We start from the raw sequence: 144,179 nt of genomic DNA on the forward strand, positions 1-144,179 counted from the left end.
TATAGACAAATCATTGTCATGCCTGTAAAATCTCACAATGAATGTGTCATTCTAGCATGCACCCCAGACCCTCTGTGGATATTTGTCATGGTTGTAGGGAGATGGAGAATTTGAAAGTGTTTAAAATTTGTTTTGCCTAACTTGGCCATCTTTCACATAATTTCCCATTTTACCAAAAATTTTCAAAATCTCATAATTTGCTGCATTTTCAAAATACCTGTTTTTCTAATGTATATGTAAAAAATCACAAAGTAGGACATAAAGAATTATGATATGCATTTTTAAACAAATTATGGAAGCTAGGGTTCGAGACAAAATTAGATGTTTCTGTAGTTCAGACTTTAAGTTCCATACCCATTGCATCTTTAACATTTTGTCATACTGGTTAACTAATCTTTAAAATCCTGTTTTTTGTTTGGCTCTTTAACGAATGCCTTCATAATGAGCAACAATGGCTTCCACTTGTTTAACATTCTCAACACGGTAAAACATCTAAAGCAGGGTTTCCCAATCTCAGGTCCATGGGCCCCGTGCTTAATGGTACTAGACCATGGCATAATAAAGGTTGGGGACCCCTGATCTAAAGGCTCCTCACAAGAATGATGTCTTAAGATTAGTTTTAAGTGGGGGAGAGGAGAGTAGGATAGGATAGAAGTTCAGAATGGATTTATGCATTACTTGTAATTGAACAAGTAATGATGGGTCTTTTATCCCATCATGTCTACGTCTTCCTAAAGAGTATCAAATTAATCCTATTTGCCTTTTCTTGTGGCAATCGAAGTGCCTTTCTAAGAATACATGAATTGTGCTTTTGAAAGTTAGTTTTCAGGCATTCCATTTGATTAAAAACTCATTATACCATTAATTTATTTGTATCCTAAATCTATACCCTTTAAAAGATACATTCTCTCAAACTACCCTTCCAAAATTACAACTTTGAATATGCATGAAATTTTTCTTTCAATACATTTAAGAGAACAATATGAGTTATTCTAGTTTCCTAACATAACTGAGATCTTTTTATTCTGTTATCACTTTTGGAAGGACTTAGGAACAGACTTACCAGAACTTTGACACCATTACTACATCAGTTGCAGTGGGTTCAATGTCTTGCCTTCACTGTTAGCTTATGTAAATAATTGTGTGACAGCATAAGGGATCTGAACCATCACTGAAGGGTAGGTACATATGCAACTGAGGGTATTAAACAATATTATTTCCTTAATTTTGTACATAAAAGTATACTTTTATTCTGGTTTGACTTTCAGAGCTGAAATTTATTTAGGACAGAATTATAATTAAAAGCCATAATCATAACAGAGTTGTTTGAATAAAATTTTGATTTTATTTTCAATGGATTTCTCTTACACAAGAGAAAATATCTAAGATGAAGTTACCCTCATTATACATTTTCTATAAAAAAGACAAAATAAAAAGCTACAATGTTGTAGTGTACTTTGTTAACACATTATAAGAATTCAGTTTCTGTGAACTCTTTTGAAAGATTTACGAAATAATCCACAGAAATTCAAGTACCCCTCTGATTTGACATGAGATCCATTTAGGCTTAAGAAATTTGGGTGAAGAGATAGCAACCAGCACTAAAATATTCTGTACAAAATCTTCCTTCGAGATGTCATTCTTCAACAGGAATAGCAATAGGAAAATAGATTTTAAACAGGAAACAATATTCATCAGCCTTATCACTTCACCCAGCACTTGAGGGATGTCAAAGCATTTAAGACTAAACAAGTGATTATCATTTATGTAGCTTGCAAGGAAAACAAGCACAACTTAGTTTTAGTTTTCCAAACTTCAAGAAAGGATCTTTGGATTGAAAATTATTTCTGCATTCTTTTGAGTTCTGCCATCGAAATTTGTCCTTGCCTTTCCAAGTTACCTTGTAACAATACAAAGGGAACAATCCCATTATTCCCAGTCCATTCTTTATTTCTCAATACTCCTGCAACACAGCCTCTCTCACAATTGCTCATCAACTCCCCTTTGATTCTTTTAACCTACATGAAGGAGTAGTTTACAGTAGCTAGTTGACCTACCAGCATGCCTTTGGGATGTGGGAGGAAATCAAATCACTTAGAGAAAAACCATATGGTCCTGCGGAGAATATGCACATTTCACACGGATAACATTGGAGGTCAAGTAGAAACCCAGGTTCCAGGACTATAAGGCAGCTTCACTAAGTTCTGTGCCATTACTGCCCAAAGTACATATTCAGTCTACTGTTATTTACCTTTTCTTGTCTTTCACCACTCACTGATTTTTTGCTTTTGCTGTCACCACACCCACCCAACTATCTGAAGTCAGAACGCCAGGTTGAAAGTGGATGGACCTTTGAATTAATTTATTTATAATCCTGACCTGCGGTCTTCCAGTTTATCAACAATTTGGTGAGGTACTATGCACTTTTGTTTTTCCAAAATCGATTTAATTGAGCAATGTTACATACTGAGACACCATCCTGTCATCAGATTATTTTAACCATTATGTGAATGGCCTGCTAACTGGGAATAACATTTCAAAGGTTTCTGGTGGGTCCAGTGTTTGTCACTCATGTTTACTATTTTCTGGAGTTCAGTGACACAGAAATTTGACCTAGATCATTTGCTATTATTAATGACACAAAGCCAATGGGGCTATCTTCTGGATTTGGATTTGGAATATAATGAGCAGCTGTTCCATTATTGCACATTTAGTCAAGTTATAAAGACTGAATTTCTACCCCAAACAGATTAAACTGGATTGTAATTTATTTCCACTCCAGTTGTAATGTTATTTAATTCCAAAGGCTCTGGGTTGATGTCTCATTATAGCATTTCAGCACGTGATCTAGATAAACACTTTAGTCTGTGTCTGATGGGATGCTATTTTTCAGATGAAACGTTAAACTTAGGTTTGCGTAGCCCAGTTGGAGGGAGTATAAGTGTTAGGCTTGGTTTGCCAGCTTTGACATATGTCTAACATCTCTTGGCAGCTTTGAAGGAAAACAGAATTCTTTTTGGTGTCCAAGTTCATATTTATTTCTGTACCGAAAATATTTAGCTCAGTCCTGTTTGCATGAATTATATGCCATGCAAAACTAAGTGTAGTTTTAAATTAATTCTTGATCTATATATCACTCTGAGGATGTGAAGGAAGCTGTTAAACTCTTTTTGCTTATAGCAAAACTCTTAAAAATATGAATGCAGTTAACCTAATCCATAATCAAGGGCAATATTATCTGAGATCCTATGAGCAAGATAAAAACCATGAGTAAAAATATAGCAAAATAAATAAAATATTAGTTTGACCAATGTATAGTGCAGTGAGGGTTTGGCTTCAAACTATTGAAGAATTATTAAAAATTAAATTAAGCCACTCAGGAAATAATATCACATTTAATTTAAAATTCAATTATCAATTTTTGCATGTTTATTAATGCCTTCTAGTAACAGCACAGTACCCCACTAATTAACACTTTCCACTGGTGAAATTTGCAAATGCATATATGCTGCTTAATATAAATAGTGAATAACTGAGCCAGCAAGGTTCCAGATGGACAGGGATTTCTATTTACCACTCTGAACATTTTTTATAACTTCTCTAGCAGTAAGCTAATTATTCACTATGATTCTACTCCCACATATCTGCATCTTCTAACATTGTTCATTAATTTATTATATGGCACCCTAGATTTCCGAAAGGTCTTCAGTGAATAAATTATATCTACCAATGCCTACCTTCTCTTTTACACTTCAAAACTTTATATAGAATATTCAACCCAGATTTCAAAAATAAATTTTTTGGTTTCTGTTTGTATTTTTAAATGCTGTTTCCATTATTTTTCTTCTTTCTTTTCTATACTTTCCTAAAGTGAACTATAGTTTTCTAAAAAAGTTGTCTTTCTTAAATAATTGTATTAGCTCATCAGTCCAAAAGCACAACAGATTTTTCTTTGAAGTGAAATTATGCTTCTGCATTTTGTTCCCGAGAAATCTCTGAACTATTTCATGAGGACTAAGGATTTTATCCTCCAAATTTATTTCATTTGATACTTCACATGTTTAAAGATTAGAGATAAATAATTTTGTGATGTACTAAACAAAATCAAAAAAATACTTAATACTTCTGTAATTTCACTATCTTGCCCATCACGGTTACCTTTTGTATAAAGAAAGTTCTTGTAGAATTTTTTTTTACGTTTGCACACTTATTTTTCCCCTTGATAATTCAACTTCATGTTTCATCTCTGCCTCCTATTTTTTTAAATTTCTCTTCCTCTGTTTTCTCATTTTTCACTCTGTTTGCCCACCAAGTACTTGACATATAACATGTTCTATAATCTCAGCGTTTATCTTTTGTTTTCTTAATGTATTGATAGCGTTTGTTTTTCCAGGACTTCGTTGAATATTGTTTGAAATATCATGAATTGCAGTCTACAGCATTGTTTGTTGGAACTGTTCACCATTTTATTTTCTTGAGTTTTATTTTATGTCTCATCTTATTTTTAACAATTTACTGTGTCAATAACTTCATTCCAATGTCTTTCTCATTATCTTAAGTGTTTATATCATAGTCCTGGCTGTCTGAATGTTCCCCTGCTTTTACCTCACTCATACTTTATTTACTTTTCCACGCTGCATATGCATCTATAGACCTTTTAATTTGGTTTATGGTGACAGAAAGACCATCAGTCAAAAAGACTCAAAGGGATGTCCTAAATAAAAGCAGAAAATGCTTGAATTACTTAGCAGGTAAGCAATATCTGTGCAGAAAGAAAATTTCAGGACCATGATAACAAAACTAGCCTCTTTTGGAATTCTAACATCACCCCACACAGAATAAGGCCATGTACTATCAGGTCTGATAGGCTCCCTGTTAATTTTTGGTACATACTAAACCAACATGTAATCGTTCTAATCTTGTATCAGGACTTGATGCATAAAAATTATATGCCTAAAACTGGATTATTTGCACGCTGTGTAACATGAGCACAAATATAATTTTGTGGCTGTTTGTTTGACGATTTTTGCAAACATTTCCCAACTTTCATTAGGGAACTAGAAAATCCACTCTGGGACATGATTCACTCAATTATAATTTGCATAGTTGTTAACATCAATTGACACATGGGACACTCACTTGAAAGACGGATGCAAATTTGTAAACATGAGGGAACCATGGGCGAATCAAGGGTACTTCTGGGATGTTATGTTTTATAAAACAACTTCCCAGCATACATTTCTATTTTCTTATGCAGACACCACAGTAGAGCCATCTCAATGACTCTGCACTGTGCAGATGAGGCCATTGCTTGGGGCCATTTGGAGCATGGGCAAGATTACCATCATCCATCAACAGTAGGAGGGATGTTTGTGAAATTACATTTTCATTAGCCCATGGCCCCAATTCTCTCGTCATCCGGGCAGCTGTAACCTCAGCTTCTAGTTCCTCTATTTCTACATTTGCACTGGTCACAGGTTGCACTTCAAAATATGAGAGAATCACATTAAATGTTTCTTGATACTCTGATTTTTTTTTTGATGTTTTGTTTGAATAGCTCCCATTTTGATGCAAGCACCAGGTAAAGTAAAAACATCTTGGAATTTTAACCATTTTTGTACTAATTTTTAGGCAATGATTTAGGAGATACCGTGATTACCTTTGAACAAGCTGTGGTTTAAAAATGAAAGGTATATACACTTAGTGGCCACCCAGTGTACCTAATAAAGTGGCCACTGAGTGTATGTGGTCTTCTGCTGCTATATCCCAACCACTTCAAAGTTTGATGTGTTGTGCATTCAGAGATGTTCATCTGCACACCACCACTATCATGCATGGTTATCTGAGATACTGTTGCCTCTCTGTCAGCTTCAACCACTCTGGCCATTCTCCTCTCAATTTTCATTAACAAGGAACTTTTGAGCATAGAATTGTTGCTCGCTGGATGTTGTTTGTTTTTGCACCATTCTCTGTAAGCTCTAGGGATTGTTCCACATGAAAATCCCAAGTGATGGGCAGTTTCTGAGATACCATCCTGTCTGGCAAAAACAATCATTTCACGGTTAAAGTCACAGATCACATTTCTTCCCTATTCTGATATTTGATCTAAACAACAACTGAACCTCTTGACCGTGTCTGCATGCTTTTATGCATTGAATTGCTGCCACATGATTGACTGATTAGATATCTGCATTAATGAGGGGGTACCTAATAAAGTGGCCACTGAGTGTACATTTCGTTTTGTTCATCTGGATGCCCTGGAAACTGATTCATATTCAGTAATGGTGTTTCTTTATTTATGGTTACAGAAGTGAGGTGGCGTGGTAGTGGAGTGGATAGTGCATGGCTTTACCACGTGAGTTTCCTCCAGGTGCTCCTGTTTCTCCACACATTCCAAAGACATATGGGTTAGCGTTAGTAAGTTGTGAGCTTGCTATATTGGCGCTGGAAGTATGGAGACACTTGTGGGCTGCCCAGCACAATGCTCGCTGATTTGATTTGATGCAGATGTCATATTTCACTGCATGTTTTGATATATGTGACAAATAAAACAAATCTTATCTTGAATCCTTAAACTTCACTTTACTTTAATGTGTTGCTGGAACTTGACGACCTGAGTTATTGGGAAAGGTTGAATAGGTTAAACTTTATTCTCTGGAGCATAGGAGAATAAAGGCAGATAGAGGTGTATAAAATTACGAGGGGTATAGATAGGGCAAATGCAAGCAGGTTTTTCTGAGTGAGACTAGAAGTAGGGGTTATGGGTTAAGGGGAAAAGTGAAATGTTTAGGCGAAACATAAGGAGAAATTCTTCATTCAGAAGGTGGAACAAGCTGCTAGTGGAAATGGGGACATAGATTAAGGGTGAACGATGAAATGTTTAAGAAGAACATGAAGGTGGTGAGAGCATGGAACGAGCTGCCATAGGAAGTGGTGGATACAGTTTTGATTTCAACATTTAAGAAAAATTTGGATAGGTACATGGATGGGAGGGGCATGGAGGGCTATGGACCAGGTGCAGGTTGCTGGGTCCAGGCAGAATAATAGTTCAGCACAGACTAGATGGCCAAGAGGCCCATTTCTATGCTGTAGTGCTCTATGGCTCTATGACTCTGATTCCTAAAATCTTAAACATCAAAAAGAAACTACAGAAACCAGTGCACTAAGAGACATACAGACTATATTTGGAATTAGACGTTCAGGGATAGGATCCAATCTTTGAAGGAAGCTTGAGGGCCAAATTTCACGTTCCCAGTCTTTCCACTGAATCATCCTAAATGGACAAATAAACATGGAACATTCCAGAAAAGTTTGTCAGAAGTCAAAAATTTAAAAAAAAGAAATTGACTAGGAGTTAGACATAACCATTTAGGAATTGTTTATGTGAATCAAACATTCTATTCTTAAATTGCTTACAACACAACTAATTTTATGCTCAGAGATGCCAACACTAATATCGCCAGGATTTTTACTTTGCTATTTGCTGCCATCTTCTGTCACTTTCTCATAACCGTTTGCGCTAAGAATAGAACAGGATAACAGGATAGTAACACACTGTCCTCTACTCTGCATTGAGAACCTAAGGAGAACTTCAAAAATAGTGATTATTTTGCCTTTTTTATGACAAAGCGTGAAAACAGATTTAGGATGGCCTTGATATATCTGATGCTAATTCTTAATCAATTTGAATTACGCCTGGGTAGAAATTCATCTCATTCACAATAAAGTGGTACATAAGGCTTTGATTTAAATTGGATTTCAAAAGCAAGGCCTTATTAGTGTTTGCAACAACGGCTGAGTTTTCATGCCTTAATATTTTTACAAACATCAACCTGCATTTTTAATTTGCAGTGCTCTGCATTTCCACTTTCATTTAGAGACCTCAGAATAGGCAAGATCTACTTCTGCTCTGCCTTTAGAATTCATCATATCCTACATAGTAACAGAACTTACACTCTTGCAACACGTCCTCTCAGTCTTTTAACAGACCTTAGAAACCTTCTTCAAATCCCTACCATTGAGGCTCTCTCTTCTGTAGATTCCTTTCCTATTAAGTCTTTAAGCCAAACTAGACCATAAGAGCATAAGAGACAGGAGCAGAATTAGTCCATTTGGCCCATCAACATTGCTTTTCATCTTGGCTGATCCATTTGCCCCTCAGCCCCAAGCCGTTGCCTTTTTCTGATATTCTTTCATGCTCTGACTAATCAAGAATCTATCAACTTCTGAGTTAAGTATATATAATGACTTGCCTTCCACAGCCATCAGTGGAAATGAACTCCCCAGATTCACCACTCTCTGGATAAAGAAATTCCTACTCATCTCTGTTCTAAATGGTTGTCCGTCTATTCTGAGAATATGTCCTCTGGTCTTGGACCCCCCCACCATAGGAAACATCCTCTCTACATCCGCTCTACTGAGATCTTTCAACATTTGATAGGTTTTTAATGCGATCCCCACCATTCTTCTGAACTCCAGTGAGTACAGGCCCAGAGACATTAAATGTTCCTCATATGATAAGCCTTTTCATCCCAGAATCATTTTTGTGAAGCTCCTTCAAACCCTCTCCAGTGTCAGCACATCCTTTCTTAGATAAAGGGCCCAAAACTGCTCACAGTACTCCAAGTGAGGACTCACCAGTGCCTTAAAATGCTCAACATTATAGCCTTGCTTTTAAATTCTAGACCTTTCAATATGAATGCTAACATTGCAGTTGCTTTCCTCACAACAGAATCAAACCTGCAAACTAACCTTTGGGGAATCCTGCACAAAGACTCCCAAGTCCCTTTGCACCTCAGATGTTTGAATTTACTCTCCATTTAGGAAATAATCTGTGCTTTTATTTCTTCTACCAAAGTGCATTACCATACACTTCCTGACACTGTATTCCATCTGCCACTTCTTTTCCACTTCTCTTAATTTCTCCTAGACTCTCTGCTTCCTCAACACTACCTGCCCCGCCACCTATCCTCGTATTGTTTGCAAACGTAGCCAAAAAGCCATCAATTCCATTATCCAAATTATTGAAATATAACATAAAAAAGCAGTCTCAACACAGACTCCTGTGGAACACCACTAGTCACAGGCAGCCAATCAGCAAAGGCTTCCTTTATTACCACTCTTTGTCTTGTGACGGGGTCCTGAATTACCCCTATGAACTGTGTTTTTAAAAGAGAGAGAGAGGCGAAGACTGCTCACAGCATGTTTACACTTTTGCAAGGACAATAGCAGCTTCCAAGTTCTAACAGAGAGAGAAGGGAGGAGCTGCTTGATGGACAGCTGGTGTTCAGCATGGTGAGATAAATAGAAAGTCAGCTGTTAGACCTGCAGACACATGGTTTTGGACACTGAATGAGCTTTGTTGTGTCCAGAGGAAAGGTGGGTTTTGGGGGATCAATCAGGCGGATCGATCAGTGGCTCTCGCAGTGTGAAAAGGGTGTGACCGGTGGGGAGTTATTTGTGTGCCCAACCCTCGCCTGGGTTGATGATTCCATCACAGAAGAACGGTCCCCTTTGTTGTGGTCACAGTCGGTGACTTCTAAAGGATTTCAGAGGACAACGGGAAGATTGACGGCATCAGCTCACCTGAAGACTTAAATCTCTCCCTCTCTCTCTCCATCACTACTCAACTCAATACCATGAACTGAACTGAACTTTATTCATCATCATAAGACTATTTATTTACCCCTAGACTTGGAGAAGCTTGGTTTTCATATATTTCCACATTTACTTATATATAATCATTGCTAACCTGTTTCATATATCTGATTTTATATTACTGTATTGCGTAGTTACGAATAAATACATTAGTTAATAGCAATACTGGACTCCAAAGTGTTTTCCATTTCTACTGGATCATTAACCCGTCCCAGGTCCCTAAGAAAATTGGGGCCTGCATCCAAGATATGAACAAAATTGTGTGGTGGGCTTGTTTGAATTGATTGGGGAAAATCCCTTTTGATATGGTTGTGTGGAAAAACAGCAGAAATGGACGTTAGTGTTGAGAGGTTTCTGTTGGACCTCACCCGAGGCGTTGGATGATGCTAAGAGGAATGTGCTGTTGGCAATTGCTCAAAAGTTAAGACAAAAGGTGACCACTAAAATGAGGAAAGCTCAGATGCAGATGGTAATAGCCCAGCATTATATAGTGAAGGGAATGTTTGATGAGGAGGCATTAGAGTTATTTGCTGACGGTGAAGTACTTACTGAGGCTGAGGTTCAGCGTCAATTGGCAACATTAAAGACGAAGTATGAATTGAAATTAAAACAGCTTGATGCTGATAAAGCAGAAGAGCAGAAGGTTCATGAGGCTAGAGAGACAGACAAACAAAGAGAAGAGGCAGAAAGACAAAGACATTTCGAGAAGGAGATGTGGCTGCTGAGAGGTTCAGTGTCGGACCCTGAAGATTTTTACAGCTCAAAAGGGCTTGTGTTGATTGAAGAATTTAAAAGTTGTGTTCGTGATGATGTAAGGGAATACCTAGATGAAGAGGTTGCCGCCACCCTGTGGGGGTCTGCTAAGAAAGCAGACAAAGTTGTTTTAGCCCACAAGGTTGAGTTTACTCCAGGTAAGAGTTTCCCAGCGAGTAGCTGGGAAGATCAGGGTAACCTTGAATTTGAAGCTGGGACAAGTAATGAAAGCCCAGAAGAGGCAGCTGTCCCAATTGCCTGTGTTCAGGTTGTTGAAGTACCTGTAGATTCACAGGTACTGAACGTTGTGTTGAAGCTCAGTTAAAGTCTGAGCTGTCTGACTTGGTTGGAAAAGAATGCATTCCTTTTGTGTCAGATGGTCTTGGTTCAGTGAATAAGGGGTTAACCGTGGCACCAGTGGAAATTGAGGATTCTCAGTCACCTGTATTAGACAGTGTGCTAAAAGTTAGTGATGAGATGAAAATTGGTGAGGTAAACGTTACTGAAGATATTGAGAAAAGTGTTGTTTCTGGACTTTTGAATAAAGTATTTGTGAAGGTTGGATTGGTTTCATGACCTTTGACCCTGCTTGCAGGACAAAGGCCTGCTGAGGAAGTATGTGCCACTCTGTTGAATTTTGTTTTGACATTTGGAAGTAAACGCCTTCAAGGTTATGATTTTGTTCACGATGATGTTGTGGAGAAGGAGGATTGTTATATTTTTGAGGAGCTCTTTAAAGAAGTTACTATGGAGATAGGTCAGAATAAAGGTTGTAGGAATGAGATAAATTGATTGTTTGGCATCTTCTGCAATATACACATAGTAGTTCTAAGTCTGGTGATAGTGCTAAGTTTAGTAAACAATGGGGGGAGGTTGACACCTCTCCAAGGTGATGATGTGTATTCAGCAATTCAGCTAATGAACAAAGCTAAGAATTCACACAGAGAGACTGATGTTCACCCTGCCTGTGTAGTGACCCGATGCATGTTTAGAAAGTCTGCTGAGGCCCATGATTGCAAAACCAGGGGTTTAAAGTATGATGATATGTCACAGACTTCTCTACCTTCCATGTTACAATAGGATTTGGAGAGTAAGGTGTATGAGAAAGGTTTGTCCTTATTGAGGAAGGAATTTATAGAGGAACAGAATAAAGATTCTGAAATGGTGGCATTAAAGGATACAGCTCTCACAGAAGAGGAGGTTCAGGGAGAGTCAGTGGGATATTACCTTAAAGATGGAGTGTTAATGAGGAAGTGGAGACTAGGCACTGTGCCTGCAAGTGAGGATTGGGCCATTGAACATCAGGTAGAGGTTCCGAAAGTTTACAGGGCTGAAATTTTAAACCTGGCCCACGAGATGCCTTCAGGTGGACATTTTGGAGTGAGAAAGACAGTGAACAGGATTATGAAGGAAATCTACTGGCCTAATTTAAGAAAGGATGTCGTGAATTTTTGCAGGACTTGCCATACCTGCCAGTTTGAGGGGAAACTTAATCAGGATATTCAAGTGGCACCACTTAGACCGATACCTGCTTCTGGTGAACCATTTTCCAGAGTCATACTGGATTGTGTTGGCCCATTGCCAAAGACTGCAAATGGTCATCAGTATGTGTTAACTGTTATGTGTACCGTGTCTAGATTCCCTGAAGCCACGTCTCTCGGAAACATCCAGGCCAAGACTGTGGTAAAAGCACTCAGTAAGTTTTTCACACTGGTAGGTCTGCCCAAAGAAATTCAATTTGACCAGGGTAGTAAATTTACTTCGAGAACATTCCTGGGGATAGTTGGAGAACTGGAAGCTAAGCACATTGTGTCATCTGCATATCACACAGAGTCTGAGGGAGTCTGGGAATGGTTCAACTCCACTCTTAAGACCATGATTAAAACATATTGTGTGGACAATGGGAAAAAAACTGGGATGGGGGGGGGGGGAGGTTCCCCTACTCTTATTTACTGTTAGAGACTTAATTCAAGAATCCCTGGGTTTTAGTCCATTTGAATTCATTTTCAGCCATAGGCCCAAAGGACCTTTGACCTTGCTCACAGAGTAATGGCCTAACACAAAAGTGTGTGTCAGCGTGTTAGATTATGTTTTGAAATTCCAGAAAAGATTTAATAAGGTTTGTGACCTTGCAAAGGAAAGTTTGCAGAATGTTCAAATTAAAATAAAACACTTGTTTGATAGGATGGCACCTGGAAAGACTGTTGAGAACAAATGGAGTCGTGAAGGCTGGGAATGAGGTGCAAAATCATTTTAACCCGCTGAAACTAGTATCAACCAGATTTAAGAATTCTATTGTTTTGAAAAATATTACTGACAAGGTCCATCAGTTGAATCCTACACCACAAAAACAATTGAAAGAATTAATTGGCAAGCATAAAGATTTATTTTCTGACATTCCAAGATGGTGTACAGCTGCAGTGCATAACGTCATTGTAAAGTCAGCCCAGCCGATCAAAGAGCATCCTTACAGAATGAATTTAGAGGAAAGTAAAATGGTTGAACAAGAAATTGGAAACAAGAAGGAACGAGGAAAGAGAGTGGATGACTGCATTGATAGAGTGGAGGAGGCTAAATACCTTACAAAGATTGACCTGTTAAAAGGATATTGATGTGTTCCTTTGACAGACAGGGCTAATGAAATGTCCACATTTGTGATACCATCTGGACTTTATGAATATAATGTTTTACCCTTTGGGATGAAAAAAGCTCTGGGGACATTTCAAAGAATGATCAATTCTGTGATTAAAGGGTTAGAAAACACAGGAGCTTATATTGATGATCTGGTTGTAGGGAATGACACATGGGAAGAGCATATTGCGGCTGTAGTAAAACTGTTTGAAAGGCTGTCCAAGGCCAATCTTACTGTAAACCTCGCTAGAAGTGAGTTTGGTCATGCCACAGTTACATATCTTGGCTGTGTAGTAGGCCAGGGCCAACTGGCTCCTGTACAGGAAAAAGTTCAAGCTGTTGCTGAGGTTCCTGTTCCAACGGGCAAGAAAGCTTTGAGAAGGTTTTTGGGAATGGTGGGGTATTACCGAAAGTGTTGTAAGAAATGTGCTGATATCACTCTCCCCCTAATGAAACTCCTAGGGAAGAGTGAAAGATTTGTATGGACGGACCTTTGTCAGGAGGCATTTGAACGTCTGAAAACCATCCTGTGTTATCATCCTGTGCTAAAAGCACCTGATTTTTCAAAACCATTCTGTATAACAACAGACACTAGTGATGAAGCCGCTGGAGCAGTACTGTTGCAGAAGGGTGTGGATGATATTGAACACCCAGTAGTTTATTTCTCAAAGAAATTTAATGTGCATCAGAAAAAAATTATTCCACTGTTGAAAAGGAATTGCTAGCACTTATTCTGGCTTTACAACATTTTGAAGTCTATGTTTGTCCTGCCCAGAGACCACTTGTGGTTTACATTGTGTCACAAGGGGTGCTGGAAACGGACCCAAATGCAAGACACAGACACTGAAGTACAAGGAACAGGACTTGACTAGAGTAGGGACATGACAGGATTCAGACCAAGAGCAGGGACAAGAATGCAGACTTGGGCAAGGGAAAGCGGGACAAAAACTAGGAACCATGGACTAGGAGACAAGGCTTGGACTCCGAGCCGGGACTTATCCTTCGACAAGCCAGGACTCATCTTTGACACAACACTAACATGAGACAGGACAGAACATAGACATAGAGCTGGGACTTATCCTAAGACAAGCTGGGACTCAACTTCTCCACACAGAGGTGGGACAGGTCCATCTGTTGGGTAACTGCAGGACGGCTGGACTCACCCAACAGAGGCAAAGACAAGACATGTTCCCCCACAGGGCAACGGCAAGATGGCCTGACTTACCCCACAGAGGCGAGGACAAGACAAGACACGACATGACCCCCTGCGGGGCAACGGCAAGACGGCCTGACTTACCCCACGGAGGCAAGGACAAGACAAGACAAATCCCCCTACAGGGCAATGGCAAAACAGCCTGACTTACCCCACGGAGGCAAGGACAAGAAGAGACAAACACCAAAGAACGACAGACAGATCCATCTCTGCTTCAGGGTTGCCCCGGGTCACAGTTACAGCCAGCAACCTCAGCTGGCTAAGAAAACAGCCAGATCCCTACCTAGCTTGGAGTGGCTGGCAGCCACTCAGCTGGCCCAGGAAACAGCCAAATCCATACCGCAAAGACCACTCCAACGAGTGGCAACAAGGCTCCATGAAGCAGTTGTCCTCCAACCAGGCCTAGAGATCACAAATGGTTTCATCAGCAGGTTGCTCCAAGGGGGACTGACGAAACAAACCAGCAACCCACACTCAATCCCAAGGTTACTTATATTGCAAAGCCAAAGATGGGAATCAGGTGCCTATGATTAACTCAAACAAGGGACAGCTGGAAGATCTGGAGTTCTGAGTCCACGGATCGGACCGTGAACCAGAATGCGGACTTCATGGACCAGACCAGGACACACGGATCACAACCCGTTGGTGTTTCTAGATGAAGGGTAAGAATAGTCAGTTATTAATTTGGAGTCTGATATTGCTAGAATATGATCTGAAAATCAAACATGTGAAAGGTACTGACAATATTATAGCTGATTGTTTATATAGATGTTAATTTAGAAATTGTACACATTTTGCTCTGTTATCTGATGATTGTACGTGTATTGTTTCAAACTTTGTAATTTACATTCAAACTAAAATTTTGCCTGCATCAAAATTTTTTCCTAAAAGGTAGGAGGTGTGTCAGGGTCCTGAATTACCCCTATGAACTGCGTTTTTAAAAAAGAGAGAGAGAGAGTGTTGTGGAACACAGACACCTTGTTAAAAAGAGAGAGAAAGAAAGAGAGAGAGAGAGGCGAATACTGCTCACAGCATGTTTACACTTTTGCAAGGACACTAGCAGCTTCCAAGTTCTTACAGAGAGAGAAGGGAGGAGCTGCTTGATGGACAGCTGGTATTCAGCATGGTGAGATAAATAGGTCGGCTGTTAGACCTACAGACACATGGTTTTAGTCACTGAATGAGCTTTGTTGTGCCCACAGGAAAGGTGGGTTTTGGAGGATCGATCAGTGGCTCTCACAGCATGAAACGGGTGTGACTGGTGGGGAGTTACTCGTGTGTCCCACCCTCACCTGGGTTGATAATTCCACCACAGAAGAACGATCCCCTTTGTTGTGGTCACAGTCGGTGACTTCTAAAGGATTTCGGACGACAATGGGAAGATCGATGGTGTCAGCTCACCTGAAGACTTAAATCTCTCCCTCTCTCTCTCTCCATCACTACTCAACTCAATACCATGAAGTGAACTGAACTTTATTCATCATCGTAAGACTATCTATTTACCCCTAAATTTGAAGAAGCTTGTTTTTCATATATTTCCACACTTACTTATATATAATCATTACTAACCTGTTTCATATATCTGATTTTATATTACTGTATTGTATAGTTACTAATAAATACTGTTATTTAATAGTAATACTGGACTCCAAAGTGTTTTCCATTTCAGTTGGTTCTTTAACCCATCACAGGGTACGTGACAGCCTCCTACCAATCAGCCAATGCTCTATCCATGCTATTACCTTTCCTGTAACACCATAGGCTCTTAACTTGTTAAGCAACCTCATGTGTAGCACCTTGTTAAAGGCCTTCTGAAAATCCAAGTACACAACATTAACAAATTCTGCTTTTTTTACCCTGCTTGTTATTTCTTCAAAAAATTCCAGCAGATTTGTCAGGAAAGGTTTTCCCTTAAGGATGGCATGCTGACTTTGGTCTATTTTATCATGTGCCTCCAAGTACCCTGACACCACATAATTAACAATCAACTCCAACATCTTCTCAACCACTGAAGTCAGACTAACTGGCCTATAATTTCCTTTCTTCTGCTTCTCTCTCTGCTTGGAGTGACATTTGCAATTTTCCAGTGTTCCAGAACCATTCCAGAATCTAGTGATTCTTGAAAGATCATTACTAATGCCTCTACAATATCTTCAGTCACCTCTTTCAGAACCCTGGGGTGTAGATCATCTGGCCCTGATACTCTCGTACCAGTATACTGTTAGTGTCTTTCACAGTGAAGAATGATGCAAAATGCTCACTTCAGTACATCTGCTATGTCCTTGTCTCCCATTACTACCCCTTCAACATCATTTTTCATTGGTCTGACATCTACTGTCACCTCTCTTTTACACTTATATATCTGAAGAAACTTTTGGCATCTTCTTTAATATTATTTGCTAGCTTACTTTCATGCTCCATCTTTTCTTTCTTTATGACTTTTTGTTGCCTTCGGTTGATTTTTAAAAGCTTTACAATCCTCTAACTCCCAGTCATTTTTGCTTAATTATAAGCTCTCTCTTTGGCTTTTATGTTGGCTTTGACTTCTCTTGTCAGCCACGGTTGCATCATCCTGCCTTTAGAATACTACTTCTTCTTTGGGATGTTTCTATACTGTGCCTTCCGAATTGCTCCCACCAACTCTAGCTATTGCTGCTCTGCTGTCATCCCTGCCAGGCTTCTTTTCCGATCAATTTTGGCCAGCTCCTCTCTCAGTCCTCTGTAATGCCCTTTACTCCACTTTAATACTGATACATCTGACCTTAGCTTCTTCTTCTTAAATTGCAGAGTGAATTCTATCATGTTATGATCACTCTCCCCTAAGGTTTCCTTTACCTTAAGCTCACTAATCAGTTCTGGTTCATTGCACAACACTCAATCCAGGATAGCTGATTATCCCTAGTGGGTTCAACCACGAGCTGCTCTAAAAAAAAAAGCTGTCTCGTAGGCATTGAACAATTATATCCTCCACATTTAAATACAAGTTTCTTCAACTCAGAATTTCACAGTCATCATTCCAACAGCACTCCTCCACCCCCAGTTACTTTCAGACACACAAGTTCAAGACAAAAAAGGCCCAACACTCTTCTTACCTCAAAGCACAATATCTTTCTTTTTTTTACAGCTTGCAGCTACATAAGCATTCTGTAATATCAAATCACAGTACTTTTTCTTCCCCATTCTGCAACCATTACTCCAGCCTCTTTTTTTTTGCTTCTTCTGCATGCATTTCCATCATGCGAAGGGAACTGGCTGCAGTAGAATTGGTCTGTATTATTTTTGGAGGCACGCCAAGTAGTTAACAAAATCCATGTAGTTATCCAAATTTCTCTTAAGTGTTGAAATTGAACCTGTATCCATCACTTCTGCTGGCAGCTTGTTCCATGCTCTCACCACCCTCATGTTCTCCTTAAATATTTCATCTTTCATCCTCAACCCAGGACCACTTCTCATTTAAACAACTTACTTTACTGACACTGGTGGAATTCAGTTATTACTGCCAATCTAGCAGTGGCGGAGATGAGAGCAAGGCAGAACATTGTATCACTAATATGACTATTGCAATTGGTAAAAATGGGTTAAATTGGAAATGTTAATGATGCGACTCTGCTTGTACGAAATTTGATGCTTTAATCCATGGTGAAACGATATCTTAAAAGGAAAAAAATGCAATTTGTTCCTGTCAGATCACCTTTGGCCACCTCCCATTAACTCCCGTTCCAGATTTTCCAAAGACTAGCTGGGTGCCGGAGATCAGATTAACAAAGAAGACTTGCCGCTAAAAGTGCCAGTTGAATTTTCTGATTGGCATTAGACTCAAATTGTTGCAGGAGTGATTTCCTTAGTTTTAAATGGATTTTCAACACATAACATTGAAGAAAAACAACACTGGGATTTCTAGGCAGCTCCCTCAAAGTGACAACACTAGGTGTAGCACCCCCCTCCCCCCCCCCGGCCACCCTCAGGGTCGTTCGGCTCGCTGTCGTCTAGGGAAACAGCCTCGGCCCCGCCAAACTGGATAATTAGATTGTGTGGATGCTGTGTGAGGTACCTCACCCCGCCCAAATAACAGACAATACACCAGATGCAATTAAATGATTTACAGTTTATAGATATTACTGGAACTATATAATTAAGAGAGAATAAAATATAAAAGGAAAATAAAAGGCGCCACACTTACCAAGTTCAATCTCTTCGTGCACAAAACAGTTGGAACTCAAGGACCTTCTACTTCACCCTGCGACCCCTTGGACCACCTCGACCAGCTGCCTGGGACCACCAACGGTGGTTGACCAGACGCTCCACACGAGTCCGTCTCCTCGCCGAACGCCCTCCTCGGGGTCCGACCCCGTTAGCGGATATCACAGCACATCGTCCATCCTCTGTCTCGCTCTCCCGCCTTCTCCCTCCAAAACCCTGCGCATACAGTATCTTCAAACACACCAAAACCATAACAACTATCCCAATTGGTTAAAAGCACTCTCTTATCACCCCCTAAACCAAAACAAGCTGCTAGCGCAAACTTTCTCAGCGTTTAACACAACAAAGCCGCATTCCCCACATTAACATAACAAAGACACCATTTTAATTAGCCTCCGCAGTAACATAAAAGTCGAAACCCCCTTACACTCTCCCCCCCACCAAATAAAGTCATGTCCTCATGACTTCTAAATAACTCGCCAACCAGTCCTGCAGACACACAACACACACATACACAGATACACACAGTGACAGTGCTCCCCAAACAGTGGACCTCACTCCCTTCCCACGGGCGCTACATAGGCCAACCTATCTGGGAGCTTCTTAACCCTCTGAGACCTCCGTACCCCCTCACCTAAACCCAAAAGGCTCAGACACTACTAGGGATACCTCGGGCCTGCTTGCCAACTCCTCTCTCACTCAGGCCACCACTACAGTTCGGAGCCCCTTGTCCTGTGTCCGGGGCCCCGCCTCTTCTCCTTCCTGATCCTGCCGTAACTCAGTCTGCCCACAGCTAGCCATCCCCGCTACACCTGACTCAGTGGGAGAAGGGCCAAAGGTCTCTTCCTCAATCATGGGGAAGTTAGCGAAAGGCAGCATGTACCACATGTCCAGCATATCATCCTTCGAATCCGTACCCTTCCTCATTCCTTCAATCGGTAGCTGCTGTTTGAGTTTCTCCAAACTGAAACATTTAGCCGAGGCTACCCCTTCAGCCTCCTGCAGTCGAGACGTCAGCTTCTTCGGGGACTCCTTCAACTCTCGCCACAGCCTCAGCAGTTCTGACTCAGATTCCAGGCCATCTCAATCTGGGATGCAGTTACCCCACCAGCTTCTTCCACCCTGACCTGAAAAGCAGCAGTTAAAGGATGTTCAGCCTCTGGTGGTTTCTTCCTGAGGACGTCTTCCAGGTCAACTTTCAGTTTTTCCACTTCATTTAAACTCGCCACAGTCATCTTCAGGTTCCTTTCAAGCATCCACCTCCCTTTTCCGAGATCTGTCCTCCATTTCTTCCCCTCCTCAGGAGTGTAGTCAAACTCCCCTCCCTGGGCTCTTGGTTTTCTGTTGACCTTAGTCAGAACACTTCCTTGATCTTCCCCAACGTGTAAGTCTTCCAATCTGTTCTGAATGGATGTCTTGAGTTTCTGCTGATCCCTTCGAAGGTGGGTCATTGTTTCTTCTCGCTGGATTAATTCATCAGTACATGACTGCAGTGTGGTGCAAATCCCCTTGCTTTCCTGTGTCTCATTCAGATTGACGAACTGGGTTTCCATCCCCCGGTCCACCACCGTCTGTCCCAACACCAGGAAGTTCAACTGGTATGTCGGGTCATTTTTCTCACATTGCACCAAATTCCTCTGGCCAAAAACTCCTCCACATTTGACACTTCGCTTTGGTCGCCCGGGCTCAGCCACTTACCTCGCCTCATAGTCCCCCCAGGTGAATCCAAGCTCTAGGCGGTCATCCACATATGTCAAAACTCCACACACCTTCACTTCCCCCATGGTCTTCCTCATGCCCCGCGGGAAGGATGCGGGGGCTCCGGATATGCCCTTGGGCATCTTTTCGGATCGGAAGAATCCTAGGGAACTAGTAACGGCCATCTTCAGCTCAACAGCCGCACTCCTCAGGATCTGGCAACATAACCACATCGCATAATCCACACACACGCTGCCTTCATCTTCCACGCCGCTAGGGTCCAGTTGCTGCGATCTCTCTCTCACTGAGGTGTCTTCAGCAGTCAACTCCCATCCCTCGTGGTAGTTCGGAGCATCTACTAAGAGGGTCTCACCCTCAGCTACTTTCCCCAAGCCGTACCACCGCTGGGTCTCGTTTAAATTCGGTACCGGCTCAAGGCTGCTACACACGTCCTCAGAAGCAACTCGACATGCTGGGTGCCCAGAAAATGCCTCCATGACTTCCAGGGTCATTAACCAATCATCGTCTTCCCTCTATCCATAGCGACACCCTGGGGCATGGTCCCTCTAAGCCTTCAGGAATAGGGTCTTCTCCTTTCGGAAGTACATTGGTACATATGTATACTGAGAAACAAGAAATTCTGCAAGTGCTGGAAACAAAGAGTCTGAACACGAACTGGTGTTTGGTGACCAGGTCAAGCACTCCACGTTCCACAACTGAAGATCAGTGATCCCAGAGGACGAGTCTGCAGGTACTGAGGAGACTCACAATCCCTGGGTCAGAAGTCTGTATGAGCAGGAATCAGAAGGGCCGATGACTCTCCAGCTCATACGTGTTCTGGGATCAAGGCCCAACGGTCAAACCTGTGATCGACAATCCCTGGGGGTTGATACCTTGATGGCAGCATAGAGGGCAAAGCCAAAGGTTAAAGATCAGAGCCTGGTGAGTCTGGAGGTAGAGGACTGAAGGAGTCACAAAGGCTGGTGTTCCCTCCTCCCCTGATCACCAGGGTCAGAGGTCCATGCAAGCCATAAAGCCAAGACCTGAAGGTAAATCCCATGACCAGTGAGTCCTGGGATCGATATCCAGAGGTTGGTGAAGTCCGATGTCTAAGTGTCCAGGGTTAGGGACTGAAGGCCCAGAGGCAGCCTGTCCTAGGGTTGGAGGCTTGTCTTTGTGTGTGAGTGGATGCGTGGGAGGGACATTTGAAAGGGGCTTGTTTTGCTGTGGTCGTATTATGTTTTATTGCTGTTGTGTTGCTTGTATTGGCCTGTTGAACATTGTGAACATGCTACATTGGCGCTGGAATGTGTGGCATCACTTGCAGGTTGTCCCCAGCACATCCTTTGGGTACGTTGGATGTCAACACAAATGACACATCATTGTATGTTTCGATATACAGTACATGTGATAAATCTGAATATGAAATCTTGAGCATCACACAAATGCAAGAGGAACTCAGCAGATCAGGCCGTATCTTTGGAGGGAAATAAACACTTGACATTTCGGGCTGAGACCCTTCAACAAGACAAAGAAGTTGGTATTCTTGCCTTCATCAGATGGGGTACCATGTTAAAAAAAGATTTATGAATGTTTGCTTAGGCCATGTTTGGAGTACTGTATGCAATTCTGGTCACTGTATTGCAGGAAGGATATGGTGGCTTTGGAGAGGGTGCAGACAGGGTTCACCAGGACGTTTACTGAATTAGAAAATATTAGCTACGTGTATAAGGGGAGATTACGCAAACTTGATTGTTTTCTCCAGTGTGTTGAAGGCTGAAGGGAGATCTGATAGAAGTTTATAAAATTATGAGAGGCAGACGAGGCTGGAAGGCCAGTATTGGAGACACACTGAATTCTTTGAAATATTGGAAGGCTGGAGAAGGATACAAAATCAGGGAAGCTTGAGCTGATAGGACGATATGCAAATTAGAATATTAAAATCGCAACATTTATTCTATAACAGAAAATTGTAAAGGTTTGAGGCTGACTAGCATTAACAAGAGTGGAAAAATCATATGTATGGGCATTGTTGTTGTCGTTGAGCCCTCTGAGCAACATGTACTGGATTATAGCCTATTTTGGAGTCATATACCATGGGAACTATCCAACCTTTCCTCACAGTACATGCCCTCAAATCCAGGAAGCAACCTGATAAATCTCTTCTGATCCCTCTCCAAAGCCACCACGCCCTTCATACGATGAGGTGACCAGAATCTCACTCAAATTCTTTAAAAACAGGTTAAGCCATAACTGCAACTGTCAAAAACAGTGAATATTTAACAACTGTTTCATAAATTTAATTCCAATTACATTTAAATTAACAGATAAAATTAAGAAACTTGTAACTTCTTCAATTCTTCTGAAATTGAGTATTAAAGCAGTTTTCAGGCTGTTTATAGCTGACATGCTTAGTCATGGAGATAAAAGTCGGCTCCTGGACTGTGTTTATTCACAACCAACCCCCCCCCCCCACCCCCACGGCTGTGGACATACTTCTGGGGACTATACAGTTTGATGTTTAATGTTTTGTGGGTCATTTGTTCACTTTTTGCTGTTTGTGCCATTTGTTCTTTTTTCACGTTTGGTCATGTGTGGGGGTTTTCCTTAAATGGGTTCCATGGTGATTCTTTGTTTTGTAGCTGTCTGCAAGAAGATGGATCTCAAGATTGTACACTCTATACATACTTTGATAATAAATGTGTTGTGAACTTGAACTTTGAGGCAGGAAAAATCCATGTAACTCTCTCTAAGCTGTAGTCTGAAATGTACTGCTTTTCAAAAAGCTTCACAATATCATGACCCTTGGCATTCCTTGGCCTTGGCTTAATTCATTGGTATTAATAAATCAGAGGATCTGTCCTGGGACCAGCACTTTGATGTCATCACAAATAAGGCATGACAGTGCCTCTACCTTTTTAGAAGCTTGAGTATATTCAGCTTGTCAAAAACTGTGACAAACTTCTATAGATACACAGTAGAGAGTGTGTGGCTAACCAAGATGACCAGGTATGGCAACATCAATGCACAGGAATAGAAAGTGGTAGACAAAGCCCAGTCCATTATAGGCAAAGTCCTTCCCAATACTGAATGCATTTACATGGAGCACTACCATAACACCGATCATCAAAGAATCCCACTATTCCGGCCTTGCTCTATTCTCACTATCACCACTGGGCAGAAGATGTACAGAAGCCTTAGGTCCCACACTACCAGGTTCAAGAACAGTTATTACCCCACAACCATCAAGAATGTGAATTGGCATTGATAACTTCAATCACTACTCTGAACTGATTCTATGATGTGCAGACTCATTTTACATCTAATGTTCTCAGCATTGTATTTTTTATTTGCCCAATTTGTCTTCTTTTGCACATTATCAGTCTTTCTGTATATTTTGATGTAATTTATATTGTATTTCTTGTTATTGTAAATGCCTGCAGAGAAAATTGTAACATATGCCATGGAACATTACAGCACAGAAAACAGGCCATTCTGCCCTTCTAGTCTGTGCCAAAACTTTATTCCGCTAGTCCCATTGACCTGCACCCTGTCCATATCCCTCCAGACCTCTCCCATCCATGTATCTGTCCAATTTATTCTTAAAACTTAAGAGTAAGCCCACATTTACCACATCAGATGGCAGCTCATTCCACATTCCCACCACGCTCTGAGTAAAGAAGTTCCCCCTAATGTTTCCCCTAAACCTTTCCTCTTTCACCCTAAAGCAATGTCCTCTCATATTTATCTCTCCAAACCTAAGTGGAAAGAGCCTACTCGCGTTTACTTTGTCTATACCCCTCATAATTTTGTAAACCTCTATCAAATCCCCCCTCATTCTTCTACGCTGCAAGGAATAAAGTCCTAACCTGTTCAATCTTTCCCTGTAACTTGAATCCTGAACACCCAGCAACATCCTAGTAAATCTTCTCTGCACTCCTTCTATCTTACTGATATCCTTCCTAAAATTAGGTGGCCAAAACTGCACGTAATACTGCAAATTTGGCCTCACTAATGTCTTATACAACTTCACCATAACATCCCAACTCCTATACTCAATACTCCAGATCCCTCTGCAAGCTTTGAAAGCCTTCCTCGCTGTCCACAATGCCTCCAAGCTTAGTGTCATCTGCAAACTTGCTGATCCAATTTACTACATTATCATCTAGATCATTGATATAGACAACAAACAACAATGGTCCCAGCACAGATCCCTGAGGCCACCACTATTCACAGGCCTCCAGTCTAAGAAGCAATCATCCACTACTACTCTCTGTCTTCTCCCACACAGCCAATTTCAAATCCAGTTTACAATCTCTTCATGGATACCTAGCGTCTGAACCTTCTGAACTAACCTCCTATTTGGGACCTTGTCAAAGGCCTTACTAAAGTCCATGTAGACAACATCCACAGCCTTTCCTTCATCTACTTTCTTGGTAACCTCCTCGAAAAACTTTACAAGATTCGTTAAACACGATCTACCACGCACAAAGCCATGCTGACTATCCTTAATCAGCCCTTGGCTGTCCAAATACTTGTACATCCGATCTCTCAGACCACCTTCCAATAATTTACCTGCTACTGATGTCAGGTTCACCGGCCTGTAATTACCTGGTTTACTTTTGGAGCCTTAACAGTATATAGTCCATATTTTGATAATAAATTTACTTTGAATCCTAACAGTAGGCCCAGCCTTAAAATACCTAACGGGGATGAAATTGTAGAACAAAGAACGCCAAAAAAAATTACTACTCATCTATTAGTTTGAAAGGTTTTAACACCAAGATTTGTTGAGAAACAGGACAATAGAATATTTACTTTCAGAGACCAGAGAATAATTTCTTTGGATTTTAAAGTTGGGAGTTAAAATAGTAAAAACTTTTCTATGTGATTCCTGTCAATCACATCATTATTTGCTTTCTGTATATAGTCATACCTTTATTTACATATTCTAACTCTCATTTTCCTAGGTTATACTCTAAATTTCAATCAAGATTCTACAATCTGATTATCTAAGGCTCTTGGTTGGCTTGCTCTGAGAGGATCCTGTCTCCCAATAGAGGGTGTTGCATGAAGCAACACTTACACAAGATCAAGCAAATAGGCAGTTTCAGGTAGAATCAACAAGTGCTGATTTACAGTTGACTCTAAACTTCAAGTTATTTGTATAATATTAAAATTAAAAACCCTTTCTCAATATAAAGCAGCATTGTAGAGATGGAAAGTTGGAGAAGGATTAAAAAAGGTACCAGCTGTTGAAGCGACCGAATCTGTTAAATATTCAGAAGTCAAAGTCCACCTGCCAAGAATGAGATAAATAAAGGTAGCCATTGTGGGAACTGAGGCTCAGAGAAGCTTAAGCAAGTGAACCATTGTCAAATATAATTTGACTGAGTCATGTAAAATGTTATTACAAAATAAGTAACAATGGTTTGTTATGTTAAGTATAGAACATACAGAACAGGGCTGCACAGCACAGGAACGGGCCCTTTGCCACAATGATGTTCCGATCCATTTCCCTCACATTCATGCACATCTCTTAAAAATCTCCAATGCATCTGCTTCCACCACCACAGAAGGCAATGCATTTTAGGCACTCACCACTGTGTAAAAAACTTGTCCCTCACATCTCTATTGAAATTACACCCCTTCACCTTACATGCATGCCCTCTGATATTAGACATTTCAACCCTAGGAAAAATATACTGTTTGCCTTCTCTATCTATGCCTCTCATAACCTTATAAACCCCTATCAGACCTTCCCTCAGCCGCTCCAGAAAAAAACCCAAGTTTGTGCAAACTCTCATTATAGCATATGACCTCTAATCCAGGCAACTTCCTGGTCAACCTTTTCTGGATCCTCTCCAAAGCATCAACATCTTTCCTATAATGAGGCTACCAGAACTGTATGTGATACTCCAGATGTGCCCTAACTAGAGTTTTATAAAGTTGCAACACAACTTCCTGACTTTTGAATTCAATCCCTTGACTAATAAAGACAAGCATGCCATATACCTCCTTAACCACCCTACCAATATGCGTAGCCACCTTCAGGAAGCTATGAACTTGGACTCCAAGATCCTCTGCTCATCAACACCGCTAAAGGTCTTGCCCTTAACAGTGTACTGTCTCTTTACATTTGACCCACCAAGGTGCAAGACTTCACATTTGTCTGGGTTAAACTCCATCTGCCATTTCTCCACCCATATCTGCAACTGATCTATATCCCACTGTATTCTTTGCTAGTCTTCCTATCTCTAGTAATTCTCTCCAGTAACTTCCCTACCATTTTCATGGACTCACTGGTCTATAGATTTCAAAATTATCCCTAGTCTCTTTCTTGAATAATGGTACATTAGCTCCTCACCAGTTCTTCAGAATCTCACCTGTGGCTAGGTCAGACACAAAGGTATTGGTCAAGGCCCGAGCCTTCTCTTCTCTTACCTATCAATAACCTGGGGTATATCACACCCAGCCCAGGGAACTTATCCAAATTAATGCTCCAAGTCAACACGGCCTTCTCCTTTACTTCAAAATGACCATAATATATTAATCTGCTCAGCACTGATCTCCCTATCTTCCATGCCCTTTTCCTTGGTAAATATCGATGTACTCATTAAGGACCACACCCACATCCTCCACATCCAAGCAAATGTTTCCACCCCCCATCTTTGCGTGGTCCTACTCTCTCTCTAGTTATAATCTTGCTCATGATATAGAAATAGAATGCCTTGACTTTCCTAATTCCCTTCTTGAGTTCTTTTCCGGCTTTTTTTATATATAATTCTCAAGGTTTCTGTTTGATTCTAGTTTCCTAAGCTTTATGTACATACCTTTCCTTCCTAAATTCATCACCACTCTTGACATCCAAGTTTCCCTTACCTTGCCATTCTTGTCCTTCCTTCTGACTTGAACTACCTGCCCTGTATTCTGTGCAGTTTGTCTTTAAACATCCTCCGCACATCAACTGTGCACTTGCCTAAATATGGCTGTTCCTAATTAACTCTCCCTCGTTCTTCCCTAATGTTCTCTTAATTTGTCACTCCAAATTAATACTCTCCCTTAAGGTCTATACTTATCCTTATCTATAGCTATCATGAAACTTGAGGAATTGTGGAAACTGTTCTCTAATTGCTCACCCACTGAAAGGTCAGTCACCTGGCTAGACTCATTACACAACATCAGATCCAGTACAGCCCCTCCTCTTGTTGTACTATTTACATATTGAATTAAGAAACCCTCCTGGATGCACCAAATTCTGCCTCATCTAAACCTGTTGCATCAGGAAGTCCCTATTTGTATAGGGAAATTAAAGTCCCCATGAGAACAATTCTATTGTTTGTTCACCTTTCCTTAATCTTCTTGCATATCTGTTCTTCAGTGTCCCAGTGGCTATCACAGGGTTTGTTGTACAATCCCATCAGTGATTACATCCTTCCTATTTTTCAGTTCAACCCATATAAACTCAGTGGATGAGCCCTCTCTTATGGTCCTCTGAGTGCAGCTGTGATATTGTCCCTGATTAACTCCCTCTCTATATTTTCTAAAACATCAAATCTTTGGGACATAAAGCACCCATTTTGTTCTTCTCACAACCAAGTCTCTGTAATGGCTACATCATAATTTCATGCACTGATCCATGCTCTTAGTTCATCACTTTTAACCACAAAACTGCTAGTTTTAAAATATGTATACTTCAAACTATTTGTCCTATTGTATCTATTACCTTGCTCTTGCCTGTTTTTAATAGTCCTGATATCCACCTTTCTCTCCATCCTTCCACTTTCTGACCTGCTGTTCTGGTTCCATTCTCCTGTCAAACTAGTTTAACCTTCCCAAGTAGCACTAGCAAACCTCCTTGCCAGAATAATGCTGTAGCGATAAAGAACTTTGACCAGAGACCAATTGCCGTTTGGTATTGGTTAGCAAGAGTATATTAAAGGAAGGCAGGGGCAAGCACAGTGGCTATTGCAGCAGCTGTCGTCTGAATGGACAGAGTCAGAGTGGTAATCTTGAGGCTTTAGCTCTTTGAGGCATCCATGAAGAGAGGCTTCAGTCAGAGAAAGCAAAGGAAAGAAGAGCCCAAGGTTAAGTTTATCTTCCCTTCCCTTCTTTATATCTGCTCAGCTAAGACAGCAGAGATGCCAGGCAAGATAACTGAATGCTCCTCTTGTTGGATGTGGGAACGCAGGGAGACTTCCAGTGTTCCCAATGACTACAACTGCGAGAGGTGCATCCAGCAGCAACTTCCAATGATCCACAATAAAGAGTTGGAGCTGAAACTGAAAGAATTCCAGATCATTTGGGAGGCTGAGGGGATGATAGATTGGACATGCAGAGAGGTAGTTACGCCCAAGGTGCAGGATGCAGGAAACTGGGTGACAGTCTGGAAGGAGAAAGGGGTTAAGGAGCCAGTTGCAGAACACCCCCATGGCCAACCCCTCAACAAAAGGTATATCATTTTTTATACTGTCAGGATGGGGGTGGGGGCAGCTGGGGGGAATGACCTAACAGTCACAGTGTTCGGGTCTCTGGCACTGAGTCTGCCTCTATGACTGATTCTGATGACTCAAAGGGAATTGGGGAGAACAGACACATTGTGGTGATGGGGGATTTGTTAGGTAAGGAATGGACAGAAGGTTCTGTGGGTGAGAATGAGATTCCCAGATGGTATATTGATTCTCAGGTGCCAGGATATCTCGGATCAAGCCCTCAGCATTCTTAAGTGGGAAGGTGAACTGCCAGAAGTTGTGGTCCATGTAGGTACCAATGACATGGGTAGGACGAGTGATGAGGTTCTGCACAGGAAGTTCAGGGAGTTATGTGCTAAGTTAAAGGGTAGAACCTTCAGGCTAAGGAATTGGTGTAGGAGGGAGGGCATAAGAGATTGTGGAGGCAGATGTTGGTAAGACCTCAAAGTTAGGAATCAATAAGTTGAACATGGTGCGACTGGTGTCCTGAGCTGCATATATTTCAATGCAAGGAGTATCGTAGGAAAAATGGATGGTAGTGTTGAAGTTGAGATAGCTGGATTACAAATAGAGGCAATGTAGAGTGAGGAGAGGCTGCTGATAGGGCAGAATTGCATTCAACAAGATGGGCTGCAACATAAAAGGTGGACAAAATCAAAAAAGATGAATTCAGGACTGAAGGTGTTATATTTGAATCCGCAGTTTATGGAATAAAGCACAGTTACAGATTGGCAGGTATGATGTTGTAGGTATCACTGAATCATGGTTGATGGAAGATTATAGCTGGAGGCTTAACATCCAAGGATACACGTTGTATTGAAAGGACAGACAGGAAGGCAGAGGGATGGCATTGCTCTATTGGTAAAAAAAAATGAAATCAAATCATTAGAAAGAGGTGACATAGGGTCAGAAGATGTAGAATTATTTGTGGATAGAGCTGAAGAACTGCAAGGGTTAAAAGACCTTGATGGGAGTTGTATACAGACCCCAAACAGCACTAAGGACGTGGTATACAAATTACAACAGGAGATAGAAAATGCACACCAAAACGGCAATGTTACAAATAGTTATTGGTGGGGGGGGGGGGGGGGGAGAACTTCAATATGCAGATAGATTAGAAAAATCAGGTTAGTGCTGGATTCCAGAAGGGGGAATTTCTAGCGTGCCTACAAGATGGCTTTTTAGAGCAGCTTGTAGTTGAGCTCACGAGGGGATCAGCTGTTCTGGATTGGGTGTTGTGCAATGAACCGGAATTGATTAGGGAGCTTAAGGTAAAAGAACCCTTAGAGACAAGTGATCAGAATATAATCGAATTTACCCTGAAATTTGAGAAGAATAAGCTAAAGTCAGAATGTATCAGTAGAGCAGTGGAATAAAGGGAATTACAGAGGCATGAGAGAGGAGCTGGCCAGATTTGATTAGAAAAGAACACCAGCAGGGATGATGGCACAGCTGCAATGGCTGGAATTTCTGGAAGGAATTTGGAAGGCACAGGATATATACATCCCAGAGAGAAGTATTCTAAAGGAAAGATAAGACAACCATGGCTAGCAAGTCAAGACCAACATAAAAGCCAAAGAAAGGGCATATAATGGAGCAAAAATTAGTGGGGTGAGTGGATTGGGATGCTTCTAAAAGCCGACAGAGGCAACAAAATGTCATAAAGAAAGAACAGATGGAATATGAAGGTAAGCTAGCCAATAATATTAAAGAGGATACCAGAAGTTTCTTCAGATACATAAAATGTAAAAGAGAGGTGAGAGTGGATATCGGACCACTGGAAAATGATGCTGGAGAGGTAGTAATGGGGACAATGAAATGGCAGACGAACTGAATAAGTACTTTGCATCAGTCTTCACTGTGGAAGACACTAGCTTAGAAGTTCTAGGTGTCAGGGGTCATGAAGTGAGAGAAGATTCTTGAAAAACTGAAAGGTTTGAAGGTAGAAAAGTTACCTGAACCAAATGGTATACACCCCAGAGTACTGAAAGAGGCGGCTGAAGAGATTGTGGAGGCATTCATAATGATCCTTCAAGAATCTCTGGGTTCTGGAAGACTGGAAAATTGCAAATGTTATTCCATTCTCCAAGAAGGGAGAGAGGCAAAAGAAAGGAAACTATAGGCCAGTTAGTTTGCCCGCAGGTTGGGAAGATGATGGAGTCAACAATTAAGGATGAGGTCTCAGGGTACTTGGAAGCACATGGTAAAACAGCCTGTAGTCAGCACGGTATCTTCAAGGGAAAATCTTGCCTAACAAATCTTTTGGAATTCTTTGAAGAAATAACAAGCAAGATAGACAAAGGAGAATCCGTTTATGTTGTGGTCTTGGATTTTCTGAAGGCCTTTGACAAGGTGCCACACATGAGGTTGCTTGACAAGCTACAAGCCCATGGTATTATAGGAAATATTCTAGCATAGATAAAGCAGTGGTTGATTGGCAGGAGGCAAAGAGTGGGAATTAAGGGAGTCTTTTCTGATTCCACAAGGGGGTTTTAGTAGTGTTCCACAGGGGTCTCTGTTGGGGCTGATTCTTTTTACATTATATGTCAATGATTTGGATGATGGAACTCATGGCTTTGTTGCAAGGTTTGTAGATGAGATATGAAGATAGGCAGAGGGGCAGATAGTTTTGAGGAAGTAGAGAAGCTATAGAAGGACTTAGCCAGATTAGAAGAATGGGCAAAGAAATGGCAGATAGAAGAGAGCATCAGGAAATCATGCACTTTGGTAAAAGAAATGAAAGGGTTGACTATTTTCCAAATGAAAAGAAAATACAAAAAAAAAACTGAGGTGCAAAGGGACTCGGAAGTCTTTGTGCAGGATTTGCTAAAGGTTAATTTGATCCATTGGTTGGGTCTGTGATGAGGAAGACACATGTAATGTTAGCACTCATTTCAAGAGGACTAGAATATAAAAGCAAGAATGTAATGTTGAGGCTTCATAAAGCACTGGTGAGGCCTCACTTGGAGTACTGTGAACAGTTTTGGGTCCCTTATCTTAGAAAGGAAGTGCTGAAACTAGAAATGGTTCAAAGGAGGTTCATGAAAATGATTCCAGGATTGAGTGGTTTGCCACATGAAGAGAATTTGATGGCTCTGGGCCTGTATTCAATGGAACTCAGAAGATGAGGAGTCACCTTATCGAAACCTATCAAATGGTGAAGGTTTATGATACAGTTTCCTGTGGTGGGAGAGTTTAAGACCGGAGGACACAGCCTCAGAATAGAGAGGCGTCCTTTTAGAATGGAGATGAGGGGAAATTTCTTCAGCCAAAGAGTGGTGAATGTGTGGAATTCTTAGCCACAGACAGCCATGAAAAACCAAGTCTTCATATTTAATGCAGATAGATTACTGATTGGTCAGAGTATGAAGGGATATTGGAAGAAGGCAAGAGATTGAGACTGAGAGGAAAATTGGATTAACCATAATGAAATGACTTGATGGATTAAATGGCATTATTCTGCTCCTATATCTTATGGTCTTCTTGAGGAATGTGTAAACAATGTTGTTTTGTGTTAAGGATAATGATTTGCTTGAAATGCATTGGGGGGGAGGAGTACTTTTTCTTTCATATATATCTCTGAGATAGAAAGAGTGAACAAACTATTTCTGGAAAAATAAACACCCATAAAGAACATAAAGATAGAGATGCTGTATTTAGCAGTCATAACATCATTAGTCAAAAGCCACAAAATTAATGTCAAATTGTGATAGTATCTAAGGTTGGCATTTTAAGCTCACTTGCACTTTATAATTTGAGAGTTATCATAAAATAATCTTTGTTGACTTAAAGCACCATAAACTAACCTACTGAACCACAAATATAGAACTGGCCACTCCTGGGATTGCTCAAATATCAGGAGTGAAGGAAAACTAATGACCAGAAGGGGAAAAAAAAACATGGATTAGTAAACAGTTACAGCTGTACAACAACTTGGCCTGTAATGTAATCATAATTTTCAAGGCACTTCACTGAACCACGATTAAAAAACATTTGACGCAGTCAAATAAAGGTATATTAGGTCAGGTTGCCAAAAGCTTGGCTGGAGATAGTTTTAGAAAATATCTTGATAGAAGTAGATACACTGTGAAAAAATCTCAGCACTTAGAGTCCCAAGACACAGCTCCCAGCGAAGGGAAACTAAAGTCAATGATATAATCAGCCTGAAAGGTATGATCTTGGAAATACAAGGGTGGTTTGTATAGAGGTCAGGATAAGATCACATAGATCACAAAGGGCAAGGCCATTGAATATGAACATTTTAATGGTTAGATTGCAGATCACAAGTGGAAGTGTATGCAGATGGGAAGAAGGCATAGTGGATAAGGCCTTATAGGCTACTACCGATTATTCCCAATCATATTAAAACTGTGAAGCGTGTTACAGCTATTCTAATGTAAATTACTATTGCACTGAAACCACCAAACATTTACACAAATTTTTGTAGAAATGGGAGGTTTAGCACATTGGGTACAAAGTACAACTGGCAATGAGATATCAACTATAAAAAAGAATGTGGATAGAAAACGTTTGTTTCTAACCTGTGCTTACAATGATTTTTTTCCCCACTGTGTTGGTCATGTTATAGTAGTACTAGTGCAATCACTCAAGTTGAGTATGATGTTCTCCTAAGGAGTTGTCTATTGGTGGGCATGTTACACAAGACAGCTGATAACATCAGCAATGGGTAAAGTCTGGTTCCCTTCACAACTATGATAACTACAGGCTAATTCAAAACTGAGTTCACAGTTCAAATGCTCATTCTTAGTTAAATCTCTGGTACCGTGAATCAACAGGCTGAAAAGTACAGGGAAAAGATATTAAAATGCTTTTCACCAAACACAAAATGTCAGTTAAGGTGCTTCTATAGGTATAATTAAAATAACTGAAAGCAACACTTTCATTTTTCAGGAAACAAAATAAAGCATTTAGTCAAATATAAACCAGAAATTCTGAACATTTGGAAGAGAAAAAAACCTAAAGAAATTTTTATTCAGAAAATTCTTCTTATATTTAAATATTTTATTATAATAGAATTTCCCTGCCACTTATTCCTTGGAAGCAGTGCATAACAAAATGCATGTCATTGTATAATAAAAAGCTACTTTTAGTTATTAGACTATTCCCAATAAGGGTAAATGCCTCATAACAAGGCATGAATATAATGTTCAAATTTGATATATACTGTATGTATATATATATATTATATAGTATAAAGGAAATCCACACAAAGTTCTTGTTTTTCCTCTTTTCTTCATTAACACATTCAAAAGTGTAATTTAAGGGGAAAAGGCACATAGTACCAAAGAAAATTCATTGAGTTAAGTCACTTCTTTACTGGGCTATGAAATATGCCAAAGAATGTGGCCTTCATCTTTTTTTAAACATTTGCACCTGTTTTGTAACAAAATATCAAAAATGTTCATCTTATTAATTGTATAACTTGGGGATATAAATAGCCTCTTTTTAAATTCCCTATCAATAACATTAACTGAATTAAATTGTATAGACATATGAAATGATACTGCTTCAGGAAGTTAATTATTTTCAGAACATCTCTATACAGAAATCATTTGTACACAAATTCCTTTATACATAATTATATAATTTCTTCCAAAAGTATTTGGGATATATTGCAGCTACACAGTGCTGATAATTCAAATCTTGCAGGCTGTAGTCTCTGGCCTTTGAACAGTCATATGCAAGGAAGGCATAGTCAGATATAGTCATCATGGACAGGCTCTCCACTGACATCACAGTAATGTATGAAAATAGCTACAACTCGCGGAAATACACCACTTCTCATCTGCCGTCGTTCAGAGATCACCTCACCAATTGTTTCCATACAAATGTCAGCTGACAGTTGTCCTTTTCTCCGAGGAGCATAGATTGTAGCTGAGGAAAAAAATTCCCATAACAATTACATACAAATGGATCAAATCTATTCAATATAATGACTAAATTACCACATTCTTGCTTTTTTAGGTCCAAAAGAAAATTATTTTTTGCAACTATTCAATGGCTGTGCTTAAACACTGAAAGTAGTAGTAACCTTAGCTAACATTCTCCTCACTGCTGAAGATGAATGACTCAATATTACAATTTCAAAGCATTTATATGTTTGACTTTACCCCTGCTTACCTCTACATGTCTATTAACTCCAGGATTAGCTCTTATTCATGGTCAGCCTGCATCCTCCCAGCTTGTTTTACTGACTGGAGGCCTTCTAAAACTCTGCTGTCCATGTCCTATCTTGGTCGCTTGCAGAAGTATGTGCCAGAAAGGAGATTAGTGAGGAGGTAGATGTTCTTGGTGGTACGGTCCTGTTGAAGATGGCGGAGATTTGCAGAGAATGATGTGTTGCATGTGGAGATTCATGGGTTGGCAGTAAGGAACTCTATCTCTGTTAAGGGGAGATGGGGTGAGCACATGTCCGGGAAATGGAGGAGATGCGGGTGAGGGCAGTGAAGGTTGTTCCAAATCTCATTTTCTTGTAAATTAACTATTCATAAGTGAGACTCTACTATGGGTGGCACTATCGGCATTGGGATCATCAGATTATGGGAGAAAAAAAAAATATCCAGCATTTGTCACTTCTCACTATGAAGATCAGGAATGTATACTGGTTGGAAAAGTAGTGTCAGAATAAAGGTAACTACTGTAATTTCATGGGCCCTTTGGCATTAAGTATATGGTATGAAACTGTAAATGTGTAGAGAGAATACTTACTTCGCTCATCATCTTCAAAGTCATATCTTGCATAGCTGTTTGGTTCTGCAGTACGCAGTGAACGAAGCCAAGGGAAATCAGTGATCATGAAGTATGGAGCTCCATCTACTGTTCCTGTCAAAACAAAACTGTGAGTAGAATATTTTGCATAATTGAGAAAATCTATTTTTCAAAGTTAAGATGAAAACACAGTCTCAAGCTCTTTGTGAAACTATATTATATTCCTAAAGTATTTATCAAATAAATTTTAAATGAAAATGAAATATTGAGTTCAAGGGGCTAAAAGCATGATCATGTTACAGTAACTTTTTTTTGGGAAGTATACATCTGGAAATCTAGGGTGACACTGCTCAAATAGTACTGTCTGGATTCACAATGTGTGGCATCCATGAGAATGATTTATAGTGGCATGAAAAAGTATGGATAATTAGTAAGCAGATGTGTGCCTGTGCACATATGGGCATATATAAGAAAAAGACAAAAAGTGGCAAGAGAAAACAAATTAAAGGCAGCCTTAAGATAAAATTTATAGATGGAACAATTGCAGAATTTTACAACACAAGCAGACCAAGTACCTCTTCAGCATCGTAATTATGATTCTGGTCTATTATTTCTGACATACGTCATCACATTTATTGTTCTGTAGTAGCAGTACAGTGCAAGACATAATCAGTATAAATTTTTTTAGAAGTTCAAAAGATAAATAACGAGTAGTGTTCAGAAATCTAATGGCAGAGGGGAAGAAGCTGCTCCTAAAATGTTGAACATGTGTTCTCAGACTCCAGCAGCTCCTCCCCAATGGTAATAACACAAAGAGGGCACGTTCTGAATGATTGGGTCTTTAATGATGCATGCTGAGTTCTTGAGGCACTGCTTCTTGAAGATGTCCTCGATGGAAGGAAGGGTTATGGAATTGGCTTCACAACCCTCCGTAGCCTCTTGCGATTCTGTATACTCACCAGGCTATGATGCAATCAGTCAGAATATTGTACAAATTTGCACATGCTGGTGACATACCAAATTCCCTCTAAGTCCTAAAAAAAACCTGCCGTGTGCTTTTTTCGAGACTCCATCAATGTGTTGGGCCCAAGAGAGATCCTGTAATGTTGACACCCAGGACAAAGCTGCTCACCCCTTCCACTGCTGATCCCTTAACAAGAACTGGTGAGTGTTTGTGTGACTTCCTCTTCCTGAAGTCCACAACCAATTCCTTTGTCTTACTGACGTTGAGTGCAAGGTTGTTTTTGCAACACAACCAGCCAATTTGTCTCACTCCTATACATCTCTCTGTCGTCATCTGAGATTCTACCAACAGCAGCGGCATCATCAGTGAATTGATAGACGGTGTTTGAGCTGTTGCAAGCCACACAGTCATGAATGTAGAGAGAGTAGAGCAGTAGGCTAAGCATGCATCCTTGAGGTGAACCTGTGTTAACGGTCAGCGAGGAGATGTTATTACTGATCCACACTGCCTGTGGTCTCCAAGTAAGAAATTCGAGAATCCAATTAGAAGGATATAGAGAAGCCTAGGTTTAGAAGCTTCTTGATTAGTACTAAAGGAATGATGTTATTAACATTTCTTCCTATTGATTTTCTCCTGATTCACATTGGCTCATGCTGTTTATTTCATTTATTCCTAAAGGGTAAGAAATTCTCTCATGAATTCTAAGTTGTGCTTTTAGACTGTAGACAAACATTATCCTTTCATCTGCTACCCCATTAGAATTCAAGACGGATCTGTTAGACCTATCTTTTCTAGGAATATTTAAGTTATGTCAAATTATCCCATTTTAATCCATGCAGACTATGCTGGATGGCCAAAGGGTTCACCGGGTAGAATAAATGAAACAATCCCCAAGCTAATTTGCTGAAGGCCATGCTGCATGAAGAACACAAGATTTACTCACAACACAGAAAAATCAAGGCTCTGATGCAGCAACTAAGTCTCACGATATTCCGTATTCTCTTTAACTGGGAGAACTTGCCCATAATCTTGTTGTCTGGAAAAGCCACATCAAAACTGGTTCGCTTACTGTACAGTGCCAGAGGACATAGGTTTTAAAACATAGAACATAGAAATCTAAAGCACATTACATGCCCTTTGGCTCACAAAGTTGTGCCGACCATGTAACCTACTCTAGAATCTGCCTAAAATTTCCCTACCACATAGCCCTCTATTTTTCTATTTTTGTTTGGTTGTATACAGTATATGTACAGTCAGATGACAATAAATGAACTTTATCTTTACACTCATAGTCTTCATCTAACAATTTTTAACATGGTTCAATCAATTTACATGCTCTCCAGAATAAGAGTTTAAATTAGAAACACAGAAAATCTACAGCATAATACAGGCCCTTCGTCCCACAATGCTGTGCCAAATATGTACTTTAAAAATTACCTAGCGTGACCCATAGCCCTCTATTTTCCTAAGATCCATGTACCTATCCAGGAGTCTTTTAAAAGACCCTATTGTATCCACATCCACCACCGTCGCCAGCAGCCCATTCCACACACTCACCACTCACTGTGTAAAAAACTTACCCGTGACATTTCCTCTGTACCTGCTTCCAAGCACCTTAAAATTGTGCCCTCTCATGTTAGCTATTTCAGCCCTGGGAAAAAGCCTGCCTATCCACACGATCAATGCCTCTTATCATCTTATATACCTCTATCAGGTCACCTCTCATCCTCTGTCTCTCCAAAGAGAAAAGGCCATGTTCCCTCATCCTATTCTCATAAGGCATGCTCTTCAATCCAGGCAACATCCTTGTAAATCTCCTCTGCACCCTTTCTATAGTTTCCACATCCTTCCTGTAGTGGGGTGACCAGAACTGAGCACAGTACTCCAAGTGGCATCTGACCAAGGTCCTATATAACTGTAACATTACCTCTTGGCTCTTGAACTCAAACCCAAGGTTGATGAAGGCCAATGCACCGGATGCCTTCTTAACCACACAGTCAACCTGCAAAGCAGCTTGGAGTATCCTATGGACTCAGACCCCAAGATCCCTCTGATCCTCCACACTGCCAAGAGTCTTACCATTAATACTATATTCTGCCATCATATTTGACCTACCAAAATGAACGACCTCACACTTATCTGGGTTGAACTCCACCTGCCACTTCTCAGCCAGTTTTGCATCCTACTGATGTCCCACTGTAACCTCTGACAGCCCTCCACACTACCCACAACACCCACAACCTTTGTGTCAGCAGCAAATTTACTAACCCATCCCTCCACTTCTTCATCCAGGACACTTATAAAAATTACGAAGAGAAGGGGTCCCAGAACAGATCCTTGAGGCACACCACTGGTCACTGACCTCCATGCAGAATATGACCTGTCTACAACCACTCTTTGCCTTCTGAGGGAAAACCAATTTTGGATCCACAAAGCAAGGTCTCCTTGGATCTTATGCCTCCTTACTTTCTCAATAAGCCTTGCATGGGGTACCTTATCAAATTCCTTGCTGAAATCCATATACACTACACCTACTGCTCTACCTTCATCAATGTATTTAGTCACATCCTCAAAAAATTCAATCACACTCGTCACGCACGGCCTGCCTTAAACAAAGCCATGCTGTCTATTCCTAATCATATTATGCCTCTCCAAATGTTCATTAATCCTGTCTCTCAGGATCTTCTCCATCAACTTACCAACCACTGAAGTAAGACTCACCAGTCTATAATTTCCTGTGCTAACTCTACTCCGTTTTGAATACGGGAACAAATCTGCAACCCTCCAATCCTCCGGAACCTCTCCTGTCCCCATTGATGATGCAAAGATCATTGCCAGAGGCTCAGCAATCTCCTCCCTCGTCCCCCTCAGTAGTCTGAGGTATATCTCGCTCCGTCCTGGTGACTTATCTAACTTGGTGCTTTCCAAAAGCTCCAGCACATCCTCTTTCTTAATGTCTATATGCTCAAGCTTTTCAGTCCACTGTAAGTCATCCCCACATTCGCCAGTGTAATTCTCTGTAGTGAATACTGAAGCAAAGTGTTCATTAAATACCTCCACTACCTCATCCGGTTCCATACACACTTTTCCACTGTCACACTTGATTGGTCCTTTTCTCTTACGTCTTTTCCTCTTGCTCTTCACATACTTGTAGAATGCCTTGGGATTTTCCTTAATCCTGCTTGCCAAGGCCTTCTCATGGCCACTTCTGACTCTCCAAATTTCATTCTTAAGCTCCTTCTTGCTAGCCTTATAATATTCTAGATTTCTATCATTACCTAGATTTTTGAACCTTTTGTCAGTAGTGAAGAAGGCGAATGCAATGTTGGCATTCATTTCTAGAGGAATAGAGTATAGGAGCAGGGATGTGATGTTGAGGCTCTATAAGGCGCTGGTGAGACCTCACTTAGAGTACTGTTGGCAGTTTTGGTCTCCTTATTTAAGAAAGGATGTGCTGACGTTGGAGAGGGTACAGAGAAGATTCACTAGAATGATTCCGGGAATGAGAGGGTTAACATATGAAGAATGTTTGTCCGCTCTTGGACTGTATTCCTTGGAGTTTAGAAGAATGAGGGGAGACCTCATAGAAACATTTCGAATGTTAAAAGGTATGGACAGAGTGGATGTGGCAAAGTTGTTTCCCCTGATGGGGGAGTCTAGTACGAGAGGGCATGACTTAAGGATTGAAGGGCGCCCATTCAGAACAGAAATGCGAAGAAATTTTTAGTCAGAGGGTGGTGAATCTATGGAATTTGTTGCCACGGGCAGCAGTGGAGGCCAAGTCATTGGGTGTACTTAAGGCAGAGATTGATAGGTATCTGAGTAGCCAGGGCATCAAAGGTTATGGTGAGAAGGCGGGGGAGTGGGACTAAATGGGAGAATGGATCAGCTCATGTTAAAATGGCGGAGGAGACTCGATGGGCCGAATGGCCTACTTCTGCTCCTTTGTCTTATGGTCTTATGGTAAGCTTTTCTTTTCTTCTTGACTAGATTTTCAACAGCCTTTGCACACCATGGTTCCTGTACCCTACCATCCTTTCTGTCTCATTGGAACGTACCTATGCAGAACACCACACAAATATCCCCTGAACATTTGCCTCATTTCTGCCATACATTTCCCTGAGAACATCTGCTCCCAATTTATACTTCTAAGTTCCTGCCTGATAGCTTCATATTTCCCCTTACTCCAATTAAACATAAGCCAGGAAGGAGAAAATACTCCAATCTCCTTATCGTAAATAGATGTGGAACTATTATGGGATCATTTGTTGCTTGTGTAGCTGTTGTTTTTTCTTCCACAACCCTGCCATGCTCCAATAAATGACTATCTTGTCTTCTTCTATCTATGAATATTGTATATGACCTTGAAAGATACAAAATGCTGATTCCTCTTGCTCAGCATAGCCATAGCACAGGTAATTCTCTCAAATTCTGCATTATATAAAGCAGGATAGTATGGAGCTGGAGCACAGGGGTCGATATAAATGACTGGAGACAAGAGAAAGGTCAACAAATTCCCACAAAGATTGCAAGTCTTAACATCATTACATCTGACGAATCAATTTCTCTCAGGGTTCCAGCCAGGTACAGGTATCAATTGTAACCGACGTTTCAATGATAAATTCTGCCATCTTCAAGGATGATGTCTGGGTATGTCTAGTCTAGTGGTATTTATACCTCCATGAGTCCCTCCTAATTGGTTAGTTCTCATCCAATCAGGTTTCCACTCTCCCACCTTGTTTACAATCAAATTCCAATTCTTACAGTGAGACCTTCTTCTTTGTTTTAATTCTTTTCATCTAGTTTTATTTCAATGTCTTCCTTTACTAGGCTGTTTCAAAGGCCACACGGTGGAAACCTACATCAAGGAGCACGGATGGTGTATCCATTTGGATACCTGGAGAAATCGGCAGTCACATAGCCATAGGATTGACTTCGAGGCACAAAACTACTTCGCCACCCCAATGGCTTTTGGGACCGCCTAGTAAAGGAAGCCATTGAAATAAAACTAGAGGAAAAGAATTTTAACAAAGATGAGGTCTCACTCTAAGTAAGAACCGGAATTCGATTGTAAACAAGGTAGGAGAGCGGAAACCTGATGGGATGAGGACTAACCAATCAGGAGGGATGGACTATGGGGGTATAAATACCAATGGATTAGACACACCCAAGCATTATCCCTGAAGAAGATGGCAGAGTTTGTCATCCAAACGTTGGTTATAATTGATACTTCTACACGGCTGAAAGCCAAAGAGTTTATTCATCATCTCTACCAGGAAAGCATGAGATCTTTTTTTTTTTTATCATTACACCTAGGCTCTGAAAGTTGAAAACTTAACTTTGAAAATAATAATGTGTCTCTCACTGTTATCCCATTAGTTAAAAATAAATACAGTGAATAACTAGATAACTGTATTTACTCCATAGTGAACACATTTCCACAGTGGGACCTCCTGACTTTTTTAAGTGAACAAATCCCTGCTAAATTAAACAAAAAAAATTAGTAAATGTTTCCAACGCCTACCCTCTGATGTGTAGATATCCCTCCCCCATGGGTACTTTGGATATTTCTTCACATCATCATCAGTCCGAGTAGCTTCTGGAAAGAACTCATACTTGATCAATTCCCTAATTTAAAAACAAATTAAAGTTCAAATCAGCAATCATTGTAAATCTCAAATTGTATTTATCTAGGAAATTTGCACAGTATGTCATTCTTTGTAAAAATACAAAATATAATTCATCTCTAAGCATGTTTTCATATGATAGAAGTTAATCATTAAATCAGTGGTACCTTCTGTCATTAAATCAGCTGACTTTTCTGTAACCCAACTCCATTTTCCTATTCTGAAGGCTTAAAAATATTCATGCATTCTCTCAACTGTCCAGCTCCAAGGGAATAAATCCAATTTTGTTCCACTGGGAGTCATTATGCATTGGAAGAACTGTGTATCAGCCAAATGAGCTGCAGCAGTCAATATACGTATGTTATATTCAAAGGTAAATGCAGCTCTTTGCATGGTGACCGAACAAGTTTACTGCACATCTAAATGCATAATTTCCTCCTCTCTGCATTATAGTCCCCTTAAGGACAGCTCTTATGAATCGTGTATTTTGCCCATATCTGACATGAGAAAGAAAGCATTCCCATTTGCCTCTTGGATCCATAATGGATGATCTTATGCTTCATTAACTGAACCTCATCTAGTCTATATTCCTCCGCAACATCCTGCTCTTATCTGCATCTCATTGCCTGGATATCACATACAAATTTGAACACTCTCCCCCACCCCCCACACTAAAGCACAGGACACAGAGTAAATGTGTTGCTGTTACCTTCAAATACATGGCATACCACCACAGGACAACCACTGGGCTTGCATATGAGTATCTCTCCATTTATAAAAGGATTATGTTCCAGGTAAACAATTTATTAAGAGAGAACTTGTAAGTGAAACAACATTTCCTATTAGTTTTAAAGTAAAAACTCTTGTTGCATTCCAGAGCTCAAGAAATAAAAAAAACTGAACATCAACCATGCTAATCCCATTGTAATTCCCCTTGCACATTCTCTTGTGCTCACAGTCTGTGAACTTTGCCCCAAACATACCGATCTTAAATGGTCAATTTCTTTAAGGTTAATTTTTTCATCTAATCCATGTTTTATATTCCTAACACACATGTAAATCTTTGGACTTCACATGTGGTTAACTGTGCATGCATGTATATCCTGGTACTCTCCTCACTTTTTGAGTGAAGACAATTTTTGCTTGAATTATTTTGTACCTTTGTACAAAGGCAATTTAAATATTATTTTTGATTAAACGATGCAACACACATAAAAAATGCTGGTGAACGCAGCAGGCCAGGCAGCATCTATTGGAAGAGGTACAGTCGACGTTTCAGGACGAGACCTTTCGTCAGGACTAACTGAAGGAAGAGTTAGTAAGAGATTTGAAAGTGGGAGGGGGAGGGGGAGATCCGACATGATAGGAGAAGACAGGAGGAGGAGGGATGGAGCTAAGAGCTGGAAAGTTGATTGGCAAAAGGAATACAAGGCTGGAGAAGGGAGAGTGTCATGGGACGGGAGGCCTAGGGAAAAGGAAGGGGGGGGGGAGCCCACAGGATGGGCAAGGAGTTATAGTGAGAGGGACAGAGGGAGAAAAAAAGAGAAAAAAGGGGAAAGAGAAAGAAAGAAAGAAAATAAATAAATAAATAAATAAATAAATAAGGGATGGGGTACGAAGGGGAGGTGGGGCATTAACAGAAGTTAGAGAAGTCAATGTTCATGCCATCAGGTTGGAGGCTACCCAGACGGAATATAAGGTGTTGTTCCTCCAACCTGAGTGTGGCTTCATCTTGACAGTAGAGGAGGCCGTGGATAGACATTTCAGAATGGGAATGGGATGTGGAATTAAAATGTGTGGCCACTGGGAGATCCTGCTTTCTCTGGCGGACAGAGCATAGGTGTTCAGCGAGACAGTCTCCCAGCCTGCCTCGGGTCTCGCCAATATATAGAAGGCCGCATTGGGAGCACCGGATACAGTATATCACCCCAGCTGACAGTGAGTTGCTGAACATTTATTTATTTATTCTTCCCCCCTTTTTTCTCCCTCTGTCCCTCTCACTATACTCCTTGCCTATCCTCTGGGCTTCCCCTTCCCCCTTTCTTTCTCCCTAGGCCCTCCCGTCCCATGATCCTTTCATATCCCTTTTGTCAATCAACTTCCCAGCTCTTAGCTCCATCCCTCCCCCTCCTGTCTTCTCCTATCATTTCGGATCTCCCCCTCCCCCTCCCACTTCCAAATCTCTTACTATCTCTTCTTTCGGTTAGTCCTAACAAAGGGTCTTGGCCGGAAACGTCAACTGTACCTCTTCCTATAGATGCTGCCTGGCCTGCTGCGTTCACCAGTATTATTTTGTGTGTTGCTTGAATTTCCAGCATCTGCAGATTTCCTCGTGATTTTATTTTTGATTATCTGTCTTTTGTTAAAGACAGGGATTTTATTATTTCTAACAAATTTTATACCCTGTCTTTTTCCTTTATATTTAGATAATTTTGCAGTTGTTTATATACTCAGTCCATGCTCCCTTCACATGCAACCTCGCATAGTGGTACAGCTTTTACCCATTGTAATACTGGTATTAGTGCCCCATGAAATGGAGCTCTTTTCCACAAAACATGTATCCACAGGTTTCTGATCTCTTTATATTTGGGCCTCCTATGACTCATGTAGCAACCTAGAAATTAGCTCGATTGAAAGCATGCTTTCTAAACTCAGTTTCTGACATTTCCCAGCACCCCAGAGATTCTCAATTAACTGTCCCGAGATGTCCTTAACTTGTGCCAAACAATTTAGTTTCAACCCTCATTCATAGTCAGTAATACACCATGGAAAAAAGCCCTTCAGCCCAACTTGCCCATGCTGACCATGGTGCCAGCAAGCTAATCTCATCTGCCTGCATTTAACCCTCTAAACCCCTCCTATCCACATATTTATCCAATGTCTTTCCAATTCAAATTCATGACAAAAATGTAAATGCTCAAACTCCTTCCTTAATTAAGAAAAACACATGAAATACCGCCCTTCAGAATATACATCCCAGTTCTCTCTTTCTCCAGCATCCCAATCCAAGTTATTTAATCTGAGATAGAGTAACACAATGGACATGTCCAACAAGACTACATGCCTGGTAACTGACCTCTATCCCTTGCCATCGTTAAATACACTTGTATCACACAGAAGTTACCATTTGTTGATTCATAATGGCAATTAACTCACATTTAACAATGTCTTTGCAGACAAATAAAAATAAATATTTTTCATTTGATTAATTTGCTTCATTTAACATTCCATATGAAAGTGATAACACTTCAGTGTTTTCTTTCTCATGTCAGCGACAGCATTGGCAAAGTACCATGAAATGTCCTATGGAAGATAAAGACTCTAAAAAAAAAAAACACAAATTCCTTGATTTCATCTTTGATACAATATTTATTCATTTACTTAGAGCTGCTGGACTCTGTTATTGCTCACACACTTTTTAAATTTAGCAGGTCCTTAAATCAAATGAAGAATAAAATTATGATTAAATGCTGAACTCAACAAGAATCTTTGGTTAATTCACTTACTTCCCTGTTCAGAATTCCCTAATAAATTCATAATGCCTTCACTGATTTACTTTCCTGTAATCATAGTTCAATGTGATTGGATCAGATTGCTATCTCCTGAACCATAAACTCCCATCATGTAACTCTAAGTATCTTTTATACACCTTTCAGCACTATCTGATGCAAGTCCCACACACCAACCGATTACCAGCTGACCACTTACATCTAGTCAAAATGACTAGTATGAGAGAATGCCAAATAACTTGCATTTTTTAAAGGCAGTTTAAGCTTTACCAAAACAATTCTTGTAATAATTAGTCAGCATCTACACATTATACAAGCCAAGTTTTTTTAAAAGAAAATTGCATGCTTTTGTTCAAGCTATCCTAACTTTGTGGAACAGAAATACTTACTGATTAATATTTGCGATAGTGTCCATCCAACTCCGAATGCGAACCTTATTTCGCACATTTGGTGGGTTGCTAAACTCATGAATAATACAAATATGATAAGGATATGGTCCACTAAATATGTTCCGTTCCAGTTTCAAAGTATCAATCTGTAATACAATACGAATGTTATCAGAAATGATAATATTTTTGAAACTATTTTCAGTAATTGCTTAAAAATCTACAATAGGTACAATCAAAAGTTCTTTCTTATGAAGTGGATAACCTTCAATTTAAATTATTCTTCATAGTTACACTAATTTTCTGCATCTTAACATTTCCTTAAGGGACTACTGTTGAAACTGGTAGAAATGAGGGTGAGTGACCTTTAGACATCATTAAAGTACTAAAGTAGAAACAATGCAAGCAAAAATATCTTCAATTCACCAATAATTCAGCACTAAACTTTGAAACTGTAAAAAATAAACAGCAACATCAAATAGATATTGTTTGGCATGTATGTCCTTTTGAAATACTCTTTTCTAATTTCTGATTCCCAACAGTTGCATTATTCTGTTTTGAGACCATAAGACATAAGAGCAGAATTAGGTACTTTTGCCCATCGAGTCTGCTCCATCATTCAATCGTGGCTGATCCTTTTCTCGCCTCCTCAGCCCCACTCCCTGGCCTTCTCCCTGTAATCTTTGATGCCGTGTCCAATCAAGAATCTATCAAGCTCTGTCTTACATACACCCAATGACCTGGCCTCCACAGCTGCCTGTAGTAATAGATTCCACAAATTCACCATCCTCTGGCTAAAGAAATTTCTCACACTATTTTAAATGTTTGTCCCTCTATCCTGAGGCTGTGCCCTCTATTCCTAGACTCCCCCACCATGGGAAACAACCATTCCACATCTACTCTGTCTGGGCCTTTCAACATTCGAAAGGTTTCAATGAGATCCCCCCCCTCCTCATCCTTCTAGATTCCATCAAGTACAGACACAGAGCTATCAAACATTTCTCATATGATAACCCTTCCCTTCCTGGAATCATTCATTCTAGTGAACCTCCTCTGAACCCTCTCCAATGCCAGCACATCTTTTCTTAGATGAGGAGCCCAAAACTGTTCACAATAATCAAGGTGAGGTCTCATCAGTGCCTTATAAAGCCTCAGCATCACATCCCTGCTCTTATTTCTAAACCTCTTGAAATGAATGCTAACGTTGTATTTGCCTTCCTCACCACCGACTCTACCTGCGAAGTTAACTTTTAGGGTGTTCTGCACAAGAACTCATCACAAGTCCCTTTGCATATCAGATTTTTGGATTTTCTCCCCATTTAGAAAATAATCTGCCCATTTATTTCTTCTAACGAAGTGCATGACCATGCATTTTCCAACATTGTATTTCAGTTGCCACTCTTTTGCCCATTCTCCTAATCTGTTCAAGTCCTTCTGCAGCTTTCCTGTTTCCTCAACACTACCTGCCCCTCCACCAATCTTCATATCATCTACAACTTGGCAAAAAAGATATCTAATCCATCATCTAAATCATTGATATACAGCATAAAAAGAGGCAGTCCCAACACCAACCCCTGTGGAACACCACTTGTCTCTGGCAGCCAAACAGAAAGGGATCCTTTTATTCCACTCGCTGTCTCCTACCACTCAGCCAATGCTCACCATGCCAGTAACTTTGCTGTAATACCATGAGCTGTTAATTTGGTAAGCAGCTTCATGTGTGGCACCTTTTCAAAGGCGTTCTGAAAATCCAAATATACACCTTCCATTGCATCCCCTTTTATCGTTCCTACGTGTAATCTCCTCAAAGGATTCCAACAGGCCCACCAGGCACGATTTTCCCTGAAGGAAACCATGCTGACTGTCCTATCTTGTCCTGTGTCAACAGGTACGCCATAATCACATCCATAACAATTGACTCCGACATCTTCCCAACCGCTGAGGTCAGGCTAATTGGTGTACAAGTTCCTTTCTGCTGCCTTCCTCCTTTCTTAAAGAATGGAGTGACCTTTGCAATTTTCCAGTCCCCTGGTACCCTAGTCCAATGAGTTTTGAAAGATGATTACTAATACCTCCACAATCTTTAACGCTATCACTTTCAGAACCCAAAGGTGAAGTTGGTCATCACGTCTGCTCTGTCATTCAATCATGGCTGATTTATTTTCCTTCTCAATCACATTCTTCTGCTTTCTCCCCTTAACTTTTGGCACCCTTATTAATGAAGAAATTATCAACTTGTAATAGTATCTGCACTCTCTTCTCTTCCCTCACACCCTTCAACATCTGGCACACTGCTAATGTCTTCCACAGTGAAGACTGATGCAAAATACTCATTTAGTTCATCTGCCACCTCCTTGGTCCCCGTTATTATTTCTCCGACCTCATTTTCCAGTGGTCCTATATCCATTCTCATGTCTCTTTTAATTTTTACATACTTGAAAAAGCTTTTACTATCCACTTTGATATTGTTTGCTGGCTTGCTTTCATATTTCATCCTTTCCCTCCTAATGATTCTTTTAGTTGCTCTCTGTAGGGTTTTAAAAGCTTCCCAATCCTCTGTCTTCCTACTCATTTTTGCTTTGTTGTATGCACTCTCTTTTACCTTTACATTAGCTTTGACTTCCCTTGTCAGCCATGGTTGCCCTATTTTGTCATTTGAGTATTTGTTTATAGAATACATCTATCCTGCACCTTCCACATTTTTCCTGGAAACTCACACCAGTGTTGATCTGCCGTCATCCCTGCCAGCTTCTCCTTCCAATTGACTATGGCCAAATCCTCACTCATACCACTGTAATTTCATTTACTCCACTGAAATACTGCTACATCAGTATTTTTGTTTATAATTCTTTCAAGAGATGGGAGCATCAATGGCACTCAATTTGTATTACCATTCCCAAAAGACTGCAACCTGCTGATGGTGATACTATAAGCTGCCATCTTGAACTAATGCAGACCTTGTGGTGAAGTTACTCCCACAGCCCCGTTGTAGAATCCCATTTTTAAGGGAAAGGGCAGGGAAGTGAAATTAATTAGATAAATCTTTTGAAAGATTAGTAAAGACATGATGGTCTCACTTTTCACTGTAGGATTCTGTACTTGCATGTAACACTTCTTAGCTGCAAGTGGAGCAAAGAAAGTATTAGGACTTCCTCATTTACATGACTTTACCAATATGGATACAGAAGTACATTAGATAGATCACAAGGAGAAAGTATAAACAAGGAGAAAATATTATTGAGCAGGTCAACTCTCACTTCATAAACTAAATCTGTTTAAAATACAAAACGAGTAGTTAAGGCAATCTATCCATTCCACCATGACCATAAAAAATGACCCCAGGAGTAGGTCTGTCTGCCCCTTGAGTCTGCACTGTATTTAAATAAAATTAAGTCATATTCAACTATCCCCAAGTCCCCTTTCTTTCCCTCTTCCAGTAACTGTCAACTCCCTTATTGATTACAAATCTAATGTGCATCAACTTTTGAGTATATTCAAGGATTCATCTTCCATAGCTTCCTGGACAAGGAATTACAAAGAAGCACATGCCTTTGAGTGAGTCATCTCAGTCATAGCTTGACATCTCCTCACTATTCAGCCATGACTGAATGGCAGAGCAGAATCAATAGTCCAAATGGCCTAATTCTGTCCTATATCTTATGGTCTTGCTATGTACTTTTTACTAGGCTATCCTATGAAGACAAATATCCTCGTGGCATTTATGGTGTCAAGCTACCTTGGAGTGTTGTATGCATGAATTAGAAATCTGCTTATTCTTCTAAATTCCAATGAATATATAGCAAATTTGTTCAATCTTTCATAACATAATCCCATGCTCAGGATCCCCCCAGTAAAACTTTTCTAAATTGCCTTCAATAATATTTTTCCTTAAACAAAAGGGGAACAAGCACTACTCTGTATAAAAGTCTCTGTAGTGACTTGTACATTTGTAGTACGACTTACTATTACAACTCCTTGCAATAAAAATCAATAGTCTCCAATAGCCTCCCTAATTACCTGTTGCATCTCCATACTGACTTGCTAATTTAGCTAATTCTTTTCCTACTTCTTTATAACTCCCTTGTCAAAATCAGCTTTATTATCACTGACATATATCATGAAATTTGTTTTGTGGCAGCAGTACAATGTAATACATAAAAAATTATTATTACTTACAATAAGAAACATAATTTAAAATAAACAGTGAAAAAAGAGAACAAAATACTGAGATAGTGTTCATAAACCATGCAGAAATCTAATGGTGAAGACTTCTATACTCTCCTCCCTGATAGTAATAATGAGAAGAGGGCATGTCATGGATGGCGAGAGTCCTTCAAGATGGATTAAAGTTTAACAATGTTGTTCCAACCCGAGTTTCTCTCAAGATTGCATATAGTCAAATTTATTCATAATTAGTGCACTTTCATCCTCTAAATGTTTCAGTACCCGGTATTGTGTGGCTTAAAAAGAAACACTTACTTTTATACATTGGATTGCAATAAATGTATTGTTTGTGCTAGCTATGAAGGCAGCTACAAAAACAGTTTAATTCAGTGTACGTTACATTACTGGTTCAATTCAGTGTCACAAAATCAGTTGTGATATATGTGTTCTTTTTGTAATATTAATAACAACTACACTTAAAGGAATAACACCTCATCTTACCAGGCACAGCCCATCACCGTCTTCTTGACTTGGTCTGGGATGATGAGTATTTTCAGAATTTTCCACTTTCACATTAGATGGCCAGCATCCACAGTACTCCTAATTAATTTTCATTCTACTTTTCTGCACTTTCCCCTTTAATATTTAACATCTTTATTCAATCTATTCTTTTATGAACCTTTCCTGCTGCTCTCTCCTGTCCCTGCACCTTAGAATTCATTACTAGCTCTTCTTGGATCTGATGATAGGGCATTAGCCCAATCTACATCTCCATAGATGTAGATTGACTTGAGTATCTCAGTATTTTCTGTTTTTTTTTTACCAAATTTAGATTAATTCTGTGTGCACCATATTTCTCGCTCAATTCAACTTTACCAAAATGAACCACATACTTTGATATTTTTAATTACATGAACATTTCAATAAAGAAAGAGCTGAAGACTCTGAAGATTAATGCTAAATTCTATTAAGCTGTGTTTACTACTTCTAAGAGGATCTTTTACTCTAAGATCATTCATTCAAATTGCCATGTTTACATATTACTGGATTCAATGCAGCCTGTGACTTGGATTCGCAATTTAATTTTCACCCAAATAAACACTATACATCGTTGAGCAAACAGTGTATATCCATGGAAAGTTGAAATGTTACCTTGCAGGTACAGTTGCAAGAAAAAGTTTGTGAACCCTCTGCAATTACCTGGCTTCTGCATTAATTACTCATTAAATGGGGTCTGATCTTCATCTAAGTTTCAATAATAGACAAACACAATCTGACTAAACGAATAACACACAAACAATTGTACATTTCATGTCTTTATTAAACACATTATTTCAGTCCAGGCTGGAAAAAGTATGTGATCCCTTGTATTTAATAACTGGTAGAACCTCCACCAAACGTTTCCTTTAGCTGCTGATCAGACTTGCACAATGACGAGGAGGAATTTTAAACCATTCCTCCGTACAGAACAGTTTCAGTTCATTCAATATTTCTGGATACCTTGCATGAAAAGCCCTCTTCAGGTCATCCCACAGCGTCTCAATTGGGTTAAGATCTTAATTCTGATTTGGCTATTTCAAGATAAAAATTTCTTTTTTTTTAAACCACTCTGTTGATTTACTCTTGTGCTTTGGATCATTGTCTTGTTGCATCATCCAACTTCGATTAAGCTTCAGAGGATGAACCGCTACTCTGACATTCTCTTGTAAAATATCTTAATACAATTTTGAATTTGTTGTTCCCTCAACGATTGCAAACAGACCAAACCAAGATGCTTCTTCCACAATGCTGCACAGTTGGGATGAGGTTTTGGTGTTGGTGTGCAGTGCCCTTTTCCCTCCAAACATAGCAGTGTGCATTTCTGCCAAAATGTTCAACTTTTGTCTCATCTGTCCACAGAAATTTGTCCCAGAAATGTTGTGGAACATCCAGTTGGTCTCTTGCAAGCTTGAGACATGCCATCAGGTTGGGTAGCATCCAACCTGAAGGCATGAACATTGACTTCTCTAACTTCCGTTCATGTCCCACCTCCCTTTCGTACCCCATCCCTTATTTATTTATTATATCCCCCCCCCCTTTTCTCTCTCTCTCTCTTTTTTCTCCGACTGTCCCTCACTATAGTGGGCTCCCCTCCCCCTTTCTTTTTCCCTAGGTCTCCCGTCCCATGATCCTCTCCCTTCTCCAGCCTTGTATCCGTTATGCCAATCAACTTTCCAGCTCTTAGCTCTAACCCTTCCCCTCCTGTCTTCTCCTATCATTTCGATCTCCCCTTCCCACTTTCAAATCTCTTACTATCTCTTCTTTCAGTTAGTCCTGACGAAGGGTCTCGGTCCGAAATGTCAACGGCACCTCTTCCTATAGGTGCTGCCTGGCCTGCTGCGTTCACCAGCATTTTTTGTGTGTGTTACATGTAGCAATGGTTTTGTTTTGGAGTGCAGTGGTTCCCTCCGTGGTGTTCCATGGTGTTTTTCTTATAGTGGACACATGAACAGAGACTTTAGCAAGTTCTAGAGATCAAGCACTTCTAGAGATCTCATCACATTGATTGGAACACCTGACTCCAAATAGCTTATGCAGATGGCATTATCCCAGAGGTTCACATACTTTTTTGAACACAGGTTGTGATTGTTTAAATGGTGTACTCAGTATGAAAAATGCTCAAAGCATGCACTGCCAAGGTGGAACAGTGATAAATGAGTGATGTTGGTCAAAACTTGAGAACATATTTCTACAGTATTGATGAGAAGTACAATTGTTTGTGTGTTATTAATTTAGGCAGACCACATTTTGAGTAATTAATGCAGAAAACCAGGTAATTACAAAGGGTTCACCAACTTTTTCTTGCAATTGTATGTACTTACATTAAAACCACTTACAAATGAAACACCATATATGTGGAAATATAAAGGAAATTAAAGATAATATTCACTTTAAGGGAATAAAAAGTCAAATTCATTTGAAAAGTAACTTGGTTCATTCACCTGTTGCATTGGTCGGAGATAAATGATTCTGTTTCTTTCTGGAGGCATTCGTAAAATCTGGTCAAGAACTTGTTCAATGTTGAGCTTCCGACACTGCACATAGTCAAATCTGTTTACAATCGGTGCATTCTCCACCTTTAAATGTTTCAGTACCCTGCAACGTGTAGCTTAAAAAGAAGCACTTAGTTACACATTGGTTTATATAACAGATTATAGTAAATTAATTATTTGGGCCAGACAGGAAGGCTAGCACATTAAGAGTTTTAATCAGTATACACCACATTTCTGGTTCTGTTCAACAATACCTGTGAGGCTTCTCTTCTTTTGGTAATATTAGTAGCAACAAAACTTAACTGGACAAATCACATCAGTCTTCAGGATTCAATCTGAGATAAGCATTCTCAGAATTTTCTGATTCATTTCAGATGCTCAGCATCCATGGTATTTTCCAATTTCAATTTCAGTTCTAATTTTCTGGTTTACATCTCTTTCAGACTAATCATTGTAGTTTTACTTGTCATGCACTTTCCCCTTGCTATTTAACATCATTTTACAATCAACAATTGTGAGGGGAGGCTAGGGTGGCATAAAAGCTGACACCCTAGGATTTAGCGACATAGCGTAAGTGTCAGTTACTGGCTGTAGAAAGAAAATATACAAGCAATCCTAATTGAGTGGTAAATGTGATTGTTGGGAGTCTAAAATCTACTACCCTCACTGTGCGTGTGGACATAGCTATGCAGCAAGCTAAACAACTTCTTAAACATCACCCAAGGTGGAAGCTTTCTTTCAGGGTTTTCAATGAGATTTCTGTTTTGTTTAAAGATATTGCTGTTTCAAGGGCAAGTGAGCAGTGGATGGAGATGTATGCTTTTTTCCCCCACCATGTGCTTCAAATAAGAATTAAAAACTATTGATGCAGGAAGTGTTATATAAAAAAATAGCTTACGTATAGGAAGTGATGTTCATACAAAATAAACTGTGCCTCTAGAGGCCAGAACTCTCCCTGTATGGCATCCATAGGATGTCAAACTTAACTACTGAAAAGGTCAAATTAACATTTCACTAAGCCTGACAAAAGGAGGATAATCTTGGAGTCTGGTCCTTGAAACAGTCTAACTACATTGTCTTTATCTGTTCTTACTTCGAAAATGATGGTCTTGATGACATACTTGCTCGTGGTAATGTCTAATGAGCAGCAAGGTGACATGGAGCTTACCCAGAATGACAAATGGGTGAGTTACCTCTGAAGTGAATTGTGCCTTCTCTATACATCCTTCAACTCACGTTACCCCCTCAGTCAAGAAAGGGATAGCGTTTACAAAGGGGAATTTGTTTGGGGAGAGATTTCTGCTTTGTAATATACTACACTTCCTCTGCTTAAAACAGTCTTTGAACAATAAGAATTCTAACCTTTACCCGATTCAGTTGCTCTGCACTGAGAGGTTGTTTACAAACCAATGCAAAGGCTGCCTTTGGCTACTCCTGTAAAGGAATAAGCAATATGTGAGAGCTGGGCAATTGCTCTGGTAAGTGACTTTCAGCTTGAAAAATGCTCAAAGCCTGCACTGCTAAGTTGGAGCAGTGATAAATGAATGATGTTGGTCGAAACTTGAGAATGTATTTCTACATTTGCCTCAGGGTTGTCTAAGTCAAACGTTTCCTGTTAAGGATTAGCAAAAAATACTGAGCCAGTTAACCATTAGAAGACAAGCTAATTATCTTGTGCATGAACAGCTGGGTTGGGATCACTGGGAACATAGTTCCATTGACTTTTCTGAGTTACGTGCTGATATGTTGGATCCTACTATGCACATAAACATTGAATCTCCTTGTTTCATTACATATATAACCCATCACAACACTGCTGTCGGTAAAGAACTTGATATCATCTAGTTCTATGTCCAGCTCTTCAGTAATAATCTCTGCCTTCTCAACATGATAGACAGCAGCAATGAGTTCATTGGTTTAGAAGCAAGCTTTGCCACACTAGGATGAATCCAACTTCACTACATCCAGCAGCGACTGTGACATTCAAGTATGCAACAGCAGCAATAGCTTTAGATGACGCATCACAAAAGATGCAGACCTTTTTCTTTTCAAAGGTTCAAAGTACATTATCAAAGTTATACAGGGTTGCTGTATACAACCCTGAGATTCGTCCTCCCACAACCATGAAACAAAGAAAACCATGAAACCCATTCAAAGAAAAACATCAAAACCCCAACACGCAAAAAGAACAAATCGCACAAATGGCAAACAAACTAGCGAAAAACACAGAATATAAAACATCAAACAAAGTTATCAAAAGTCCAGGCATATTCAGAGCAGCTTAGTTCAGCCTAACCCAGTGCTGTGTCTTCGTTATCTGCACGCCCAATCTGCCCCAAGCAAAATTGCACAAAAATAGCAACAAAAAGGGAGTGACCAGAAACACAACGTAACATGAACTAGAGTCCAAACCACAAACTGTGTCAATTAAACCTTGCCCAGGACCCAGGACTCCGGCACCATCATGTGAAAGGGAGAAAAGAGAACATTTGTATGCGGGGGCCTTCCTCTGAGAGACCCGGTGAGAGAGAGGGCCCTGTAGATAGTGGTATCACAAATATGAGACAAACTACAGATGCTGGAAACCTAAGGCAACACACACAAAATGCTGGAGGGACTCAGCAAACCAGGCAGCATCGATGGAAAAGAGTAAACAACACTTTTCCATAGATGGTGTGTGACCTGCTGAGCCTCCAGCATTTTGTGAGTGTTCCTGCAGATAGTGGATTTGTTGTGTAGATTCCTGGAATTTACAAGCCTTTAAGATCCCGAATGGAGGAACACTACTACTGCCACTGCTCATGTTTCTCATTAGGGTGTGGGACAACCCATTCACAAGTGTCCATGGTCAACTCTCTTAGCATGAAGCATCCCTGGATTCTAACTGGAGCAGCATATTCAAGAGGGTCAAATAGGGTATTAATATTCAACAGCACACAATGACACATAAAAGATCTCTTGGTATCAGCAACTTAGAAAGTAAGGTGTTGGTAATGAGGACTCATCCAAGACCCAGACTGTGGTGCTGCATAGGAGGGAGGTCCTGTCCAAGTTCAGATTCTGTAGACCTTTGGTCAGATTTTCAGATGGGAAATATTGCATAACCCCAACACTGTTAGATGCAATCTTAACTAGTCTGCACCAACATGTCTTATGCTACTTTTAGCATGCTGTTTCGACACTAGGAAGGATCTAAGACCATGATCAACATAGAAATGTCTTTCGATGTGTCTCCATGTTTCAGTGCTGAATTTCTTTAATGCGATAGATTGCCACAGGTGGTGAGGGGGCAGTCATCAAGTATATGAATTCTCATGCTGTATGCCAGAAGCTTTTTGTCCAGTTGGTAGTCACAAAACCACAAGAATCTGAGGTAGTCTCAACGATCCTCTCACTAGGAAGGTGTGGATCAGTTTTTTGATTTCTGCCATCACTGCAACGGACTCAGTTCTGAAGGGTATGAGAACCCTGAGCAAACTGCTATTGGGGTCCGGACCCCAAATGAGTACATTGTTCAGTGATATGTCTTTGAAATGAGCACTTGAATCAAAGACAATTTGTACTTGTGCAGTCTTCTCGGGGAGGTAAACACCAAAGTTGGGCAAATTTTTTTGTTGGGATCTAGTGGAGGAGCTGGATCAGCTTGATTGATCCTCCAGAGTCTCTCAGTGAGTTCCACGTAATGATACTTTCATTTCTGGTTTTCTTCTCAAAATGCAACTGAAGGACATGAGTCGACTAAGGGCCTGCTCTCTGCATTTGGTAGGAGTTGTCATGGAGAGCGGAAGGGAAGGGGAGCTACCCAACTGTTTGACTCATCTTTGTTAAACTCTTTGTTCATGATTCAAAGACCTCATCTTCGATGGAAGGTGCCAGCTTGCCCAAATCTGGCTGAGCAGAGGTAAGTATGTCAGGACATTTGATTTGCTTACTACAAACTTTTGTATAGGTTCTCCTGGACATTAGTCTTAAATGTGATGATAGCAGGCTGACGAGCAGCACTGAAGCATGCATCACCAATTATGACCCAACCTAGCTCAAGTCATTAGGCATAAGGTATAATGTGCTGACCACTTGGCTGTTCACACATCCTGTGTACACAAATGGGGCCTCTGTCAAGCAGCAGAAGAATCTTAGCAGAACAGTCAAATGGGGATTCTTATCAGCAATGACCTGAAGATGTGAATTACAATGTGCAGCTTCAGGAGTTGGGACTTTATATCTATTATTGGGAATACAGTCACACTTAAAGAGGGCTCGCAAGGGTAAACAGCCTTCTCCTCCTATTGACTCTATGACAAATTTACTGGCTCTTCTTCTGGCATTCCAGAACATGACTTTAGAGTATATGGGGAAACATAACTTTGAATACTGTATATGTCACAGAATGTTGACTTTGTCAATGACACTTTGCTCTGACTATCTAATACCACATATGCCTTTATTTTTTGCTCAAGATGTTGGCTAGACATATCTTAGATCAGCATTTGCCTTGGAAGCCTTCCCACTTATCTCTATGCACGAGGAAGTAGCTACATCTGATAGATGATCAGCTGGCCCCCTGCTGTGCTCTGCTGTGGGTGTGCTGGAACCAGTGGTAGCCCAAGGAGGAGAAGTCTGCCTACCCAAGCCCAAAGTAGCCATAGTTCTCAAATATGGTTGTTTTGTTGAGCACTACAGAGAAAAGACTAGGATCCTTTCTGAATGAATTTTTAAAAAATCATTTTTGGAATTATGAACATTGCTGGCAACTTGTCCATCTAATTTTGTTCCTCGGGAGGTGATTGTGGGCAGTGTTGAACAGATGTAAATTCAGATACCATACTTAAAAGTTAAATAATTGATTTGGGAGAATTTTCGTTATTCAATCATTAGAATGTGGAACTAATCACCATGGGGGGGGGGTGAGGTGAGTAACTTGTATGATCTTTTTTTCAATTAACTACCAAATACACAAAGAGAAAATAACAAGGTGGGATATGATGCCATGAAGTGGAAGAAAGTTTGTGTGTAAATTTAAACACCAGTATCTATCTACTGGGTCAAATGGCCTGCTTCTTTTCTGTAAATAGAATTTTATGTTTGGTTCACCTACAATGATGTTATCATGAAACTGACCCAGTGACATTTAAAATAAAAACATTCTTAAACAATGAATACCTTATGGCAGCATTGCAAACTTAAAGTAATTTGTAATGGTTTAAAAAGTTTGGTACAGTTGAATGTACTTCAACAAAGCTCAACTGCTTCCTCATTTCTTGATTGTGAGCACTACCCACAAGAGCATGTCCCATTGTTAAAGAGACTGGCATATGATATTAAAAAAACACTGTCCCAGTATATCATTGTGGTGATTTAGCCAAAATAATGCTACTACTTACCATGGATAAACATCATTTTAGGACAATCTCTGAGCAGTAAATCTGTAATTCCACAATTAGTAAGTGTAATCCCAACTAAATTTTTGGATTTGAGATTAAGAACCTGCAAAACATATTCCTTGTTAATTATTGAAGATGCAAAAATGGCAGCTATGTAATTTATATAAAAAATGGTCAAGAGCTGGCCCATAGACCATGACAATGGTCTATTTAATGAATACATTATTTGATCATTTAAATGGAAACTAAACTGCACATTGTTGCAAGATTTAAGGCATGTGCTATCATTGCAACCACAGTAGCAGCACAGTTGCTAAAAGAGTTTAAGTAAAGGTGTGTGGGAAATGAGGGGGTGGAATGCATTTCAGTCCCAATGATTATTCTGTATCTCTTGTTGTTGATGTTCTTGAGAATGGAGAATGCTAATGTTCCATGTGATTGCATTGTTCCTTGACATTCATTGCTAAGGCTCACACGTGCAAAATGGCCGCTTAACCTTGCTGTCAAAGGGCACCCACAAGAGCTCAACATGGGGGCAGAATATTTAGATAGACTGGAAAAAGAAAAGTCTGTTGAAAATGATGAAAAAGAAAACAACCTGGGAGTTCTTTGTACTAATAACAATGGCTTTATATTCATTCAAGGGATTTGGGCTTCACAGGCTTAGTTAGCATTTTACTGAAAATTCCTAGTTGCTCAAGGTGGTGGTGAGCTTGAGCTGCCTTCTTGAAGCAGTGTAGTCCTTGGGAGGTGTGCATGCTCCATAGGCAAGTGGAGAATATTCTGTCACAATTCTGATTTGAACATTGTACACGATGGACAGCCTTAGGGAGTTGGGAGGTGAAGTCATAGGATTTTTAACCGCTGACCTGCTCTTGGAGCCATATTGGGTACATTGCTACTGCATTCAATGGTACCCACCCCCAGGATATTGATAGCAGGGGATTCTGTAATGTTAATTCCATCGAACATAAGAGACAATTGCTGGGTTGCTTCTTGCTGGATATATTATATAAATTAAACAGCAAGTAATTTTGAAGAACTGATGTCATATTTCACCTGGACATGATCATCCTCAATGACAGGATCACTGGTGCTTGTGGATTTATCTGCAGTACGTTTCCGTTTGACAGTTTGCCTGGGTTTAGGTTTAGAAACATCTGGAAACAAAAATAGTTCACTGAGAAAACTGAAATCATAAGCAAAACAAAATAAGTGAGTGGGAATAAATTTAATAACTTCATTTTGTAGAATCTAAGATGGAGTTAGGATATTTGTAAAATATAACTTTTACATCTGGACAGCTGAATTATTACGAGGGAAATGTACGTCCATAGTAATGTGATGTCAGGTTTCCTCCTTTTCTTCCCCAAACTTGTGTACTATCTATTCACAATTCTGCACAAAATAAAAATGTGAAACACAAGTTCATTCACAGAACCAGAAATACCGTCAATGATGCAAAAATATTAACAATGAAATAGCAGCCTTACGCAAGAGAAAAATATTCCTCATCTATTGCAATTAAAGTTTCTGCCAAAACATTTAACAGCTGGCTGAAAACAAAATTTATTCACCAACCAAGCCTGGCAATTTGGTCTGAACTACGGTTAATGAGACTAGCGTCAAAAAATACAGCTGGGAAAGGGCATCTCTGCTTGGGCCAACATAAAACTCTATCCACCTAACCTCCTCTGCTACAGTGGTGCTAGGAAGCTGTGAACCCTGTATACTTTTCTCTATTTCTGCATAAATATGGCCTAAATATGATTAGATCTTCACGCAAATCCTAAAACTAGATAAAGAGAACCAAATTAAATAAATAACACAATGAACATTATACTTGTTCATTTAATTATTGAGAAAAATTATCCAACGTTACATGTATTTATTGGAAAAAGTATGTGAACCTCAGGGGGAATATCTTCCACAAAAGCTATTTGGAGTCAGGTGTTCCAATCAATGAGATGAGATTGGAGGCTTGGATTGTAGAGGTGCCCTGCCCTATAAAAAAGACACACAAAGTCAGGTTACTGACAGAGCCTGCTCTCCTCAGGAAAGATCTGTTTACGTGCACCATGCCCCGAACAAAACAACTTAGAAGAATTGTAGAGATGCATCAAGCTGGAAAAGGCTACAAAAGCATTTCTAAAGACCTGAGTATTCATCAGTCCACAGTAAGAGAAATTGTTTACAAATGGAAGAAATTCAGTACTGTTACTACACTCCCTAGGAATGGGCATTCTGCAAAGATCACACCAAGAGCACAATGTGCAATGTTGAATGAGGTGAAAAAGAACCCAAGGAACACAGAAAAGGACCTGCAGAAATCTCTAGAACTTGCTAAAGTCTCTGTTCATATGTCCACTATAAGAAAACCACTGAGCATGAAAGGTGTTCACAGAAGGACACTGCGGAGGAAACCACTGATCTCCAAAAAAAAACACTACTGCACATAAAAGACCACCTTCATGTTCTACAACACTTCTGGAACAACGTTCTGTGGACAGATGAGACAAAAATTGAACTTTTTTGCAGATATGTACTCTGCTATGTTTGGAGGAAAAAGGGAGGCACACCAACACTAAAACCTCATCCCAACTGTGAAGCATGGTGGAAGGAGCGTCATAGTTTGGGGCTGCTTTGCTGCCTCAGGGCCTGGACAGCTTGAAATGGTTGAGAGAACAATTAATTCAAAATTGTATAAGACATTTTTCAGGAGAATGTCAGGGTAGAGTTCATCACCTGAAGCTTAACAGAAATTGGATAATGAAACAAGACAATGATCCAAAAGAGAAGAGTAAATCAAGAACAGAATGGTTTAAAAAGAAGAAAATTCGTGTTTTGTAATGGCTGAGTCAAAGTCCTGACCTTAATCCTATAGAAATGTTGTGGAGGGATCTGAAGCAAGCAGTTCATGCAAGGAAGCACACCAACATCCCAGAGTTGAAGCAGTTTTGTAAGGAGAAATGGCCTAAAATTCCTCCAAGCCAATGTGCAGGACTGAAAAATAGTTACTGAAAATGTGTCGTTGAAGTTATTGCTGTACAAGGGGATCACACCAGTTACTGAAAGCAAAGGTTCCAACAAATACATGTAATATTGGATTATTTTTCCTCAATAAATGAAAAGTATAATATTTTGTGTTATTTGTATAATGGAGATCTGATCATATTTTAGGTCATATTTATGCAGAAATAGAGAAAGTCCAAAGTATTCAGACTTTCTAGCACCACTGTACACATGCTTGGAAGGTTCAAAACTAAGACTTATAACATTAATAAACTAAATGCTATTTAAAATGTTGGAGTTAAGGATGTAAAATGGATTTCTACCACTGTAAATTAAATGCCTGAATTGTCAATACTATCATCAGTAGGAAGATATACATGGATGATAGTTGAGGCTAAATAATCTTTTCCTTTGCTTCACTAGCTACTCATGGCCTCAAAGAAAACATTTTTATTTTTTCTTAATTTATTGAGATACAGCATGTAGTATGTCCTACAAGCCCTTCAAGCCATATTGCTCAGCAACACCTAATTTAACCATAGACTACCACGGAACAATTAACAATGAGTACATCCAACTCTCCTGGCAGGGTCGCCTGGGCGAGAGTGTTTGATGTTGGTAGATCTGATGACCTATCAACTGGTATGTCTTTGGACCATGGGAGGAAACTGGAGCACCTGGAGGAAACCCACCTGCTCAGGGAAAGAACAAACTCTTTACAGACGGTGATGGGAATGAAAGGTATCGTTTGATGATTTCACATTGCCCAGTTTTATCCTTGTTTTCTTAAGATCCCACTTGGGTCTTAATTTATTTTTAAAAGCATCAAAGATAATTTTCTAACATTTGAGTTGTTTTACACCTAATGATAAACACAAGCTAATGCCCAGTTTTGTTCATCCCAATCTGGAAAACAATGCCCTCTTGTTGAATAATTGTTCATTAATGCATATTGGTTATCTTTCAGTTCTCATTCAGTTGAAGAAAGAGCCACTTTGAATTCCATCCTGTCTTCTCATTCCTGGGGTGTGACAAACATTACTGCAGAAATAACTTAAAACTTTGGCTTTTAAAGCTTTAAAAATATAATTGTTTATATTCTAATATATGAATTAATCTAATCTATATGAATATAGAGTAAGGAGTTCGTTAATGTGATTCAATATACTGTATCTGGTATTATCATATTTTTTCTTTTGTTTTATAATATGTATTCTCTTGGACTCTATATTCTTCTATATAGAAATCAATAAAAACATTGAAAAAGGAAAGAAAACTTTGGCTGATATGCCACCTGGATGCTGTACAATCACAGATGTTTAAAAACTACATTTTAATAAGTAGAAGTGCAATAAAGGCCACTTTGCTGTAAATGAATGCTTTGTTCCATAAGGACAAACACAATTTGAAGCATCATGGATATTTTCACAATTTAAAAAAATATGAAAAGTAACGTTTTCAAGGATTTAAAGCATTTGTAGGGTCAAATAATCTCCCTTGGTGCCATTATGATTTGAGATTCTGATTATAAAATCACAATTTCTAGTAAATGATGCACACTGAATAAATTTGAAGATATTAAATAATGTATTCAAAAAGGGAGATGCCCCAGTGGTTGCTGATCAGTTTCTTTGTATGCTTTGGAATTATGAGTCAGGGACCACATTGAAGAAATTCATTGCAATGGAAAATATTCAGGACTCAACATTACTCTAAAGATGCACACATTTTTTTAGGTACGAAGAACAGTGAATACATAAAAGGCAACAAAAATTGAAAGATCAAGTTAATTAGAGCAAAGTATGAACAGAAGCAAGGATATGTGGGGCATGCAATAGTGAACAATTTAGAAAGTAACTACAAATACTGGAATTATGAATGAAAAACAGAAAATGCTGAAGTTATTCATGATTCAGATACCGTTTCAGGATGATGATCTTTTATGAATTTTGATTGAAATCAACAATCTGAAACATTAACTGTTTCACCCTGCATAAATGCTGCCTGTTCTGCTGTACATCTCCAGAATTTTCTGTGTTTTGGGTTTGGAAAAAGGAAGAGTATTGGAATTAAAGGACCTAGTTGCAGATGAATATTTCAGCTGTCTCTAAATCAGTTTTAAAGTCAAAATTATTCTCCAATAATGGAGGAATATACTCAGTAAAATATTTCTAATGCTCTACCTCCCACTACAACTGGATCCCTGACTTCTTCATCAGAAGATCACTCAGTGCAGATCAGAAATAACATCTCTTCTTTGCTGACAATCAGCATTAGCACACCTTAAGAATGCAGAGAGAAATTGTCCATGGTTGGAAGAATAATGCGGCTGTATTATTAAGATTTTAAATTCCTCACTACTGATTGAGGCCCTCTATTGTAAGGGCCTGAAGAAGGTGGAGTTTGTAAGGCATGTCCAAGAAAGTGTGTATTTTCTATTTAAAATATATTTAGAAGGTCCTACTCAATACAGTGCAATATAGAGCCTCCTCTTAAGGATTGAGGCAAGGTGAGTAACTTAAGTTGTAGTTCCGGGGCACCTAGGGGCCCCAGAACTGTCTGGTATGGAGGGGCTACTGCACAGGATTGAAAGAAGTTGCAGAAGGTTGTAAATCTAGTTAGCTCCATCTTGGGCACTAGCCTACAAAATACCCAGGACAGCTTTAGGGAGCGGTGTCTCAGAAAGGCAGTGTCCATTACTAAGGACCTCCAGCACCCAGGGCTTGCCCTTTTCTCTCTGTTACCATCAGGTAGGAGATACAGAAGCCTGAAGGCACACACTCAGCGATTCAGGAACAGCTTCTTCCCCTCTACCATCCCATTCCTAAATGGACATTGAAGCTTTGGACACTACCTCACTTTTTAAAAATATACAGTATTTCTGTTTTTGCACATCTTTTAAAAATCTATTCAATATACATAATTGATTTACTTGTCCATTTATTATGTTTTATTTTATTTATTATTATTTTCTCTCTCTGATAGATTATGTATTGCATTGAACTGCTGCTGCTAAAATAACAAATTTCACGGCATATGCCGGTGATAATGAACCTAATTCTGATTCTGAAAAGAAAGGAGCACTTAGGCTAGAGAACATAATTCTGTTAGCTTTAATAGTGATCAAAAAAAGATAGAACTAGTCCACAGGTTAAAGTACAGGTGTCCCCCGCTTTTCGAACGTTCACTTTACGAAACCTCACTGTTACGAAAGACCTACATTAGTTACCTGTTTTCGCTAACAGAAGGTATTTTCACTGTTACGGAAAAAAGCAGCGCACGTTAAAAGGCAGTGCGCGCCCCGAGCAGCCAAGCTCCTCCCCCGGAACTGCATTCTAGCTGGCATTGCTTAAACAGGTGCCTGTGAGCAGCCATTAGCAAGATAGGTTCCAAGGTATCGGAAAAGCCTAAAAGAGCTCGTAAGGATGTTACACTCAGCGTAAAGCTAGACATAATTAAGCATTTCGATCGTGGTGAACGAAGTGAGGACAAAGTGAGTTTTGCTTGTGGAAGTTGACAAAGATGATGTTGAAGAGGTTTTGGCATCCCATGACTAAAACTGATAGATGAAGAGCTGATGCAATTGGAAGAGGAAAGGATAGCAATCGAAACCTAATGCAGTAGCGAATGGACCAAAAGTGAAGTCATCCAGGAACTGAATGTGAAGCAACTGCATGAGCTTTGCGCTGCAATGATTGCAGAAAAGTACGACTTTAATTTTGAAAGGGTACGTAGGTTTAGAGCATATTTGCAGGATGGTTTGAGTGTTACAAAGAACTGTATGATAGAAAAATGTGCGAGGCTAAGCAGTCAAGCATACTGTTGTTTTTAAAGCCTTCCACATCAGCCACAGCAGACGACAAACCTCGACCTTCGACATCGAGGCAGGCAGTCATAGAAGATGACCTGCCTGCCCTGATGGAAACAGACGACGATGAGATGACAACCCAGTGTCCCACCACCCCAACCCCCAGGCCGCGGACCGATACATTGCCGTGGAGAATGCAGCGGTAGCAGGGATGCACCCAGCACATCTTTAAGAAGAAAGCCGAAGTAAACAAGCTAATTAATTAGGTGCCGCCTGGCACGTAAATGTCGGCCCAGATCAGAGGCGATTGCTGGTTGCGTCGTCTCTGATCTGGGCCGACATTTACGTGCCGGGCAGCACCTAATTAATTAGCTTGTTTATTTCCGCTTTTTTCTTAAAGATGTGCTGGGTGCATCCCGGCTACCGCTGCATTCTCCGTGGATTGGTATCGGTTCGCTGCCCGGAGGTTGGGGACCACTGCACCACCCCAACCTCCGACGACTCAGCCTAACACACCATCATCAGTGTGCTCAGCGCTGTCTTCTCTATTCCGGTAAGTGATACTACACTGTACATACATTATTTCTACTTTACATAGGCTGTGTATTTTTATGTGTTATTTGGTATGATTTGGCAGCTTCATAGCTTAAAGGTTACTGGAGCCAGTGTTTCTGCCGAGAGTGCTTCCGTGAGATTTTCGCTAAGGAGAACAGTGCGGCAATGATTGTAGAAAAGTATTTCTACTTTATATAGGCTGTGTATTTATCATATCATTCCTGCTTTTACTATATGTTACTGTTATTTTAGGTTTTGTGTTATTTGGCATGATTTGGTAGGTTATTTTTTGGGTCTGCGAACGCTCACAAATTTTTCCCGTATAAATAAATGGTAATTGCTTCACTTTACGACATTCCGGCTTACAAACCATTTCACAGGAACGCTCTACCTTCGGATGGCAGGGGAAACTTGTACTAAACTGCAGCAAGGATGGTTTTGAGGGAATTTGAAAGGATTGAGAAGCGAAAGGCTTTTAAGTGTGAAAGCAAGTGTCCAGGAACAGAATGTTCCTGTTACAATGAAGGGCAAATCTGGCAAGTTTAGGGATCCTTGGCTGCCAAGAGATACCGAGTCAAGAAATACAGGGTTGTAAATACCTTGATGACTATAAAGAGATTAGGAATACTCTTAAAAAGAAAAACAGGAGGACAGATAGAAGAAAAAGAAAATAGAAGGCTAAGAAAAATCTCAAGAAGTTCTATAGCTACATTAAGAGTAAAGGGGTGGCTAGGGAGAGAGTAGGTCCTATTAATGATCAGCAGGGCTGCCTATGTCTCAAGCAGTAGGAGATGGGTAGGTTTTTTTTCCACTGAATATTTCTCCTTGGTGTTTACTGAAAAAACCATGGTTGCTCAAGAGATGAATAAAACAGGTGAAGATGCTTTCATATTACTAGGGAGGAAGTATCTGCAGCCTTACAGCATTTTAAGGGGGATACATCTCCATGGCCTAACCAAATCCATCCTGCCTTTTTGTGGGAGGAGAAATTGCAAAGTCCCTTGCAGAAATAGTTGGAAGAAAAAGTTTGTGAACGCTTTGCAATTACCTGATTTTCTGCATTAATTATCCATAAAATGCAGCATGATCATCTAAGTCACAATAATAGACAAGCACAATCTGCCTATACTAATAACACAAATAATTGTACTTCTCATGTCTTTATTGAAAACATTGTTTAATCATGCAGAGTCCAGGCTGGAAAAAGTATGTGAACCTTTGGAGTTAATAACTGGTAGAACCTCTTTAGCAGCAATAACCTGCAGACCCTGGAGGCAGCAAAGCCTCCAGGTTATGATGCTCCTTCCACTATGTTTCACAGTTAGGATAAGGTTTTGGTGTTGATGGCAATGCCTTTTTGCTTCCAAACATAGCGGAGTGCATTTCTATCAAAAAGTTCAACTTTTGTCTCCTTATCCGTCCGCAGAACATTGTCCCAGAAACATTGTGGAACATTCAGGTGATCTTTTGCAAACTTACGAGATGCAGCAATTATTTTTTTGAGAGCAGTGGTTTCCTCCATGGTGTCCTATCATGAACACCGTTCTTGTTCAGTGTTTTTCTTATAGTGAGACTTTATCAAGTTCTAGAGATTTCTGCAGGTCTTTTCCTGTTATCCTTGGGTTCTTTTTCACCTCCTTCAGCATTGCACATTGTGCTCTTGGTGTAATCTTTATAGAACATCCACTTCTCGGGAGAGTAGCAACAGTACTGAATTTCCTCCATTTGTAAACAATTTCTCTTACTGTGGACTGATGAACACTCAGGTCTTTAGAAATGATTTTGTAGCCTTTTCCAGCTTCATGGATCTCCACAATTCTTCTTCTAAGGTCCTTTGAAAGTTGTTTCGATCAAGGCATAGCGTACATAAATAGATCTTTCTTCAGAAGAGCAGGCTCTGTCAGTAACCTAACTTTGTGTGTCTTTTTTATAAGGCAGGGCACCTCTACAACCCATACCACCAGTTACATCACATTGATTGGAACATTCAATCAAGATGGCACTCCCTCAATGGACATCTTCCAGATAGCTTACACAAATGATCTTTTTAACTTCTTTTCAGTCTGTTTTTCACCATGTATGTGTTGGAACTGTTATAGCCATTGATTTACAGTTTAGAGATTGTTTGAGTGATTCAGCGCTTTGCTGTCTCCAAGAAGGTTCTCTGAAGCAAGTGTGTACTTGGACTACCCCGATGCGAAGACATTTCACTGGTTAAAGAGTCCATTAATCACCCTTAAAGTGTCAAGGAAGATCGAGACATTGAGTCATATGTGGAAGGTGAGCGAGAGTTTCAGCGCCAACTGCTTGCCTATTGATTGCTGCCAGGAGTCTGTGAGCAACCTATCATCTTGTGGCTCGCTGTGGCAGGTAGGTAGGCCTCCGTCTCTGCCTCATGTAGTATCCCTTCCTTTTGATGACTGTCACTGGTATCATCAGATGATATTGTGAATCTGCGTTTATGGATTGGATTACTGCGTCTATGGACTGTGGACTTTTTCCAGACTTACGGTTTTTATATTCTGTGTTTTCTTAATCACCCATTCCTTTTCCATTTTGTTGTGTGAGGGGAGGGTGTTTGGGGGTTGATTTTCCTGTTCTGCCTTGTGCAGGGGAAGGGGTGTTTTGGGGGGGTTGATGATTGGGATGCTGTTCTTTTCAGTATGGGGCGGTGGGGGAGGTGGGTTTGATGTTTCTCTCTGGATGACTCTCATGTCCTTTCTTTGTTCCGTGACTATATGGAGGGAAATTACAGAGTTGTATATGGAAACATGCATTGATACTAAATGAACCTTTGAAATAGCTTTAGTAGAAGGCTCACATACTTTTGTGAACTTAAGATTGTGATTGTTTAAATGGTGTACTCACTATTGATGAGAAGTATAATTGTTTGTGTGATATTGGTTTAGGCATGTTGTGTTTATCAATTATTGTGACTTACATGAAGATCAGACCACATTTTATGAGTAATTAATGCAGAAAACCAGGTAATTGAAAGGGGTTCACAAACTTTTCCTTGCAACTGTATTTGTTTCCGACTGGAAGATGGCTAATGTATTCTGTCATTTATAAAGGATAGCAAGGATATGTCACAGAACTACAGGCCAGACAGAATGACATCAATAGTGGACAAGTAATTGAAGGAATTCTGAAGGACAGAATCTATTATAATTTGGATAGATAGAGGAGTCAGTGTGGCTTTGTATGTAGAAAGTCGTGTTTGATGAAACTTGTAGATTTTCTGAAGGTAGATGAGAGGAGGGCAGTGGATGTTGTCTATTTGGACTTTCGAAAGGCCTTCAACAAGGTCCTGCATGGTAGACTGCTCTGGAAGGTAAAGTCCCATAGAATCCCTGGAAAGCCTATTCAGTTGGTTCATAAATTGGCTCAGAGGTTGGAAGCTAAAGGTTGTTTCTTGGAATGTAAGTTGGTGTCTACTGGAGTGTTGCAGGGGTTAGTGTTGGTATCTTTGTTATTTCTTATTTATAATAAATAAATTGGTTTGTGAATACACAAGGCTTGATCAGTAAGTTTACAGATGACTAGGTGCCGTGGTTGGCAATGAAGACGGTTGTCACAGATTACAAGGGGATCTTGATCAGTTTGGGAAGTGATTGAGGAGTGGCAATTGGATTTTTATATACTGTAGATAAGTGTGAGGTGATATATTTTGTGAAGTAAAACCAATATGGGTCTTATACAATGATTAGTGGGCACTTGGGTGTACAATAGAACAGAGAGGCTTGGGAGCATAACTGCAGAGTTCACTGAAAGCAATATCAGAAGTGACAGGGTGGTGAAAAAGCCATTCATCATGCTGGCTTTCATCAGCCATGCACTGAGAATAGGAGCTGGGACATTATGTGGCACTTATGTAAGTTGTTAAGGGACGACCTTATACAAATGTTTGAAATTATGAGGGGCGTAAATAAGATAGATGATAATAGTGTTTCACCAGGGTACGCAAGACCAAAATTAGTGAATGTAGATTTGGGGTGCAAGAGGAAAGATTTAAAAGGGACCTGAGGGCCATTTTTTTCACGCAGAGTGTGGTGAGTATATGAAACAAGTTACCAGAAGAAGTGGTTAAAGGAGATACAATAGTACACAGAAGGATACAGACTGAACATGGGAAATTGGAATTGGCTGGGTGGGCACCGTGGTCAGCATGGACTTGTTGAGTCAAAAGGCCTATATCTGTGCCGTATAGCTCTCTGACTTTAACTACAGTCAATGATAATTAGGGCCAATGGTACTTTGGGTCAGGAGACCATGAAAAGCATCAACTTTAAATTTGTACAAATTCCCGGCAATCAACATCAAAATGCTTTATTTAAGAGTCACTGAAGTATTTTCCTCCCCCGTACATTAAATTTGTTCTAAGCTAAACTTTAGCTATTAAAACCAGGTCTGTGATTTTCATGCAGGTGTAACTGAGTATGTTATCTATCAATTGCCAAGATATAGATAACATCTAAGCTCTCACTCAACTTTGTGTACCCCAGCAGGCTTAAATATGGGAAATAACAGTACAAAGCCTGCACAAGGCCAAGTCAAATATCAAAATCTCATTGATCAGCAGGCAAAGGAGAAAGTTATTTAATAAGGCAATAATCTATCCTTAGATTTGTTTAAAATGCATGTTTTAAAATCACTTACACCCATTTTAATAGTTTTAAATGCCTAAAATCACAGGCATTAGAAAATACTGAAACCTGGAACAGTTTTGACAGAAGGCAAAGGTCCTCAGCCAGCTTTTCCTTCTGTCAGAATATGTCAGGAACCTCACAAGGGTTGGGTGTGCATCATTTCATCACTTGAGGCCCAGTTACTACCAAGACCTAGGAACGTTAAATGCAGATGGTCAAAGAGATTAGCCCACTGCATCCAGCCCAAGTATCTGCGGCCATGAAGGCCAGTGAAATTAAGAAGCAGGCCATATCCAGCATGTCAGCCTATTGCATCCCCAAGGCTGCCACAAAAAAAAAATTAAAACAAATGATTGGGTGCTAAGAATGGTTGAGAAAGAGGCTGATTTTCCTTTAGTTCAGTGGAGTGAACCCTAATGTACCGATGTGATGAAAAGACCCAGATGGTTTGCCAAATAAGATTTTCACTCTACCTAGGTACATGTGGCAATAATGAAGCAATTTAACTTCATATGCATAGAACAAAAGTACATGTACAAAGAATCAACTTACTTTGACTGTTGCAGTGCTATGTAAAACAATAATTCCATTTGTGGAACACTATCAAATTAGTTGCCAGGTTTGTCCCAATAATAAATCAAGCTCAACTTCAAAATTAATCACTTAAATTAAAGGACTTTGGGATTATCTGAACCTCTGAAAAAAAACTTTTTTCAAACAGAGATACCTTTGTCAAGATTAATATCTGTAAAGCAGCAAGGTGAAATGTTTCATACAGAAAAATAGCAAACAGCAACACAGAGATACATTGGTGATGGGCAGGGGTCCCAATCTGGAATCCACTGACCTGTTGCTTAATGGTATTGTCCATGACATTAAAAAGGTTGGGAAGCCCTGGTGTAGAGAAGGGATGCGCATGGATGAACTAAATTGCTATCCTATTCCACATTTATGTTACAGCAAATATTTTCAACAGATGCTACTATGAAGTATAAACACTGCAAAAGATATGCAGTTAAATATGCTTTACCTGGCTCTGTGATCAATGGAATCTGGCCAAATTTGCTACTTGATCTTGTCACAGGTCTTCGTGGATAGCCTTCATGCTGGCCCCCTTTGGAGTACGTAGGATGATGATTCACGTTCTCTGCGACTCTGCTAACACCACGCTCACCATTAGTCCTCCCATTATCAACATTCTGTTGCTCTTGGGTGCAAATGGAAGATCCCCTCTGTGAAGGTTCTGATACCATTGAATCTGTTTTACAGTGTCCTTTTATGTCACAGTTCTCAGGAAAAGCCTTGCTTGTAGAAGGTTTTTCAGGCTCTGAGCATCCACACGTCCTCCTTTCATTTACCTGAGTTGTGTTGCACATGCAGGAAGTAGGAACTGAGCCATTACTTGAGTTTTGCTCCTTGCTATTAGCTGAATCCCCAATACTATGTGTTGAACATGAATGAGTATGAATTCCACTATCAAACTGTGATGAATATGTTGCATTATAATGTCCACAGCCTCCATTCATGGTGTCTGTCCCCTTAGATTCCATACTCTGAGAAGATGTAACAATGTTTGAGTTGGCTGCTCCTGATGGACTTGAACAAATTCCAGTTGTAGAAGTAACATCTTTGTCTCTATTCCGCTCTGGGATATCACTGGCTGCTTTCATATCAGCTTTTATTTGCTCACTGGTCACTTGACAGCTTTTCTCACAACTGCTTTCATCCACCACGGATGGTCTTGGCAAACCGGACTGATTAACTGGGCTTTTTTTCCGTAATGGGGCCTTGCCTTTACCACAAATGCCTGTAAGTAAAAATTAATCAAGCGTCAAACAAATGTACTTTGCATTATGCCCAAATTTTAAAAACTGTATTATTTACATTACACAAAAATCTCATTTAACTAAATAAGCTGTTTTTTTTTTGCAACTTGGAGAACAGCCAAAAATGAAAGCAGCTTCAAATGAATGCATATTAAAGAATTTACTTGGATCAAATACCTCCAACTACGCTTTGGATTGGAAAACTGGAATAAAATAAGCCACGAGGCTTTAGGAAAAACTGTGGTAAATAAAATTAATATTCTTTAAACAGATCACGTTTTTTTGTGCTTAAATACGCTTTGCTGCAAATAATAGACTACTTCCAGAAAGACTGCAAGAATAATTATAAGAGAACTAGAGATGAGGGGAAAAATGAATTTTAATTGTTCAAATGGAAAATTTGAGTTAAAACTCCAGTCAGAAACATTAGCCCCAATTAGTTTGAGAACTAACGTCCATATAGCAAATAATGAAAATTACCTATTCATTTCAAGCTGGTGTTCATTTTTTAAATACTAAATGTAATTTTATTTACAACATATCACGTCACTCAACATAAAATGTTCAACTGACAATTAATATCCAAATGATGCTCAGATAGTATGCAAACAAGAGCTTCAGGAAAAAAATACAAGCACAGTTCTGAACACCAACTTCAATACTCACCAGTTCCTTCACAAAGTACATGTGTACTTTTTGTCCCCTCATCTGAAAAATTATCACCGTCATGTCCATTCCAATTTCCAGAAGTATCCATGTTATATTCATCGTCATCTTCACTATCTGAATCATGTACAACTACTGGATTTACTTTGACAGTTGGCTGCAGTCCACTTGGTCCTAAATAAATGATGTTACACATAGCTATAGTAAATGTATTGCTCAAAGTAAACATCAATACATATTTATGGATTAAAATCCAGAAAGCAAGTACACAATGTTCTGGAAACAAAAGGACTTGCATTTATTAAGAAAATTAGTCATCTCTTGGTGATATACTTACACATTTACAATTTATTTACAATATAAGTGCAACATATTTAGTGTTTTTAATGAAGAGAATTCATAAGAGCATTAAACAAAATGTGACAAGCCACTCAAAATACTAGGCCAGGTGAAGCTTTATTAACATAGTTGATGCATGTTAAAGGAAAAATGTAGTGGGATAGAAGTTCAATTGAGTTTCAGAATGACAAAGCTCAGGAAGCTGAACACAATCGACAATAGTGGAGTAATTACGATGTACAAGGGATCTAAATTGGGGAAGTGCAGAAATTTGGGAGCAGTGGTGCATTTATACAATACCAGAGTAGATTGCCAACATAGATTACAAGCGCCACTCACATAATTAAGCACTCAAGAATCCTCCACCAAGTCAGATTGAATGACTTGAAATCAAACTTTCCCTTTATATCAAATAATGAACAAACATAAGTCAAACTGATAAATCATATAGAAAGTATCTGGTGTCCTGACAATGAAAATGTCCCATTTATACCGTAAAACTGTTGTAAGAATTCTTAAGTATTAATTTAGATGTCTGACTTTACTAATACTGACTTAGTTTGGTAGAAAACTAAAGAATATCATGGCAGTAAAACAGCTATGCAGCAGAATATTGCATGCAATCATTGCAGTCACAATTCAGCATAGCACTAGGATCTTCCAACAAAAATGAAGAAGGATGACAAGGAGCCAAAAAACCTAAAATTTTAAGACCAGTATATTCAACAAAGGCTAAAATATTAAAGTCCATCCACATGCAGAAACGATTTGGCTTTCTGACTCTGGAAGTGTTATAGATTAATATTCTCAATGGGTATAAATTTACAGATTCAGTTCTTTCACTTGATCCGTCTCATGAAGTCCAAAATAAATGAAGCAAACTGTTAACTTAGCAATACTGGGAACCCAGTATTTGTTTTGCTGCCCGGAGTTGAGGGTGGGGTGTTAGGTTAGCACGATCTGCAAGTTCTTTTTGCGCAGGGGGTGGAGGGTTTGTTGCTCTTGCTATCTGAGCCATTTAAATTTGGTATGATTTGGGTTGAGATTTGATGTTCTTTCAGTTCGCTCGATTTGTTTTTCTGCTGCGGACGAGGTAGAAGGTTGTTGCTCTTGTTGCCACTACGTAATTTAAATTTGGCACAATCTGTAAGTTTTTTTAGTGCGGGGTGTATTGGGGGGGTTGTTGATCTTGTTGCTGCCCGAGTGATTTAAACTTGGCATGATTTGGGTTGGAATTTGATAATCTGTTTTGGTCACAATGAGAAAGATGTGGTTGCACTAGAGAAAATTCACCACAATGTTGCCTGGAAAAGGGATGCGTTATGGGAAGAGATTGAATCGGCTGATTTGTTTTACCCAGAACAAAAGAGACTGAGGGGTGATCTTACAGGGGGTATAAATGGTCAGAAACATTTTTCTTGTAGTTGGACAGTTAGAAACGAGAAAGCTTAAGTTTACGAGGAGAAGTAATAATTTTAAAGGGGACTTGACGAATACATGTTTTTTCATTCGTACATTGGTTGATATCTGGTACTAGAGTTATTAGATAATAATGTTTTTAATGTATTAATTGGCAGGAAATGTACTCAGAGGGTATGGAGGAGAGTGACCAAAATGAAGAATTCTAACTGTGAGGAAAGACTGGATAGATCAGGTTTGTTTTCAGTTGAAAGTAAAGGGAGTTCTAATGGAATGTCTTAAATTCAGGGGCTAGGCATTTCAAAACAGTTGCCTTGTATAAATGGATACACAAAAAAAGAAATCTATCCTCTGCCTCATCATAAACAATACATTGAGTTTTATCAAGGTTTATAACAAGGATCCATATCATAATGGTGAGAAACATATAAAAGCTGAGGTAATTCAAAGGAAGTGATAAATGTGTTAAAAATTGGCTTAGTGACAGAAACAAAGTAATTTCTCAACCAATATCTGAGTCTAGAAGGTAATCTCCTGTGAGATTCTATAAAGATCAGTATTTGACCAAATGCTTTTCATTGAAGTGATCAATGATTTACAGTAGATTCTAAGGCACAGCAACGATACAAAACAACAGTATGATAGACAGTAAGGAAGAAGGCTATAGACTGGAAGCCTATATTCAGATGAGGAAGAACAAATGCAAATATAGATGTAAATTTCAGAAGTAGAAAGTTATGGAATTGGATACAAATACAACAAGTGCAATCTTAGGAACCAGTCAAATGAGTTTTTACTGCATTCCCACAATGGCAAGTAAATCCAATTTTCAATAAATTGACCAAAACTGCACTCAAATGTAGTCTTGTTAAAATCCTACATAATCAAGACATTATTACAATTGTTTTTATCCTGCTCCTGTGCCAATTGCTGGAAATGCCGCATTGCCCTGGATATAAAAGATTGTTAAGACATTTCAGGTGATATTTTGCAAATCATGAGTAATTCATGCAGAAAACCAGAAGAGTTGCAAAAGGTTCACAAACTTTTTCTTGCAACCATATATACTTTGATAATAAAACTTACTTTGAACTTTGAATGACAATTAAAACTTGGAACACAAAACTTGATTTCTTGAGAATGTTATATATCTGATGCCAAGTGCTTGTGATTGGTTGCATGTTTTTTTTAATTGTACCTGTGCATATGAAAATAAACTTTGTTTTTGTATTTAGATTGCTTGCTGCATCTACAAAGGCACTCAGATTCCTTTAAGTAGCAGCACTAACAAACTTCTCTACATTTTACAAATATTGTTTTTCTTGCTTTGTATTCAGTACATGATTTTAGATTTTCCCACATTTTATTTATTCTGCTATTATCTTGCCCACTTGCTTGTTCATATCCTATCAAATCCTCTTTACCCACTTCCAATTCACAATCAAAATATACTATTTTGCTGCTCAGCCAATTATTGTAATTGATTATGAATAGCCAAAGTGCAACTATTAATCCTTCTGACAACCCACTAATCACAGCCCACCAACCTGAGAAATATTAGTTTACACATGTTCTTTACTTCTAGGTAACCAGCCTCATGTCATGGTATTTTATAACTCGTATTTCCACATTATTTTCTTGTTGATCAACCCTGTGTGGCACCTTATCAAATCCTTTTGAATATCTAAATGCACCACCTACACCATTTTCCCTTTATCTATTCTATTAATAATTTTCACAATGAAATTCAACAGCTTAATCAAACAAAATTTCCTTTTCGTAAGTCCATGTTGACTCCATACATGACACAATTCTTTTTTCAGGGTTCTGCTGTAACATCCTTCATCTATGCTGTATTGGCTTTTATCGCCATGAATAGGGTCAAAGACATGAAACACCACAAATGATGTTTATCACTGAACATTGTGAGCAGATATTTTATGACAAAGTGTATTGGTTAAGGTTAAATAATTTATTATTTAGCATCATGAGGAACTAAGGTGGCAAGTGTGAGAAGCATAAACAAAGCACAAAAGTGACGGGGATGATTTCTGCTCAAAAATCCAAACATTAAATGCTCATAATAATTTACCTGCTTGCTCTTCATCAACATCCATGGAAGTCACGGATTGTTCACTATTTTGGTCATAATTACAGTCAGCACCACCTGGCCTGCTTTCCTCGACTACTTCCTGAAGTCCTTGTTCTGAAATTAGCAAAAGACCTCAATGAACTAACATATAGAAAGTAACTGTGCAGCACTGTGTATTAAGTGATAAGCAATACAAAGAAAATGTCACTATAACATCTTAAAAAGCCAATAAAGTAAACATGTGTAACTTATTTAAATGATCTTAAGGAGCAATCTTTATGCTAACTGCAGTACCACAGCCTCAAGCAAATGCCATGTAACAATGATCCAGATTTTGACAAGAGCTGCTCATGTATTCTGTTGATCTCTGGACTATAAAATCCCACATTCTAGCTACATCGGACACTTTCCAGTTTGCCTACTGTTTAAACTAGTGCACTGATGATGCCATAGCTTCAGCCCTCCATTCTGTTCTGTCCCAAGTAGAATATTATGCCTCATACACCATGTTATTGTTCATGGACTTCAGCAGCTCTTGTTGCACTTAACAAGATCGTCCCTCAAGAGATTGCCGGGTAAACTGTCCTTGTTAGGGATCAACATCTCTCTCTGCAACTGAATCTTGGATTTCCTGATGGAAAGACCCACCCCAGTCAGTCTGAGTTGGCAGCAACATCTCAAGTTCTACACATTGAGTACTGGTGCCCCCCCAGGATTATGTGCTCAGCACATTGCTGACTCATGACTACACTGCCAGATTTAGCTCAAAATACATCAAGTTCATTGATGATACAACAGTGGTTGGCCTCATTAACAACAACAATGATGAGTCGGCATACAGAGAGAGGTAAAGAGGCTTGTAAAATGGTGTGAGAACAGCAACATCTCAAGTTCTATCACACTGAGTACTGGTGCCTCCTAGGACTTCATGTTCAGCGTGCTGCTGACTCAACATGGACAAAAGAGATGTTTCTGGATTTCAGGAAGGCGCAAGTCAACCATTCCCCATTGCGCATTAATGGCTCCGCTGTAGAGAGAGTGGAGAACACAAAGTTCTTTGGTGTGCACTTAAAAGAAAAGACAATCAAGTAGGACCCACAACACTTTCTTATTAGTCAAGGTACAGCAGCGTCCAGACTTTCTCTGAGGAGACTAAAGTGTGCAAGGCTCCCCGATCCCATTTTAACAATTTTCTACAGGAGCACCATCGAAAGTATCCTGTCAGGCTGCATCATTGTGTGGTACAGAAGCTGCAAGACTTCAGACGGCAAGATCCTTTCTAGGATAGTAAAAACTGCTGAGAGTATTACCAGGAATCCACCCTCCCTCCATTTGTGACATTTACTGGGAGTGTTGTACAGAAAGGGGTTGAAGCATTGTTGAGGATCACTGCCACCCATCCCACAATTTCTTTGACCCACTACCATCAGAACTAGGACTGCCAGACTTGGTAACAGCTTCTTCCCTCGGGTTGTGAGATTAATGAATACCCTGTCACTGAGTTCTTATCACTAGGACAACAAATAGTTTACTTACTATTTACCTGTGCTACACACTTTGAATTATACTTAATAATTTACTTGTGGTAATATTTTGTGTGTGATGCATGTTTTGTAGGTGCACTGTGGTTCAGAAGAACTGTTGGTTTGTTTGGCTGTATGTATCTATGTACAGTGTCAAGACAACAAACTTGAAATACCTTATTTGCATACAACAGAGAACATGCGGAAGTCAACCACAAATTTACAACAGTCTTATCTGATGCACTAGCATAGTGTAAATCCCATCACAGGGAAGAATGATGTTGGTCAGAATAAATTAAAGATACTGCTGAAAAATTGTCAGCTCTCAAAGCATGCACTCTGATTTAGCCACACACAGAGACCTAGCTGGTAGAGATGCTGGCTAACAGGTCCAGTGATACAGTTGAAGTCCTGACCTCTGATGCTGTGAGGGGTTTGCACATTCTCATGACTATGTGGGTTTCCTTCATATATCTGATAATGCAGATCTTGCAACATAAAGTTGAGTAAACTATAAATCTGCTAAAAAAAAAAAAAAAAAAAATTACCATTCACTGGGTTCGGGAGATCAGCTGCTGCTCTCTCTTGTTGGACATCATTTTCCTCATTATTGTTGTTATTGATGTTAGCGTGATTATTTTGGTGGTTATCATTATCATTGTTGGAGTTCTGATTACTAACAAGAGCAGAAGAAACACCAATTCCTGTGCCGGCACTCAACCCTACACGAGCACAGCCCTGAAGTGACAGATAAGAAAAACAGCAACTATTACAATTTCATTCTAAGCTTTCTTCCTTGCATTAAATGGTTTGCAGAACTATCAGCAAAATCTATGTGCGGCTGAAATTGATATACTCAGCTGACTGCAGTCAGTTAAAGCAAATATTCTTCTTCCAATCATATCCATCAACTACATTACATAAAATACAACAAAAAATTTAATGCTGGTGCTTCAAGCTCATTTTCAGAAACAGCAAGCAAACTAATAGGTGCCACAGGGATCAGTATAGAAATTTCATGTATTCACAAATCCTTACCAATTATAGTGGATTCTGGTTAACTGGGCCATTGGTTAATCGGGGCAGTTGCTTATTTGGGAGAACGCTTAAAGACTAAAGTCTAATCGAGACAAAGGCTGGGATTCCCTTCATTTATTTGGGACACTATGCCACTGAACTGGGGCAGGAGACTGTTGCCAAATAGCTTCTAACTAGTATCAGACATGTGCACTTGTGTGGCAATTAGATATTACACTGTGCTTAGAATGAACAGTTTTAAAATAGCGTTAGTTGTGTGTGCTTGTGTTTAAAAAACAGTGATGTTTGTCACTGATAGCTAGTGAGAAATAAGCAGCAAGACGATTCAGAACTGGTTTGCTCACTGCGATTTCAAACCTTGAGGCTTGGAGATGCCAGAAACAGCTTGAAATGAAAATAAGACCACTTCACTACTTCAACATGTTAGGAATTTCGAAACATAGAAAACCTACAGCACAATACAGGCCTTTCAGCCCACAAACCTATGCCGAACATGTCCTTATCCTAGAACTACGTAGGCTTACCTATAGCCCTCTATTTTTCTAAGCTCCATGTACCTATCCAGGAGTCTCTTAAAAAACTCTATCATTTCTGCCTCCACTACTGCTGTGGGCAGTCCATTCTACGCATTCACCACTCGCTGCGTAAAAAACTTACCCCTGACATATCCTCTGCACCTACTTCCAAGCACCTTAAAACTATGCCCTCTCATGCTAGCCATTTCAGCCCTGGGAAAAAGCCACTGACTATCCACACAATCAATGCCTCTCATTATCTTGTACACCTCTATCACCCCACTGAGAGACCTGACACCTGACCAGGTTCATTTCCCAGTACCAGATCAAATACAGCCTCTCCTCTTGTAGGTTTATCTACATACTGTGTCAAGAAACCTTCTTGAACACACCTACAAACTCCAACCCAACTAAACCCCTTGCTCTAGGGAGATGCCAATCAATATTTGGGAAACTAAAATTAAAATCTCCCACCACAACAACCCTGTTATTATTATCACTTTACACCGCATGCTGTTGGAGCAGTGCTACCAGGATAATCAAGGACACGACCCACCCAGCCAACACACTTTTCGTCCCTCTTCCCTCCGGGAGAAGGCTCAGGAGCTTGAAGACTTGCATGGCCAGATTTGGGAACAGATTCTTTCTAACTGTGATAAGACTGCTGAACGGACCCTGACCCGGATCTGGGCCGTACCCTCCAAATATCCGGACCTGCATCTTGGTTTTTTTGCACTACCTTACTTCCCATTTTTCTATTTTCTATTTACGATTTACAATTTAAATTTTTAATATTTACTATCAATTTGTAATGCAGGGAGCGGAAAACACAGAATCAAATATCGCTATGATGATTGTACATTCTAGTATCAATTGTTTGGCCACAATAAAGTATAAAGTATTACACCTTTCCAGAGTCTGTCTCCCTATTTGCTCCTCGATGTCCCTGTTACTATTGGGTGGCCTATAAAAATCACCCAGTAGAGTTATTGACCCCTTCCTACTCCTAACTTCTACCCACAGAGACTCCGTAAACAATCCCTCCACGACTTCCTCCTTTTCTGCAGCCGTGAAACTATCCCTGATCAACAGCGCCATGCCCCCACCTCTTCTGCCTCCCTCCCTGTCCTTTCTGAAACATCTAAAGCCTGGCACTTGAAGTAGCCATTCCTACCCCTGCACTATCCAAGTTTCTGTAATGGCCACAACATCATAGCTCCAAGTGTTGATCTATGTTCTAAGCTGATCTGCTTTGTTTATAATACTCCTCGCATTAAAATAGTCACTTCTCAAACCATCGGTCTGAGCGTGTACCTTCTCTATCATCCTCCTCCTTTTTCCTACCTATGTTGTTGGTTCCAATATGTACCACGACTTCTGGCTGATCTCCTTCCCACTTCAAGATATCGTGGACGCGATCAGAAACATCCCGGACCCTGGCACCTGTGAGACAAACTACCATCCGCGTTTCTTTCCCACGTCCACAGAATCACCTGTCTGACTCCCTAACTATCATTGCTGCCATCTTCTTCCTTTCCCTACCCTTCTGAACCACAGGGCCAGACGCTGTGCCAGAGGCAAGGCCACTGTTGCTTTCCCCAGGTAGGCTGTCTTCCCCAACAGTACTCAAACAGGAGTACTTATTGTTAAGGGGGACAGCCACAGGAGTGCTCTTTAGCATCTGCCTTTTGCCCTTCCCTCTCCTGACAGTTACCCACTATTCTGTCTCCCCAGGCCCTGGTGTAACTACCTGCCTATAGCTCCTCTCTATCACCTCCTCACTCACCTTGACCAGACGAAGGTTAACAAGCTGGATCTCCAGTTCCCTAACGCGGTCCCTAAGGAACTGCAGCTTGACGCACCTGGTATAGATTTGGCCATCCAGGAGGCCGGGAGTCTCCAGGACCTCCCACATCTGACACCAAGCACAGAACACCAGCCTCACACACATACTTTCAGTCTGTATTCTACACAGATAACCTACCTTGCCTCAACCCATTATTGCCGAAGCCCCGTCGAGCCAAAGCCTTCCTACTCTGCACCTCTCTACACTGACGCCCGCTGTATAAATCTGTCTTCTTAAACTCTTCTCGCTGTTCTCACTAGCTGATGTCCATGCGCTTGCGCAGTCGTATCCCAATCAAACCGCTGAAGAAATAACCGTCACCCTTTGAACTCTTCTCGCGGTTCTCACTGGCTGACGTTCACGCGCTTGCGCAGTCATGCCCCATTCAAACCACTGAAGAAATAACCCTTTAAACCGCTGAAGAATTTGAAGGTTATTGACAATCATCTTAAATGAAAAGGAGGATTTGGAAGATGCGATTGTCGACAGCATTGTATGAAGCCAGTCCACTATCTACACTAGGTGTCTGTGCTGATTTTGTTCATTTACAGTCAATCAAAAGAGTGCATTGGATGAATTCTTCAGTTGATAACTATTAGAAACTAACACATTTTTATAGTACTGTAGTAGTATCGATAGTGTTCTAATTTTTTTGTATTTCAGTTAAATACATAATTTGTTACTCAGTTAAGCATTATAGACTTTTTAACTATTTCCATGAAACTTTAGCTAACTGGGGCAGCTGCTTGATTTTGCCAAAATGTACTGGTCCCAATGTATCCCAATTAAGCGGAATCCACTGTATCTAGACAAGGAGGCTGGGTGTACTAGATTGAAGTTTGCTGATAATACAAAGGTGAATGCGAGACTGTGAGAAGGACAGGGTTTATAAAATTAAAATATGTGGAGAAACATGATATTATTCATCATATGTAAAGAGTGAGACTATTGAATGAATGCACTCAGATCTTGGGAGTCCATATACAAGAAACACAAATTCAACAAGTAGGTGCAGCAGGCAATTAAGTAAACATACGTATGAAATACTGGCTTCAATTAAGAGGAAATGGAGCACAATAGTAGGGAAGTTCTGCTTCTAGACTTAAGTGATTGAATACAATTGCGGTCTCATTGCTCAATAAGGTTATATGTATCATGAGACAGTGAGACAAAGGATGACTGGGTTAAACAGCTTGAACCTCTGCTCTCTGGAATGTGAGAGTGAAAAGGTGACCAATTGAAACATATTTAAAGAAAGCTCCTGAAATTTTTTTTTTGCTTGTGAGGGAATATGGAATATGCTGGCTTGGAAAACAGTTTCAGGAATCTCAGAACTTCATTTAACTTGAAAAAACCTTCAGACAAAATAGTACCTATTGAAGTTGGAGTCCACAGAGTCAAAACAGCAGTTTAAAACGAATTACCATTGATACGTTTGTTCTTACAAAAACAAACATCATACCTTTGGAGGTTCCCGGAACATTTGATCCAATGAAATAAACTCCAAACTTGGCAACATTTCAACAAATTGACTAAATGATTCCAATTTAATGGCATGACAACGAACAAGTGTAAGATCCACTAGGCGACTCCACCTTGAGTGGTCTATAAAATATCAAAAGATTACTTGTAGAATGGATTACTCTTTAACAACATTTAAACAAGTAAACATGATGAGTGCAATATTATTCATGCATTATAAATTTCAGTAATTACTCCATATTAAAGCACATTAATGCTATAATTTTAATTCCTATTTGCATGAGACTGCACAATTAAAAAAATATTAAGTAGTGCTGGAAGTCACGTCCGTTTCTTTACAATCTTCAAATTTATTTATCACTGTCACAGTTCTTTAAACTAATTCAGTGGAAGTGAAATCTGAATGTGTCATTTGAGGCACATGAACGCCTAGACCTTCTTTTGCCTGGTTCAATTTATGAATTGTTTGAAAGAAAGTAGTTATATTGGAGCATTTATATACAATTATATACTGTAAGCAATTTAGCAGTAAATAGTCTCTTAAAAAAAATTACTTCCTACTGGTATCACTACTATTGTATACCATTTTTTGACAAATGTAAAATGATGCCGTTAACTTAGTGAATTTAGTGAACTAAAAAGGGATATAGTGACATTTTTTCAAAGTGACTTTAGTATTACCTACAATGACTGTTTACCTTTAGTCACTGAAATTGGCAGCTTTAGCTTTTTTGATTTTCTTAAAAAATTTATATTTTAATTCCAATTTAAATATTTGTAACTTATAGTAATTTTTAGTACTACTGCTGCAAAATAACACATTTCACAACATGCATCACTGACAATAAACCCGATTCTGATTCAACTTCATGTATCTGGAGTATCCTCAGTCAATTTATGTTCAGATAATTAAGTCTGTTACTTAATCAAAATAAACAAAAATATGAATAATGTAACTGCAGACCTTACACAATTTCAATGTACCTGTTATCCAGTTGTGTGCATTGTGGAGATGTGGACAGTTATAAATATGTAAATATTTGATGCAAGGAAATACTTCATTTACTGCTTTCATCCCAATATCTGTAATGATACCCGGATTTTCCACCACATCTGCTAAACCGTTTTTCACTAATTCAGCATTGTTCATTTGACCTGATAAAATAGAAATACATCTTGTAAACCAAACTTGATAGTTTGAGTATATCGAGATAATTAAAATCTTCTTTCCAAACAAGCTGTCGTATCCATTTACAAAAACACCCTGATTTACTATCATCAAATCAGCATCAGCTTATAGGAAAAAGGAAAAGAAAGTTAGATTCTTACATTGCAACAAAAATTCATCAACATATCCAAGATGTAGAGTTTCAAACTGGGGAAATTCTAGCTCTGCCATTTTTAGTGCTGAGAAAACACCATCTTTGGTTAGTGAAGGTTGAATACGAACTTCGTGTAACCTGAAGTAAATCAAACAGAACAATTCTTCTATTAGTAAATTCAATAGTTTGCTAAAACTTAATATTTTATCACTCACTAAACCAACAGCTCAGAGCACAGTACGTACTGCCTTGTTCGTATAGTAATGTACAAATGTTGTTAGCTTCAACTCATCTTTTTGCTTTGGGTGTAAATCTAAATATTTCTTTCACTTCTATTCTATTTGCTTTTGCTTATAGGTGCATTGCCCATCCAAAATGAATATTTGAGGACTCATCAACCAACCCTGCATTCCCCTTCTTCATGGTGGTGGCAGTTGTCCATCATGTCTGACAAAGATAGGAAACCTACGTGGGAGTTTTTAAAAAGTGGAAAAGCTGTTGCATTGGGGCGGTTCCACTCTCTCGATCTCAGAAGGTCAGATCCATTGGTACGAACAAGCTTCATAAACTGAAGTCTTCCTTGGTGCAGTGTACGTGCATGCTCCCGATGCAACCTCCACTACATCGGTGAGGCCCATCGTAAACTGGGACACCACTTCGTCGAGCACCTCTACACCATTCACTACAAGCATGACTTCAGTGGCCAAACATTTAAATTCCCATTCCCATTCTGACGCGTCAGAATTTAAGGTTTTCATCATGGTATTATTATTAATATGCAATAAATTTTCATGAGCTTCTTAACCCCATCAGGTTTACAAGATTTTTTTCAAATCTTATTTGTCCAACAAAACTTTCTACTTTCATTTTTGTTAGCCTTTTGTTAACTTTCCTGTAGTCCCACAACATGGAACTGGAATTAGGTTTTTATTTTTGTTGCATATATTGAGGTATTGTGAAAAGCTTGTCACATACTGTTCACACATCAAATCATTACATAGTGCATTGAAGTAGTAGAAAGTTAAGTAACAACAGAATGTAGAACAAAGTGCAACAGCTACAGACAACATTAAGAATTCAAATATGATTCTTATTTTATGGTATTGCAGAGGAAAGAAATTAACTTATGAATCTTCCAGCTTACAAAAAACAATTTCACATCAGAATTATCTTCCAATTTGTTCCAACAATATTTAGTTATTCTTTATGTCACTGAGACTTCACCAGAAAAATCATATACAAAACAAGCATGATATCCTTAAAATAAAACAGACTTAGGGTATTCCTTCACATGTTATTGCATTTGGCACATTATTGTTTTTTTTTTGAAGGAAATGTAATTTGAAATGACTAAAACAAAAAATTTATGAAATGCAAATCTGTCCAAAAGCACATACTATTCCAGGCATGCAATGCAACTCACAATGGTTATGAAATATGTTACATAAACTTACCTACGTGCAGCAGTAATAATGAGGTAGCCAAGGTCCACTTCAAGTGCATTTTTGCATGCTCCAAATACAATAGTATGCAGATTTCTGAAGCCACCTATGATGGAAAAAAAAAATCAAAATTTATAGAAGCTCAATTTTCTGAGAGGCATAAGCAAATTCCTTATCTTTAAAAAAAAAGCCTTTAACTTTTATACCACAGAGTCCGAGTTACACAGCACAGAGGCCGAGTCTGCACCTCAACTCATCCATGCTGGCCAAGTTGTTGCCCTGAGCTAGTCCCATTTGTCTGCACTTGGTCCAAATACCTCTAAAACTTTCCCACCCACATACCTGCACAAATATATTTTAAATGTTGTAATTATACACCATAGCTTCCTCTGGCAGTTTATTCCATATATCCACCAATTTATGTCTGAAAAATTGTCTCTTAGATCCCATTTACATTTTTCCCTTCTAACAATATATGCCCTCTACTTCTAGACTCCCCTACGCTGGGAAAAAACAATGTGACTATCTGTATTATGAGATCACTTTCAAGGGAGAATCCGATCATCATGCATCTTTCAGATTACCTATCCTAACTTTGACATTTAAGCAAGTGTTTAGTAATGCAGCTGATCATAAAATCCTGTTAAGTAACTGCATTTAAGTACTGGACTACTTTATGCCTCACAAAATCGTATTTTGATCTTCAGGAGTTGCAGACTATCATATCAAACACCTTTACACATTAAAATAGAAAGGGAACATATTTACACTGAACTAAAAATTTAACTTTGATAAAGTAGTTCTATGTTTACAGTTTAGCTCCTGGAGTAAACCAAAGTAACAAAGTAGGTAAATTAAAAATAAATAAAATCCTTCATAAATTATTTTTCTGTAATTCTATTTAAAAAAAAGAGACTAAGCTCAGCAAATACAGAAAATAGATGGAATATTGGATCTCCCACTAATGATGCACTCCACACTGGATAAGAATATTCAAATTAATACATTTTGGATGGCCAACTCATTTCCTCCAATTTTGCTTCAATAATGAAGTTGAAATTCTTTCCTGGTATTTCCTGAAATACCAACCTTTTCTCTGAAATTACAAAAAAGTAAATTGCATGATATTTTCCAGCTATGCACATGCAGGAAAGCTTGATATAGATCCCATTAAATTGGTGGTCTTTCAAACATAAAACACACAAATATATTTCAATCTGTTATCACTTCAATTCCAAATTTTCTAACTAAATGAAAGGTTTTGTGGTTTGTTTACTTATAGCTAGATATAACTGAAGTTTTGCATGAGGACTATTTTTCAGCGTGAGCAATAAACTTTAAATCTAAATTTTAACACATTAGGCCATTGCATAATGACAAGTCAATACCTGATCTCGAGCTGTCCTCAACTACATGTTGAATTAATCCTCCAAGAAAAGGTACTCGAACCAGTTCTAAATGTTCTAAGTTTCTGGCTGAAGCTAACCCAGTCACTAATGGAACATACTTTAAGGAATTTGTGGGACCTAAAAAAACATACAAAAAAAACCACAAATTTTAATTTAGAAATTTATCTTTGAACAAGTTAAGCCTTTTGTTAAAGTATATAAATCATAGCTTACAATAGAATTTATAAAACTACACTTGAAATAAACAGAAAAACACATATTCAAATTATTCTTCCTTAGTACCTGCACAATTCCTCATAACAAATGTACGTAAACTGACACAGAGAAAGTCTTTGAAAGGCTGAGGTTTGATTAGTCGGACCCACTGCAAATACAGGTTTCTCAACATTGGGATACAAGGAATTTCTGGAACATTTACTCCTAGAAGAAAAATAAATAAATTAATGCAAGTTTAATGGAATCATTTAGCTGATAGATTTTAAGAGAAAAATCCCCCATTTCTAACAGCAAATCACATGTCAGAGAAAGGGCTTACCAACTAGATGAAGAGTTTGTATCTTCACTCCTACTGGAATTGTTAATTTATTTTCTGTAGGGACTGGGAAAGCACCATTACGATTTCGAAATTTTCCCAAAATGTGGACCTGTGGCATGTAATTCCAGATGGCTTCAACTAATTCTAAATGAGAAGTTTCTACACCCTGCCAAAGTAAAAAAAAAACACACAAAATTATGATGGTATGGAGGAAACAAAAGCACAGCCAACACTCTTAAGGTTTACTTTGATCTAAAATACATGATGGTAAATTATACATTTCAGTCAACATGTCTTTCCACATTTGTCAGAAACTTCTTGGAAAATCATTGAGGGCTTTCTACAAGGAAAATATGATTCATTTTCACACAGAAACCACAGCGAAGAAAGTACACCGGAACCTCTACTTCCTCAGAAGGCTAAAGAAACGGTATGTCCCTTTGACTATTACCAACCTTTATAGAGGCACCATAGAAAGCATTGTATCTGGATGCATCACAGCTTGGTATGGTAACTGATCTGTCAAGACCACAAGAAACTGCAGTGTTGTGGACATAGTACAACACATCAAAAAAAAAGCAGCATCTCTTCCATGGACTCCATCTACCCTTCTTGCTGCTTCAGTAAGGCAGCCAACATAATCAAAGACACGCACACCCTAGACACTCTCACTTCTCACTCCTCATGTCAGGCAGAAGACACAAAAGCCTGAAAGCACAAACCACCAGCTTCTATCCTGCTGTTATACGACTATCGAATGGTCGCCTTGTAAATCTGGATTCTTGACCTCACAATCTACCTATGGCCTTGATCTAATCATTGCACTTTCTCTATAACTTTAAAATTTTATTTTGCATGCTGTTCCCTTGTATTACCTCAATGCAGTAATGTGATGAAATGATCTGTATGCAACCATAATCAAATCTGCAGAGAGATAGCAGACAACTGCAGGAAACATAAAGTTGTGATAGTAGGGATTTTAATTTTCCACATATTGATTGGGACTCCCATAATGTTAAAGGTCTAGACAGGTTAGAGTTTGTAAAATGTGTTCAGGAAAGTTTTCTAAATCAATATATAGAGGTACTAAAGAGCATGCAATATTAGATCTCCTATTAGGAAACGAGTTAGGACAGGTGACAGAAGTGTGTGTAGGGGAACACTTTGGTTCCAGTGATCATAACACTATTAGTTTCAACTTGATCATGGATAAAGATAGATCTGGTCCTCGGGCTGAGGTTCTAAACGGGAAAAAGGTCAAATTTGAAGAAATGAGAAAGGATCTAAAAAGCATGGATTGGGACAGGTTGTTCTCTGGCAAGGATGTGATTGGTAAGTGGGAGGTCTTCTAAGGAGAAATTTTGAGAGTGCAGAGTTTGTATGTTCCTGTTAGGATTAAAGGCAAAGTGAATAAGAATAAGGAACCTCGGTTCTCAAGGGATATTGGAACTCTGATAAAGAAGAAGAGAGAGATGTATGACATGTATAGGAAACAGGGAGCAAATAAGGTGCTTGAGGAGTATAAAAAGTGCAAAAAAATACTTAAGAAAGAAATCAAGAGGGCTAAAAGACATGAGGTTGCTTTGGCAGTCAAGGTGAAGGATAATCCAAAGAGCTTCTACAGGTATATTAAGAGCAAAAGGATTGTAAGGGATAAAATTGGTCCTCTCGAAGACCAGAGTGGTCAGCTATGTATGGAACCAAAAGAAATGGGGAAGATCTTAAATGGTTTTATTGCGTCTGTATTTACTAAAGAAACTGGCATGGAGTCTATGGAAATAAGACAAACAAGTAGTGAGGTCATGGAAACTATACAGATTGAAGAGGAGGAGGTGCTTGCTATCTTGAGGCAAATCAGAATAGATAAATCCCCAGGACCTGATAGGGTGTTCCCTCAGATCTTGAAGAAGACTAGTGTTGAAATTGCAGGGGCCCTGGCAAATATATTTAAAATGTCAGTATCTACGGATGAGGTGCCAGAGGATTAGAGGATAGCTCATGTTGTTCCGTTGTTTAAAAAAGGATCTAAAAGTGATCCGAGAAATTATAGGCCGGTAAGTTTGATGTCGGTAGTAGGTAAATTATTGGAAGGAGTACTAAGAGATAGGATCTACAAGCATTTGGATAGACAGGGACTTATTAGGGAGAGTCAACATGGTTTTGTGTGTGGTAGGTCATGTTTAACCAATCTATTAGAGTTTTTCCAAGTTGGTTACGAGGAAAGTGGATGAAGGGAAGGCAGTGGATGTTGTCTACATGGACTTCAGTAAGGCCTTTGGCAAGGTCCCGCATGGGAGGTTACTTAGGAATATTTAATCACTAGGTATACATGGAGAGGTAGTAAATTGGATTAGACATTGGCTCAATGGAAGAAGCCAGAGAGTGGTAGTGGAGGATTGCTTCTATGAGTGGAGGCCTGTGACTAGTGGTGTGCCACAGGGATCAGTGCTGGGTCCATTGTTATTTGTCATCTATATCAATGATCTGGATGATAATGCGGTAAATTAGATCAGCAAGTTTGCTAATGATACAAAGATTGGAGGTGTAGTGGACAGTGAGGAAAGTTTTCAAAGCTTGCAGAGAGATTTGGACCTGCTGAAAAAAATGGGCTGAAAAATGGCAGATGGAGTTTAATACAGATAAGTGTGAGATATTGCACTTTGGAAGGACAAACCAAGGTAGAACATATAAGGTAAATGGTAGGGCACTGAGGAGTGCAGTAAAACAGAGGGATCCGGGAATACAGATACAAAATTCCCTAAAAGTGGTGTCACAGGTAGGTAGGGTTATAAAGAGAGCTTTTGGTACATTGGCCTTTATCAATCGAAGTATTGAGTATAAGAGTTGGAATGTTATGGTGAGGCTGTATGAGGCATTGGTGAGGCCGAATCTGGAGTATTGTGTGTCATTTTGGTCACCAAATTACAGGAAGGATATTAATAAGGTTGAAAGCGTGCAGAGAAGGTTTGCAAGGATGTTGCTGGGACTTGAGAAACTGAGTTACAGAGAAAGGTTGAATAGGTTAGGACTTTATTCCCTGGAGCGTAGAAGAATGAGGGGAGATTTGAAAGAAGTATATAAAATTCTGATGGGTATAGATAGAGTGAATGCAAGCAGGCTTTTTCCACTGAGGCTAGGAGAGAAAAAAAAATCAGAGGACATGTGTTAAGGGTGAAGGGGGAAAAGTTTAAAGGGAACATTAGGGGCCGCTTCTTCACACGAGAGTGGTGGGAGTGTGGAATGAGCTGCCAGATGAAGTGGTAAACGCGGGCTCACTTTTAACATTTAAGAAAAACTTGGACAGGTACATGGATGAGAGGTGTATGGAGGGATATGGTCCAGGTGCAGGTCAGTGCAGGCAGAAAAATGGTTTGGCACAGCCAAGAAGGGCCAAAAGGCCTGTTTCTGTGCTGTAGTGTTCTATGGTATGCAAAATAAAACTTTCCCACTGTATCTCAGTACTTGTTACAATAATACACCAATTTACTCTATTTTCTCAAATTGCAAAATAACAGCATGTGAATTTGAAATTTCGTGAAAAGATTTACTGAACAACAGACTCAGACAAGTGACAGTGAAACAAGTTTTTTTTAGGTTTTCATCTGTCTTGCTGTAAATTCCTATTTATTTTGGTCTGCTACACTGATCAGATGACAAATCACCATAATGCTGAAAGCAGATTCTTGGAAAATGATTAAGACAAAAACACATAGAAGATAATCACTATTTAATATCTATTTCATTCATCTTCAGGTGTAAAAAGAACTCTAGATTCTTGTGAAAAAGATATTCCAAAATACTGTTAGGTAAACCATTCTAAGCTTTCGACCCATCAGTATGTTGTGAGTCATTTGCCAAAGAAAATTTTCTCTGACCTGCTCTTCTGTTTATATCCAATTAAATTTCTTGTCATTCTTGTCATCACATCCCCATACCAGGATATTGATATTGAGAGTGTTCAGAATATTGATATTGAGATTGTTCAGCAATAAACACGCTTTTGAATATGCAGGAGAGATGGTTAATGTACATCTTGTTAAAAACAGTAATCATCTAGCAATTTTGTACAGCTTCTGATACAGGTGATACATGAGCTAAGCCCAAATACCCTCTAGGTTTTGCTGTATCTGGGCACAGGATATTGCACAGAGGAATTTTATATGGAACTGAACCTTGTGCAATCGATAGCCAGCATTCTCACTTCTCCCTTTCTTTACGGTTAACTTTTAAAACTATACCACTTCCTGGAGATTAACTTTACTTACTAACAGATTAGGACAGGCCTGTAGAGCTTCAAGTACACCAGGAATGCTGAATGCATCATGTCCCCTTACTCGCCGCCGTTCTAAATGTCGAGGATGCAACCCATACAGCTGTTCTAAATCAGGCATTTTCTTTAACAATGTTAAAAAACTGGCATCGACGAATCCTGGTTTTGAATACACAGAATTAGCTCATATTACTCTTCCACAGATTAAAAACTAGAAACATTAAATATAACAAATGTAATAACATTTTAGTTAAACATTTTAAACATTTTGAGAACAATATGCATCTTCAATATATCAAATTAATAGATATCTGACATATAAAATTATACTAATTATATAATAAGGTCATTTCAAGTGTACAAGATGGATCAGTTTCCATAACTTCTTAGTGTTAGTAAACTATTGGGAGCAACAATACAATGTAACACACTACGGTATAATTAAATCAAATACTAACACCAGAGCAATGCATAAATCAGTACTTTACTGTTACATTTGACGTACCTGATGGCATGTACTCCCACCAACACCCAGCACAAAGATCAACAACCTTCACTACTCGCATGTATACCGTAACAGCCTCCTTCAACTTCCGAGACAAGCATTCCATACACATGATATCTTGTAGCGGAAGATACCTGCAAAAAGATTGGGACGTGGTCAATAACAGTTTTTCTTAGAAAGTTGATATGGTTATGCCTGGTATGTTAATAGTTCAAGGTCAGAGAGAATGCTGATTGAAATAATGGAGAATAAAATATGGAATGTTACTGGAAATGAACATAACACAGGTCAAATAATCACACTGTTATGGAAACAAAAGTAGCCTTCTCACCCTTCTCTTATTATTTGGTAAATAGAGCACTAGCAACAAATTTTCAATAAGAGAACCTGAGTAGATCAGTTAACACATTGACTTATTTAAAAACACACATAAAACTACATTGCTAGCAGTTTTAGCAGGTCAAAAGGGCATGAGGCAGACCTGACTAACAAACCTTCAGCAAGAATGAAAAATTTGGGAAATGTGCAAGTTCAGGAGTGGGATAGGAAACAATTGGAGGAAGTCTTGTGAATCAAGATAGGGGATAAAGAAGACATAGCAAAATTATTCAACTTCAGTGTAGAGATGTCAATGAGCTTCTTACCTGTATTAAAGACAAGATTGGAAGGGAAGAGGCAATGAAGGTTGAAAAGTCTGATTTGCGAAAGAGGAAAGAAGCAGGCATTTAATCTTGCAATATACAGTGGCATGCAAAAGTTTGGGCACCTCTGTCAAGATTTCTGTTACTGTGAATAGCTAAGCAAGTAAAAGATGATTTCCAAAAGGCATATTAAAGATGACACATTTCTTTAATATTTTAAGCAAGAAAACTTTTTTATTTCCGTCTTTTACAGTTTCAAAATAACAAAAAAGGAAAAGCAAAAGTTTGGGCACCCTACATAGCAGTACTTAGTAACACCCCCTTTGGCAAGTATCACAGCTTGTAAATGCTTTTTGTAGCCAGCTGAAAGTCTTTCAATTCTTGTTTGGGGGATTTTCACCCATTCTTCCTTGCAAAAGGCTTCTAGTTCTGTGAGATCCTTGGGGCGTCTTGCATGCACTGCTCTTTTGAGGTCTAGCCACAGATCCTCGATGATGTTTAGGTCAGGGAACTGTGAGGGCCATGGCAAAACCTTCAGCTTTTGCCTCTTGAGGTAGTCCATTGTGGATTTTGAGGTGTGTTTAGGTTCATTATCCTGTTGTAGAAGCCATCTCTTTTCACCTTTGGCTTTTTTTACAGACGGTGTGATGTTTGTTTCCAGAATTTGCTGGTATTTAATCAAATTCATTCTTCCCTCTACTAGTAAATGTTCCCCGTGCTGCTGGCTGCAACACAAGCCCAAAGTCTGATCGATCCACCCCCGTGCTTAACAGTTGGAGAGAGGTTCTTTTCATAAAATTCTGCATTCTTTTTTCTCCAAACATACCTTTGTTCATTGCGGCCAAAAAGTTCTATTCAAAAGGTTTAAGGGAACAGCTAAACAAACCTGATGCATTTTGGAAACAAGTCCTGTGGACTGATGCAGTTAAAATAGAACTTTTTGGCTGCAATGAGCAAAGGTATGTTTGGAGAAAAAAGGGTGCAGAATTTAATGAAAAGAACACCTCTCCAACTGTTAAGCACAGGGGTGGATCGATCATGCTTTGGGCTTGTGTTGCAATCAGTGGCACAGGGAACATTAACTGATAGAGGGAAGAATGAATTTGATTAAATACCAGCAAATTCTGGAAGCAAACATCACACCCTCTGTAAAAAAAAGCCAAAGGTGATAAGAGGATGGCTTCTACAACAGGATAATGAACCTAAACACACCTCAAAATCCACAATGGACTACCTCAAGAGGCAAAAGCTGAAGGTTTTGCCATGGCCTTCACAGTCCACTGACCCAACCATCATCGAGAATCTGTGGATAGACCTCAAAAGAGCAGTGCATGCAAGACGCCCCAAGAACCTCACAGAACTAGAAGCCTTCTGCAAGGAAGAATGGGCAAAAATCCCCCAAACAAGAATTGAAAGACTTCCAGCTGGCTACAAAAAGCATTTACAAACTGTGATACTTGCCATAAGGGGTGTTACTAAGTACTGCCATGCAGGGTGCCCAAACTTTTGCTTTGGACCTTTTTCCTTTTTTGTTATTTTGAAACTGTAAAAGATAGAAATAAAAAAGTTTTCTTGCTTAAGATATTAAAGAAATGTGTCATCTTTAACTTTATGCCTTTTGGATATCAGTTCATCTTTTACTCGCTTAGCTATTCACAGTAACAGAAATTTTGACAGGGGTGCCCAAACTTTTGCATGCCACTGTATATACCTCTATCAGGTCATCTCTCAGCCTCCTTCACTCTTGGGGGGAAAAAGGTGCAGCCTGTCCAATCGCTCTTCATAACTAAGTTCTCCAATCCACTCCATGCCTTGAAGAATTTCCTCTGTAGTTTCTCCAGGGCAATGAGTTTGTTCCCACAGAACGGCAAACATAATTGTACAGAACACTCAAAACATGCACTAAACTGTTTTGTAAGGTTGCCTTTAATCGTGTTTATGCCGACCGACGAAGGCAAATAAGCGACATACTTTATGCACCTTCTACCTACCTGTTTTAAGGAATTATGATCTAGATCTTCAAGGTTCCCTATTCATCAACATTCCTTTACACCCTACCATTTACTGTTACGTCCTACCTCAATTTGGCTTCCTAAAATGCATCACCTTGCACTTGACACAATTAAATATGATCTACCAACACTCCCTTAACTTTCCATTTGATTTATATTATGCTGTAGCTTTGGACAACTTCCATCATTATCTACAAAACCTTGAACTTTGAAGTAATCTACAAAATTATTAATCATTTCTCCTACAGTCACAGCATTCTGGGATAGATTCTAAGTATTCCATAACATTTAACACCTTACCCTTAATAGTGATATGCTCCAGACCATGAATGTACCCTACCACTCCCAAACTCACTATCTTCCACATTCCTTTCCTTGATGAATACCAAGGATGAAAAGTATTTATTTATGACCTTGCCTGCACAGATTACCCCTTTGATCCTAAATGGATCCACCCTTTTTCTGCACACTGCTCTTGCTATTGATAAATATATAGAATGACTTGGGATATTTCTCCCAATTTCTTTTGCCAATTTTCTTTTACACTATTGAAATCAGTCTTCCCTTTAACTGGAGGACTGATCTTGTCCCTTTCCATGATGACCTTAAGACTTACAGACATATGGCTCTTGTTCCCAAATGGACAATTCTACCATATGGAGACACAAGAGACTGCAGCTGTTGGGAATCTTGAGCAACACACAGAAAATACTGGAGGAACTCAGGTAGACAAGCAACATCTATGGAGGGAATTAAACAAATGACATTTCGGGCTGAGACCCTTCATCAGGACATGCCTAGTTTCATTTCCTAAAGTCAAGTACTGTCCTGTCTCTAGTGGAGCCATCTACGTATCATCTCGAAAACCTCTCTTAGACTTAATAAATTCTACGCCATCTAAGCCCCTTGCACTAAGGAAATCATAGTCAATACTGGGAAAACTACAATCCCTAACTATAACTATTACTCTTATACCTTCCTGCCATTTGCTTACATATCTCTTTCCCACTGACTACAGAAGGTCTCTAGTATAAACCTGCACAGTGATTGTTCCTCTCTTATTCCTAAATTCTACCCACATAGCTTCATTTGATACCCCCAAAGTACTGGTTAAAATGAAAAAAAAAAAACAAAAAGTAACAGGACAGGAAGAAAGATTGGGAATCTGGATGCAAATTTATTATCTTCAGAGATGGATGACCAAATCTATGGTTTTAATCACAAAAACACAAGCTGTCAAATTTAAAACTGTGGCTTCAATTGAGAGTGAACAGCCAATAAATTTAATCAGGCTTGGGATATCAGTGAAATTAGAGAGGAGAGCAAGCCTGATGAATTCAGGTGGAGGTTCAGGTGAAAATAAGAAATTGCAGGGTAGAATTTTGGGGAAACTATGCAGTGAGAAACTTGAGAAAAAGAACACGAGATGCTCAAAAAAGATGGAAGTGCCAGGGAACATTTGTTTGGGCTGGAGGTAGGAGGAATGGGGAGGTATTGACAATGGACTAAGATGTGATTTGGTGATAAGAGTAATATCACCACTGCGTCAGTTTAAGCAGGATAAGTGGTAGAAAATATAACAAGACTAAAAGACTTAACTTAAGAAGAATGTCATCATCTCCCACAATAAACTTACAGATGGCAGGCCATCATTACCAAATAAATGGACACTCTATACACACGTAGAGAACAGTGACTGCAGATCAGCACTGAGTGAGCTGATATGGAAGAACGCGATTATCATGATTCACTTCTAGATCGCATGCTTGAAGAAGTTGATAAGTATCCTCAATTGGGCACTTGGAGATTACTGTTTCTAAAAAGGTAATGACAAACACAAGTAAAATAGTTCTCTCTTGCCACACAAAAATAGTAAAAGCTCTTGCATGCACACACCTGAATATATGACATAGCACTTCATGCGAGAAATGATTCATATAATCCCTTGGCTCATCTTCTTTTGCAACTTCACCTATTTTATTCAAACTTGGACATGTTTTGATAATTTTTCGTCGCGGTCCCATCTTCAGCAAGTATCCCTTCAAGTATGCTCCTTTATACAGTCACTAAAAATCCAAACATATAACATTTTCAGAAAATAATCAGTAAGTTAGGATCATATGATTAATTAATGAACAACACACACAAAATGTTGGAAAAACTCAGGTTGGGCAGTATCAATTGAGAAAAATAACCTTAATTAATGAAGATGGCTTGGCATTGACAAGGTACTTCTGATCTCATCTACACTGATAAAATTAGTTTCTAATTAACAAGAACTGTCGGCAAAAATAAAACACAATTTAGCACCAAGTGATAATCTTATGTAAGTGGTAATGACAGATCTTTTGCCATTCCATCCCTGGTAGAAAATATTAGAATACAAAAATGAGCAGGCAGCTTATTGTTTGAATAGCTTATATAAACAATTAGGAAAAAAATGAATTCCATGGTCATGTGGTTTATTTCACGTGTTAATAAGGTACAGTACAGAAGTGAACTCTGGCAGCGAGATGGTAAGTATATAAGTATATGTTCATCATCTGCCAACTAATACATTCTAAATTGATTAAGATGATTACATGATTATAATGCGCAAGGAATGATTGTTCTCTAGTGCTCCATGAGAATTTTCTGCTCTTCACTAGATTCCTCAAGGTACTCTCTGTTCCCCTAAATATGGATGGGGGCCTTGCTCTCATTTTCTTAAGTGCAACAGTGATGCACTGCACACCAAATAACTCACTGTCGCAACAACTTGTATTACATATAAACCTAGTCTGAAACACAAGGTCATTTTTGCATCAAGATTTGTGAGCAGATTACAACATCAAAATACAGGTTTCCTTCATCCTATGAAGAAGTTGTTCCAGAAAGCACCCTTGAATTGACTTTTACCACTAGACCTAATGTGGGACAGCATCTCCTTCACTTCCTTTATAATGCTTCATGTCTTTATATATTTCTTACTCGTGCAATCTGCCCATTCAGTTACCTGCATAAAGGATTCAGAATTATTATTTAGATCCATGTAACTTAGTACTAAGGCAAAATGCTGCAGATTCTGGAAATCAAAGTTCAAAATAAATTTAGTATCAAGGTATGAATATGTCACTATATACTACCTTGAAATTAATTTTCTTGTGAGCACTCACAGTAGAACAAAGAAATACCTAATACCTAATCTAAAACCAAAGTGGAAACTTCTGGAAAGACTCAGCACATTACAGAAGGTCACCAACATGAAACAGTCTCTCTCTTCTACTTTCTCTCTTAACAGGTGCAGTAGATCTGTTGTGTATTTCCAGATTGGTTCTATTTTTAAATTTTTTTTAATAACTTTACTGAGAGGTCTTACATTTTTTTGCAAAAAAGCATAAGAGGTCATAGTAAATGTTGTACTCAGTTAAGTCAACATTTAAACCTGGATCTTACATAGGCAGATTTTTTTCAGTGACAAAAAGTAGAATAATATTATTTTAAAAACATAAAAGCAACAAAATAATGAACTGAAATATCAAGTCAGATCAGGTTGTAACATTCTTTTCAATGTCACATAAACCAACAAACCAAATTGAAAATTAAGTGTGGCCCTGAGGAGATATAAACCTCTTGTAGATTGAAGGGGCAATGGTCTGGATAATGTTCCCCACTAAACTTGAAAGAAAGAAAAACCTGGCTATTCATTTTACTTATCCCTTCTGGATCTTGTATATAAAGTTTTCTTCCATTTAGCTTAAAAATAGTAGTGAATTAAATTGATTTTATTTCTTACATCCTTCACATACTTGAGTAAAAATCTTTAAATTACGCCTCCATCCAAATGTGCAATATGCAATCCGAGTAATTTATAATAAATAGAACAGTCAATGTAATGTAGAAATACACTCAAATCAGCATGAGTTAATCAGCCTGATGGCCTGGTGGAAGAATCTGTCGCAGAGCCTGTTGGTCCTGGCTTTTATGCTGCGGTACTGTTTCCTGGATGGTAGCAGCTGGAATAGATTGTGGTTGGGGTGACTCAGATTACATATCACAACTAATCGATGTTATCATCCAGTGACACAATGAAGCACTATGATTTTTTTCTCATTAAAGATGGAAAGTAAAACACAGAAAAGGAAGAACATTGCAAAAGTTGGAAATCCAAAATAAAAAAAAACACTACCGAGCATATTCAGTTGACCAGGCAAGAGCTGTGGGAGTGAAAATGAGTACTTTTAAAAATAGGAGCAGCAGCAATTCGGAATAGGGAGGAATGAAATTAATTATATGGGAAAATTACTAATTTAGAAACAAACCCAATGACCATCGTATAGCTATGTCTGATTTTATCATAGCTGAATGAGAATAGTCACAAGAACAGATCCCCTGATTGAAATATTTTAATCACACTGCATGCCTGACGATTTTATTCCTGTTCTAACTGCAACATTTGTCAGTAAATTTTGTAAATCTTGGAATTTCCAGCAGCTAAAGGGAGATTCTAACTGCTTGTTCAAACAGATCAGTACCTGTCCAACATAACTGGTGAATCTGAAAAGCTATCCCACAGCCCAACCTATCTAGTTTACATCCACAATAATTGCAAAATCTATTATCATTCAATGCCTTCACAATGTTCTTTATGAGCTGAAATCTTCCAGTGACTTCCCTGAGGATATTTTCTCTATACAGGTTTCCCCCACTATCCGAAGATACAGCATACCTATGAAACCGTTCGTAAACTGAAATGGCGTAAAACGAAGAAGCAATTACCATTAATTTATATGAGAAAATTTTTTGAGCGTTCCCAGACCCAAAAAATAACCTGCCAAATCATACCAAATAGCACATAAAACCTGAACCATAAACTAACATATTGTAAAAGCAGGAATGATATGATAAATACACAGCCTATATAAAGTAGAAATAATGTATGTACAGTGTAGTTTCACTTAACAGAATCGGGAAGAATGAACCAAAATCGATTTGTCGAAAAAAAAATGGACACGTGCACGCATATGTACTTCACTCATTCGCACGTACACGCATTCACACGTCACGCATGCGCACACACTTGCCCACGCAAGGCTTCATGGTCATGGTAGTCTTTCTTGGGGTAAACACAAGTTTAAAGCGAGCGTCTTTTATCGTAAAAGCGAAAATCCTCTTTCGGTTAACGAAAACAGGTACTAATGTAGGTCTTTCGTAAAAGTGAAATGTCGTAAAGAGAACGTTCGGAAAGCAGGATACCTGTATCCTGTGTCCCTTCTCCCCTGCACATCTGACAGGCCAAAAATCTACAAGCATCTGCATCATTATTCACCACTTATCCCCTCCCCAAACTCCAATTCCTCATGGCTCTCCTCTCTAATTCCCTAATGAGAATTGTACCAGATCTTTGTACCTATTAACCAGCTAGTCTCTTAATCTGCTAATTTGAGTCTCAGAAAATAATTCTAATGAAAATCAGATCCTACAGATCATAGACCTTAAGACATATGAGAAGAATTAGGCCATTCAGCATTTCAAGTTTGCTCTGCCATTCCATTATGGCTGATTTATTATCCTTCTCAACCCCATTCTCCTCCCTTCTTCCTGTAACCCTTGACACCCTGATTAATCATGAAACCACCTACCTCTGCCTTAAACATACCCAATGACTTGGCCTATATAATTGTCTGTGGCAATGAATTCCCACATCCTCTGGCTAAAGAAATTTTTCCTCATCTCTGTTTAGTGAGATCCACTTTCATTCTTCTAAACTCCAGTGAGTACAGGCCCAGAGCCATCAAATATTCCTCATATGTTAACCCTTTCATTCCTGGGATCATTCACACAGAGCACCTCTGGATCCTCTCCAATGTAGCACATTTTTTCTGGACAATGTTTCTCACCACCTTGGCTGAACACAGGAGCACTTTTTAGTAATAGACAAAGACGACTGCGCTGCTCCAAAGAGCGCTACATGAGATCATTCTTACCCTTGGCCACTAGGTTCTATAGTGAGTCAACCTATAGGTGGGGAGGAGATAACCCTCCACTGTTAGACTGCTTGAGGTAACATTTTTTCTTTCTTGCTTCTTTTCTAATATTTGTATATCTATGCACTTGTAATGCTACTGTGACACCTATTTCCTTTGGGATCAATAACGTATCTATCTATATGCATTTGCCGTCCTTACCACTGAGTCAACCTGCAAATTACCCTTTAGAGAATCCTGCACAAGGACTCCCAAGTCCCTTTGCACCTCTGATTTTTGAATTTTCTTCCCATTCAAAAAATAGTCCACACCTCTATTCCTTCCACCAAGGTATATAACCATGCGCTTCCCAACACAATATCCCATCTGCAACTTCTTTGCCCATTCTCCCAATCTAAGTCCTTCTGCAGACACCCTGCTTCCTCAACACTACCTGCCCCTCCACCTATCTTGGTATCATCCGCAAAGCTGGCCACAAAGCCATCAACGTCTTCATCCAAATAACTGACACATATTATTGCTCAAAAGTCTTAGACACACATGCAAGAAAAATTCTGTAAAGCGAAGACGCTTTCAAAAATAATGAAAATTTTCTAAATTATCAAAAATATTACTATAAAAAGCAGTAAACAGTAAAAAAAAAATCAGATCAATATTTGGTGTGACCACCCTTCACCTTTAAAACTGATTCAATTCTCTTTGGCACACTGTCATGCAGGTTTATAAGAAAATTGACTGGTAGGTTGTTTCAAGCATCTTGGGAGAACTTGCCACTGTTTGTCTTCAGATTTTGGCTGTCTCGTTTGCTCTGTTTCTTCAGATGATTCCAGCGAGCTTCAATGTAGTGATCGGGGGCCATGCCATCTGTGCAGAACTCTTTGTTCTTCTTTTCGCTGAAGATAGATCTTTATAACTTTGGTCGTGTGGTTGGGGTCATTATCCCTTTGCAGAATGAAGTTGGGACCAATCAGACCTGACGGTATTATGTGATGGATAAAAATCTGCTTATACTTCTCAGCACTGAGCACTCCATTAATTCTGACCAGATCACCGACTCCATTTGCAAAAATGCAGCCCCAAACCTGCAGCCAACCTCCGCCATGCTTCATTATTGGTTGTAGACACTCATCCACGTAGACCTCTCCAGCTCTTCTACAGACAAACTACCTCCTGTTTGAAACAAAAATTTCAAATTTACACTCGTTGAGTCCGGAGCACTTGCTGCCATTGTTCAACAACACAATCCTTGTGTTTTTGGGCACAGGTGAGTCTCTTGGCTTTGTTTCCACTTTGGAGGACTGGCTTTTTGGCAGCATCTCTTCCAATGAAGACCATTTCTCACAGGACTGTAGAGATATGTACTTGGATTCCAGTGATTTCTGAGAGTTCAGAGCTGATATCAGTGCAGCACTTCTTCAAATTTAGAAGCAATGTCAGTTTGATGCATCTCTCATCTGATGCACTCAGTTTCCATGGCTGACCACTGCATTTCCGGTCTTCAACCTTGCCTGTTTCTTTGTGCTTCTTAAGAACTTGGACAGCACATCTTGAAACTCCTGTCTGCTATGAAATTTCAGCTTGGGAGAGATCTTGCTGATGCAAGATAACCACCTTGTGTCTTGTTGCTATGATCACCTTTGCCATGGTGTAATAACTAATGATTTGAACGTTAAACTGTCACAACTGCCACACTGTCACCTATCAGTTTGCTTGTTCTTCACCTAGTTTGATTCCTTCTACACCCATTTCTGTTTCAGTCACTGATCATAAGCACCTGTTTGTTATCTTTGTTTAATCATACACTGGGCTATGTTTCTACAAAATAATCAAGTTTTTATCTGAAAAGTAGTATATTACTTAATATGTTACTTTGTTTATCAAAATACAATTTCTTTGTAACATTTAATTTTTTGGAAAAGGAATGTTTGAAAATCTAAAATATAGTCTCTTCTACTGACACTAATGCAGAAGACAAAAAAATAAGCACTTAAAGGAAACATTATATAAACTAGCAACACACATAAAAATTGCTGGTGAACGCAGCAGGCCAGGCAGCATCTATAGGAAGAGGTACAAACGACGTTTCGTGCCGAGACCCTTCATCAGGACTAACTGAAAGAAAAGATAGTACGAGACTTGAAAATGGGAGGGGGAGGGGGAGATCTGAAATGATAGGAGAAGACTGGAGGGGGAGGGATGGAGCTAAGAGCTGGAAAGTTGATTGGCAAAAGGGATGTGAGAGGATCATGGGACAGGAGGCCGAGGGTTTATATAAACTATCTAGGGTGCAGTTGTGTACCTTTCAAAAAGGTCTTCTAATATACAGTAACAAACTACAGCAAATTCAGAATGGATCAAATAATAGCACATTTATTATTTTACTTGCTAGGGAAGATCTAACCCCATACAAGTTAACATCTGGAAATCGCTTCATTCTTATAGCTCAAACCAAACGACTTTTATACTTTTTACAGAGAAGAATAATTAATTCTATTCTATAACATTCCACCGTTATTTGCATCTTTATCTGGTCTTGTTTAGAAGTTTGTGTCCTATTTACCTCTGTTGTCAAATCACACCCCACCCCAGCCATCAAACTCAGATCCCCTGTCATAAAACACACACAGCTTCTTATAAGCCTCCATCCAAACTAGCAAACCACTCTGGGATTTCATAGGTTCCATTTTGTCACATTACATTTTACAAAAGTTAGAAATTCATAAAGAGTTCAGGGTTACAGATACAGTGGCATGCAAAGGTTTGGGTACCCCTGTCAAAATTTCTGTTACTGTGAATATCTAAGCTAGTAAAAGACTAATTGATTTCCAAAAGGCATAATGTTAAAGATGACACATTTCTTTAATATTTTAAGCAAGAAAACTTTTCTGACTTCCATCTTTTACAGTTTCAAAATAACAAAAAAGGAAAAGGGCTTGAAGCAAAAGTTTGGGCATCATGCATGGCAGTACTTAGTAACACCCATTTTAGCAAGTATCACAGCTTGTAAACACTTTTTGTAGCCAGCTAAGAGTCTTTCAATTTTCCTTTGGGGGATTTTCACTCATTCTTCCTTGCAAAAGACTTCTAGTTCTGTGAGATTCTTGGGTCGTCTTGCATGCACTGCCCTTCTGAGGTCCATCCACAGATTCTCAATGATGTTTAGGTCAGGGGACTGTGAGGGCCATGGCAAAACCTTCAGCTTGTGCCTCTTGAGGTAGTCCATTGTGCATCTTCAGGTGTGTTTAGGTTCATTATCCTGTTGTAGAAGCTATCCTCTTTTCATCTTCGGCTTTTTTACAGACTGTGTGATGTTTGTTTCCAGAATTTGCCGGTATTTAATCGAACTCATTCTTCCCTCTACCAGTAAATGTTCCCCGTGCCGCTGGCTGGAACACAAGCCCAAAGCATGATCCATCCACCCCCGTGCTTAACAGTTGGAGAGGTGTTCTTTTCATGAAATTCTGCACCCTTTTTTCTCCAAACATACCTTTGCTCCTTGCAGCCAAAAAGCTCTACTTTAACCTCATCAGTCCACAGGACTTGTTTCTAAAATGCATCAGATTGTTTAGATGTTCCTTTGAACCTTTTGAATAGAACTTCTTGGCCACAAGGAGGTTCATAGTCTGCTGAGGGCTAGATCTGTGGAATTTAAATTTGGTGACCTAGGTCTGTACAAGAAAATCAGGAAATAACTTGCGAAAGGGTACTTCAAGAGCTAAGGAATAACTCCAAGCGAGGTTAGAGGCAACACTGGATACACATCAACTCTGGCAGGGTTTGCATGCCATTACGTCCTACAAAGTGAAACCCAACATCATGAATGGCAGTGATGCTTCACTCTCAGACAAGCTCAACACCTTTTATGCTCGCTTTGAAAGAGAGAATAAAACTACGACTATGAAGATTCCTGTAGCACCCGGTGACGAGATGATCTCTGTCTCAGAGGCTAACATCAGACGATCTTTCAGGAGGGTGAACCCTCACAAGGCAGTAGACCCCAACGGAATATCTGGTAAAGCTCTGAAATCTTGTACCAACCAACAGACAGGGGTGTTCAAAGACATTTTCAATCTCTCACTGCTACGGTTAGAAGTTCCCACCTGCATCAAAAGGGCAACAATTATACCAGCGCCAAGAAAAGCAGCGCAAACTGCCTTAATGACTATCATCCAGTAACACTCACATCTACAGTGAAGAACTGCTTTGAGAAGTCGGTCATGGCTAGAATCAACTCCTGCCTCAGCAAGCTCCTGGACCCACTGTAAAAAGCCTATCACCACAATAGGTCTACTATGGAAGTGATGTAATTGGCTTTTCATATGGTCCTGGATCATCTGGACAATACAATACCTGTCAGGATGCTGTTTACTGACTATAGCTCTTGTTTAACACCATCATTACTACAGTCCTGGGCCTCTGTACCTCTCTCCGCAAATGGATCTTCAACTTCCTAACCAGGAAACAACAATCAATATGGATTGGAAATAACATATCCACCTCACTGACAATCAACACTGGCACATCTCAGGTATGTCTGCTTAGCCCACTGCTCTACTCTCTCTACACCCATGACTGTGTGGCTAGACACAGCTCAAATGCCATCTATAAATTTGGGGACAATACAATTGTTGGCAGAATTTCAGATGGTGACGAGAAAGCGAACAGGAGCGAGATATACCAGCTAGTTGAGTGATATTATAGCAAAAACCTTGCACTCAACATCAGTAAGACCAAAGAGGTGACTGTGGTCTTCAGAAAGGGTAAGATGAGAGAAAACACACTAGTCCTCATAGAGGGATCAGAAGTGGAGAGAGTGAGCAATTTCAGGTTCCTGGTTACAGCAGCTATATTTCATTAGAAGTTTAAGGAGGTTTGGTATATCATGTAAAACACTTGAAAATTTCTAGACATTCAAGACACCTTCAAGGAGCGGTGCCTCAAAAAAGCGGCGTTTATCATTAAGGACCCCCACCACGCAGGAAATGCCATCTTCTCATTGTTACCGTCAGGAAAAAGGTACAGAAGCCTGAAGGCACACACTCAATGATTCAGGAACAGCTTCTTCCCCTCTGCCATCTGATTTCTGAGTGGACATTGAACCCATGAACACTACCTCACTACTTTTTATTTCTGTTTTTGCACTACTTATTTAACTATTTAATATGCATTACTTTAATTCAGTTATATTATCATGTATTGCATTGTACTGCTGCCGCAAAGTTAACCACATAACCACATAACTACAGCACGGAAACAGGTTGTCTCGGCCCTTCTAGTCTGTGCCGAACTCTTACTCTCACCTAGGCCCACTGACCCGCGCTCAGCCCATAACCCTCCATTCCTTTCCTGTCCATATAGCTTTCCAATTTAACTTTAAATGACAGCATCAAACCTGCCTCAACCACTTCTGCTGGAAGCTCATTCCACACAGCTACCACTCTCTGAGTAAAGAAGTTCCCCCTCATGTTACCCCTAAACTTTTGCCCTTTAACTCTCAACTCATGTCCTCTTATTTGAATCTCCCCCACTCTCAATGGAAAAAAGCCTATCCACATCAACTCTATCTATCCCCCTCATAATTTTAAATACCTCTATCAAGTCCCCCCTCAACCTTCTACACTGCAAAGAATAAAGACCCAACTTGTTCAACCTTTCTCTGTAACTTAGGAGGTGAAACCCAGGTAACATTCTAGTAAATCTTCTCTGTACTCTCTCTATTTTGTTGACATCTTTCCTATAATTTGGTGACCAGAACTGTACACAATACTCCAAATTTGGCCTTACAATTTCAACATTGCATCCCAACTCCTATACTCAATGCTCTGATTTATAAAGGCCAGCATACCAAAAGCTTTCTTCACCACCCTATCCGCATGAGATTCCACCTTCAGGGAACTATGCACCATTATTTCTAGATCCCTCTGTTCAACTGCATTCTTCAATGCCCTACCATTTACCATGTATGTCCTATTTTGATTAGTCCTACCAAAATGTAGCACCTCACATTCATCAGCATTAAACTTCATCTGCCATCTTTCAGCCCACTCTTCTAACCGGCCTAAATCTCTCTGCAAGCTTTGAAAACCTACTTCATTATCCACAACTCTACATATCTTAGTATCATCTGCATACTTACTCATCCAATTTACCACCCCATCATCCAGATCATTAATATATATGACAAACAACATCGGACCTAGTACAGATCCCTGAGGCACACCACTAGACACCGGCCTCCAATCTGACAAAGTTATCCACCACTACTCTCTAGCGTCTCCCATCCAGCCACTGCTGAATCCATTTTACTACTTCAATATTAATAACTAATGATTGAACTTTCCTAACTAACCTTCCATGTGGAACCTTGTCAAAGACCTTACTGAAGTCCATATAGACAACATCCACTTTACCCTCGTCAACTTTCCTAGAAACCTCTTCAAAACATTCAATAAGATTTGTCAAACATGACTTTCCACGCACAAATCCATGTTGATTGTTCCTAATCAGACCCTGTCTAACCAGATAATTATATATACCATCTCTAAGAATACTTTCCATCAATTTACCCACCACTGACGTCAAACTCACAGGCCGATAATTGCTAGGTTTACTCTTAGAACCCTTTTTAAACAATGGAACAACATGAGCAATACGCCAATCCTCCGGCACCATCCCCGTTTCTAATGACATTTGAAATACTTCTGTCAGAGCCCCTGTTATTTCCACACTAACTCCCCTCAAGGTCCTAGAGAATATCCTGTCAGGGCCCGGAGACTTATCCACTTTTATATTCCTTAGAAGCGCCAGTACTTCCTCTTCTTTAACCATCATAGTTTCCATAACTACCCTACTTGTTTCCCTTACCTTACACAATTCAATATCCTTCTCCTTAGTGAATACAGAAGAAAAGAAATTGTTCAAAATCTCCCCCATCTCTTTTGGCTCCGCACATAGCCATCCACTCTGATTCTCTAAGGGACCAATTTTATCCCTCACTATCCTTTTGCTGTTAATATAACTGTGGAAACCCTTTGGATTTATTTTCACCTTACTTGCCAAAGTAGCTTCGTATCTTCTTTTAGCTTTTCTAATTTCTTTCTTAAGATTCTTTTTACATTCTTTATATTCCTCGAGCACCTCATTTACTCTGAATTAAACCCGAATCAGGATTTCTGACTTTTTAAGTCTTCCGCGCTTCACTGCCCAATGTCACACGCCTGCGCAGTCCTGCCTCTCTTAACTCCGTTAACAAAGTTTCACTACATATATTGATGACAGTAAACCTGATTCTGATCTGAAATCAGTATTCCTAATTGGAATAAAATAAATTATAAAGGCTATTTGGTTGTGGTTAACTAGGCAAATAAATTAAAATGCATGACAATAAAAAGTAATAGCTACATTTTAAAGAGTTAATACAGTCTTACAATTCATCTATATGTCCATGATGCAAAAGTAAGCCTAACAGAAAAGTTTGCCCAAATTTGGCAATTAATAATCATAGCACTATTAGATCAAAGATGAATGAGCAAACTTTACAAAAGAAAAAGGAGTAGGACCAGCGGTTGATCATTTATCCATCCCATCTTATAAATATTTAACAATCCAACCTCCACTATTCTTGGTGGCAGTGAATTCCAGAGATGCACTACTGCAAGAGAGAACAAATTCTTTGCACTGCATTTTTGAATGAATAGTTCCATATCTTGTTATTTTGTCCCATGGTTCATGATTTTCACTAATTGGGAGAATATCTCAGCACCCACGCTGTCAACCCCCAATAGGCTCTTATGTGTTGAATAAGGTTACCCTTCATTTCTCTCAACTCCCAAGGAATATAGATGCAAATTGGTGTCTCTTTACAGGACAACCCCTCAACCCAGTATTATCCTGGTGAATCAGCATTATGGTCTTATGGAAACCAGTATTATCCTAGTTTCCATAAGACCATTAGGCATAGGAGCAGAATTAGGCCATCTAGCCCACCGGGTCTGTTCCACCATTCAATCATAGCTGATCCTTTTTTTAAAATCTCCTCCTCAACCCCAGTTCCCAGCCTTTTCCCTAGAACCCTTGATGTCATGTCCATTCAATCCCTACCCTAAATACACCCAATGACTTGGCCTCCACAGCTGCATATGGCAACAAATTCCACAAATTCACCATCCTTTTCCTAAAGAAATTTCTCAGCATCTCTGTGTTGAAAGGGCTCCCCTCTTTCCTGAGGCTGCACCCTCTTATCTTAGACTCTCCTACCATGGGAAACATCCTTTCCACATCTACTCTGTCTAAGCCCTTCAACATTCAAAAGGTTTCAATGAGATCCCCGCTCATCCTTCTGAATTCAAGTACAGACCAGCAGCCAATGTTCCTCGTATGATAACCCTTTCATTCCTGTCTCCAATGCTATTTCATCCACTTTTAGACAAGGATACTAAAACTATGCACAGTATTCCAGTGTGATCTCATCAAAACTGCACAATTGTAGCAAAACTTCTCTAACTATTAAATTCCAACCCCTTTGTAATAAAGGCCATCATGTCACTTGCGTAAATACTTTATGGATCTGCCTGCTAACTATATTTGATTCACGCACTAAAACACCGACATCGCTCTGAGCTAAACTCATTTACAGGCTCTCTCCATTAGACAATAACCTGTCATTTGACACCTCTTACCAGAGAGCATGGCCTCCCCACATTAAACTTCGTTTGATAGGTTTTCACCCAAGAGCTGATTGTGGGCTTCAGAAAGGGTAAGGTGAGAAAATACAAATCAGTCTTCATAGAGGGATCAGAAGTGGAGAAAGTGAGCAATTTCAAGTTCCTGGGTGTCAATATCTTTGAGGATCTAACCTGGTAACAACATAATGATGCAGCTATAAAGGCAGCAAGACAGAGAATATAATTCATTAGAAGTTTGAGGAAATTTGGCTTATCATTTATAACACTCAAAAACTTCTACAGATGTACTGTGGAGATCATTCTGACTGGCTGCATCACCATCTGGTATGGGGAGGGGGCAGGCGGCACTGCACAGGATTGAAGTAAACTGCACAGGGGGAGAAAATTAGTCAGCTCCATCATGGTTACTAGCCTCTGTAATATCCAAGACACCTTCAAGGAGCAGTGCCTCAGAAAGGCGGCATCCATTATTAAGGACCCCCGCCAGTCAGGACTTGCCCTCTTCTAATTGTTACCATCAGGAAGGAGGTATAGAAGTTTGAAGGCACACACTCAATAATTCAGAAACAGCTTCTTCCCCTCTGCCATCCAATCTCCACATGGATACTGAACCCATGAACACTATCTCACTACTTTTTTTTTTAAAAAGTTCTATTTTTGCACTACTTACTTTAACTATTTAATATGTATATATACTTACTGTAATTCAGTTTTTTTCTATATCATGCATTGCATGTGCTGCCACAAAGTTAAAGAATTTCATAACACACAGTGCCTAGGAAAAGAATTCACCCCCCCCCCCCCACAACCCCGGAAGATTTCGCATTCTTGTTTTACAGTATTGAATCACAGTGGATTTAATTTGGCTTTTTTGACACCGATCAACAGAAAAAGACTCTTTCATGTCAAAGTGAAAACAGATCTCTACAAAATGATCTAAATTAAATACAAATATAAAATACAAAATAATTGATTGCATAAGTATTCATCACCCATTAATATGGCACACCAAATCATTACTGGTGCAGCCAACTGGTTTTAGAAGTCATATAATTAGTTAAAACAGAGATCTGTTTTTGGAAATCTGTGAGCAGTCAAGGTGTTTCAGTTGATTGTAGTAAAAATACACATGTATCTGGAAGGTCTAACTGCTGGTGAGTCAGGATCCTGGCAAAAACTACACCATGAAGTCAAAAGAACACCCCAAGCAATTCTGCAAAAAGGCTATTGAAAAGCACGAATTAGGAGATGGATACAAGAAAATTTCCAAGTCACTGAATATCCCTTGGAGTACAGTTAAATCAATCAAGAAATGGAAAGAATAAGGCACAGCTGTAAATCTGCCTAGAACAGGCCGCACTCAAAAACTGAGAGACCACGCAAAATGGAGACTAGTAAGGGAGGTCACCAAGAGACCTATGACAACTCTGGAGGAGTTAAAGGCTTTAGTGGCTGGGATCGGAGAGAATATGCATGAAACAACTGTTGTCTGGGTGCTTCACCAGTTGCAGCTTTATGGAAGTGGCAAAGAGAAAGCCACTGTTGAAAAAAAACTCACATGATATCTCAGCTAGGGTTTGCCAGAAGGCATATGGAAGACTGAATGGCTGGAAGAAGGTTCTATGGTTGATGAAACCAAACTTGAGCTTTTTGGCCATCAGACCAAATGCAAAGTTTGGTGTAAACCAAACACAGCACATCAACTCAACCCAACCCCATTCCTACCATGACGCATGCTGGTGTCTGCATCATACTGTGGGGATGCTTCTCTGCAGCAGGCCCTGGAAGGCTTGTGAAGGTAGAGAGTAAAATGATTGCAGTAAAAGAGCGAAATCCTGGAGGAAAACCTGATGCAGTCTGCAAGCGAACTGTGACTTGAGAGATTTGTTTTCCCCAAGCATAAAGTGAAAGCTACACAGAAATGCTTAAAAACAACAAAGTTAATGTCCTGAGTGACTAAGCCAGAGTCCAGACCTCAATCCAATTGAGAATTTGTGGCTGGACTTGAAAAGGGCTGTTCACTCACGATCCCCATGCAATCTGACAGAGCTTGAGCAGTTTTATAAAGAAGAATGGGGAAAAATTGCAGTGTCCAGATGTGCAAAGCTGATAGCCTATCCGCACAGATTCAAGGCTGTAATAGCTGCCAAAGGCGCATCTAGTTATGCAATTATTTTGTGTTTTATATTTGTAATTAATTTAAATCACTTTATAGAGATCTGTTTTCACTTTGACACAAAGAGTCATTTTCTGTTGATCGGTGTCAAAAAAGCCATTAAATTCACTGTGATTCAATGTTGTAAAATAATAAAACATGAAAACTTCCAGGGGGTGGGGTGTAGAGAAAACTTTTTACAGGTACTGTAAGTCGGTGATATTAAGCCTGATTCTGACTCTGAACTCAATTTATCTAAATCCCATTGCAGAATCATCATGATATTTCAATTATTTTCATCAGTGCAGCAAGTTGGGAAACTTTACAATTCACCTGTCCTCTAAGTCAATAAAAGTCAAAAAACAATTTTTGAAATATCCCTCAGAAACAGTTATATTTATTTCAAATCTTTGTTTACTATGTGGCATCCTATTTTCAATCCATGAAGGAACAATTCTTCCAATGTCTTCAGCTCTTCATTTATGTAGCAGCCCCAAATGCATTTTGGAAATCTAAATATACTGCATACACAAGTTACCCTCCATCAACAATCATACAGTATGAAACACTGAAAGTAAATAGCAAGAGTAAAAATGAGAGAAAAACAAATGTCCTGGAAATGTTGAATTATGGCCTACATTCTTCGGTTTTAAAAGTGAAGATAGGGAATGCAATTTGTCATTTTCAAAAGCTCCGCATCTGCCAGAACAAAACCCACATAGAACATAGACAGCACTCTCAGGCCCACAATGTTGTGCTGACCAACATAAACCTACAGTTAATCTAATTCTTCCCTCTCACACAGGCCATAACCCTCCATCTTTTTTAATCGACATCTCTTAATGTATCAACATATTGACAAATAGTAAATAGGAAAATAGTAATCTGGCATCTGTCGTAAGGAATGTATTATAAATACAATATGGACAAACGCCTCCTGATACACGTGGGAGGAAACAAAAGCTATGTCTGTAGACCTATGTGGGGGAAAGGAAAGAAGGCTGACTATAGTTCGAGATGGTCACAGCTGATCTTGGCCCTGCAGGTGACAGGGATCGCAAGAGTACTGAGAGAAAAATATAACAGAAGGGCTGATTATATCATTATAGGGCTGTGGAAAGTGGAAAGAGGAGCAGGGACAGGCACAGGCAACTTTTGTAATCTGGATGCTGCAGGGTCAAGCAGCACCTGTGGAAGCAGAGGTATGGTCGACAGAGATCAAGAGTCTGCATCAAAACTACGAGTGTAGAGGAGAGAGCCAGTATAAAATTAAGGAGGGGGAATGAAGCAGTAGCTAGTAGGCCACAGGAAGAACCAGATGACAGCAGGGATGATGGCCGTGTGCAGTGGGAGGGGAGATCGGAGGCTAATATGCAGACACAAGATGTTGCAAATGTTGATGAGTAAGGGAAGTACTAAATGGAACCAAATAAGAGATAATGCCGGATCCAGTTGTGAGATGGGATAGAAGATCCCATGGATTAAATGTGTGCAAAACAAGAGCGAGGGCAGCAAGCCTGGGTGTTAGAAGTGAGAGTGAGAGAACCTGGATGGATCAGGAAAGAAATGAGCACAGGGAGTGCAGGGCACTTGAAATTGGAAATTTCAATGTTTATTCCACACGCTGTCGGCTACTGTTGTATGTTGTAAGAATTTGCTGGGCTGAGTAGAATGGGAGGGGAGTTACGGCAACGGAGGTTATCTGTAAATTGTGGAGAGATCGTTTAGAGATGGGGCTGACACGCACTATGATGGTTTGGGTGGGGGGGTAATTGAGACAAGGGGAGAAGACACTGCTAACTGTCTGCAGGGACGGAAATGGGGCTATCAATCTGATTGAGCGAAGATGAGGATGTCTGTCTTGGATGTGGGTAGAGACTGCACTGCCGGGCTGGGGGCAGAGCTGTCTCTGAGGGGGAGATGTGTGAAGTGACAGGGATAGAGCTGTCTATGACTATGGTACGATGGAAATGATAAGTCTGTAACTGGAAGATGAAGGGACACCTCTGAGGAGGGTGGAAACATAGGGTCATCTCTGTGGGAGGGGTTTGGCAATGGGACTGCCCTTTAGAGATACATCTCTGGGGATACAATAAAGGGGCACTATGGGGGGGGGGCGGCAGCACTGTCTTTAACGGTAGGTGGACAGGACTGTTTCTGGAGAAGATATGGCTGTCTCTGGGGTGCGGAGGGGTCTAGGCTCTTAGCAGTGGGGATAGGGCCAGTGCCATCTTGGGAGTGTGGGGAGGAGCGTAGACGTGTCTCTGGGGTGTGGGGAGAACAGCAGGCCTGACACAGGTCTGTCTCTGGGGGTCGGGGTGGAGGAGGCTGGAGCTGTCTTGGGGATGGAGGACACGGGGCTGCATTTGGAGGGGGAGGGGAGGACAGGTCGTTGTTTGGAAGATGGACGAAGTTGTCATGGGGTGGGGGAGGTAAGACAGGACTGACTAGCTACGGGTCCGGAGTGGGACGGTTCTGGGGAGTTCTGTTGTTATTTCCGTCACTTGGGATTCGGGATTCCGGGCCGTGTTGATCAGGCCCGGTGCTGTGCCTTTGCTAATCAGCAGCCCCGCCGCACCCCAGTGAAGGCCGGCCTACGCCTGACCCCCGACCCCCGCCACCGCCCCATTACACGCTCTGAGCTCGGACCGGCCGTTGCCCCCCTTCCCCTCACCTGCTCCGAGGAGCCGCCGCTCTGAGAGCTCGAGACCGGCCACTTCAACATCGGTCACCCACCCCCACTGTCCGCTGGCCGTCACTGCGCATGCTCCGCAGCCACGGCGAGCTGGCGAAGACAAACAAACCTCCTCAAATTTGGAAACGCGTTTCTCTTCTTTCCCAGTACGGTCTGGGCCCGAGTTTCCTCTTTTAATTCGGTCATCGGCTTTGATGCTTTGAAAGAATATTGGAACTATGGATGCATTGATTTGATGACATGATAGATATATATACACTGATTGCATTGTGTATTCTTTCGGTAAAAAAACACAAAGTAAAATATATCTGCTCTTAAGACACACACAAAGAAAGTGCTGGAGGAACTTATGAAGTCAGGCAGCGTCTATGGAAATGAATAGATAGTTGACGTTTCAGGCCTAGACCCTTCGGAGGAGTATTCAAATTAATATGACCCTACATATGCTTAGGATATTTATAGGATTTTCTGTTTTTTTTTTAATTTGTGATCCATCTCACTCGTTTTTCACACATTACATCTGAACAGAATCAGAATCAGGTTTAAGATAACTGGCATATTGTGAAATTTGCTTTTGTGGGAGCAGTACAATGTCTCAACATATAACAATACAATATATAATAATAGGAAAAAAACTAAATAACAGTAAGTATATAAATAGTTAAATTAAATACTTATTTACTGTCTGTTACACCACAGGAGTTTAGGACAGCAATGAAGGTCCTCCATCTCTAGCAGTGTTCAGAGATTATCTCATCATGTCAGTAACCTCTTGGTTTTCACTACTGTCACTCAGATGAGTCCCAGGTGGAGACTCAGAAATACAATCACACTCAGATGTCAAATGATTTTTCATTGCTGTTTTCGTAGTAAATTTTGTTTTACCAGCCAGAGTTGTTAGCCCTGAGCTGAACCCCCGAACCTGGAGGACCAGTGGACTTCTCTTAGTCTGATCTCTGCCCTTTGACCTGTTTGGCATAGATGACCCTACCAAGAGCCAAAGCATAAAGCCCTAACTCCAGCCACCATGGCTGTCCAGGTCATTGAGGCACGCAAGCCTCCAAACTGTGACAACGTTATGGTCCTCTTGGAGGTAAGTTAAATTAGTACAAAAGTAGAAATAAAAAAGTAGTTCATGGATTCAATGTCTGTTCAGAAATCATTGGGTTTGTGCCTCCTTTCTGATGGTAGCAACAAGAACAAGGCATAACCTGGGTGATGGGATCCTTAATGATGGATGGTGCCTTTCTGACGCATCGCTCCTTGAAGAGGTCTTGGATACTACAGAGGCTAGTGCCTATGATGGAGCTATGTTTACAACTCTGCACCTTTTTTTGATCCTGTGCAGTTGCACCCCACTCCCAGACCACAGAGTGATGCAGCCAGTTTGAATGCTCTCCGGGGTACATCTGTAGAATTTAGCGAGTGTTTTTGGTGCTTTCTTTGTAGCTGCCTTGATATGTTGGGTCCAGGTTAGACCCTCAGAAATATTGATATCCAGGAAATTGCTCACTCTTTCCACTTCTGATCCCTCTATGAGGACTGGTATGTTCCCTTGTCTGACCCTTTCTGAAATCCACAATCAGTTCCTTGGTCTTACTGACATTGATTGCAAAGTCGTTGCTGTGACAACATGTAACTAGCTGGTATATCTCACTCCTGTTCACATTCTCGTCACTGTCTGGAATTCTGCCAACAAATTTATAGATGACGTTTGAGCTATGCCGAACCATACAATCATGGGGATAGAGAGAGTAGAACAGTGGGCTAAGCACAAATCCCTGAGGTGCACCAGTGTTGATTGTCAGCCAGGTGAAGATGTTATTGCAATAAATGTGCCATTTAACCAATGAGAATATTTTTGGGATATGGGATGAAATCAGAGCACTTGGCAGAATCACAGAGGCCATGCAAACTGGTCAGGATTGAACATGGGTAACTAACAATCTCTTGGACAAATCCAGAGGGTCGATCAGTGTCTGTGGGAGCAAATGAATTGTCAACATTTTGGATTGAAACCCTAAATCAGGTCTTAATGCAGGGTTCTGACTCAGCATCAAAGGATGTAGGGATACGGAAGGGAAGTGGAGAAGATCAGTGGCAAGTACCATTTTGTACTACAGATATTTTAGACTTTGCCCATTTCCAACTAAAGTAAATCAAGTTCAAGTTTAATTGTCATTCAACCATACACAAATATAGGCAAACGAGACAAGGTTCCGCTGGGACCAAGGTGCAAAACACATTACCAACTGCACACTGAACATGGCACACAGCAGAAACAGAACATATGGTTACAATTTCAGAAAAGTATAATCACAAAGCGATAACAAATCCCTGAGTTGTCCTGGTTGAGCTTATTCTGTCCCTGAGCAAGCACTCGAGGGCAGAGCTGAGTGAACACCGAAAAGCAACACTGACGGGATAGGTCAGCCCCCAACCCAGTATGAAATCCAGCAACACACAGTCAGCTCCGGCAGTTCCTTTGCTGGCAACTGCAACAGGCGACTCCTAGGCATGAGGGTCTTGTCCGGACAACAAGCGAGGCCCCCCAGCTCCCCTGCTGTCAGTCTCTCCAGTGAACCAGACTTGCAGTGTTCTACGTTACCAATGGCCAACACGGTCTTGCAATCACAGTAATCACTTCCAAGATAATCACTTACAACGTCCTTGGACCATGCACAATCTCAGCACGTCCAGGCAAAAACAAACGTCAGGTCATCTCTCCTTAATATTCAATTTTTTTTCAGAATCATCATATCGCACCAGTCACCAACATTTTTAGGTTCATAGAAACATAGAAAACCTACAGCACAATACAGGCCCCTCGGCCCGCAAAGCTGTGCCGAATGACCAGTCATATAATAACCAGTCTGCAGGACAGTTCTAAAGTTGGAAATCCTGAAGCAAGCAACTCAACTCCTAAATCTCAAAAGACTTCCCGACATCTACAAGACAGAAGTCAGGATGAAGATCCTGATTTGCCATACTCTGAGAAGTACTGAATAAATGCATTTCTTAAGACAAGAGACCAACTACAGCGCCCAACATTTACTTGGTATACTCAAGGCAGACTGTAACTGTAGTGTGTTCCATTCCCAGCAGGCATTACACAGAGCTGACACGTCTCATATAATAATCAGAAGTGCAATGGGAGCAAGAGAACTGGAGCCATCTACAGGTTCTCTTCCATACATCACCATCTTAATTTGGAAATATACTCAGTGGCCACTTTATTAGGTACAGGAGGTACCTAATAAATGGAAGGAGACATACAGGAAGTACCTAATAATGTGGCCACGGAGTGTATGTCGGTAGTCTTCCACTGCTGTAGCCCCTCCTATTTGAAGTTTGTTGTGTTGTGCATTCACAGATGCTCTTATGCCCACCATTGTTGTAACACATGTTGCTGTCATCTTCCTGTCAGCTTGAATCAGTCTGGCCATTCTGCTCTGAACCCTCTCATTAACAAGGTGTTTTTCACCACAGAACTGACACTCATTGGATTTTTTTTCTTTTTGTTTTCACTTCATTCTCTATAAACTCTAGAGACTGTTGTAAGTTCAAATCCCAGGAGATCAGCAGTTTTTCAGATACTCAAACCACCCTGTCTGGCACCAATGATTGTTCCACAGTCAAAGTCACTTAGATCACATTTCCACCCCATTTGATGTTTGGTCTGAACCAAAACTGAACGTCTTGACAGTGTCTGCACAGTCCAGGTTTAGAACTGTTCTGCAGACTGGGTTTCTGACAAATGACTGGCTGAATAGGTATTTCCATTAACGAGCCAGTGTGTGGGTATGCCTAATAAATTGGCCACTGGGTGTACATTATAATTCTTTGGCTTTTTGCTGTTTAAAAAGGCCTCAGTTTTTCTCTCTGAGTTGACTGCACATTGCCAACTCCCTGATAACTACAAAATGAATAGATTTTCTCAATGAGTACAATGGGAGGCTCAAGCCCCACACATAGCAGTATTGCTCAAGGAGTTAAATGTCCTTATTGCCATCTGGCTGGGCTAGAGACATGACTTGGTTGGCTGTCTTGAAATGAATGGCTGATGCTAGAGTAGATAGAGGATAGAGAAAAAACAGAGAGAGAGAGAGAGAGAGAGAGAAAGAAAGAGAATAATTGGGAGAAGGAAAGGGGAGAATGGAGAGGAAAGGAGACAAGGAAAAAAGAGAGAACTTGAAGTGAATGAAGCCAGGGATAGGGAAAGGAAAGGTGGGAGAGAGAATAAAGTAAAGGATAGGTAGGGGAGAGAGGAGCAAGGAAGGAAAAGAAAAAAAGAGTGAGTAGAAGAAATATGAGGGAGGGAGTTATCTGATAAAGAGAGAGAAAAGTCACATATGACTGTGAGGCTGAGCATACAAGGATTGATTGATAAGTTCTGGCCTAAGAATGAGTTATTAACTTCAAACTTTCTGCATAATCACTCAAAAAGTTGAACTGCACGTGCATGTAACGAGAGCGGTATAACTCATCTCGTTCTACCTTAGGCCACAAACTTATCAATCACCCCTGCTGTGGACTACTTTCTGGAGGTCCAAGACACCAACTACTACAAAGAAGAGATCGGTATGCTCCACGACCGCTGTACTAAGTGTGTAAATGGAGGAGGGGACAGGTCTTCTAAAATTGACTCCTTCTACCTTAGGGCACAGACTTATCAAATCACCCCTCGTAGCTCCATTGCCATATTTAAATTTGCTGACAACACTGCTGTTGTTGACCAAATCAAAGGTGGTGCCGAATCAGCATATAAGAGGTAGATTGAAAATTTGGCTGAGGGTGCCACAATAACAACCCCTCAATCAATGTCAGCAAGACCAAGGAGCTGAATATTAACTTCAGGGGAAGGAAACTGCAGGTCCAGGAGCTAGTCCTCATCAGGAGATCAGAGGCGGAGAGGGTCAGCCACTTTAAATCGTTGTGTTATCATTTCAGGGGATCTATTCTGGGTCTAGAACGTAAGTGCCATTATGAAAAAAGCACAGGTTTGTGAACATTCAGCATGTCATCTAAAACTTTGACAAACGTCTGTAGATGTGTGGTGGAGAGTATATTGATTGGTTGTATTTTGGCCTGGCATGGAAACATCAATGCTCTTGAATGGAAATTCCAACAAAAGTTAGTGGATATGGCCCAGTCCATCATGGCTGAAGCCCTCCCCGCCATTAAGCACATCTACACGAAACACAGTTACAGGAAAGCAGCATCCATCAGCAACGACCCCCGCCATCGAGACCCTTCATTCTTCTTGCTGCTGTCATCAGGAAGAAGGTCCAGGAGCCACAGTTCAGGAACAGTTATTACCCCTCAACCATTAGGTAGTTGAGCCAGTACTTTTTGTACAGTAGGGGAATTAAGGGTTATGGGGAAAAGGCAGGTAGATGGAGCCGAGTTTACGGACAGATTAGCCATGATCTTGTTGAATGACGGGGCAGGCTCGATGGGCCGGATGGCCTACTCCTGCACCTATTTCTTATGTTCTCATGTTCAGTGTCAGGACGCTGAAGCAGGGATCCAATCACAGACCCAGTACTGTGCACACAGTGATATTAATTGAGTAACAAATCCTGAGGTGCAAACAATGTCGGCGTTAAAGTTCAGGCAGAGATCAAAACATCAAAAACCAGAATCGGGAAACAGGCAGCATTGATATTCAGACGGACAGAGTGCAGATAAGAATGCTGGAAAGGCTCAGGAAAATTCACTGGCACAATCTAGCAACGAACAGATGAAAACACAGGACTAAAATATCCTGAGCAATAAACAGAGAGGCAGATGATAGGTGGAGCACAAAAAGACAGAAGTGGCAGCAAAACAGGTAATACAGGTCCACAATCCCTTACCCGAAATTCTGAAAGCTGAAAAACCCAGGTTTTTTTCATGGAGTGTGGAGCGTGTCGTAACAAGGCTTGTTTGGCACACCAACAGCTGACGTCACTCAGGTGTGACGTGGCAGCACTAGCGGAGGTCACCAGACGTCAGTTATGGCTCAGTGCTCTTACTGGTTACACATGCATTTGCTGTTTGCTGATATTTTATGTTCACTGTTGACTTTGTGTTTAATTTCACTGTGAAAATGTCAAAAACAGCTGCAGATACCCCTATGGGTAACAATGAGAAAAAGAGAAGGAAGCATCTATGTCTGAAAGGTGTACACAATTTATCTGTGCATTATTATGCAAACAAGAAAGCATGGGTAACCCGAGAAATGTTTTCTGACTGGTTCAATAACCACTTTGTACCAGCGGCACGAGCTTCATTGCAGGCAAGCTGGACTGGAAGAAAACTGTAAAATTTTATTGTTCCTGGACAACTGCTCCACACATCCCCCCTGCCGAACTTCTTGTGAAAAGTCATGTTTTCACAATTTACTTGCCCCCCAATGTGACATCTATATTACAGCCTTGTGACCAAGGAATTTTACACTCCATGAAGAGCAAGTATAAAGAATATTTTTTGAATTGTATGCTTTCTGCAGTCAACAGAGGAGTAGGAATCCAAGATTTCCTGAAAGAGTTCAATGTTAAGGATGCCATTTCTGCAGTTGCTAATGCTTGGAATGATGTTAAAATGTTATCGAACAAAAGTGTAAATAAGTTAGAAGAAGAGCTGACATCAAAGAAATGCTGAACATTGACAATGATGTACCTGTTGTGCATTCCTTGAGTGATGGGAAAATTGCTGAAATGTTGTTAAATACAGATAAGCATGAAGATAGTAGTGATGATGATGACATAGTGATCACAGGTGAAAAAATCCCCATAGACGATATGGTGAAAATGTTTGATCAGTTAATTGCTGGCCTTGAACAACATGCATTTATCAGTGAGCAAGAGATTATGGCAGTTTACTCAGTTAAAGAGAGATTGCTTAGACATAAACCTATGTTAATGAGACAGATGACACTTGAAGAAGTCTTTAAAAACGCCGTCTGTTGTAGTGCTGCTTCATAACTGGAGAATCCCGTTCCTGGCCCATCAGGTACCTGTAGAGCATTTAGCTTTGTTTGCCAGATGTAATGCAACTTAACTAGAGGTACCTGTACGTATTTCGCTTAGTATGAACCTGTATATGTCCTAGAGTATTTACGTTTTACATTTATTCCAATAACTCATTTCCCATGTGTTTGATTCAGTTCGTTTGAAGCTGTATCTTTTTATGATTTATTGAATGTTTTTGTTGGAAATAAAATGTACTAGTGTATTTATGGTCTATAATTATCCCACTATTTCATGTATTAGTATATTACTCTATAAATAAGCTGAAATAGTATTTGTAAAAGGGCGTGATTGGGAAAACCTAGAAGTTCTCTCTCCAGCACTCGTTGTTTGAGTATGTACAGATTTTTTTCTTGTCATTATTCCCTAAACAATACAGTATAACAACTATTTACATAGCATTTACATTGTATTAGGTAACATAAGTAATCTAGAGATGATTTAAAGTATACGGGAGGATGTGCGTAGGTCCGGAGCTCCTCCGGGTCCTAAAGTTCACCCGAACTGATACAGGTTAATTATAAATATAATTATCAATTTTCTGAAATCTGAAAAATTCTTAATTCCGAAATGCAACTGGCCCCAAGGATTTCGGATAAGGGATTGTGGACATGTAATGAGAAACAGGTGAGATGTGGAGTACTCAGTAATACCGGGGCCAGAGTAGAGCAGGAGTGGGGACTGGAGCACATGGGGCATGAAAACAAACAAGAGCACATGGGCACACAAAACCACAGACTGGTGGCTCGGGGGAAAACACACAAAAAGACAAAGTTCAACTGGAGGTACTGACAACCAGACGGGATAACATCACTTTCTCCATTACTGAACTGTTCTCAAAAACACTTTCCAGCACTCCTCATCTCATGTTCTCTTTATTTATTGCTTATTTATTTATTTGTTTGTTTCTATGTTTATTCATGCATTCATTTATTATTATTTTTTATTCATTTTGAAGTTGAAGCTGGTAAAACCTGAGATACGCATATACCAAGCACACACATTTTTCCATTGCTAGGAACCTTCGGACTACTCTAGTGGTATTTAATATTTTCTGGAGATTTACATAGATATTGCTGTGTGGCCCTAATTGTTTAATGCTATTGTGTAGTGATTTTGGGAAGATAGCAGTTGCAGGTACTACTGTTAGGACAATGTCTATCCTGTTCATGTTCCATAGTCTTTCAATGTCTTCTTTTAATTCAGCATATTTCTGGGGTATTTTGCATTGATTTCTGTAGGTTATGTGTGTTTGGAATAGCCATATCTATGAAGTAAGTTGTTCTTGCTTGTTTATCTGGACAGTTACTATGGATTGTCCTTTCTGTAATTACAGATTGGTCATAATATAATCTGTAGGATTCTGACTCTAAAACTGGATCAGGATTGTATTTATAGTAAGGCATGATTATGCGTTTGTATTTTAAAGCAAGATTTTAGCAAATGGTGCTTGCTGCTTGATTATGCCTGCGTAAGTAATCAGATTGAGTTAACCTGCTGCAGGATCCTGTAATGTATTGGTTTCTGGTTTCTCTTGACATTTTCTGCATTTATCATCTTGAATTTGTTGATCTTTTATTTTGTATTTTTGATTTTTTTTTAAAACCACCGGGTCCTGTATTGCAACAACGAACTCTTCTGTTTCTGGGAAAATGTGTTCAGGAAGGTTTCCTAACACAGTATGTAGATCAGCCTAAAAGAGGAGAGGCTGTACTTGATCTGGTTTTGGGAAATGAACCTGGTCAGGTGTCAGGCCTCTCAGTGGGAGAGCATTTTGGAGATAGTGATCACAATTCTATCTCTTTTACCATAGCATTGGAGAAAGATAGGAACAGACAAGTTAGGAAAACGTTTAATTGGTGTAAGGGGAAATATGAAGCTATCTGGCAGGAACTAGGAAGCACAAATTGGGAACAGATGTTCTCAGGGAAATGTATGGCAGAAATGCGGCAAATGTTCAGGGGATAATTGTGTGGCATCCTGCAAAGGTACGTTCTAATGAGACAGGGAGAACATGGTAGGGTACAGGAACCGTGGTGTACAAAGGCAGTTGAACATCTAGTCAAGAGGAAAAGAAAAACTTACATTCAAAAATTAAGTAATGATAGAGATCTAGAAGATTATAAGGCTAGCAGGAAGGAGCTTAAGAATGAAATTAGGAGAGTCAAAAGGGGCCATGAGAAGGCCTTAGCGAGCAAGATTCAGGAAAAAACCCAAGGCATTCTACAAGTATGTGAAGAGCAAGAGGATAAGACATGCAAGAATAGGACTAATCAAGTGTAACAGTGGAAAAGTGGGTATGGATCCGGAGGAGGTAGCAGAGATACTTAATGAATACTTTGCTTCAGTTTTCACTACGGAAAAGAACATTGGTGATCATAGGGCTGACGTACAGTGGACTGAAAAGCTTGAGCACATAAGACAATATGAAAGAGAATGTGCTAGAGGTTTTGGAAAGCGTCAAGTTAAATAAGTCACCGGGACCAGACAAGATATACCCCAGACTACTGCGGAAAGTGAGGGAGGAGATTGCTGAGCCTCTGGCAAATATCTTTGCATCATCTATGAGGATGGGAGAGGTTCTGGAGGATTGGAGGTTTGCACATATTGTTCCCTTACTCAAGAAAGGGTATAGGGATAGCACAGAAAATTATAGACCAGTGAGTCATACTTCAGTGGTTGGTAAATTGATGGAGAAGATCCTGAGAGGCAGGATTTATGAACATTTGGAGAGGCATGATATCATTAGGAATAGTCAGCATGGCTTTGTGAAAGGCAGGTCGTGCCTTACGAGCCTTATTGAATTTTTTGAGGATATGACTAAACACATTGATGAAGGTAGAGCAGTATATGGATTTTAGCAAGGCATTTGACAAGGTACCCCATACAAAGTTTATTGAGAAAGTAAGGAGGCATGGGATTCATGGAGGCATTGCCTTGTGGATCCAGAACTGGTTTGCACACAGAAGGTAAAGAGTGGTTGCAGACAGATCATATTCTGCATGGAGGGTGGTGACCAGTGGTGTGCCTCAGGGATCTGTTCTGGGACCCCTTCTCTTCGTGATTTTTATAAATGTCAGGGATGAGGAAATGGAGGGGTGGGTTAGTAAATTTGCTGATAACACAAAGGTTGGGGATGTTGTGGATAGAATGGAGGGCTGTCAGAGGTTACAGTGGGACATTGATAAGGTGCAAAGCTGGGCTGAGAAGTGGCAGATGGAGTTCAACCCAGATAAGTGTGAAGTGGTTCATTTTGGTAGGTCAAATATGATGGCAAAATATACCATTAATGGTAAGACTCTTGGCAGTGTGAAGCCATAGAAAGGGTGCAGAGGAGATTTACAAGGACGTTGCCTGGATTGGGGAGCATGCCTTATGAGAATAGGTTGAGTGAACTCGGCCTTTTCTCCTTGGAGCAACGGAGGATGAGAGATGACCGGATAGAGGTGTATAAGATGGTGAGAGGCATTGATCATGTGGATAGTCAGAGGCTTTATCCCAGGGCTGAAATAGCTGCCACAAGAGGATACAGTTTTAAGGTGCTTGGAAGTAGGCACACAGGAGATGTCAGGGTTAAGTTTTTTACTCAGAGAGTGGTGAGTGCATGGAATGGGCTGCCAGCGATGGTGGTGGAGGCGGATACAATAGGGTCTTTTAAGACACTCCTGGATAGGTACATTGAGCTTAGAAAAATAGAGGACTATGGATAACCCGAGGTAATTTCTAAAGTAAATACATATTTGGCAGAGTGTTGTGGGCTGAATGGTGTGAATTGTGCTGTAGGTTTTCTATGTTTCTATGTCTTCAACACTGAGTCAGGCAGTTGGTGCTTCCTTGTCAACTTCTAGTCTGCTGAAATCGTGGTTGTGTCTTCCATGGAGTGTCTTGCTCTTCCATTGGTTAACTTTTTCTTCTCTAATGAAAACGTCTTCATTTTACTGGGTAGTGTTTTCATTTAAGTTTAGTGGTATGTACTTCTTATCAGAATTGCATATGTTCGCATGGAGTGCTGAATCTTGTTTTCAATGAGGAAAAATGTCCTTAGAAGTTTTATCTGACTTGGGTAAATCTTTAACGTCAGTTATTCCTCTTCCTCCTCCCGCACTGGGTAATATTAATCTAAGCATGTTCAAGTGTACATGGTGTTTTCCAAAATTTGTCATTTCAGTTCTTATTTTTCTATGTAAATTTTCCAGATTGATTTTGGACAAAGATGTCGAATGAATATGTTAATATAGGTATAGTGAAAGTATTTATTGCTTTTGTTATATTTTCATTATTAAGCTCTGTTTGGCAGATTTTCTTAAGCATAGAAGTAAATTCTGTTGAAAGTTTTCTGTTTATCACACTGTGATCTATTTTCTTTGCTTGTTGATATTCTGGGTACTTATATGTTTCATATTCATCCATCGGTTGTATTGTATCCTGCTGCTCTGTTTTGTCTTCTATTAGCTGTATTGCACCTTTCTTTATGTTTAATGTTCTCTACTTATCTAGCCAAAGTCCATGTTTGTATCTTTTGAAAACAGTTCTACTATTTGAATTAATTGATTCAGTTATACTGATGAAATAACATAGAATTTCATATCGTCCATATATTGTAGGTGTGATGGCTTTGACACAAGTTTGTCGACAATACAAAGATAGGTGGATGGGCAAGTTGTGTTGAGGAATCAGGGAATCTACAGATGGACCTAGACTGATTAGGAGAACAGACAAAGAAGTGGCAGATGGAACAAAGTATTGGAAGTGCATAGTCATGCATTTTGGCAGGAGGAATAAAGGTGCAGACAATTTTCTAAATGGGGAGAAAATTCAGAAATCAGAGGTGCAAGGCGACTTGGAAGTCCTCGTGTTAGTTCCCCCATAGGTTAATTTGCAGGTTGAGGGTGGTAAGGAGTGCAAATACAATGTTAGCATTCACTTCGAGATGATGAGAATATAAAAGCAAGGATGCAATGCTGTGCTTTTATAAGGTATTAGTCAGACCATTCTTGGAGTATTGTGAGCAGTTTTGGGCCCCATATCTGAGAAAATATGTGCTGGCATTTGAGAGGGTTCAGAGGAGGGTCAGAAGAATGATTCCGGGAATGAAATGGTTAAAATATGAGGAGCATTTGATTGCTCTGGGTCTTTCCTTGTTGGAGTTTAGAAGGAGGAGGGGAGATCTCCTTGAAACCTATTGAATATTGAAAGGCCTAGACAGAGTGGATGTAGAGAGAATGTTTGCATCGTGAGAAAATCTAGGACCCAAAGGCACAGCCTCAGAAAAGAGATGAGGAGGAATTTCCTTAGCCGGAGGATGGGGAATCTGTGGAATTCATTGCCACATACAGTTCTCAGGCCAAATCATTTTGTATACTTAAAGTGGAGGTTAATAGGTTCTGAATTAGTAAGGGTGTCAAAGGTTAGAGGGAGAAGGCAGATGGATGCAGTTAGGAGGAATAATAAATCAAGCAAATAAATGGAATGGCGGAAAAGACTCAATGAGCCAAATGGTTTAATTCTGCTCCTACAGTATGATTTAATCTCTCGTGGTCTTAAGGGAAAAGTTATTTTCTGGCAAAGGGATGCTTGGCATTCAGAAGTGAAATATTGAGAATACAGAATTTGTATATTTTTGTTGGATTAAAATGCAAGAATAACAGGTTTAGAGAACCTTTGCTTCTGGGGGATATTGAGGCTGTTGCTAAGAAGAAGAAGATGTGTAGTAGGTTAGGAAACAAGAAACAAATGAAGAGCTTGAGGAGTATAAGAAGACACTTAAGAGGGAAATCAGAAGGGCTAAAAGAACACATGAGGTTGCTCTGGCAGACAAGCTGAAATAGAATCCCAAGAGTTTCTAGAGATATATTAATAGCAAAAAGATAGCAAGGGACAACATTGCCCCACTTGAAGATCCATGTGGTTATCAATGCATGGAGTCAAAAGGGATGGTGGGAGATTATGAGTAGATTTTCTGTATCTGTATTTACTAAGGAGATAAACACAGTCTACAGAATTGAAGCAAAACAGCAGGGATGTCATGGAGTGTATCAGAATTACAGAAGCGGAGGTGCTTGCTCTTGAGGTAAATTAGGGTGGATAAGGCCCCAGAACCTAACAAGGTGTCTCCTCAGACCTTGTGGAAGGCTATTGCTCAATTTGCTGGGGCTTTGCCAGAGGTATGTAAAACTTCCTTAGCTGCAGTGAGGTGCCAAAGGAGTAGAGAACAGATAACATTGTTCCTTTGTTTAAGAAAGGCTCTAAGAATAAATTGGGAAATTATAGGTCAGTGAGGCTAACATCAGAAGTGGGTAAATTATTGAAAAGCGTTCTGAGGGACGGGATAGAACTGTAAGCATTTGGATGCACAGTGCGTCATTAAGGATAGTCCACATGGCTTTGTGCATGGTAGGTTGTGTCTAACCAATCCTATAGAATTTTTTAAGGAGGTTACCAGGAAAGCTGAGGAAGAAAAAGCAATGGAAATTGTCTACCTGGACCTTTGTAAAGCCTTTGACAAAGTCCTGCATGGGAGGCTGGTCCAGAAGTTTCAATCACTTGGCACTCAAGATGAAATAATAAATTGGATTTAACATTGGCTTAGAAGGAGAAGCTAGAGAGTGGTAGTAGATGGTTACCTCTTTGACTGAAGGTGTGTGACTACTGGTGTGCCACAGGGATCGATGCTGGGTCCACTGTTGTTTGTCATCTACACTAAATGACCATTTTGAATATCAATAGTTCTCTTGTGATGATATTTCAACAATACTGGTGCTTTGTGAGTTCCACCAAAGGTGAAGGAGCAACCACATACTTTCTAGTCAGAATGGAGTGCAGCTTGTAAATGAATTTGACAGTGACCATGTTCTCATTTGATGTCTCCTTCTTGTAGTAATTAGAGATGTGCAGGTTTGTTCAAGAACTGAATGTTTGCTGTTCTTGAGTCTGCTTGTGCAGAATTTCAAAATTCTGTATTTTCTGCCCATTGGTAGCTAAAGGAAGATGGCATAGCCTGAACGATAGACTTGTTGGGGCAGCGTTCCTGATGGTGGGGAGTGATGTGCCTATGATGTACTGGGCAGAATCCACTACTCTCTGCAGTTTCATATGTTCCTGCACCAGATCACCCGCTGTTCCAAACCGTGATCTGACGTGAAAGTAAGAAAATTTGGTGACAGATCAGTAGTTCAATTGTTCCGTTAGATATCAAAGAATATATACAATATACAACCTGAAATTCTTGTTCTTAGCAGACATCCATGAAAACAAGAGTTCCCCAAAGAATGAGTGACAGTGAAAACGTTAGAACCCCAAAGCCCACCTACTCCCCCCTCCTATGCACAAGTAGCCGCAAAGCAACAACCCTCCTCCTGCTCCACTTATTTCATCAAAAGAAGCATCAATGCCCTTCACCCACCAAGCAAGCAATAGCAAAGGCCCCAAGAAAGACCATGATCTGCAGTACAACAAAAACTGATCATTCACCTGACAATTCAACATACCAAATCTCTCTTTCTCCTTAATAAAGGGACAGAGAGGTGTCACCCTTTCACAGTGAGATGGGAGACATAAGCAAAACAACTCATTGATTCATGGTGATAAAGTCTGCTATGTTGCTTTTCTTCCCCCCGAATTCTCCAACTCAAGAATCAGCACCAAACTCTCTCCCACCAATGGGATAAAGAGAGGGAGAGAGAGTGATCGGATACAGAGCCCCCGGCAGCAGATCCATTGTTCCCAATGTTCTGTTTTCTCCCATGATGCTTCAGTCGGCAGAACCAGCCTGGAATCGGCCTGTCCCCAGGACTGCAAAACCTCGGAACCCCAAAGGCACGCTCGTCTTCCAGGCTGCAATACAAGGAAAAGGCTCATAAAAGGGAGAAATGGTTGTTGTGGTATTCCTGAATACAAAATATTTTAGAAAAGTAGGAAAAAAATGGTAATAATTTTGACAGAGGATTATTATAATTTTGAAATTAAGAGGCCAAGAGGCAGCTTTACTACTTGTCAGTGCTATTAACGTAAGTGTTGTATTGTACACAAAGCTATTTAACAAATCATATAAACAATGCACTCCCTTATGAACAGTTCGCTGAACAGGACTGTCAGGTTTCCTGTGAAATCCTGCATTACGTCATTTTCAGCATGAACTATAGTTCTGAACAATTGTTGAAGCTGTCAGCACTTAGGTTCACAGGTCTAACATCATTCATCAGCCTCTAAAGTGATAGGCAACAATACAAGCAGCTCACTTCCAGCAACACACATCAAAGTTGCTGGTGAACGCAGCAGGCCAGGCAGCATCTCTAGGAAGAGGTACAGTCGACGTTTCAGGCCGAGACCCTTCGTCAGGACTAACTGAAGGAAGAGTTAGTAAGAGATTTGAAAGTGGGAGGTGGAGGGGGAGATCCAAAATGATAGGAGAAGACAGGAGGGGGAGGGATGGAGCCAAGAGCTGGACAGGTGATTGGCAAAGGGGATATGAGAGAATCATGGGACAGGAGGTCTGGGGAGAAAGACAAGGGGGGGGGAACCCAGAGGATGGGCAAGGGGTATAGTCAGAGGGACAGAGGGAGAAAAAAGAGAGTGAGAGAAAGAATGTGTGTATAAAAATAAATAACGGATGGGGTACAAGGGGGAGGTGGGGCATTAGCGGAAGTTAGAGAAGCTTCCAGCTGAAGTGTGTGTCTGGGTTATGAACCAAGACTTATGGTCATTTCTACATACAAGCAAGCTCTCATGATATTAATAAATCCAGAAGTCCAAAGTGTAGATATATCTTTGTTGTTATGAACAACAGAATTAGTTTCCTCTCTTTTTCCATTTTAGTCATTGTTCTTTTAAATCAGTCTGATGTGTTTTTGATATGATTCTTTACAATACTATGGATGTTGTTGTTCCTTTCCGTACCTTGCAGCACATTAGGCAGCAACGTTGCCATTTCATTAGCATTTTTTGTTTTTTATGAAGCTGAGCCACTCAAGCCAGCATGGGTGGAAAGCACGCAAGCAACTGGCCGGATTTGAACCCGAGACCATTTACAGGTGCCACTACACCACCAGCCAGCTAACTTTATTGTAGTGGTATGGTAATAATGGCAAGTGATTTTCTTGTGTGTGTAGTTTCCAACTTATGGACAGAATTGACTTAATTATGGTGTAATAATAGAACACATACATTACCTGGAGACAGCTTTTACCGATGAATGCTTAAATTACGATTAGATCAGCATGAGAGTGGTAAACAGGGAGCTTTGACAGTAAAAACAATAAGTTTTCCATGTGTATTTGTATTGTAAATTACATGCATTAATTTTTAGTATTTATTATCTATTGTGAATGTTTTATATTGTGTTTAATTATATGTAGTGTGGTGTATATCTAAGTTCTGAGATGTTGTCCTTACCACTACACAAACGAAGTTCCTCATGGAAGATAAAGTGAATTGAATATGCAGGTGCTGGTGATGGGGGACGGAATGCTGTTGCCAGGGTGCAGCTTAGAGGGTGCTTTCAAGGGATCTGAGGGACCTGTACGAAGAGCAGTGGCCAAAGAAGATAATATACTTGTAACATACTGTAGGTCACAGACCTTCTAGGATTATAATCAAGTGCTCCTGATTGGATCCACCAGGGATGTCACTGTGAGGAGCAGCACTGTATGAATGTGGATTTTTTTTAGATTATGAAGACACACAGTCCTCTTTTATTGTCATTTAGTAATGCATGCATTAAGAAATGATACAATATTTCCTCCGGTGTGATATCACAAAACACGGGACAGACCAAGACTGAAAAAAACTAACAAAACCACATAATTATAACACACAGTTACAACAGTGCAACAATATCATAACTTGATTAAGAACAGTCCATGAGCACAGTAAAAAGTTCAAAGTCTCTCAAATGTCCCACATCTCACGCAGACGGGAGAAGGAAGAAAAACTCTCCTGCCATGCCCAACCACAGTACAACTCTGAGTTGTCCGAAAACTTCGAGACTCCGATCAACTCTCCGACACCGAGTACCAAGCACCATCTCTATCCGAGCAATTCGACCTCAATCTCGGTCGCCAACAGCAGGCAAAGCTGGGGATTTTGAGGCCTTCCCTCTGGAAGATTCACGATCATGCAGTAATGACAGCAGCAAATGGGCATTTCAGAAATTTCTCCAGATGTTTCTCTGTGCTTTCACGTCTGTCTCCATTAAATCAGAATTGTCCACGGCCCCTATTTAACGGATACAATATCATTTTTCACTGGAGGGCTGCGCACGTGCGGCGCGCTGCACTCTCTCCTCCCGCCGATATTGATACTGGTATTAGCATTGGTTTATTGTTGTCACATGTACTGAGGCACAGTGAAATGCTTGTCTTCTATACTGTCCTAACAATAAAAAATAATCATTACACAGTGCATTGAGGTGGAGCAAGGTGAAATAATAACAATGCAGAATAAACTGTAATGGCTACAGAGAAAGTGCAGGCAAACAATTAAGTGGAGTTAAAAGTTTAAAGTTCAAAGTAACTTTATTATCTGTTACGTACCCCGTAACTGGATTGCCAAACCAGCAGAAATGGAACGCTCGTTGGAGTCTGGTTTACTAGGAACTAATAAAATTTTATTAAAGACATAAGTAATATAGTACTCTAATTGTAAGGATATCAACGTAACTGGTTAGCAATGATAATACACACATATACACAGAAATAGGGTGATAGGAATCAACCAAGCTCTATCGCAGTCTAGGGGTAAAATGGTCAGTCTTAAGTGAAGCAGAGTTCAGTTCAGTTTAGTGCAGTTCGCAGTAATCACTGTTGTTGTACCGTTAGGGTGGGGGGGGGGGAGAGAGAGAGAGAGAGAGAGATGCAATTTGGTTCAGGCAGACCTTTGATGTCTTCACAGTTGGTTTCGGGTAGACTCTTTTATGTCTTCTAATCCCTGCTGTGGTCACTGACTGTGACCCCTTTGTTCTGGATATGATCATTCTTCCACGGTGAACCCGGCACCTAGGCAAGGGCGGACACACAACCCAGGTTCCCACCGATGGTACCTTTACACCCTGTGAGCCTCTGGTCGGTTCCCACTAACCCGTCCTCCAAATTCCCACCACTTGTGGGGGTACACTGCTCTTTCCAGGGTCTCGTGGTCTCATGGTGTGCTGCATGCCTTAGCAAACCCGCTCTTTTTATCCCCCTGCTGGGGTATCACCTGTCCATCAAACTTCAAACAGTTCAGGTTCAAAGCAACCGGTCTGTCAATATTCTGAATTGTGTTTCTTTTCCGTTAATCCCTCTCTTCTCTCATATTAGCATTTTGAATGATTCTCCATTGTCTTTCTTATCTCTCTCATTAGCATTAATCGTCTGATAGCTTTGCTTGGCATCACACCCCCACCCTTAAAAGGATTTTTACCGGGGTATAAATTATGGGCATGAATGCACATTATTAGATACAAACTAATATACAGTTAGTCATCAGCTATTTGGCTAATACAGAGAACTTTACGTTTTAACACCTTGACAGATAGTCAGCAATCACATTGTCCGTTCCTTTTATATGTTTTATTTTAATATCAAATTCATGTAAGACCAGGCTCCAACTTAGTAACCGTTTGTTTTTATCCTTCATAGTGGCCAAAAATACTAATGCATTGTGATCAGTGTAAATTATCAGTGGTTTCCGTGCCGGACAAATATAAACCTCAAAATGTTGTAATGCTAGTATGATTGCCAGTAATTCCTTCTCCACAGTGGAATAATTTCTTTGATGGACATTAAACTTCTTAGAAAAATAAGCCACTGGGTGGTCAACCTCCTCTTTGTCTGTCTGTAACAGCACCGCCCCGGCCGCTTCGTCGCTAGCATCTGTTGCTAGGGAGAAGGGTTTTGAAAAGTCAGGCGCATTCAATACAGGGTGGTGACACAGAATCGCCTTCAGACTCTCGAAAGCTTGTTGACAAAGGTCGTCCCACACAAACTTCGCATTCTTCGGCAAGAGCTTAGTAAGAGGGAGGGTAATATCCGCAAAGTTTTTGCAAAACTTCCGATAGTACCCCACCATCCCCAAGAACCTTCTCAGGGCTCTCTTGTTTGTCTGGATGGGAACTTCAGAAATAGCCTGCACCTTAGCCTGCATCGGTGCCAGCTGCCCCTGTCCTACCACAAATCCCAGATAAGTGACATTTGCGTGGCCGAATTCACTTTCTGCGAGGTTCACTGTCAGGTTGGCTTCAGACAGCCATTTAAACAGTTCCTCTACTGCCACAATGTGCTCCTCCCACATGTCACTCCAAACCACTAAATTGTCCATATACGCTTCTGCGTTCTTTAACCCTTTTATCACTGAATTAATCATCCTTTGGAAGGTCCCTGGGGCGTTTTTCATGCCAAAAGGTAAAACATTATACTTGTATAACCCGGATGGAGTGACAAATGCTGAGATTTCTCTAGCCCGGTTGGTTAAAGGAATGCACCAGTACCCTTTTAGCAAATTGATCTTTGTGACGTACTTAGCTCTCCCCACTTTATCGATGCAATCATCTACCCTTGGGATGGGGTAAGCATCAGTTTTTGTGATGGCGTTCACTTTTCTGTAATCTGTACAGAATTGTATGCTCCCATCGACTTTCGGGACAACCACACAGGGAGATGCCCATTCCGATTTGGATGGCCTAATAATATCTGTGGCTAGCATGTGTTCAATTTCTTTCTCCACTAGCTTGCCCTTTTCCAAGTTCATCCTATAGGGGTGTTGCTTAATAGGCTGGTCTGAGGTGACAACAACATCATGTACCGTCCCCTTGCATCGCCTTGAGACATCCGGACATACATCTGCATGCTGGTTAATTAGCTTTATCAGCCGCTCACTCTGTTTGGGGGTTAAGTGAGAGACCTTATCAGCAAAGTTGGCCAAAACAATAGAGTTCTCCAATCTGGTCGGCACCATATTTATCTTTTCAAGATGGGTCTTCCCCTTATTATTTGGCACCCCAGTCTCATTAATTTTTGTGATAATGCCAACTAGATCTGCTTTCTGATCGTGGTAAGCTTTTAACATATTAATGTGTACTAATTGTGTTGGCTTACGCCTGTCCAGCATTTCGATAACATAATTCAAAGAGCCTATCTTTTTAATCATCTTGTACGGACCGTGGAATCTCGCCTGGAGGGGTTTGGTTACCACTGGAAACAGAACTAAGACCCGATCGCCCACTTGAAACACTTGTTCGCGGGCACATCTATCATACCACTGTTTCATTTTAGTTTGGGAGTGTCGTAGATTTTCTTTGGCAAGGTCACAGATCCTTTTAAGCCTTTCACAAAATTTTAAAACATAGTCAATCACATTGGCTTGTACTGCCAGACTGGACCGTTGCTCTTTTAGTAAGGTCAGGAGTTCTCTGGACTGATGACCGAAGACGAGCTCGAATGGGCTGAACCCCAATGACTCCTGAACTGTGTCCCTTACGGCAAATAGCAGAAGAGGCCAGGCATCATCCCAGTCCCTAGCGTTCTCTTGACAATAAATTTTAATCATGATCTTTAATGTTGCGTGGAATCTTTCCAATGCCCCTTGGGACTCTGGGTGGTACGCGGAGGCCAAAATCTGCTTTGCTTCCATCTCATCCAACATCCATCAGAATGTGTGAGATGTGAAGACACTCCCCTGGTCTGACTGGATTTCCCTGGGCAGCCCCATCGTAGTGAAAAATTTCACAAGTGCCTTTACTACTGTGGGAGCCTTGACGCTTGTCAAGGGCACAGCCTCCGGAAACCAGGTGGTGGCGCACATCATAGTCATCACATACTCTCACCGACTCGCAGTTCTGGGCAGGGGATGAGCAAAATCCACAATTATCTGGGAAAAAGCTTCCCCGAAAGTGGGTATCGGTCGAAGAGGCACATTAGGCAGGACCTGGTTTGGCTTTCCTACCACCTGACATAAATGACATCGCCTACAATATTCAATAATATCCTTCCTCATGTTCAGCCAGTAAAACTCTTTCATAATTCTATCGACAGTTTTCCTCACTCCAGAATGTCCACCGAGGGGTATCTTATGGGCCAGGATAAAAATCTCGTCCCTATAAATTTTCGGCACTACCACCTGGTGTTCCACCTCCACTCCTCATCTGCGGGCACGGTACTTGGTCTCCACTTCCTCATTAGTACTCCCTCCTTCACATAATAGCCCACTGGTTCCCTTTTTATTTCTGCTTTGGAGATAGCTGTCTCCGTCAAAACCATCAGCTCCTCGTCTCATTCCTGTGCCTGTATAAATTCCTTCCTCGCTAATGATAAATCTACCTCAACTCCCTCACTTCCTCCTGTTTCACTACGCTCCTTCTTTTCACTTTCTAACCCCCCTGGTACAAGGCTGGTAAAAACATCTCAGCTAAATCTACATTCACTTCGGCAGCCTTTCTGGACATGCGTCGAGTCACTGCACAAACGGGATAAACCTGTAAGTCCATGGGCGGGTCCTCAGTCCTGGCAGGCTTGCTTGTCAGCTTTACTGCTGGGTACACATCTCCGCCTGCAGGGTCATTACCAAGTAAGACCTCCACGTCTTCCATCGGTAATTCGGACCTCACCCCTATCGTGACCGGTCCAGAGACCAAGTTGCTTTCTAGGTGTATCTGGTGCAAAGGTACTGCTTCAGTCCCTTTCCCAATGCCTTTTATCACACTGACCTCCCCAGTCTCTGTCTCTGAACTAAAGACTAACACACTCTGTAAGATCAATGACTGACAAGCCCCAGTGTCTCTCCAGATCTGTACTGGAACTGGGTTTGACCCCTCCTTCACCGACACCAATCCAGCCGAAATAAACTTCTCGCGCCCTTCCTGAACTCTATCAGACCTCTTCTCCCCTAGCAGTTTGTTTGCCGGCTCAATACAGCCAGTCGGAGTCATCGTTTTTCCTTTCCCCGTCTCCCCCTTTGGGGCAAAACACCTGGACGCAATGTGACCAGCTTTCCCACAATTATAGCATATGACCCCAGGAGACTTCCTACCAAACTGCTTCCTGTCTTCCTTATCCTTCTCACTAGTCCCCGACTTACTTTCTGGCTTTTCTGGTGGACTTTCTCTGCCCTCTCGACTACCCTTCTGGTAGCTTTTACTCGGAATAAACTGCTTTGTGTGTTAACGCGTACTCATCTGCTAACTTAGCAGTTGTGGCTAAGGTTTCTGCCTCTTTCTCACCTAGATAGGGCCTCATACCTTCAGGGACACAACCTTTAAATTGCTCAATCAGTATGAGCTGTAGCAGTCTGTCATAATTCCCAGTGACCCCTCTTGAGGCGCACCAACGCTCACAATACATCTGCATCTCACGGGCAAACTCTAAATACGTGCGGCCCCACTGCTTCCTCACATTCCGGAACCTTTGCCGGTATGCCTGCGGGACCAACTCATAAATCCTGAGTATAGCCTCTTTCACCACATCATACCTCTGGGCATCTTCTGCGGACAATGCCGAGTAAGCTTACTGAGCCTTCCCCTTAAGTATGCTCTGAAGCAAAGCAGCCCACTTATCCCTTGGCCAGTCCTGACTTGCAGCGACTTTTTCAAAATATAGAAAGTACCGATCAACATCGGGCTCCTCAAATGGGGGAACCAACCTAACCTCCTGGGTCGCCCTGAACCCTCCACCTTGGTTCGGCATTTGGCCCCTCTCTAGCATCATCCTTAACTTCTCCAGCTCAAGCTCCCTTTCCTTCTGCTTCTCTCTCTCTTCCTGTTCTAAATGCTTGTCTCTCTCTTCTCATTCCAACTGCTGTACTCTCTCTTCCCGTTCCAACTTTTGTACTCTCTCTTCCCGTTCTAACTGCTTTATTCAGAACTCATGCTCAAGTCTCAATTTTTCCATCTGCAGCTGCACTGCTTCTCCACCAGCTTTGCTCATAGACACCACCTCCAGCTCCCCTTGGGCAAACACACCTTTAGATACATAATGCTCAATGATCTGTGCATCTCTGCTCTCCTCATTGTCGGCTTCTCCTTAAAAAGATTCAACCGTTTGGCTACAGTCGCCAATTCTGATTTCCTGGCATCCTCTAATGCCTCCAAGGTTGGTGCCTTTAGAAATTCCTCAATCTCCATTTCTGCTGTTTGCCCTTTCTTTCTTTCGGGAATTTTAACCCAATCAATTTACCCAGTCCCAAATCTGGCATTCAAAATCCCGGACGAGATTCCTAATTATGTTATGTACCCGTAACTGGGTTGCCAAACCAGCAGAAATGGAACACTCGTTGGAGTCTGGATTACTAGGAACTAATAAAGTTTTATTAAAGACATAAGTAATACAGTACTCTAATCGTAAGGATATTTATGTAACACGTTAGCAATGATAATACACACATATACACAGAAATAGGGTAATAGGAATCAACCAAGCTCTATCGTAGTCAAGGGGTAAAATGATCAGTCTTAAGTGAAGCAGAGTTCAGTTCAGTTTAGTGCAGTTTGCAGTAATCGCTGTTGTTGTACCGTTGGGGGGTGGGAGAGGGAGGGGGGGAGAGAGAGAGAGAGAGAGAGAGAGAGAGAGAGAGAGAGAGAGAGAAAGAGAGAGAGAGAGATAGAGAGAGAGATGCAATTTGGTTCAGGCAGACCTTTGATGTCTTCCCAGTTGGATTCGGGCAGACCCTTTTATGTCTTCTAATCCCCGCTGTGGTCACCGACTGTGACCCCTCCGTTCCGGATACGATTGTTCTTCCGCGGTGAAGCTGGCACCCAGGCAAGGGCGGACACACACCCCAAGTTCCCACCAATTGTACCTTTACACCCTGTGAGCCTCTGGTCGGTTCCCGTGAACTGGACCTCCAAATTCCCACCACTTGTGGGGGTACACTGCTCTTTCCAGGGTCTCGTGGTCTCGTGGTGTGTTGCGTGCCTTAGCAAACCTGCTCTTTTTATTCCCCTGCTGGGGTATCACCTATCCAACAAACTTCAAACAGTTTAGGTTCAAAGCAACCGGTCTGTCAATATTCTGAATTGTGTTTCTTTTCCGTTAATCCCTCTCTTCTCTCGTATTAGCATTTTGAATGTTTCTCCATTGTCTTTCTTATCTCTCTCATTAGCATCAATCGTCCGATACCTTTGCTTGGCGTCATATATCAAAGTACATATATGTCACCATATACAACCCTGAGATTCATTTTCTTGTGGGCATACTCAATAAATCCATAAGCATAATACAATCAGTGAAAGACCACATCAATAGGGTATACAACCAGTGTGCAAAAGACAGCAAATTGTGCAACTGCAAAATGAGTGAAATAATAGTAATGATAGTAATAAAACTTTTGACAGAATTTACCACAAGGCTTAAGAAAATCTGCCACACAGAGCTCAACAGTAATAATATAAGAAAGGCAACAAGCACTTTTGCTTTACTCATACTACCATTGGCACAAGATCTTGGTCTTAACCGATCTGGAAAATTTACAAAGAAAAATAACAACTGAAATGACAAATGTCAGCAAGCATTATGTACACTTGAATGCGCTTGGATTACACTACCTAGTACTGAAGGGGGAAGAGGAATAACAGACATTAAAAATATGCACAACAGTCAGATAAAACATATTGTCACCAGCAAAAACAGGATTCAGCACACCAAGCGAGCAGCGTATAGCACTAAACTTGAATAAGAGCACAATCCAGAAGAATGAAGAAATTCTCCCCATTGAGGAAAAAGTTAACCAATGAAAGAACATGACCTTCTATGGAAGACATCCCCACAATCTGAACAGACTAGATGTCAACGAGGAAGCCTCAAATGCCTCACTCAGAGTCGGAAGCCTCTTCCCAGAAACAGAAGGGATCTTTGTGGCAATACAGAGCAGGTGCTTAACACAAAAAAAAAATCAAAAATACATAATAAAACCCCACTAATTCAAAATGATAAAAGCAGAAAATGCCAAGAAAAACCAGAAACAATCAAACATATTATAGCATCTTGTAGCAGTTTAACTCAATCTGATTACTTACACAGGCACAATCAAGTGGCAAACATCATTCATCAAAATCTTGCTTTAAAATACAAGCGCATAAATGAAATCACAACTTACTATAAATGCAAGCATGATTTAGTTTTAGAGTCAGAATACCACAAATTATATCATGGCTGATAAGTTACTACAGATAGGACAATCCACAATAACCATTTGGATATAACAATACAGGATTAACAAGCAAGAATAACTTACTTAATAGATACAGTATAGCCATTCCAAACACACATATCTTCCAGAAATTAATGTGTAAAGCACCAGAAATATGCTGAATTAAAAAAGGAAATTGAAGGACTGTGGAACATGAACAGGGTATACACTGCCCAATAGTAAAAGGCACTGCACAACAGCATTAAAAATCAGGTCTACACAGTAATGTCTATGTACATCTTCAGAAAGCCACAATACTAAGCACCACTAGACTAGTCAGAAAGTTCCAAGCAATTGAGGAATGAGCGTGCTTGACTATGGCCATACTTCAGGTTTTACCAGATTGAGCTGAGAGAAAAAAATAAAATAAATAAGCAAGCAATAAATATCGAGAACATGAGATGAAGAGTCCTGGAAGGTAAGTCCTAAGTTGTAAGAACAGTTCAGTTGATTGGAGTAATCCCCTTTCATTCAAGAACCTGATGGTTGAGGCGTAAAAACCTGGTGGTGAGCATCCTGAGGCTTCGGTACTTTCTTTCTGATGACAGCAGTGAGAAAAGAGCACGACAAGTTTTTCAGAGTTTTAGGTGTCTTGCCAAATCTTTGCAAACTCCTAAAGAAGTAAAGGTGTTGTCGTGGTTTCTCTGTAATTGCACTTACAGAACAGGTTCACTGAAATGATAACACCAAGGAATTTAAAGTTGCTGACCCTTTCCATGATGAGGACTGGCTCAGGGACCTCTGATTTTCTCCTCCTGAATTCCATAATTAGCTCCTTGGTCTTGCTGACATTGAAGTTGTTGTTGTGGCACCTCTCAGCCATATTTTAATTTCCCCCTTATATACAGATTCATCACCACCTTTGACTTAGTTTGACAGTGGTGTCTTCAGCAAACTTGAATATGGCATTGGAGCTGTGCTTCGCCACACAGTGTAGAGTAGGGGTTGAAGCTCACAGCTAAAATCATAGTGAGGTAGATTGTGAGGTCAAGAGTTAATTTTATTGTACTAACTAACTATTCAATAGTCTTATTACAAAGATGTAGAAGTGTCCTTTAGCCTGGTGGTACATGTTTCCTCGCTTTAGTACCTTCTGCCTAATGGGAGAGGAATGTCTGGAGGTGCCTTTGATTACGCTCGTTGCTCCACTGAGACAGTGAAAAATATATACAGATCCTATAGCGGAGTGGCTGCTTTATGTGATGTGCTGAGCTGTGTCTGCAACTCTGCCATTTCTTGAAGTCACCAGCCTCGTGAGGAAGTAGAGGTATTGGTGAGCTTTCTTGGCCATAGCACAAATGTGGTTGGATCAGGATAGACGATTGAATCTCCCTACCTTCTCAACTTCAGCTCTTTTGATGGAAACAGGAGCATGTGCACAACACCATCCCGCCTTCCTGAAGTCAATGACCAGATGTTTTGATCTGCCGACGTTGGAGGAAAGGTTGTTGTCATGATACCATGTCACTAGTCTCTCTATCTCTTTCTTGTACTCTGACTCATTGTTATTTGAGATATGACCCATTAACCTTATAGATGAGTTAGAGCAGAATCTCTAAGAATGCCTGCATTTCGGGGAAGACATGCAGATCCATACATCATGCCCAGAAGAATCAGACAAAGTCTGGATGTAGCAGTGAGCAGCAAATGGTGAGTTACAGCAGAGAACCACAGAATCTGGAACGATGGAATCTACACTGGACCACCAGCTCTAAACCTAGCTCTTTCACTTCCTCTCAGACTACCATGCAGACGGGTTAATGCTCCTTTGGAGTAAAGTAGAAACTTAGATGAAATTTATCTATCATCTAATACTACTTCCTTTCAATTTTGCCCTACTGAAAGTTGAACTTTCCTGCTTTCCAATCTATTGCAAATCTATTCTTTTGCTCACTGATGTGTGGCAGGGAGGATGTCATGGAAATAGGTCATGGGTGATTATTCTAGGAAATGAAATGAAACCAGCTGGCATATACTTTCTTGAGTTAGGTGAATGCACCATAATCTTGAAACCTACAGGGATGGTGTTTCCCTTGGATGGACTGTCTAGAACCACAGGTCAGTGTTTCAAAATAAATGGCTTTCCATTCAGAGCTGAGATGAGAATAAAAATATCAGCAGCCAATGGACAGTAAATTTTTGGAATTCTTTGCCCAATAAAGAGATGTGGAATTTCAAGTGCTGACAATATTCAAAAGATTGTTAGATTAGATTAGATTAGATTATGAGGACACGCAGTCCTCTTTTATTGTCATTTAGTAATGCATGCATTAAGAAATGATACGATGTTCCTCCAGAATGATATCACAGTAAACAAGACAAACCAAGACTGAAAAAGTCACAAAAACCACATAATTATAACATATAGTTACAACAGTGCAAAGCAATACCGTAACTTGATAAAGAACAGACCATGAGCACAGTAAAAAAAAAAGTCTCAAAGTCTCTTGTAAGTCCCATCATCTCATGCAGACAATAGAAGGAAGAAAAACTCTCCCTGCCATGCTTCCAGCGCTGCAAACTTGCTGATGCAGTACCCTGGAAGCACCTGATCACAGCCGACTCTTGAGTCCGTCTGAAAACTTCAAGCCTCTGACCAGCCCTCCGACATCAAACACCGAGCACCACCTCTGCCGAGCGCTTCAACCCCCGCCCCGGCAACAGGCAATAGGCATAGCTGAGAATTTGGGGCCTTCCCCTCCGGAGGTTCTCGATCGCACAGTAGCAGCGGCAGCGAAGTGGGCATTTCAGAAGTTTCTCCAGATGTTCCTCCGTGCTTCTCACGTCTGTCTTCATCAAATCAGGATCGTGCACGGTACCTACTTACAAATACGATAACATTTCGGAGCGGCCACGTGCGCTGCGTCACGCCGCCATTTTCTCCTTCCCTCCTTTTGTATATCAAAGAAGTCAAGGGGTCAGAATAGAATGAGAATCTGGTTTAATATCTCCAGCATATGTCGTGCAACTTGTTGTCTTTGTGGCAGCGGTACAATACAATACATAGTAATAGAGAAAAAATATACTAGCAGGTATATATATATATAAAACTGTTAAATTAAATAAGTAGTGCAAAAATAAAAATAATAAAGCAGTGTTCATGGTTCAACGTCCATTCAGAAATCGGAGGGCAGAGGGGAAGAAGCTGTTCCTGAATCCCTGAGTGTGTGCCTTCAGACAATGAGAAGAGGGGATGACCTGGGTGATGGGGGTCCTTAATGATGGACGCCACCTTTTAGAGGTATCAGTCCTTGTGGATGTCCTGGATACTAGTGCCCATGATGGAGCTCCCCAAGTTCACAACTCTCTGCAGCTTATTTTGATTCCTCCCCTCCGCCCCAGACATACACACATACCAGCCAGTGAGGCAACTAGTTAGAATGGTACCTCTGTAGAAATTTGCAAGTGCTTTTGGTGACTTACCAAATATCCTCAAACTCATAATGAAATATAACTGCTGTCATGCCTTCTTTGTAACTGCATCCATATGTTGGGCCCAATATGGATCCACAGAGATATTGACACCCAGGAACTTGAAATTGCTCACTTTTCCCACTTCTGATCGCTCTCTGACGACTGGTGTGTGTCCCCTCACCTTACCCTTTCTGAACTCCACAATCAGTTCTTTCGTCTTACTGACATTGTGTGCAAGATTGTTGCCATGACACCACTCAACTTTCTGCTATTATCTGGGATTATAGAATTAGTGGTGAAAAGTGGACTGAAATAAAAGATTAGCCCTGGTATTTTTGAATAGTGGAGTCAGTACAAAGGGAAGAATAACCAACTGGTGCATCTACAGTATTTCTTATATTCCTACTTTGTTACTCCCACTGCGTTCCTCCTCTGCATCTTGAAATTCTGTTAGTCTCTGAATATTCCCAATTCTGGCAAAAGGTAAACAACTTGAAAAGTTTACTTTATTTTCACTCTCTATGGATCCTGTACAAACCATCCTTTTCTTATTTACTGCAGATTTTCAGCATCTGCAAGATTTTATTATTAGTTTTACTCATCTCATTCCTTCCTCAGATCACAAGCTCCTGACCCAATCATAGTCAGTGCATAATGTATTCTGCTCAAGACCTTACTTGTGCCTAAAATAACGCAAAACTTAGATCTTGTTCTAATCTGACATTATACTCCACACAGCTAGACAAGTTGGCACAGTCTTACACAGCTTTATTGTGTC

General features: G+C 40.1%; 1 protein-coding gene across 3 annotated transcripts; it reads right to left on the reverse strand.

Annotated features, from left to right (window-relative positions):
• Positions 1-32,265: 32,265 nt before the first annotated feature.
• Positions 32,266-114,889, reverse strand: fbxo38 (F-box protein 38). 3 transcript variants are annotated; one of them, XM_072263755.1, is made up of 22 exons: positions 114,801-114,889; positions 97,218-97,387; positions 92,669-92,802; positions 92,159-92,322; positions 87,894-88,059; positions 87,641-87,778; positions 87,338-87,475; positions 85,962-86,055; positions 84,515-84,645; positions 84,170-84,340; positions 83,166-83,308; positions 78,853-79,042; positions 76,782-76,895; positions 72,932-73,105; positions 71,470-72,246; positions 59,475-59,575; positions 58,416-58,518; positions 52,984-53,150; positions 45,842-45,987; positions 41,841-41,944; positions 35,353-35,460; positions 32,266-34,518 (listed from the first exon to the last, which is right to left on the reverse strand). In XM_072263755.1, the coding sequence occupies exons 2-22, from the start codon at positions 97,343-97,345 to the stop codon at positions 34,340-34,342; spliced, it is 3,570 nt and encodes a 1,189-aa protein (XP_072119856.1). In that variant the 5' UTR covers positions 97,346-97,387; positions 114,801-114,889; the 3' UTR covers positions 32,266-34,339. The 3 variants fall into 3 exon arrangements, with proteins under 3 accessions (XP_072119856.1, XP_072119855.1, XP_072119858.1); XM_072263754.1 differs by having other exon boundaries at positions 32,267-34,518; positions 35,353-35,466; XM_072263757.1 differs by lacking the exon at positions 32,266-34,518 and having other exon boundaries at positions 35,395-35,480.
• Positions 114,890-144,179: the final 29,290 nt, after the last annotated feature.

Source organism: Mobula birostris, chromosome 7 (genome assembly GCF_030028105.1).
Source record: "Mobula birostris isolate sMobBir1 chromosome 7, sMobBir1.hap1, whole genome shotgun sequence".
Lineage (NCBI taxonomy): Eukaryota > Metazoa > Chordata > Chondrichthyes > Myliobatiformes > Myliobatidae > Mobula > Mobula birostris.

Coding starts and splice junctions, on each gene's coding strand:
- fbxo38 (XM_072263754.1), bottom strand. CDS start 97,345: ATGGGACCGCGACGAAAAATTATCAAAACATGTCCAAGTTTGAATAAA. Junction 83,309..84,169: donor TGCACACAACTGGATAACAG/GTACATTGAAAT, acceptor GATATTTTATAG/ACCACTCAAGGTGGAGTCGC. Junction 76,896..78,852: donor TCTCCCGAACCCAGTGAATG/GTAATTTTTTTT, acceptor TGCTAATTTCAG/AACAAGGACTTCAGGAAGTA.